The sequence below is a fragment of the Caretta caretta genome, chromosome 2 (assembly GCF_965140235.1).
Source record: "Caretta caretta isolate rCarCar2 chromosome 2, rCarCar1.hap1, whole genome shotgun sequence".
Lineage (NCBI taxonomy): Eukaryota > Metazoa > Chordata > Testudines > Cheloniidae > Caretta > Caretta caretta.
The window spans coordinates 117412595-117534490 of record NC_134207.1 but is presented as its reverse complement, the minus strand read 5'-3'; the positions used below and the strand labels follow the sequence as shown (position 1 = coordinate 117534490).

At 42.5% G+C, this 121896-nt stretch overlaps 3 protein-coding genes across 8 annotated transcripts; 1 reads left to right on the top strand and 2 right to left on the bottom strand.

Annotated features, from left to right (window-relative positions):
- Positions 1-322: 322 nt before the first annotated feature.
- On the bottom strand, positions 323-22963 carry SSR1 (signal sequence receptor subunit 1). 3 transcript variants are annotated; one of them, XM_048839795.2, is made up of 9 exons: positions 22755-22962; positions 17264-17382; positions 14616-14703; positions 14133-14395; positions 13185-13261; positions 11102-11180; positions 9885-9978; positions 5169-5232; positions 323-3427 (listed from the first exon to the last, which is right to left on the bottom strand). In XM_048839795.2, the coding sequence occupies exons 1-9, from the start codon at positions 22837-22839 to the stop codon at positions 3421-3423; spliced, it is 876 nt and encodes a 291-aa protein (XP_048695752.1). In that variant the 5' UTR covers positions 22840-22962; the 3' UTR covers positions 323-3420. The 3 variants fall into 3 exon arrangements, with proteins under 3 accessions (XP_048695752.1, XP_048695753.1, XP_048695754.1); XM_048839797.2 differs by lacking the exons at positions 323-3427; positions 5169-5232 and adding exons at positions 6459-6502; positions 9126-9140 and having other exon boundaries at positions 22755-22963; XM_048839796.2 differs by having other exon boundaries at positions 323-5232.
- A 5597-nt stretch (positions 22964-28560) lies between these two features.
- On the bottom strand, positions 28561-56028 carry CAGE1 (cancer antigen 1). The gene is made up of 11 exons (XM_075124737.1): positions 55917-56028; positions 53774-53970; positions 50917-51013; positions 49129-49616; positions 48633-48824; positions 46372-47568; positions 45656-45778; positions 44270-44419; positions 39072-39176; positions 33564-33634; positions 28561-28633 (listed from the first exon to the last, which is right to left on the bottom strand). The coding sequence occupies exons 1-11, from the start codon at positions 56026-56028 to the stop codon at positions 28561-28563; spliced, it is 2805 nt and encodes a 934-aa protein (XP_074980838.1).
- A 176-nt stretch (positions 56029-56204) lies between these two features.
- On the top strand, positions 56205-86363 carry RIOK1 (RIO kinase 1). Of its 4 annotated transcripts, none has more exons than XM_048839801.2 (18): positions 56205-56223; positions 57077-57188; positions 59876-60071; positions 61366-61456; positions 62438-62507; positions 64439-64481; positions 65259-65351; positions 66799-66911; positions 67039-67119; positions 70782-70868; positions 71531-71668; positions 72578-72681; positions 75897-76003; positions 77334-77399; positions 78828-78947; positions 80590-80643; positions 81790-81939; positions 83413-86363. In XM_048839801.2, exons 2-18 carry the CDS (start codon positions 57118-57120, stop codon positions 83521-83523), a joined length of 1695 nt encoding a protein of 564 aa, XP_048695758.2. In that variant the 5' UTR covers positions 56205-56223; positions 57077-57117; the 3' UTR covers positions 83524-86363. The 4 variants fall into 4 exon arrangements, with proteins under 4 accessions (XP_048695758.2, XP_048695757.2, XP_048695756.2 ...); XM_048839800.2 differs by lacking the exon at positions 56205-56223 and adding an exon at positions 56554-56692; XM_048839799.2 differs by lacking the exon at positions 56205-56223 and adding an exon at positions 56555-56975.
- The last annotated feature ends 35533 nt before the right edge of the window (positions 86364-121896 follow it).

Sequence of the window (121896 nt, the reverse complement as noted above, 5' to 3'; positions counted from 1 at the left end):
ACCTGTAAACCCTTTCAAGTTGGAGGTAACTGAAAACTTTCCTAATTGTAAATTTAACAGACCCCTGGAAGTGTTTCAGGAGGAGAATAGAAGATGATAAATAAGTTATGCTCAGAACAGGTGCTACTGCTTTCCCCCTCCCTCACAATCAAGTACTTTATTCTTTTTACAGATGAGCTCAGGCTGCTAGTTTGTGTACTACAATTCAATACAGAAGTAGCTTTTAAAAGTACAAGGTGTTTTAAGTCTGCTTAAATACGTATGCACAGTTAGATTACTTGGTCACTTATCAGCAAAAATAATCACATAGTACCAATCAGGCTTTTTAGTGCTATACCAGTACTTTATTTAACAAAACAAACTACAAAAACTAAATTTCAAGTTTGTTTTACAAAAAACAACCCTGGAGATGTAGTTTCAAGAGTGATTTTGCTTTCCCTTAAACTGTTTAAGAATTTGCAGGTAAAGTAAAAATGCAATTTGTATTTCAGTTGTGGTATAACTTCAATGAGCTGAACCTCAAATTGTCCAGAACAGTCTGTCCCTTCACTTTCAAAGGGATTCTCAAATTGGGTCGATAAACCATATCTGTTAAGAGCATATTCCCTCCCATACAGAATCATAACATTACTGTGGTAACTAAATTGCTTACAGGGAAAGGTGATTAAGATGGGTAGTGTACTGCAACCAGAATGGAGAGAGTGCAGTCAGCTTCTGAACCTACACTTTATTATACTGAAAGTTCCTTGTGGTTTGCTGTTCATATATTTAGCTAAACAAGAGTATGGTATGTGAAAAACAAATCCAGATTCTTATGACCCTGTAAGGCTGCTGCACTCTATTCAGTCTGAGCACTGATCAATTGGAAGGGCATAAAAGTCTTCTATACAGCAATCAGCACCTCTTCAAAATGAGGGTAGCGCCAAGTCTTGCGCACAATATTGAAAATCTTGACAAGTATTTCATGAGTTACTTCTATGAAGTTAGCATTTTTCATCTTCAAAAGACCTTAAAATACAATTCCCTATCTCTGCGGGGGAGTTACTGTTACCTTTTCCCCCAGCTGCCATAAATTCAGTGCTCTTCAGTGAAAGTAATGGGTGTTCAGCACCAGCAAGGATTTCAGGAGTCCTTTATAAACAGTGCATAAAGACTGAAGTATTATTCCCTTTTCACAGATCTGTAAAACCAAGTACAGCCATCTTAAATGTCTCCCAGTCATACTAAATTTGCAACAGGCTTAGCACTAGAACCTTTTCAATCTACTGTCTTGGTCTGTGCTTTAGCTACTTGGCCATGGTTCCTCATGGTATTGCATACAAAATTCTATTTGTAAGTCTGGCTTCAGTCACTTCCTCCTGTATCAGATTTGCCTGGAAAGCAGTTCACTCAGATTCACTTCTGTGCTTATTTGTTTCTGCCAGACTGAAATTTCAGTGATAGAGCATTTGATAGTAGGATGAAGGAAAAAGGAGCATTGGTCTGAACTGTTTGACACACACACTCAAATTAATAGTCAGCATGCTATTATGAGCACTAATGTTGTAAAACTGATTTTAATCACTTTCCCAAAGGAGAACTTGCATTAAAATAGCTTTCCCTTTTTAGGCTAAAAGTTAGACCTGAGATGCCCAATATGTGCACAAAGTAGGCTACCTACACCCCCCCCTTTAAGTTTATATGGGTAATCCTAAAATGTTTTACTACTTACCTCAAATATACAATTGCAGATGGTAAGGTAGCCCATTATGGCAAACAACCAAGTTGTATGTCACTACTTAGAGACTTCAGTGTACTAGATTGATCCATGTGCTGAGAGGAGATGCTAAAATCTATTATTGCTATAGGCTTGGCCATTTCACACAGAACTGCAGTATTGCTAAATTTTAACTATAGTATATTAAAGGGGAACAAGAAATTGGAACTATGCTATTTAATGCATGTAAAGTACTTAATGGAGAGCTAAAAGTAGGAAGATTCTCCCCAAGAAGTTGTTAGGGGTTGCTTACTAAAATTTACTCCTATCTAAGTCAATGGCGAGTTGCACTATAAGTATTTCATGCTAGTGGTGGAAGTAGTGCCTTAAAAATTAATTGTGATCACTACAGCTCAAGTCACTAAATAAAATTAGCATAATGTAACCCCCACCAAGAAGTTTTCCCTCTTACATCATACCTAGCCTCTACCACAACACCCATGCAAGTGTAGAAATTTGAAGACTGGCTCTATTTCCTTCTGTGCCACATAGCACTACCTTCTTCCTCCCATTCCAATTGGCTGGGTGCCCATTAAGTGTGACCTTGATTACCTAATGTAATGGAAGTATTAAACAATTGGCTCTCCTTAAAAAAAAACTTGTATAGATTACTTTGACTAATTTATAACAAGTTTTGTTCTAGTAGTAATTTTTAGTTCTATTTTACATTAAATTGCTTCATGGCTGGGGAAGACCAAGAGTTAAATGGAAGTATCATATTTGACAGTTATTTCTAAACACTACTTTAAAAAGTTTGCTTTTATTTAATAAAAAACCTACACTCACCTGAGTTCTGTGTAGTTGAAGAGCTGTACTTATTAAATCTCAAGTTGTACCATGTATCTGACTGTTTCAGAAGTATTAAGAATGAGGGCCACTTTCTCATTTATACTAAGGTGAAAGAATGAAGTTGGATACTCCAAATTGCTACCGTATGGAACCCCCATCACAATAAATGTGTTCTGGTCCTTTGCTTTTGTACAGTGCATAGGGTTTGCCTCCTGTGTGAAGACTCACAATCCAGAATTGTCCTTGTTACCTTTATTTTCCTTGGGAATGTAGATGGAGATAACACTTCATTTCCGGATTTCAAATGGACTCTAGGAGAGATGTTAAATTTGTGGTTGCCCATCACTACATGCTGAAAAGATTCTCAGTGAATTCAAGTACTCAGGCATAATCTTGAGATTAAAATGCAAGGGGTTCAGTCAGTTTCTCCCCTGATTACTTAATTGTTTTGCTGAATCAGGAGAAGTATGAATATAATCTGATAATCATTTGACTGCTACCTTCAAAACAACAACTTTGTACATCAGCTAATGCAAGCAACCAGCCACTTCAGCTAAATGGAGGATGGTTTAAGTGTATTTGATTTACTATGATCAGCCTGTACAACATTTTTAATAATCTATTAGATCCTGCAATGTGGTAATTAAACATTCTTTACTGGCTAGTTATATGTTGTCAAGTTTGTAAGTCAAGCACTGTTAAAAACAGGAAGTTACTTTCCACACCAAGACAAGAGTCAATAATTCACACTTCATTTACAGGGAAGTTTATAGTACAGTAGTGCCAGTACAGGGACTTTCAGACCTTAGACCCTGTTTCACACCCAGTGTGGAAATGATTTGCAGGTATTGTTCATCTGTCATTGGCTCAGATGCTCAGTCCCTGCAGAACAAAGGCAGATCAAGAAATAAGCACTAAGAAAACTATAAAACTAAAATACAAATCCCAAATCACTGCCTTTCCTAAACTGAGCAAACTTCAAAATGATGACTAAGGGACTTTTTAAAAAGGTATTTAGGCACCTAATGATTCAGACAGGTTGGATTTTCAGAAGCACCTAACTTTAGGTATCTATATTAAAAAAAATATGGCCTTATGTTCCTTCCTTTTATTGTCAGAGAATTCAAGACTGAAATCCAGTTGCCTATACCAAAACTTATTCTCCTATACATTTTTAGTGACAGATCTGTACTTAAGTTTATAGTAATCATGAAACTAGAGTCTTCTACAAAACAAATCCTATTTGAGGGTGCATAGCTTTGTATCTTTTAAATGTAGGTTGAACTGGCATGTATTTAATAATGGAAATAACCTGAAGAAGTTAAACAAAACTTGCATGAAGTACAATCCAATTTAAAGTCCGAGTAAGATTTAGGTATTTCCAATAGCTGTCATTTCACTGTGACTCAGTTACTTAAATTTTGTTGTAATATACTTATAGCTTTCTAAAGTACTTCACTAAGATCAAAACTTCAGATAACTACACAAAAAAGGGTCAAAGTTAATTTCTTTTTTACTGTCATTTAAGAACTCATAGCTTTGTACACCTGCAGGGTATATTTGAAATTAAAATTTGTTTACAAAAAGTCTTTACTGTACATTAACTAGTCTCTGTGTAACATAACTTCATAAGACCATTATCTTTTGCATCCAATGTAATTTATGAAACTCAATGCATTTTGCTACTTGCAATTCTTCTAGTTTTTGTAAGGGTAGGGAAGTCACTGAACACTAATTGGGGCCTATTAATTACTTGAGCAAGCATTCCACAGCTATCTCTATGGTCCAAAATACCAGAACTGTTGGCACAAGTTAAATAAATTAACAATTTAAACAGATATAACTGGGTGGTTTTGTAAAAAGAATCTTTTATAGATTACATACCATTTCATGCTTTGCAAGTTTTGCTGCTGTAAAAATCCCTAACATTTATACAAATACATTTGGATTCTTAGGTCTCACAGTGTGCGCATTATATCAAACAGCAGCAAAAAAATTCTGTACTGCTAAAAGCAGTTACACCTGCTTGTGCCTTTAGAATACTAGCTACATTTAAAAAAATGTCCAGATAATCAGTGCATCATCACTGAAGTAGGAACATATAAAAATCCTAATAAAAGTAGCTATGTGTGCAGCAAAGAATGAAGTTCATAGCTTTAGGATACTACATAATAAAAAAATGCATGAAGACTCATATATAAACAGGATACAATCAGAATAGATTAGGCAACTACACATTTGGATTTCTGAAAAAAATCCAGAAACTTCAGAAAGGTTTGCAGACAAGCCAGCATTACATAGGACTCTAAAGGCACATTTCAGGTAGCACAATGATTCTGTTAAGATCAACTGTTTATACACGCACGCACACACACACACACACACCTTAATGGTTACTCTCATTCCCCTGCCCCAAAAGCAATTTTGTTATCTTAAAAAAGGGATGAGAAGTATGTTTTCAGCAATGTTATCACTGGTCAGATAAATTGGTCAGTCCAAAAATAGTAAGTAGTATTTTCCTCATGTTGGTATGGATTCTGTGCACTACTGCAATCCAGGAAAAAAACGGGGGAGGAGGGGCAGGATTAGTAAAGGCTGAATTGTTGTATTAATTAACATTTACTCATCAGATCCCACTGATCTCTTCTGTACCCTTTTGCGGGGCAACCGCCTTGGTGAAGCTTTATCTGAAGGAGAAAAGGAGACAAAATTACTTAAACTGCTGCAAATAGTACATCCGATTAAAAGGGCACATGTATTCTTATGTTTTTCCTGAATAGAATGGAAATTGCTATTTGGCTTTCCAGTACACTGCTATGCAGGAGGCAGATTTGAGATGAAAGAGAAACTTACTTGATTGTTTTTGAACATGCTATTAGCATAGTATTTAAAACCTATTATTTAACTTCAGGGCATACAAGTCTTCATGTTCTTTGACATGTACCTCACAGGACTGATTATTATTTGTTTGTAAAAAAACAAAATAAAATGCTAAAATACATTTAATGAAAGGTGCTTTGCATTCAAAACATTAATCTGTACATAGCTAAAAGGATTACATGCTCTATTGGTTCCTTTAGAAGCCATGCCAAAACCCCTACACTTACCTTCCGTTAATTAAACGCCTCCAGCAATTTGCATATTATTTTCTATCATCCTATCAACTGCTAGAGAGTAATGCTTTACCATCTAACAGCTGGAATCAAGTATTCCTTTAATGGTTTGAGGTAACCACATCAGAATTCAGCGGGGCAAAAGAGATATTAGCCATGATGATTTTAAATCCCATGACTCTAGGAATCATTGAAGCCTTACAATACTATAAAATAATCATTTGATGTTTAATCCTGGTAGTTTACAAAACTGATTATGGCAGGCCTACAACTGTCCTTTGCTCTAGGGATGCTTTTTGTGCAACAAGAACAGAGTAGAAGAATTTTCAGTCCTTGTACAAGACAAGTGCAGCTATTCATGGAGGGGGGCAATATCTAGATCATTGGTGCCTTTATAGATCTAACCGTTTTTACAAATGCTTGTTAGGTTAAGACACTTCAAATATGGGTCAGTGTCTTCAACAGTCTTACTACTGAAAGTGTACAGAGATTCCCAGACAAAAAAAAAAAACTTTATTCTACCTTTTGAAAGCGGTAAATATACAATTTTTAAAAAAGTCTTAAATCTTTTACATAAACATCTGAAAGCCAGGAAGTTCAAGGTTATTTCAGCATCAAGTCACTAATTAACACAACCAAAATATAAAATCATGCCTAAATTTGAACCCCTGGCTCCAGAGAGTATTTTATGCCTTGCTGTTTAGACCCCTATCAATCTCTCCATTTTACTCTAAAATCTTCTGTTGCTAATTTATGCACCTTTTCATATTTCTGATATACATTCCCTCTACAAACCTTATTCCCTCTAGTGTCTTCTATACCACTTCCTCCCCACCAAAAAGACCTATGGAAAGAAACAGGTAGGATACAGGAAGGGACCCAATAGTTTTGTAGCATTTTACAATTATGATGCAAAACCAGTCCTCAGACCTTTACCAGGTAAGAAAATACTATTCCTATTTTTATTGAAAGGGAAACAGGCACAGGAAGTTTAAGTAGTCTGCCCACATTCACAGCAACTCAGTATCAGCCTAAGGATTATAAACTAGGTCTCAATAGCATCCATGCCTAATCCAGCAGACCAGCATCCCTCCTGAGTCATATAACCGTCAATTTTCTAATGGTTACTCTTACACTTCACGCCACATTATCTAAGGCCACAGATCCATAGCCACTATCACTTCCATCAGCTTGCACAACTAATTTCATACAGTAGGTGCAGACTGTGGTACTCTTGGATGCTGCTCCAGTACTCACCTACCTTTCTCCCTATCCAAGTTTTCTCCCAGTCCTCATCATGAGTAGTCCCACACCATAAGATAGATTTGTAAAGTTTCACAGATTTGACTAACAGTGTGCAAAATTCTACATGCAAGAGATATAATGGCATATGCAGTTATTTGTACTAAAAGTGAACTAACTGTATTTAAAATGAGATCTGACCTCTTTTCCTTGTTACATATACATGATTTTTGTTCTTTTCAGTAAAAAAAACCCCACAAAAAACCCCACACAAAACTTCACAATTGCAGCCTTCATCGATGCAGTAATATGAGGGGAATAAAACACCGTGCACTTTTAAACTAGATTACCAAAACAGAGTCATAGATCCTCCTTTAGTTTTAGTATTCTTGTATCTATTAGATGTTGCAAAACGTTGTTTACCTGCAACATCCAAGGTCTGTAATCTTACTAGGGCTGTTGATTAATCACACTTAACTCACGCGATTATCTCAAAAAATTAATCGTGATTAATCGTCGTTTTAATCACACTGTTAATAGAATACCAACTGAAATTTATTAAATATTTTTGGATTTTTTCTACATTTTCAAATATATTGAATTACAACATAGAATACAACGTGTACAGTGCTCACTTTACATTATTTTTATTACAAATATTTCACTGTAAAAATAATAGTATTTTTCAATTCACCTCATACACATACTGTCATGAAATCTCTTTATTGTGAAAGTGCAATTTACAAATGTGAATTTTTTTGTTACATAACTACACTCAAACAAAACAATGTAAAACTTCAGAGTCTACAAGTCCACTCCATCCTACTTGTTCAGCCAATCGGTAACACAATCAAGTTTGTTTACATTTACAGGAGACAATACAGCCAACTTCCTATTTACAATATCACCTGAAAGTGAGAACAGGTGTTCACATTGCACTTTTGTAGACAGCACTGCACGGTATTTATGTGCCAGATATGCTAAACATTAATATGCCCCTTCATGCTTTGGCCACCATTCCAGAAGACATGTTTCCATGCTGATGATGCTTGTTAAAAAAAAAAGTGTTAATTAAATTCTGACTGAACTACTTGGGGGGACAATTGTACGTCCCCTGCTCTGTATTACCTGCATTCTGCCCTATATTTCATGTTATAGCAGTCTCAGGATGATGACCTAGCACATGTAGTTCATTTTAAGAACACTTTCACTGCAGATTTGACAAAACGCAAAGGTGGTACCAATGTGAGATTTCTAAAGATAGTTACAGCACTCAACTCAAGCTTTAAGAATGTGAAGTGCCTTCCAAAGTCTGAGAGGGACAAGATGTAGAGCATTTTTTCAGAAGTCTTAAAAGATCAATATTCCGATGCGGAAACTACAGAACCTGAACCACTGAAACTGAAAATCAACTTTCTGCTGGTGGTATCCGACTCAGATAATGAAAATGAACATGTGTTGGTCTGCACTGATTTGGATTGTTATCCAACAGAACCTGTCATCAGCATGGATGCACGTCCCCTAGAATGGTGGTTGCAGCACCAAGGGACGCATGAATCTTTCGCGCATCAGGCACCTAAATATCTTGTGACACCGGCTACAACACTGCCATGTTAATGCCTTTTCTTACTTTCAGGTGACACTGTAAACAAGAAGCGAGCAGCATTATCTTTTGAAAATATAAACAAACTTGTCTGAGTGACTGGCTGAACTAGAAGTATGACTGAGTGGACTTGCAGGCTCTAAAGTTTTACATTGTGTACAAAAAAATAACTGCATTCAAAAATAAAACAATTCTACATTTGTCAGTTCAACTTTCATGAAAAAGAGATTGCACTACAGTACTTTTATGAGGTGAATTGAAAAATACCATTTTGTTTTTTACAGTGCAAATATTTGTAATAAAAAATATAAAGTGAGCACTGCACACATTGTATTCTGTGTTGTAATTGAAATCAATATATTTGAAAATGTAGAAAACATCCAAAAATATTTAAATGGTATTCTATTATTGTTCGCGCGATTAATTTTTTTAATCATGCAATTAATCGTGATTAATTTTTTTAATCGCTTGGCGCTCCTAAATCTTACCAGTGCCCTCATGCTATTACAATGACTCCCACATGCAGTGATGAATTAGAATTTTATCAAAGTCCAGTTAGTGTAGATGCATAGTAAAAGCCCCCCAGTTACTATAAAGCACTGTCAAAGTTTAAATGCCTCACCTCTTCTACTCTGCACTGAAGCCACAGGAAAGCAAAACAGAAAAAACAGCAAAAGAGAAGTTAGAAATATCCACAAGCATTCTAACAGCCTAAGAAAAATCAGATACTGAATTTGGGTTTAGCATTCTTAACAGAAGTTAGTGATATTTAGGACTCCAATACAGCTACACAAAACTTAGTCTTAATGTTTTGTGTTTGATAAGTACAAGATCATACACTTTGATGATCATTTGATAGTCTTAAATGGGTTCATTCTATAGACTGAAAACTCATGGGGGGGGGGGGGAAAGAGGTGAATGTCTTATTCCATTAGGACCACTTCAGATTTCTGTGATCAAACTTTGGTTGGAGGGTCAGCAGTGCTGAAGGCCAGTCTATGAAAGAATGGGTAAGAAAAAAATTTTTTTTATATAGATCACTTCTGCCATGTAACACCTATTTTGGACTTCGCTTCTAGCGAACCAGTGAGATGGAATCTAGTGAAAATGACTAGCAGACAGGAAGAAAAGTTTGTGGTGGCTGCTACTGTTAGCTCTACAAAAGTCTGTTTAGAGTCTACCTTTAAAAACAGCTTACTATTTAAAATAACTAATTACGGTGTAATACGCAAAAGTTATTTCAAAAAGGTGCATATGCTTAAGATACTTCTAGACTGAACCTGTTTCATGAAGCAGATGGCTTAAGAATCTGGTAAAAAATATTTAACAGTTTGATAAAACAAGTGAATCATGCCCCAGTTGTGAAAGGCTTACTACTTACTGATCTGATTTAAAGTTTCTTGAGGAATCCAGCTCATGTCAACGTCATTTTGATTTGATGTGCCCATCTCTACTTTCTGTGCTGGTCTCTTTCTCTGGAAGAGTTTGAGGCAAGAATATGTTTATCTCACATCAAGAGATGTGAACAGATTTGCCTTCCATAAGGAAGCTTTATGTAGTACAAATGTCAGGGTATTAAACCTAAATAAGAAATTCTTGTATTTAGTAAAAGCCAACTCTCATTAAGCACACACAAAATACAACTTTAAGCTTGTGAACAGTTACAGTGTCAAGCTCTCCTTGTAGCCTAACTTTAGCAAACTGGACACCTTAAGTAATTTGTCAGAACTCTAATAAGGTGTCAGATCTTAAGCTTTTTAAATTCTTATTCTCATTCTATGTGGCAGGAATTATATCTAGATTCCCATACAGCTCCATACATATCAATGATACAGTACAGTATTAAATAATTACCAACAAAAAAGCAGAAATCTACAAAACACTACTCTTATCTCCAGTGTACTTGTGATCTATCATTTTGAAAAAAAATTTAGGATTTTTCCCTAATAGCATTCTATTATTACTCTTTGAAATCAACACCCTTGTGGTACCTGGATTGTTGAATTACACTTTCACTAGATGTACTACTTGGCCAAATCAGTATGACGACAAACCATTAGTTGTAATATGATGATAGTGTTCAATACTCAGGCCTATCATGCTAAGGAAATACAAACATGTAGGAATACATGATCCCAGCCCCAAAGGTTACAATATAAAGTTAAGACAGGGCATTAAAAGTTGACATAACAGGAGGAAATGAGGAAGGACTTCAATGAGGTTGTAAACAGTATGTGAAAATGTAGTTTTGTAGCTGCACACTCCTGCCATTTGGATAACACCAGAGCCTTTTACTCCACAAGGCTCACCATTGCTATGGTGGAAGAAGGTAAGCAAAGGCACAGTGGTAGACAAGCAACTCATCAGCATAACTTTTTAAAGTTACAAAACAGCTCAGACATTTCTGTTCAAAGGCTAGGAGGAATTCTAGTATCAACCTGTTTCTCTTCAATTTCACTGATCAAAGTTAAATTTTCATGAGTTCTTTTGTGCCGTAATAGGCCACAAAAGGTGTATTACTCTGACTGGAAGCTAACGCTTCAGCATCAACAGAATACTATATATATGATAAGTGCATGTACATAATTGTTTACTTACTTTCCTAGATTCTAGTAATTGATGTAGACCAACAATGACAAGTAGGCCAAGTCCTGCCAGGAACACGTACATGAAGATTCTTATTTGGTAAGAGGGAGAGAGGAGGGTGAAAAGAGAAAAAAAAGTAGGGTCATCTTCAGTTTGAAGTCTAATCCGTTGTTTAAAACAAAGAATGAGAATTGCAGAAATTTTATCGGGCCCCTGGAGTGCCTCTGCACAGTGTGTGGTTTGACAAGCACTTTTTTTTTTTTTAAATAAGTTTTATGAGGTCTCTCTCCCATCTCTTTCAGGAGAAAGAAAGAAGCTTAATACAAAGTACTGTGAAATACAGAGTAAACCAAATAGAGTTGTTTGGCTCTGATAAGTTACAGTAATCTTAACTTTTACTTGAAAAAACAGGGCAAATTTTCATACAAAAGTGCCATTTGGCAGTCTTCAACAAATATATATTTAGCTGACATTTCTCCACGTTCACATTTGCTAAAGTTAACATGACATACCAAATTCTGAAATGGGGTGTGTGTAAGAGAATGAATAAATGTGACTGCTATTTTACTAATCAGTTACAAAAGCTATGGGACCACACTACATAATCACCTCTGTAGTATACACCACCTCAACGCACATGTTGCAAGGATACCCTGAAATCTTTACTGGTGATGGAGCATCCTAAAAAGTGGATATCTAAATTAGAACTTATGGAGGGAGTGTTCTACAGCCTGTACATTTCCTAGACTAAGTGGATAGTTGAATTCTTTTTCCATAGATTCCAATTATAGTTTACATCTCATTCAGTATTTAAGAGGTTAGGTTCCCTTATTATGAATAGTAGATCATCCTCCAAGGTCTTAAACTAACCAATTTTACAAGCTGAAGCTGACAAGAAGTTCTAAATCTATGAACCATAAAAATAATTGTGCCAAGTATCAGAGGGGTAGCCGTGTTAGCCTGTATCCACAAAAACAACAAGGAGTTCAGTGGCACCTTAAACACTAACAAGTTTATTTGCACCTGAAGAAGTGGGTTTTTTACCCATGAAAGCTTATACCCAAATAAATCTGTTAGTCTTTAAGGTGCCACCAGAATCCTTGTTGTTTTCATAAAAGTCACTGCAGAAAGAGCTTAACAATCAGAATCATCAAAAGAGACATTTTCAATAAGCTTTTGGAAATTTATTTGCGAAGCAGGCAAATTCTGGCACAGTCATCTGTAAATGCTTGTTATCTTTTTCAAAAGGGTGATGTAGGTGCTTTAGAAAATTCCACACAAAATATTTTAAGGTACGTTTAACAAGTAGTGAGAGCACCATCTCATTTCCTTTCTTTCGACAATTTAGTTAAATGCTCATAATGAATGCCTCTAATCCACAGATGAAGTAAAGCAGCTAGACGTTTCCCCAGAAGAAACTGCAAGCTACTTCCAGGGACAAGTAATTCTTTTTTCATAGCAATTGACTTTTAGCCTCTTTGCATTTCCCCAAAATTGTGATGAAGGCATATGTTAACTAGGAATTAGACTCACAATTCACATGTTGCCACCTCAGATTGCAACCCCTCAGATTGCAACTTGAACTAATTTAAAACAGTGCCTCAGTACAGTGAAATGGTATACCACAGGTACTTCAGCCTTCAAAATGTGGACCGCATCTCAATACCCTGAGCCATCTGTGTCACCCTTACTCCCTACGAATAATTTTATTTAGGAATACAGCCTCAGATTGAGGCTATTCCTGCAAATACCAATAGGCCACACTTACACTCAGGACTTGGATATCAAACAGAAAAGTAATGAAAGCTATCCTATCTGAAATAGTAATATTATGGCTATATTTTGAAATACAAATTAGGTACAGAATTTTTCTGAACTCTGAGAAACTGCAAATCCAATCAGTTTTATTTCACATTAAACAAGAATGCACAGCCTCTATTTCCTCTCCCCTCTTCCGAATGCTCTACCATCACCAGGCCATACAGGATTTCCAACATCCCATGAAATGAGGACAAAAGCATTTTTAACTGGCCACATATAGAAGTACATTACTGCTGATGTACTACCAACAAAAGCAAGTTCAAATTTCTCTTACGTTTCTCCATCCAATCCATCTTCTTTTTCAATAATTGTAACAGTTTGATTGAAGACAGCATCTTGGAACACATTGCCCTGCAATAATTATGATTAATTTTTAAAACCGTTTAACTTCTCGTAATTGTAATGCCTTCCAAGGAAATGTGATGAGATTCTAAAAACCTCTGCTGAGGACAAACTACTATGTGGCGAGCAGAGGAACCGATTAGCTCACAACAAAAAGGTAAGTCATATAGCTATGGAAGAAAACACTGCAAGGGGTTCTGAAATGAGCTAGCCGAAGACTTGAAGAGCAATACCTTTGGTAAGTATGTAGAATACAAAAAAAATCTTACATAAGAACATGTGATAGTGTCCATGGCTTTAGCACAAATGCTATTACCAATTTCATGTCATTCTGTAGTGTGATAGAGATGTTCTATTGAGCACTGAGGATCTTATTACATTGTTCACTGGAGGGAACTTTCAAAGGTGCAAGAAGCTGTTATATGTTTAACTCCTCTGAAAGTAAATGGGAGCCAAGCACTTAACTCCCATTAGTGCCTTTGATAAATCTTCTAAAAAGCTAATGACAACACTTGCCAGCATTGGTCACATTAATTCAAATTCATGGGACTACACAAATCTCACCCAGTGAGTTTACAAGATATCTCAGGAGAAAGTCAAGTTTTTCTGTAAAGACAGAGCACCATTCACTATCCTTAAGTGCTATAATATCCCTAGCTACTGTAAGTTCAAGTGTAATTTTATAGCACACAAAACATGTACAGATCTACAATCAAATACATATCCATAACAGAAAAAATAAGTTGGTCTAAGCATTTAATGGTATCTACACAGATACTAGGTGTTTTTAAAAACACTATCAACTGGATTAGCCTTTCCCTTCCTGCCCCCAATTCCACTTTAATTTGAAGGAGTAAAAGTAATTTCAAAACCGTCTTACATTTAAGTCTTTGTAGTTCAGATTTATAACCAGTCCAAAGGGACGACCACCCATAGGCTCCGCAGGGATGAATGAGTACTCAAATGTGGCCTGTCTTTGTGGTGGAACCACTGTGTTCAGAGGAAGAGCTGTGAAATTCTGGATGAAAAACTGATAGTCTTGAGGGTACCGGAAAGAGGCATCAAGAGACTCAATAATAAAATCCTCTGTACCCTTGTTGGTGAAGCCTACCAGGAACTTTACAATGTTGTTTGCTGGAAAGTCTAGAACATAATATCTTAAGGTTAGAAAAGTTTGTATACGCCATGCCAGCGTTAAAGTGCACAAAAATGCCAGTTTAAACTCAGTCCCCCAAAAAACTGTATAGTGCTTTATTAGGGCTTCAGCATTGTTTTATGCATGTGTAATGACATTTAAAACTAGCGACCAGTCAGCAACAGCCAAACATTTGATAGATTGCTACAGGACTCGTGCACACCTTACCTTCTCCTTTCACAAACAAGATAGTTGTATCAGCGCTAGGTGAGGCTTTAGGTTCTCCCGATAAATCTTCTTCCTCTTTTTCTTCTATCTAAGACAAGAGAATTTTTTGAAAAACCTATAATAAACAGTGAAGCAAAGAATGTGCACATTTTATGAGAACCCTATACATTAAGTGTAATGGAAGTATTTTGTTTTGTCCCACTAATTTTGTTACAGGATGCCTCATAACATTTACAGCTGCTGCTGATGCAGAACTATTCTGATGTGACAGACTGCCAACTCTCTGCTGTTTGCTTCTCTTTGACCCTGAGCTGCTAGTTCTCCAGCCCTGTAAATGGCTGCTGAGAGTTAAATGCAGCATGATTACCATATTCATAGGCTCTAGAGTACAAGAGGTGCTTAGAGTTGGTAATCTAAAATCGTGGAGTCTAGTTTCCCCCAGTTATGTGGTTGTTCTCTATTTTTTAAAAAAGAGCATGGTCTAAGCCAAGGGCTGTTTTGTCCTTCTCATCTAGTTACTTTATAATGAAGTGAAAACCAAGAACAAGGCATCCTCCTTGTAAATAATTGTTTATGCAATATAAAATTGTGTTAAATGTAAACGTATTAAGAAGATTTTCAAGTAACTACTTAAATAGCCAAAATATAGTTCCTTGTTTACTAACCAAGATAGGTGTATAAGTTTGTATAGTCTCTGCATTATTTGATGACATGACTAAACATAAAGCAGTTCAGTAATTTGACACTTTAGTAGTCAACCGTTACAGGGAAGATAATCTCAACTGATGTCTTGGCAAACACCTTTCAATTCTACCTAAAGGATAAGGCTTCTGATCACAAAGCTACAGGAGAGTGTCACTGTTTAAATGAACAGTCTAAACATAACTTCAAAAATTCAAGCAAGTTTCCATACCCACTGCAAGATGGTGTCAGTTGCTTATTAAAACAAAGATCTTACAGAAAATAGCTTAGACAATAGAAAGTAATTTTTGCTGAAGATAAAATCTTTGTTTAAAGACTATTTCAGCTTCATTTTAAGATGTTAATGGTACAAAAGTTGTATTGTGTTTGAACTCAGGTTCTGGAGTCCCTTTAATTGTTCTTTGAGTCCACATTCTGGTCAGGCTTCATTTTCTCATCCCTATATTATAATAGTATGACTGTCCGTCCATCTCTAAATAAGAGGACAGACTTTTGAAACAAGGCATCCTATGTCTTGTAAAAATTTTGGTCGTGATTTGCTATTCATCTAGGAATTCTTAAGGGCAGCAGCTATTTATAATAAAGGTGTTTCTAGCCTGGTAAGGGTATTACCAATGCTACAATCCTTGAAATGAGGTGCATCTCACATTATAATATTGTTTTCTACTTGTAAAACTCTGTAGATATTTTGTGAAATACTGTTAATCACATAAAAGTTAGTACGTGAAGGTTACTTTTAACCGAGTTCTGTCAATTCGTTGGTCAAGGTTAGGCTTCAATTAAGCTTACATTCTAACGTTTATTCTTGGACCAAATATTTTTTTGAAGAAAATCAAGCACATAGGAAATTTTTAGAGTTTTCACTACTTTATTCATCCCTAGGAGTTCAAAAATTTACCTCTATTCCCTTACTAACCCAAAAACTAAGAGAAAGACATCTCATGCTTCAATGCAAAGCCACATCTTGTGTTATTTCAAGTCCAGTCCTATACTGTTTGAAAACCGTATTTAACAATTTTCAACTTACTACTAGAGATGGCTAAATAGACAATGTACACTGAATGTATTCCATTAATTCCACCAATATTTAATTCCTGCTGAATAGTATCCAACTGCTCTTAAGCTGGTCATGTAGTATGGAAGGGCATCAAATAAATTTGATGAAAACCAGTAAAATGCATCAAATGTATTTATCAAGCAGTAATCTAGTAATTCTTTTCCTTTATTTTATATAAAAATTCTCACACATCCTTCTCTTTTTTCATATTCTCTCCTTTTCCCTTTATTTTCCCATTCCCACACCCCAAGTTTTCATTTTAATTTCTTAGCATTAATGTGCATGAGTTGATGTCAAGAGATTAGCCTCCACCACGTATTTAACAGCTGAATGTTAAATATGCCAGAGGTGACTAGTAACACTACATAAATCATATCACATCAAGATTTTGAAATACTTGCTTCAAAAAGGAAAGTGATATTTCTGGTGGCACGACAAATGTACCTTGGTGATTTTATTTCAGACTGTAGATGTAATTAATAGAAGCAAAAATATGCCTCAAAACTAGACTTCAAACATTATTGCAGGGCTTAAGTGAGACTTCAAAGAGACAATATGACAAACCAAATTCACACTGAAGAAATACCATTATCTTTTTAAAGTGAATGCTGAAGTGGGAAAAAGCATGAATTGTGCAATTTCACTTGGTGTTCTCCTTTTAAGATGCTGTTAGGCACAGTGTTCCAATTACTATTTAGTTGTTCCTCTTATATCCTTCCTAGTTGCCCAAATTGAAAATATTTCGAAGGTCCTTAATTATATTTTTCTTTAGCCACTTTAAAGAAATTAAATATGGACTACTAAAAGTGATATACCTAATCCATCTAACCTCTAACTTAAAGAAGCCGTTTAATCTAATGCTTTGAAACAAAAATCTATGCACATCTACCAAGTCTGTGGGTTCATCTTCTTCAACTTCAGCTTCATCGTCTTCATCTTCAACTACCGTATCTTCGACTGCTTCTTCATCCTCCGTAGCATCTTGGGCTGCAACTAGTGAACTTGAACCTAGTAACAAAACAAGATGGAAATACCATAAGTCATTTTCTGTAAGTGTGGTTGACTAACGGGACGTTGGGATCATACTTCAGTTTTCCAAGACTTACATTTACTGGTAGGAGATACAGCTTGAGGCTTTAGTTGCAAAATATTATGCAGAAGTTTTGGTCTGTATAAGCAGAAACTGCTATCAGTTTGGAAACTTCAGTTTCTATTGAATACAGTTTTAAAATTTAGTAATTTATGTACCAGCAATTTCAAAACAAATTAAAGCTTTGGTGCACACAACTGCAGAGAAAAAAAGTGAAAATAAGGTTTGTCAAGGTGTTTGCCATATGGTACTAGGAAGTAACCAAGCTGCTTCTTAGACTCCTGATTTTACCATGAATGTCTCATTATTGTAAGTTTATAACATTTGGTGTAGCGGATATGAAAGCATTCTTTATTCCTAAGTAATCCACTAAATCTTAAACCTACATTTATACAACAGGAAGTTGAAAAATCAGATGCTAATTTATTTAGTAATAGTTAGAAATAATAAAACCATGCTATTTTATGTACATTGAGGAATCTGACTGTTTGGATTGCTTTCATTCATGTAGTTCAACAATTCAGGTCAGAATCTGGACCTGAGAGATCTTTAAAAGGCAGAAATAAATGCACCATTTTACATGTACATTCAGCTGAACCAGAGGTTCTCAAACTGTGGTCCGCAAGCTCCATTCACATGGTCCATGGATAGTTCCCTCTAAGGTGCATGTCTGGGTGGCCACACACAACAAAATAAAGGGCCACCCACCTAATTAGTAGAGCTGCACAGGCATGGCTCCACTAATTAGGTGTCTGGACCCTGGAGAAGACACACATGTAAAGTGAGGTGGTGGCCTTGGGGGGGAACAGGGTGCAGGTGGGAGGGGACTGTGGGGTGAGAAGAGGGAGTTGGGGGGGAGTGGGGGGGGGAATTTGGGATGTGCAAGGCTGCGGCGGCCAGAAAAAGAGGCAACTTCCCCCAGCTCCAGAGCTGCAGAGAGATGGCCCTCCTTCCCAGCCCCAGCTCAAGGGCTGCTGCGACAGGGGAGAGAGGGCATATCCATCGCATTAGAAAGGTAAGACTACTGATATTAAAATGAGTTCTGCGCTTTTATTTGTAGAACAAAAAAAATAAAGGGTTTTTTTTAAATACAGTACTTTTATCCAAAGCAAATAGTTAGCTAATGATACAAACAACATTTGGAAACATCATTAAGTGGTCCGCCAAGACCCTATGCAATTTTCAAGTGGTCCACGAAAAAAAAAGTTTGAGAACCACTGAGCTAAACTAACTGGATGCTCCAGTGCTCATTTCCTATCCCTTGCTATGTGTTATATTGCAGTATTTTGGCTCAAGATGGGAAAATGTCTGAAATTAGAACTAAATGGAATCAAACATCTAAGCCCTTCTCATTTTCAGTTTTAATTTTTTCTTAAATTTCCCTGGAACTTTATTTATTGTTTATTCAAAAATTAAAATGGTGAAAATTGGTAAAATATGAAAACAAAAAGCAGCAGGCAAGAGATGGGAGAAGGGGTGTTCAGTGCTCATGGGAGCCAGGGTACTCATGACATACTGGTTGAGTGGTCTTTGGTGCTGGAGCCTGGCTCCCTGCCACTCCTGCTTCCCCCCCCCCCCCCCCCCCGTACAGAGGAAGAGAATGGGAATGCACTGAAGGGCTGAGGTCAGGAGGGGAGTGGAAGGCTGCACCCCATGAGTACTAACACTCTCCAGCGGGGGGTAAGGGGAGTTCTGTGCAGGCGCTCTCGGCTACTGGGACCTGGCTCCTGCCCATCTCATTCTCCAGGATACAGAGTCCCGTCCACTTCGCCTACTGGGCAGAGAACCCTCCTGACCTAGCCCTTCATCACAGCCCTATCCATTTCCTCACAGAATCCCTGCCAGCCTCTTCAGCATGCCTGGGCAGAGGAGGGTAATTGTCAGTTGGAGGCTGCTGCGCCTGCACGTTGGGGGAAATGAGATGAGCAGGGAGCCTAGAGCTGTCCCCCTGACCCCATCTGCTTCCTCAGTGAGAGTCCTGGGACCCCCTTCCCTCCCTGCAAATAATCAAAAAAAATGGGGGGGGGGGGAGAAAGAGGAGTAAAATCCAGATACTAGCTTCTTCAAAATCTTCGGGAGGGGGGTTGGGGGTGGGGTGGGCACACGCAATAAATACTAAGGCAAGGGCCTTGCTAATATATCATATAGTATATATCAAATTATAGCAAAGGATACAATTTAAGGACCTAAGAAAGTTCACTTTAGCAGGTCAAAATGATCAGAATGCTATAGTGGATTTATAACTAAAGGCATCTTGTGCTATTTTTCCACACCTGCTCTGAAATTCTTCCCCACCACAAATATCAACACTCACATCAATAATTGGTCTGGATCAATTTTCCTTTAATTCAAAGTCATCAGGCATTTCATTTCAGAGTAGCAGCTGTGTTAGTCTGTATCCGCAAAAAGAAAAGGAGTACTTGTGGCACCTTAGAGACTAAAAAATTTGAGCATAAGCTTTCGTGAGCTACAGCTCACTTCATCGGTGTTTTATCACATTCATGATATATGAGCACCTATAAAATTAGCTCAAATCCTCATTTGTAAAAGGGAGTCCTGACACACATTTAAAATATGTAGGCCCATACTGACGAAGTTTGAAGTCTACACATTTAATCCCCAATCATATGGCTCATGCAAAGCTCCCCACCAGAAACAGAACTGCATGTGTGCACAACCAACCATTTAAATGCTCAAGAACAAGTAAATTAAGACCACATTACTTGACCATATTACATATGTAATATTACATATTACAACTTGACCATATTACATTTCCTATTGAGTGGCATGGTTTCAAACATTAAGAGTTCTCATGTTTAAGAACATGAATACCTATGCACAACATAGCCACACCTTTTACAATAAAGTATACTTTAATTTCCTGACAAGCATTCAGAGGTCCAACTCTACAAACATGCATATGAATAACTCAACCTATGTGCATGAAGACCCACTGTTCTAAGCCCTGTGATCTTAAAGACAGCCAACTTAACCCCATTTGTCTGAATTAATTTACCTGTTATTGTTACACCTAAAATTACTTTAACTGAAGAGAAAGGAAATCCCTATTTACTTCATGCATTTGACAGCAATTCATGTGCAGCTTTACTATGTCCCCTGTGGGCCCAAAACCTGAGTGAGGCCTGGAGGCATCAACCTACCTACAAATAAATAGGAAAGATATTGTTTTAAAATATAGTAGAATGGGAATGTAAATCCAAAAAAATTGTCAGGGAGGTCAACGGTAGATACAGTACCTGGAGCTATTCAACTCATTTTAGATTAACAGATTTCAAATTCATAGTGACCTTTCACTGTTACAGAAACAAAATTAATTCCCCTGCTTTCTCTTCCTCATTCTACCCCCAAAAATAGAGGAAAAATCCAAAGTTATCAAGTTTAAGGAACTTGTAAGCAAAAGAGCAGCTTTGCACAGCACGGAGGGCACTTACTCCCAAATAAACCAGGAGCAATTCTCCTCTTCTGGACCGGAGAAAAATCTGAATTTAGTGTGGCACTACAGCAGTCTCAATCAGATTGATTTGAGCATAAGTTTTCGTGAGCTACAGCTCACAAAAGCTTATGCTCAAGTAAATTGGTTAGTCTCTAAGGTGCCACAAGTACTCCTTTTCTTTTTGCGAATACAGACTAACTCGGCTGCTACTCTGAAACCTGTCAATCAGATTGCTTATTATACCCCTGCGGTCGGCATCTCTCATTGGCTAGTTTAGGCAGCTTCCCGCCGAGCCTACTGGCTTAGCAGATTGCAGTCTATGGTGTCTATTTCTCCTCATCCATTATACAGGAGCCTAGGCATCAAATTCAGGCTTCTCAGATTGAAGTGTAATTCCTGTGATTTTCTAAGTGCCTAAAAATTAGGTGTCACAAAGTTCAGCCTCACAATTACTAAATCCTTTTGTGGATCTGTAAAATTCAAATTTTATGTTTAGCAATTTGTAGAAAGACTTTCTGAAACTTTTCAAGTTTACTGCTTAGCCACGACTAATTGAAATAATTTCAGCCCCTAGAAGATTTCAGAAAGTTAAGAGTTTGTGAATACTGGATTTATAATTAAAGTCCTGACATGACCTTAATTATAACCAGTGCCTGCTCTGTTATTTTATAACTCACTACATAAACGTGTTTTCTAAACAACACACTAATCTGTGATCCCTTCAATGGATTTCAGAAGGAATGATGATGTGGCAATAGTAGAAAAAGAGTTGCTTTTTTGTGGGAAGAGGAACACATGATATATGATGCAGTGCCCAGGAAGAAAAGCATGCAAGTACAGCGTTGCCCTTCAACCCTCTTACAACTTAATATTATCAGCAATTTTCAAGGCTAAATCAGATAAAATTACAATGTAAACAGACATGAGTGTTTTATTATTTGAAGGACACTTTGGGGAAGGGAAAAAAAGAAGCCTGGCGGCCAACGCATTATCCTGCCGTTTTAAAGTATGCACTCATCAATTTGTATAGCGAGTCCAGAAAAAGATCCTTACAGCCATTTCATGCACTCCCTGCTGTAATTTAGCAGCCTCTCTGCTTAGTCACACGGTCGAGTTTCGTTACTGGCTGCCTTGACATGATGCTCTCCCCCCCCCCAGAAGCGAAGGTGCCTGCCAGCAAGTTACTGCTCACTGCAGCAGTACAAACGGTGGCCCCGACGTGTCAGGTCCCTGGCCCCGAGGCTGGCGGTCTGGGCTCGCTCTGGTTTGTGACACCTGCCAACGGAAAACCACCGACCCCCGAGCCCCGGCTCGTCCGGCTGCCCAGCCCTGCAGCGCGTCGCGTGTCGCCGCGGGTGCCCCGGAGGCACCGGGGAGCGCAGCACATGCCCGGGAGGACGCCCCCGAGCCGGGACCGTTTCGCATGCAGGGGCCGGTCGCCGGAGTGGGGAGACCAGTGACACGTCAGCCTCGCGGATAACGAGCCGCTCAACCTCCCCGCCCGCTTCTGGAAGGGGAGCTCCCCGCGCCCCCCGGCCGGCCCCCGCTGAGCGCGGGAGAAGGCGCCGCCCTTGCCGCCGGCATGTCCAGCATGCCCAGCAACAGAGCCCGGCACCAGGAAGGCAGGACCTGGCCGCCTCCAAACTGGACAGGGGGATCCCGGGCCCACCCCTCGCCCCGACGCTCCATGACCGGATACCTAGCCTCTCCACCCACCCGGGGAAGCCCAGGCCCAGCCCCTCACGCGCTCGCCCGCTCCAGGAAGCGGTTCACGTTTCCCGTTCGAATTTCAAATATCAACGTCTCGCCGAACACGAGCGCGCGCGTTCTCACCCAGGCCGCCGCGACCTCCGCCGAGCAGCAGGGCGGCGGGAAAGCCCAACAACACGAGCAACAGCAGCTGGGTCGGGGATCTCATCGTAGCAGCTACCTAGCGCCCTCCGCCACTGCTGCTCTTGCCCAAATGGCGATCACCATCGCCTCCATCCGGGAACCTGGCGCCCTCACGCCACGCACGCTCTCCAACCCCGCCCCCGAACCGCAGAGGACGTGGCTCCGTTGAGGAAGCGGGAGGGGATCACGTGACTTAGCAACACGTACGCTTTCTTCTGGCCCTTAGGGCGCATGCCCAAAAACTCAAACGCATATGTGCTGCGGGAACGGTCTCGTTTCCCAGTCCTCTAGTGCGCGCAGGCAAGGTCATAGAATATCAGGGTTGGAAGGGACCCCTGAAGGTCATCTAGTCCAACCCCCCACTCGAAGCAGGACCAATTCCCAGTTAAATCATCCCAGCCAGGGCTTTGTCAAGCCTGACCTTAAAAACCTCTAAGGAAGGAGATTCTACCACCTCCCTAGGTAACGCATTCCAGTGTTTCACCACCCTCTTAGTGAAAAAGTTTTTCCTAATATCCAATCTAAACCTCCCCCCCTGCAACTTGAGACCATTACTCCTCGTTCTGTCATCTGCTACCATTGAGAACAGTCTAGAGCCATCCTCTTTGGAACCCCCTTTCAGGTAGTTGAAAGCAGCTATCAAATCCCCCCTCATTCTTCTCTTCCGCAGACTAAACAATCCCAGTTCCCTCAGCCTCTCCTCATAAATCATGTGTTCCAGACCCCTAATCATTTTTGTTGCCCTTCGCTGGACTCTCTCCAATTTATCTACATCCTTCTTGTAGTGTGGGGCCCAAAACTGGACACAGTACTCCAGATGAGGCCTCACCAATGTCGAATAGAGGGGAACGATCACGTCCCTCGATCTGCTCGCTATGCCCCTACTTATACATCCCAAAATGCCATTGGCCTTCTTGGCAACAAGGGCACACTGCTGACTCATATCCAGCTTCTCGTCCACTGTCACCCCTAGGTCCTTTTCCGCAGAACTGCTGCCTAGCCATTCGGCCCCTAGTCTGTAGCTGTGCATTGGATTCTTCCGTCCTAAGTGCAGGACCCTGCACTTATCCTTATTGAACCTCATCAGATTTCTTTTGGCCCAATCCTCCAATTTGTCTAGGTCCTTCTGTATCCTATCCCTCCCCTCCAGCGTATCTACCACTCCTCCCAGTTTAGTATCATCCGCAAATTTGCTGAGAGTGCAATCCACACCATCCTCCAGATCATTTATGAAGATATTGAACAAAACCGGCCCCAGGACCGACCCCTGGGGCACTCCACTTGACACCGGCTGCCAGCTAGACATGGAGCCATTGATCACTACCCGTTGAGCCCGACAATCTAGCCAGCTTTCTACCCACCTTATAGTGCATTCATCCAGCCCATACTTCCTTAACTTGCTGACAAGAATACTGTGGGAGACCATGTCAAAAGCTTTGCTAAAGTCAAGAAACAATACATCCACTGCTTTCCCTTCATCCACAGAACCAGTAATCTCATCATAAAAGGCGATTAGATTAGTCAGGCATGACCTTCCCTTGGTGAATCCATGCTGGCTGTTCCTGATCACTTTCCTCTCATGCAAGTGCTTCAGGATTGATTCTTTGAGGACCTGCTCCATGATTTTTCCAGGGACTGAGGTGAGGCTGACTGGCCTGTAGTTCCCAGGATCCTCCTTCTTCCCTTTTTAAAGATTGGCACTACATTAGCCTTTTTCCAGTCATCCGGGACTTCCCCCGTTCGCCACGAGTTTTCAAAGATAATGGCCAATGGCTCTGCAATCACAGCCGCCAATTCCTTCAGCACTCTCGGATGCAACTCGTCCGGCCCCATGGACTTGTGCACGTCCAGCTTTTCTAAATAGTCCCTAACCACCTCTTTCTCCACAGAGGGCTGGCCATCTATTCCCCATGTTGTGATGCCCAGCGCAGCAGTCTGGGAGCTGACCTTGTTAGTGAAGACAGAGGCAAAAAAAGCATTGAGTACATTAGCTTTTTCTACATCCTCTGTCACTAGGTTGCCTCCCTCATTCAGTAAGGGGCCCACACTTTCCTTGGCTTTCTTCTTGTTGCCAACATACCTGAAGAAACCCTTCTTGTTACTCTTGACATCTCTTGCTAGCTGCAGCTCCAGGTGCGATTTGGCCCTCCTGATATCATTCCTACATGCCCGAGCAATATTTTTATACTCTTCCCTGGTCATATGTCCAACCTTCCACTTCTTGTAAGCTTCTTTTTTATGTTTAAGATCTGCTAGGATTTCACCATTAAGCCAAGCTGGTCGCCTGCCATATTTACTATTCTTTCGACTCATCGGGATGGTTTGTCCCTGTAACCTCAACAGGGATTCCTTGAAATACAGCCAGCTCTCCTGGACTCCTTTCCCCTTCATGTTAGTCCGTAAGGTTCACGTTGTGCATGTGCGATGTTGTTCTTAGCTCAAGTCTATGGCGAGCGGCCCCTTCCCCCCGCGTTTATGCGAAGGAGCGGGGAGGCTCTGCGCCAGCACGTGCGGGGGGCTTGGTTGGTTGGCCCAAAGCGGGCAGCTATGAGGTGCAGACAGGCTGTGCTACTGGGGGGAGCGGGGGCCATGCTAGCTGTTGGCTGTCCCTGTGCACAGTAGCTTTGTGCCATGACTACGTTTTATCCATTTGAATAGCATGAGATAACCAGGCTACTGTTCCAAACCCAGCACCTCCCTGCATTTATTAATGCCAGTCCTACTTTTTTTTTTTAATCGTGTAGGAGGGGAGAGAACTAACCCCACCCCAATATCCATGTCCTATCTCACTAAGGCCCTCATGCTGCTGGCTGGTGACTCACCCCTCATTGGGGTTAAATCAAGGCAGGACAGTGCAAACCCCTCACCATCCACTCCCAGACACTGGCTTCTCCATCCAAGATGGTCCATGTCCCATGGCGGCACCAGGTATCTCTTTGGGGTAGCATACTGACAGATGAAGTGGACATGTCAGGCACTGGGTCTTTCATACAATCATAGACTATCAGGGTTGGAAGGGATCTCAGGAGGTCATCTAGTCCAACCCCCTGCTCAAAGCAGGACCAATCCCAATTTTTGCCCCAGATCCCCAATTGGCCCCCTCAAGGATTGAACTTACAACCCTGGGTTTAGCCTTAGGGTTTTGTTCAGTGTTACTAACTCTCACGATTGTGTTGTGAAACTTGTGGTATTTGGTGTCTTTTTTCTTAAACCATGGGATCAATATGAGTGGTGTGTGCACGTGTTGTGCGCTTTCCAGGAACAAATGCATAAAGATGTTTTTACATCTTATCAGTTAAACAGGTGCCTATGTACTTTTGAACTGGGGCCTATAAGCCTGATCCAATGTCCTTTGAAGTCAATGGAAAGATGGTTGTTGACTTTTGTGAGCATTGGGTCAGGGCCCATATGTGTTAGAGTACTCTTGCATATAAAAGTGCCATAATTTAAAATAGCCAACCATCTAGCAAAACTATGGGACCTGATTTTCCGCAAACCAGTAAGAACCAGAGATGCCAATTTTTCTATTTAGTACTGTATTTTAAAACAATTCCTAGTTTCTTTGAAGATTGTTGATATTAATATTAATATCTTAATATTATACTAGTGAGTTAATTGTTTAATTAAACTATGTTAAAAGAACACTATTAAGGTTGCAAAGTCAACTACTCAAAAATTAAAAAATCAAGCTTAATTTGTTCTCCTGTCACACATTCATTATGATACAGTATTTACCTGCATGACCACATACTATTTTTTGCGTCATTCAGTGCTCAGGATGGATGGTGTTCACTTAACAAGCAGCTATTCAATATTTTGTTTTCTCATAATAGTTCAGTGCGTGGCCCCAGGTCTTATTGCACAGTATCCAAACCCTGCTCTGAAGATAGAATTATTAATTTCCTCCAGGAGGCACTGCATAATTGAGCCTTAAACCTGCAGCTGCTTATTACATTATCCCATGCAGACTCCTTTGTCTAACCTGCAGTGTTTCATATGCTCCCAGTTTAAAGTTGGAGTTCATTTTTAAATTCTCCATCACAGATAGGCTATGCATAGAATGAGATACCTGCATTCGCTTCTCCACATAAATAATCCCAGGCTTGTCAACTACCAGGCTCTCCAACGTCAAACTGGTAGAAATTTTTTACTATTAATCAAAATGCAAGATATATATTGAGTTTGAAACTGGGAAAAGCCCTCCCCAGTCCAGTATGCAAAGCACTCAGGAAAGAATCCACTACATCCAAAAACTGTCCTCAAACTTTCAGTTTCCTCTCGTTGTTACTTCCATAATTTATATACAAAGGAAAGGTGAAAAATGAATAGTGTTTTGTCCATGGTTTGCATTAACTTTAATACATCACTTGAACACATGCAATTTACTGCTCTGACAGTGATAGAGAGAATATTTCATCTTCTGTTCTTTAGAATCTACATTGTTTCCATTTGATTTTTGAACATCTTGACCCTGTAAATTATAGGAAAAAACATAAATCACAATCTGAAGATTTCTCTAGGTTGTTTTTTTTTTTAAACTTCTGATTCTTAATGTATTGAAATGCTCTTATGCATCGATTTACAATAATGTTTAATCTGAAACTGGATAAGACTCTCTAAATCCTGGTTATTGGGGCAAGTATCTCTCAGCAGATAATATCCAAACAGATATATTATGCCAACTTTTCTGAAAATAAGTCACTTTTGATTATGAACAATCATTGGCAACGTTCTTTGACTTACCTCAGTCGTGGCTTTTGGAAAAGCAGACCAACATCTTTGCCTGTGGAAATTACAAAGATAGGTTGTTTCTGTGACATAGGAGGTTTTCTGTTTGGTGTGCTAGAACCTGGAATGATATCCTAACATCTTCTGGGCAACAAAGATGAAAATTATTTTCTAACTGAATTAACTGACCGCTGCCCCACATCCATTTATAAATGGACACTAAATGGTGCTGTTACTGAAACTGCTAGAGGTGTATTCTAACTCGCGGGTGGTGGAAGGCATATTTCAAAAGAGCTGGATAACCCCTATAGCCCAAGGGAAAGGTTGAAATTATTGTTATTTATAGTGTTGTAACACCTGAAGGCCTCAATTAGGCTGGGGCCTTACTGTGCTTGTATATATAATATACTAATATAGTAAATGACAGACCCTGTAACAAAGGGTTACAGTCTAAAAGAAAACATAACAAGTGTGTGAAACAAGCAAGCAGGTAGGGGGACAGGGACAGGAAACACTAACAGTAGAATGTTTTAGCATAGACTAGCTGTGAGCTCAGTTCACAGGTGTAATAAGCCAATCAGTAGCAATAGTTGCTATTATCACAACTTGATTATATGATACACCTCCTCTCTGATACTATTTCTGTGAATCAAAGAAGGAGCATTAGGAATTCCCTGTCAAGACATCTACAGAAGATCTGATTGATATGGACAAACATCTTTGTATTAGGATTACCAACCCCACAGGTTTGTCCTGGAGTCTCCAGGAATTAAAGATTAATCTTTAATTAAAGGTTATGTCACATGATAAAACCTCCAGGAATACATACAACCAAAATTGGCAATGCTACTTTGTATTAAAAAGAGTTATTTTCAGCTAGAAGGGGCTGATCATGACAGTGTTCAGTTATATAGATTTTTTTTCCCTGCAAAAAGGGCCCTCAGTTGATAGTATCTATTATAAAAAGGGTTGATTTTTTAAAAAAACCTTTTATTCTGGCATTTGAACTGTATGATGTTTACCTCAGCTTTCTGGCTTTCATTCTGAACTTCTTTATTAAGTCTTCCAGATGCTTGTTTCTTTTCTCTAAACTGTCAGCAAGAGACAATGTAACTGTTTGTACACTGTATAGATATAGATGTATCTATCCTTATTTTTCAGTACAAATATTTTTATTAGGTACAGTACAGAAATTAAGACTATCAAACTGTCTCTTCTGCATGTACTGTATGTGAAGACACTGTGTGGGTTGGATGCAAGGGGCAGGGGGCTTGAAGGGTGTATAGAAAGCAATTTGGGCAGCAGTGTCATCAGTGTAACACCACATTCTATGTCTGCCTAATTTTTCTTTCAACTCAGAATGGTGCAGTGTGTTTGTGTTCCCAGTGCCTGGCTGAGATCGGCACTTGAATGAGAACAAGCTGGCTGAAGCTAAATCCAAACATGATGGAGGTAATGCTTGTGGGACAGAGAGAATTCTTGGGGGTACAGCAGGGGTTATTCTTACCATCCCTGTTGAAGAGGTGTCCCACCTTTTGTCCAAGAGGTTCACAACTGGGGGTGCTTTTGGGTCCCCAACTGCTCCTATAATCTCAGGTGCCTTTAGTGGCTAAAAGTGCTTTGTACCTGCAGTTATTATTCTTAGATCTGGACCTTGCTATGGCTATTCATACCATTGAGACTTCAAGGCTGGATTACTTGGCTATTGAGCCAGGTTAGTCACCAATATTCCAGGAATAACACTGGTTTCCTATTCACTTCTGGATTCAGTTCAAAGTGGTAACTTTGGTGTATAAGGTTCTGATGCAGCAAAACACTTAAACATGTACTTAATTTTAAATACTTGAATAGATGCCTTGATTTCAGTGGGACTTCTCATATGGTTAAAGATGAGAACATGCTCAAGTGCTTTGCTGAATCAAGGCCTAAAGTCTTGGGAGGTTTGGGCCTGAGTTACCTAGAGACTTCTTCTCCTCCCATGTTTGGTAGCAGCAGCTGAAATCAGATGAGTCCCACGTGGCCGCCAAGGATATCAGCTCTGGCAGCTCCTTCATGGAACCATCAGCATGGGCATGTACCTGGAGCAGATCACTCCCATCCCTGATGCCTGTCCATTTTGCAGCATGAGGGAGACCCTGGCACACATTTATCTGCAGTGTGCCATGTTGCAGGCCCTTTTCCAGTTCCTTCAGAGCCTCCTTTTGAGGTTCTGGCTGCACTTTTCCCCACACCTTTTCATTTTTGCACACCCTTTTCATGGCCCCATGAAGTCACAAGACCTCCTCATCAACCTCCTCCTGGCGCTGGCCAAAATGGCCATCTACGATACCAGGAGGAGGATGTTGGACGGGAAAGTACTCACTCTGTGACTGTGGGGCCTACTTCTATTCCTCCCTTGTTTCACACATCCAGGCAGAGTTCCTCTGGGCAGCATCCGCTGGCTCCCTAGCCATCTTTGAGAAGCAATGGGCACTGTCCGGGGTTCTCTTCTCGATGTCCCCCTCTGAATCCCTGATTTTGAACCTAAGACCCTCACTCTTGTCCCTGCTTAATCATTTGTTGTCCCGCGCGATCACTTGAACCCTGGGTTTAATTGCTCCTCCTCTTAGGCTGTGGGAAGAGTCTTCTGATAAGGGCGGACTTGCGCTAGAATTCAGTAAATCAGATGAGGCACTCCAGATATCATTCTTAGAATGAAATATCTGGAACTGTTAGCAGGTTGTTCTCACTGATTATCACTCAACTCAGGAAGATGCTTGCCTCTGGTGAACCAAGAGAACCCCAGTATGTTGACCCTTAAGACACATTGCCTGCCTGAGTGGTGGTGGAATTGCATGTTTGAAGAGTTGGTGAGTTGATATTTAAATTGTTTTGGGGGAAAATCTCTTCCTTTAAAAATTGTATAAACTGTATTTTCTTACACATTTTTATACATGCACCTTGATTTTGTAATTAGATGCATTTTATTAATTAAATATAGCTTTTATAGAGAAGGCCTACACAATTTAAGAGAGAATTAGAACATGTCTATAGAATATTTAATCAGGCTAGGAAATCTAGAAGACAGGGTACTGGACCAGGAGTCAGGACACCTGGGTTCTACTGACCTGTTGTATGAACTTGGGCAAGTCACTTTACCTCTCTGTGCCTCAATTTCTCCTCCCACCCTTTGTCTGTCTTATTTATTTAGAATGTAAGGCCCAGGTCCTCAAAGGTATTTAGGCATCTAACTCTCACTGATTTCAGTGAGACTCAGGTGACTCAGTACCACTGCAGATCTAGGTATAAGGTCTTTGGGGTTAAGACTGTGTCTTATTATGTGACTGCACAGTGCCTATCACAATGGGGCCCAAATCTCAGGTGGGGTCTCTAAATAATAATAATAAATACATATCTGATCAACCTATACAATTCAATAGTAAGGATATAATTCTCTATTAAATTCTGTAGTTTTCTAGAGTCATTCTATAGAGCCATATAATCCTGTCGGTTTCAGCCCTATTATATTTCTATAGGACTTTTCTAAAAGGTAAATGACTATTGTATATAATAATTATAACTAATAATAGGTCTTACTGGAATATCTTACAATGGGATTTTCCCAATAAAGCATATACTTTACAGAGCACACATTTTACAATTTATTACTTCACTACATGTATTACTAGACTATTAAGTCAAAGTTTTCAAAATTGGCCTTTTGTTTTTTGTGCCTACATTTTTGGATTCCAAAATTGAGATACCCTGGGACTAAAGTCATTTTTGGATTCCAAAAGCCATGAGATCCCACAATTCTAATTGAAGTCAATGGGATTTGCAGATCTTTAGCATCTCTAAAAATCAGGCCCAAGGCATCTCAGGTTGGGCATTCAAAATCTGAGGCCACTTTTGAAAATGTTGGTTTTGGTCACTGAGCCTCTCAGTCAGAGTTTGACAGGCTTTTGTGCTGGATTTCTCAAATTAGAAAAGAATAACAGGAAAATAAAGCATGTTTTAAAATTGTAGTAGGCCTAAAAATAGATACTGAATGTCCCTACTAGCCAGACAATGGAAGACCTCAGTAGAAAAATAAGTTTTAACTTGTGTTTTTAATCCCCCACCCCTCCCCCATGAAATCCTCTGACACTTACTGTATTGATAAAGATAGTCCATAATACATATTTCTGTGGTATAACTGACACCACTAGTCCCATGCAATCTATATGGGATATATATCAGCCTTGGGAAAGAGGTTTGGATTACATAACCTTATTATCTCTTACATATTTAATCAACTGCATGCTTTTACAAACTCAGACCCTGATTCAGGGCAGCAGTTCAGCACATGTTTAACTTTAAAAGCATGTGCTGAAGTGCTGCCCTGAATCAGAGCTTCAGTGACCAGTCCTGCAGAACCTTATTTACAGAGCTTGGTGTTTACTACCCTTAGCAGACCTGCTGATGTACTTTGTACTACTCATGGTAATAAGTAGTGTGCATAGTGCAGGATTGGGCCTTGTCATTGTTACCATGTCATTTCCTGTCCTGTAACAGTAAAATAAATTTGTTACCGGGTATGATGTCATATTCATGTGGAGTCTAATTCTGCAAGGTGCCAAGTGCTCTCTGCTCCCATTTAATTTATTATTGGGTACCCCATTTGAGATCTGAAAATCAATGGGACTTGAGAGCACTCAGCACCTCAGAGAAATGGGTCCTAGGGGTCCATGCCTGCTCCTAGTGAAATAATGGCAAATCTCCCATTGACTTCAAAGGGGTTATGATTAGGCATTGAGGCTGGGATTTTCAAAAGCACTTTAAGAGGTTTAAACTTCAAGCTCTCATAAAATTCATTAGGATTTCAGACAACTAACTGCTTTGTGTTCCTTTGAGAATCACAGCCTTAAGAGTTTTAATTTCCAGAAAGGAATTGTTGCTGTTATACTGCAACAACATTTTCTCAAAAACATTCAGATTTTTTGTTCTGTCTAAAGAACAGTGATAACTGTTTGAAGATCAAACAAATAAAAAGAAGTTGAGAAATAATATGTCCTGTCAGCTTGACCACTTTTGATGTACTTGTCAGACACAGAAGAAATATAAACAGAAGATAGCTGTTGAAAGATCAAGTGATCTAGATAATTTTTTTGTCGTCGTTAAGGAGAAAGGTGGAACTGATCATGACTCTTTCAAGTACATTAGGAAGTGTAGCACAATGGATGAAGCACTCCAAATAGCCACACTTAAAAACATTTCCAACTTCCATTTGGTGTTGGTGGGTTTGTTTCTGTTTGTTGGTTTTGGGAAGAAGATTGATACCAAAAAATGTTATAAATAATATACAAGCCTCAAGCTGTATATATTGCAAAGCTCTTATCCCAGTTCTCAACTGGAATGGTGCAAGTTGGCCCTAAATTAGGCATAGCCAGGCCTGGGAAAGGCCCTCATTTTAATGGGATGCTCAGGTAATGTAAGGCAGCCATAACAACTTCTATGTCCCTCTCCCATTGCCACTGTAGGGAGCATGGCCAAAGCTCCAGAGGCAATCTGACAATCCACAGATGTCATATCAACTCTTCGGGACAGATGTAAGCCAATGAGTTGTAAATTGGTCCATTGCAGCTAGTGTAAGTGGGACTCACCCTTAGGCTGCTCTAACATACATTGTGTGAATGCTCCATGACACATCTTTACCAAGATAAGACCACCTTTGCAATCCCCTTCCAAAGATTCACTGTTTACTCCATTGCTGCAGCTGAGGATGGAGGCCTATCCTTTTAGTTTCGGTGATATGTATTGTACAAAACAACTGATCTTTGTTCTCATGTTTTATGTTGTACAGTATTTAGCACATTTCAGTAATTATAAAATATAAAAATACTGTCATATCAAGGAACATAATTTATTCTTTGTCTCCCTGAATAAGGGAAGCAAGGGAAAATCTCTCTCTCTCACACACACACACACACACACACACACACACACACACACACACTTCTCTGCAAAATGAAGAAAATCAAGTAATTAGTTCAGTCAACCTACTATGATATCTGGGAACTTGCTATCTCAAGCCTTTGGTCAGCACATTCAATAATTTCCTCATATGATGTTACCTTTCAAAATAAAATCATCAAGCGATTAGCTGCTGTATAATATCTAAAACAGCAAAAGACAGTTTCCACAAAGCAATACATTCTCATCTCCATAGGTCTTGCATTTGTATGTGTTGCTCCCACTGTCCCTAATGAGCATTCCACAGCTATATCCTACTTGTCCTGCTCATGCAGATAATTCTACTGATTTTAGAGGGACTAACCATGTAAATAAAGTAAGCAGGACTTGGCTCATATGCTAAGTTTCTACACATACTGAGTTTAGCTTCCTTTTCTATCAAAGTATATCAAACCCAGCTCTGTGTTCTTTAGAGGTTTCCCATCCAAGTACTGATCTGGCCCGACTCTGCTTACTTTGTGAGATATGACAAAGAGTTCACAAGTCTAAGAAGACAATTAAGATAAGTCGGAAGAGGGGGAGAAACATACAATATAAACAAATGTCCTGAAAATGTCAACTTTCCATTGTGTCAGGTTAACATGTAAAGTTTCTGCTATACAATCACACTTGTACCTTGCATGTCAAGCTACCCAAATCTCCTTGAAGCTTCTCATTTTCTCCTGTGAGTCTCTTACATTCTTCTTCCTTTAGCGCCAGATGGTTTTCCAGTTTTGTAATCTCAGAAAAACAACAAAAATATTTCATTGACAATTACTGTCTTAAATGTGTCCTGTTAAACATCAGAAATAAAGAGCTACCACTCAGAATGGAAGAGTGGAAGATAGATGGCGGCCATGACTTCCTGAAAAGGGATAGTGGTCTTTGCAAGCCTTTATTTGTCACTTGTCTCAGTTCCCAAACTGTAAAGTGAGGATACGCTGCTTGTACTTACTAGGGGTATTGTGAGGCATAAATCATTAATATTTGTAAAGTATTTTGAGGCTCCCAGATGGCAAGCACTATAAATAGAAAATGCCATTACTTATCACCACCAGAATGTGTCTGTGTTTGTATGTGTATGTAAATATATCCATAGGAGTACGTAAGGTTCACCAGACTTAGGAAGTGAACTAGAATGCAGTGTGACAAAGCATTATTGTACACTGTTTTCCAACAAAAATAACTTCCAAGGCCTTATTCTGTCATATACTGGTTTCCTCACCTGGCAATGGAGGTCATCACTTTGCTTATGGTATTCACCCAGTTTTGTTCTCAGCAAATCAAGCAGTTCTGTGCCACTCCCAGTTTCCTCTTGACCAGCACCTGCATCCTATGGATAAATGTGTCATTAAGGAAAATTGGGTCAAATCCAATATTAGTCATTATACTTGCTTCCTTTTCTATAATAATGGATTTCAAGTTCCATAATGTAATTAGTCTATTTTTACAACTATTATCCAAACCACTCAATCTACCAAAGACTAGTTTGGTCTTCAAGGTTTCCAACACACTCATTTTTTAAAAAAATTGCTTGTCAAAATCAGGACAATATACTCTCTGGGCCTGATTCTCCACTTGTTAATCCAGGTTTAAACTGGTGTAATTCTGCTGATTTTAGAAGTGTTACACTTACCTAAAACTGGAGTAATGCAGTAATGACTCAAATCCTCTATTTAGTATGTTTACATTTTCCTAAAGACTACATGCCAGAATTTAAAATGTTTGGTAAACGTGACTGATCCACAGAGTTCTATTCATTCTGATACAGCTTTTTAAAGTGTAAAATGTAAAAAGATTATGGCACAGAATCTCACCCCAACTCCACTCCCTTTGTGACTCTCAAGCAATGTAAAGGAAGCTGAGACTCACTATAACTAAGGCTAAGATTTTGTCATGGTTATTTTTAGTAAAAGTCACAGACAGGTCATGGGCAATAAACAAAAATTCATGGAAGCCATGACCCCTCTGTGACTTTTGCTGCTGTGGCTCCATGGGTTCCCCCACCACTGTGGCGGCTGGGAGCTGTGGGGTTTCCCCTCCACCCATGGCAGGTAGAAGCTGCGGGGGGGACCCCTCCGTCCCTGGTGACTGGGAGCAGCAGAGTGACCATATTTCCTAAAGAAAAAATTCGGACACCCCCAGCCGCTTGCCTGAGATGTCCCCCTCCCCCGCACAAGGCTGTCGCCTGTCACTGGAACCCCGAGGAGGGGCCCTTCAGGAGTCTGTCACCTGTTGCTAGAACCTTGCAGGGGGGCCCCTGTCGCTGAAACCCTGCCAGGGCCCCGCTAGCTGCCACCTCCAGAGTCCCACAGCCCCTGGGGCTGAAGCGGAGAATGTCACGGAGGTCTCTAGAAGTCGGATTCCGTGACTTCCATGACTTCCGTGACATAAACATAGCCTTAATTATAATTCCCATGCAAAGAATTCCCCCAGCACTGGATGTCCCCAGATGGCACACAGATGTCAGACAGGGCTCTAGGCTGCCTTCCTTGCAGGCCCTGGTGCCAGGGGTATATCAGGACTGGGAGTGTAGAGCAAATGACCAAAGTTTGACTCCCTCAGGCATTCCCCAACTGGACCATAGCCAGCTGGGAGAGGTGAGGCATGTGGCAATGGAGTATGGGTGCTGGGAAACAAACACATCCAATTCTGAATCCTGACCTACCTACACCTTGTCTTCTTGATAGTCAATAAAAATATAACAGCTCTTTTACAGATAGGGCATGAAATTTGGAAAGGGAGAGGAAGAGTGAAAAAGGAGGCCTGTCTACACTAGGTAAGTCACTATGTTAATGAATGGGGTAGCACCGCTGGCACTGTCTTGCCCTGCAACAGAGCAGTGTGACTTCATTAGACTGTTTGGTTTATATGTATTAGTGCGGTGATTCCAAACACACCCAACTGTTATTGTACCTATGCACTGAAACGCCTTCCCCAAAGTTCCCTGCATATCTGTCCACAACAGGGGCACTGCAGCAGGTGCTAAGCCGGCAGAACTCGGATACACACATCTAGTTTTTATTGTACTGTTAGTAGTAGTGTATTCGTCTTAGCACCCAGGGCCCTAATCAGGACTGAAACCCTATTGTGTTAGGCTCTATACAAACACAAAGGGTATGTCTAGGCAAAATCACAGGGTGTGCAGCTCAAATAGACTTTCCTGAGCTAACTTTAATTTAGCTAGCTCAGATCCTGGAGTAGTGAAGCAGCAGCAGCACACGCTTAGCATAGGCTACCCCTTAAGGTAGTTATCGAGGGTGCTGGGTTGGCCTGTGCTGCGGCAGCTTCACTCCAGGACCCAAGCCAGCTACATTAAAGCCACTCTGGGTTCATCTGCTTAAACTGCAATCTAGACTCACCCACAGAATGAGACAATCCTGCCCCTGGGGAACTAAGTCATATTTTAATCTAATATCACCGTATATTAATACTGACCAAACACCAACCTATTACCTCTAATTTCTATAACTGTTGATAATGTTGAACTCACCTCAGTCACTTGATCTTGGGAAGCTTTCTCATGAATAATTAACTCTCTCATGGCTGCTATGCTTTCCCTGTGTTTCTGTAACTAAATATTTACAGTGATTAAAGTACGTGAAAGAGAGAATATATGCCGCTCAAGTATAATTTATTTTTAACACATAGCAGAAAAACTATCAATCACACAAGCAAATCTTGGGTGGAGAGACTCCCAACCAAAAAATACTGCCTTATAAATGATACACAGAGCCTGGGTGTAGTACGTTATTTATATCACTTCAGTATCCACAGAAGGAAGCACAGCTACCAAATGCATCCAATTTATTCTGTTCAGATTTTTGTATCATGCCCTTTGCTGTGTTCATCCAACAATTTTTATCACTTCTCATCCCAGTCCAGGCACCTATGCAGGGGTACAGCTGCATGGAGATAATTGCAAGATCTGGGCCTTAGGGATCAAGAGTGCCTGTTAGACCCTAGCCCCTGCTGAAACCCACCCCTCCCCTGGAGCTGGCTACAGATCTGTTCCTTAATTTATTTTTTATTTATTTTGATTTTCATATCAATTTTCTCTTTTCTTCAGGCAGAACAGCAAACCTGGGTACATTAAGGGACATTTTGTAGCAGTAATAGAGTGCAGCGACTGACATTCCCTTTAAAGGAATTCAGAGTTCCAACTGCACTGTCATCTCTTGTGACAAGATTTTGGTATCAATACAGGGGCATAGTCACTCTGTAAAATAGTATGTTCATAAAAGCCTATTTATAAGGCGGTATCCAGAATGAAATGTGAGGATCAGAAGCCAGGTTCCCAAGATAAGTCAGTTTAACCAGCCATTCAAGGTTAAGCGGGAGAACAATTTGATTCCATTTAGAAACATATACTGAGTAAGTTCAAGTGTTATTTATTCCTTCTCATAATACAGGAACAAGGGGCCACCAAATGAAATTAATAGGTAGAAGGTTTAAAACAAACACAAGAAAGTATTTTTTCACGCAACGCACTGTCAACCTCTGGAACTCCTTGCCAGAGGGTGTTGTGAAGGCCAATACTATATCGGGGCTCAAAAGGGAGCTAGATAGATTCATAGAAGATAGGTCCATCAATGGCTATTAGCTAGGATGAGCAGGAATGGTGTCCCTAGCCTCTGTTTGCCAGAAGCTGGGATTGAGTGACAGGGCATGGATCACTTGATGATAACCTGTCTGTTCATTCCCTTTGGGGCACCTGCCATTGGCCACTGTCAGAGGACAGGATACTGGGCTTGATGGACCTTTAGGCTGACCCAGGATGGCCGTGCTTATGTTCCACCACTGTACAGCACAAGGTAGGGTGGCAAGATTTGCAGATGCAGAGTATTCCCCATCCATAGTACTAGCAATGGAGCTTGAATGCTTCACCACAATGGGCTTGGTTCTAGCTCCTCCTAGTGGACCAGTACAGAAGGTATGGACACTGCACGCAGTATTGGCACACATCCTAACATACGGCAATGTACCTGCCATTTATCCCCATTCTTTAGAGTCATGGAAAAGTCATTGCCTGAATTTGTTCTCGGTAGTCTTCCGAATTAAGCAGCCATGCTATTTGTCAGGTTGCTGAGTAAATGGATTCTACTGTATAAAATATTTTGACTGGAGTTTTGACTTACACTCCAGTGGAAACCTCTTGGCCAATTTAAAAGGTGATTAACAGAGGGATATAATACCCAGACCCACAGATCGAGGGCACTATTTTGCTGAGTTTGCCCCAGAAATTTGGGAACATATCTCAGCAGGAATTAGAATTATAAAAAACAGCATCATGGAATTATAGGTGATGCCTTTTATTGGAAAATTCAGAATTAAATGGGTAAGCTTTTGAGGATTGCACCTTCTTCATCAGGAACCAAACAGAGATTCAGACCCTGATGAGGACAGTTTGAGTCTCAGAAATGATTTTCATAGTCATTCCCATAGAAGACATCACCTAGCATTATGTTGTTGTTTTGCTGAATCTGTCTTTCTTCTCGGGACAGTCTGGGCTGGCAGGAGCCTCACTTCTACCTTCACCAAGAATGAGGGAATATTTACCTCTTTCTCCAAGGTTTTCTTTTTAAGGGTGACGTTCTTCATTTTTTCTCCCAATTCAGTAATAATTTCACTCTTCTTGGAATATTCGATGGTAGAATCCATGTCCTAGTAAGCATAACAGTGAGACAGCATTAACAACGTTTAAACAGTCAAACTAATGAGATTAACCAGGCCTAACTGAGGTCTGTTCAGAGCCATCAGGTTCTGAACTTGTTCCCTAGACCAGATAGTGCTGGGAACAGTAGTGACTTTAGGGGGAAAGAACACTTAATATTATTGTTCAGTGACATCCCGATGGCCTGCCCAGAGATAGTTCAGATTGATTTTGGAAGCAACCACAACTAGAGGTCCTTTGCTGGAAGTCCAACCACCAGGCTTTTAACCATGTAACAGCAGTACTCTGTGATCTGCATCGGCTGCTTTTTAGTTTCCAGGTGAAGTTTAAGGTGTCTGTTTTAACTTACATTGTCCAAAATGGTTTGGAACCACCTGCCTACATGAGAGACTGGCTCCCTCCCCTTGAGGCACAACCTCATCTGTGATCAGTGGAGGTTTTTGTAGCTGGAGAGCCCTGGCTTAAACAGGAAGGGCCTGCTGATAGGACATTTTCCATGAGAGATCTGTGACTCTGGAACTTACTTCCCCCTTGGTTTACCAGAGCACAGATTTGTGAACCTTCCAGACATGCTGTAAAGGACCATCTTTCTTCTCTTCCTGTTTGGGAAGCATGGCTTGAAGGACATGGATTGAATAAGGTAGGGAAGGGGAGGTTAGCTAGGATTACTGTCGTGGGAAAATATAACTATGCCAGTGGTGGGAGATTTAGTTTATTACACATAATGATTTCAGTGTTACCTTATCTATTATAAAAATTCATAGAGCAATAGGTGGACACTTGAAATAAGTAAAAAATGAATGACAGAAAGGAAGAATTGAGGGGAATAAAAATAATTCCCTCTCCCTCCCAAAGACTCCCCAAGGATTTGCCTGGGATTAAAATTGAAGGGTAGGCTTGAAGTCAAAATGGGAGCTGTTCTTTGGAATTTTGTGTGTGCATTATTTATTTTTATTACAATAGCAACTACAGGCCCACTGTGCTAGCCATTGTGCATACACTTAGCAAGACACAACCTCTGTCTCAAAAAGCTTACCATCCAATTAGACTAGACAAACTAAGGGATGGGAAAAATGGAATATTATTCCCACTTGATAGATGGGAACGGAGGCATAGAGAGAGTAAAGCCCTGGCTCCGCAACTGATGATGTGCGGTTGCAGCAGTACACCCATGAATAGATCAGTTCTCTTCACTGGGGCTCCATAGAGGCGCACTGCCACTACATGCAGTTAGCTGAAGGATCAGGACTCAGTGACTTGATCAATGTTATACAGGATGTCTGTGACAGAAATTGAACCCAGATTTCCTGAATCCCAGTCCAGTTGTGCAGAATTTGACCCCTGGTTTCAGTTTTGTCCTTTGTTCTGCTCTGAATTTGTCAAAGAGGGCTTAAATAAACACTCAAAATATTGAATAAAATATAGACATATTAAGAAATTAAATGATTAAATAACAAACATATCCATTATAGGAATAGCCAGTAATGCTGTTGTACATCATGAAACAGCCATACATCGGAGGAAGAATTCACCACTTCATTGATGCTTGGGTTTTGCAAATTCTTTACTCTTTTCAAACAATGAACTAAAATTAGTCTAATATCAGTTCTAAATTGTCCATCTGTCCATTTCTCTCTTCTCTTCTTCCGTGAGATTTGTAGATGTTCTGCCATGCAAGGAGTCCATACAACTTTAAAGGTCTTCAGTATGGTTTGAATAGAATAGGCCAGTGCTCCGTTTCCTGTACATGCCACATACTGTATTACCAATCATTATTAGCCTGTTTCCCATTGACTTCAGTGGGCACTGAGTCAGGTCCTAGATGCGAGGGGAGACTCAGGCTTCCAAGCTCTCCCTATAGTACTGAAAGAGGAAAATTACTGATATATTTTTAAAAAGATTATCACAAGGAATGTCATACAGACTCCTGCTACCTCTAGCAAGATTCAAACGGAATATGTCGACACACACTATGGAACTTTTAGTTTGTGGTAGCAGGGTCCACTCAGCAAGTTAATGCATGGCAGGCCAGTGGGCTGTAAATTTGCACCCTGGCTTGCTGCAAGCTAACTCACCATGTAGGCAAGCCCCACTTTTACAAACAAAGGCCCTGCTCCTGCAATGTGAACTGCATGGGTGAATCACTGCATCCACCTGGATCCCTGTGGGCTCTGCCCACATGTTGCTCAATGCAGGATTGGAGACTTAGGGAGGACAATGGAAGGAATAAGCTATTTTATACCATTGCATCTAGGGAAGGAGTCCAAATTTTTGAAAGGTGTTATTATTTCACAGTCTGTGTAGCAGGGGTGAAATCCTGGCCCCATTGAAATCTATGAGAGTTATGTTATTGATTTCAAAGGGGCCAGGATTTCACCCCAGTTCTTGCAACACTGTGAAACTTCACACATCCACTTGCGTACTGGCAAGACCTTTTCTCATTTCCATGGCTATGAAACATTAACATTGCAAAAGAAATCAAGAATATTCAGAAATTTCTATTTGCAAGATGAAATAGTCACCTTCATGAGGGATACAAGAGAGAACCATCCTTGGATCCAGTGGAGAATTTTCATCCTGTTCCAACAGTTCATTTGTTATTTACTGTAAATTCTCCCAATATGTTTGTAGTTTTATACAATTCCATAGTATCTGTGTAAAGTCAGCATTTTCTGTACTACAGACCAGATTCTTTGCTGCATCTGGTCAATGTAAAGTACAGCAGGGAGGACACAAATGAGCCATTCTGCAGCTCCCTGACTTTCAGACTGGTTCTGTCCCAGTCCTAGCCCTGCTGTAATTTACAGCATCTTGGTAAGTGCTCGAAATCTGCGTGTTGCGGGACGGGTTTAGGAGGGTTGCCAGTGCAGGGCTGGTGCTAGGGAGTGGCAAGCAGGGCAACTGCCCGGTGCTCCATGCCACAAGGAGCCCTGTGAAGCCGAGTTACATGCTTCAGCCCGAGCCCTGCTGCCCAGGGCTCAAGCCCAAGCCCAAGCCCCACCTCCTGGGCTGAAGCCGGAGCCCGAGCCCCGCTGCTTGGGGCTGAAGCCTGAGCCCAAGCTTAAGGTAGGGGGTAAAAAAAAAATGTTAAGTACAAAGGTGGTTGCCAGCAAAAGAAGGTTGAAAAATACTTCTCTAAACTATGCCTAAGGGCATGTCTACACTGCAATAAAAGACACACGGTATGGCTGCTGTTGGCCCAGGTCAGTTGACTAAAAATTGCAGTGTAGATGTTCAGGCTCAGGCTGAAGCGCAGCTCTGAAACCCTGCGTGGGTCTCAGAGCCTGGGCTCCAGCCCAAGCCCAAATGTCTACATACACTGCAATTTTTAGCCCCAAGGTCCAAGCCCTGCAAGCCTGAGTCAGTTGACCGAGGCTCTGAGACTTGGTGCTGCAGGTTGTTTTTTATTGCTGTGTAAATGTACCCTTTGTGACCAGCTAAGACAAACCAGAGCACAGTTGCACTCTGGCCACACCTCCAACACATCTCCTCTGCCAAGCCATGGAGCAGGGTAGCAGCCAGTCATGCCAGCTCTACTCCAGGGGAGGACACCCCAGGTTGGAGGAATTTTCAACTGAGATCCCATTTTGGCCCCTTAGTGCTGCCAGCATGGCACAAGTGGGCTGAAGAGGCTAAATAATTTGGCCCTACATCTCCAACATTGTTTATCTCCAACACATTCTTCTGTTTCCAGTAGACATTGTCTATAAAGAAATAATGTGATGGTAATGCACAAGAATTTTCACATTCTTTATACAATTGCTCAGGAGTCGCATGGAAATATTAATGGCAGCCATCGGTTCCAGAGATAGAGGACACTTCATAGCTACCAAATCAGTTCCCCAGGGAATTAAGTCAAAGGAGCCAGAAGCAACCACTGAAAATGTTTCTTCCCTGGTTTGACACCTATGGCTAAGCCAAGGATACTATGCAGGTAGGTATGGCCTACACCAGAAGCACTGCTCAAAATGCAACCTTGTTGCTAACCCTACTTCAGCTCCACTAGTGTTAGCAACTCACCAGCACTCACTCACCAGAAGCCTTTCTTTAGCAGCAGATCATAGACACACATTTGGTCTAATGCACAGTGCTTAAAAGGCTGGCAGCGACATGGAACCTAGTCTACACCCTGGCTCTCAGCATCGTTATGCTGGTGGAGCTGAACCGGTGTTAGCAAAAATGTCCCTATTGTAGTCAAGACCATAGAGGCTTACTGATAAGAGGAGAGAAATAATTTGATATTTTTCATTAACCTCAGTCACAATTACTTTTCTTTTAATACGTCTCTCGTGTGTGTGTGAATTTAATGCTCATGAAGGGTGCGGGATTGACAGTCCTGAACAACATCGACCTCTCTGTATCTACAGTATAAATAAAGCAAAGTACAGGCAGCAGCAATGCATGCGTCCCGGCAGCATCCCTCAAACATGCTCTGGAGAAACCACCTCTAGGAATGAGACAGTAATTCTGACTCCATGCTCATTCAGGCATTGAGCCAAAGTCCAGCAAGACTACTACTAAGGGTTCCAATGAGCTGAGGTAGTTTTTGTGATGTAGATACCTGTCCACTGGAACTGGACTGAGACCACCAAATCATTTCATATAGGCCACCAAATAGTCATCAGATGGCTGCAGACTTTGCTCACTACCTATGTTGGCTGGATTTGAAAGCAGCGTCAAAACATTTCTTCCACCTGTTTGTCAGTGGAAGGGAGTAGTCTGAGTGGGGTTTTGGCAATGCTAGAAGAAGTTTCAAGTACATCTCCATCTTTTTTTTCTTCTTCTTGCCTTTCCATACATGGACAGAAAATGTTGCCTTGGAGCCAGCAACCTAAAATCACTTCCAAGCTAGAGTTACCAGCTTAGCAGGCGAATGGGAGCTCAGCCGCGTGACTGTGGCTGGTTAAAGTTGCAGGGAGGAGTTAAAATAATACGTTTTTGTTTGTTTGTTTTCAAGACATGTCTGAAATTCCTTTATTTTAAATACAGCAAGAGCGAATACCAGGTGACTAGCTCCAAGTGGATCTGAAATCAGTGCCTAGGACCTGTGTAGATAGGCATTGACAGGGTTGTTTTGCATTACCTGGCAGGTAAGTAGTCCCTCTGTGAGGGACAGAAGGCTGCGAATTTTAGATAGAAGCTGGGATGCTCGCTGCACATATGGAGAACTGAAATGGTCTTCTTCGCTGTGGAGGTTTTTCTGGATTAAATCAGAATGCATCGACTTCATATCCTGTATGGACACATTGGGGTCTGTCAGATTACAAGACAAAAAGGATGCCTCCCAAATGAAAATGCAAGTAGTGTGCATAACTAGTCTTACCAAAGAAAAGCTACATGCAACACAGGATTCTCACCAGCTATAGTTACCATTCATAAGGAAAGCTTCAGCATGAAATCTGGGGACTGAACATGAGTACATGACACTGTGCTCTTAGTTTTTACTATGATGCTTGTATACTTCATGTTCTGACAAGGATCTCCTACATGGCCATTGAGGGCCAATTCCTATTTACCAGAATTTCTCCCCAAGGAAGGGACCATATCTTCTTTTATATTTGGAAGGGACCTAGCACACCATGAGTGTTGGGGAACCTTATGGAAGTGGAGCTTTCAGTTCCCACAGAACAAGCAGCGTGTCTCTCCTACCCAAGATACATCCTGAGATCTGTGGGGCCACCCTGCTGGTCTCACACATCAACAGAAGTGTGATACATTCATGCAAAAGTCCAGTAGTTCCTCACTATTCCTGGTTCTCCCTGACTCTCTTAGTAACTGCTCCCACTAGCTCCCCACTGGACCTATCCCCATTCTGTGAGTTTGACAACACAGAGCTGGAGTCTGCATAAGATAGTACATGGAAATCCCGAGAGGTGGTGGGAGCGGGGAGGAGGAGGATGACCCAGTCATGCCAAAATCATGTAGAAAGGTTTCTGCAGTGCTGGAAGAAAAAGGTATGATGCCACATTAGCTGAATCCCCCTCTCTCTGACATAATTTGGGACAAATTTGGTGTGCACATTCCATTCTTTAATCCGCTCCATTGCGGGGGGGATGGATGTGGACACAACTATTTTTCCACTTAAATTTACTGTACATTTCAAATTACAAACTGTAAAACTTATCTCCATTCTATGTAATCCAACGTTTGTGTGAGCCATGTATAAGATATTTCCCATCTTAAAGCCCAATCCAGCAAAGCACTTAAACATATGCGTATCTTTTAATTGCAGGAGTACTCCCATGTACTTAAAGATAAGCACATGCTTAAGTACTTTTTTTGGATAGAAGCCTTAGTACTTAATCCTGTTCCTGCACTTCTTACTCAGTCAGAATTTCCACTGGAGTCAATGAGAGTTTTGCATAAGTAAGGAAGAAAAGGATCATGTCATCTGTAGACATGAAAGTGTAACTGCTATTTCTATAATAAAGCATTCTTCTAAGAAAGGACAGCACATGTCCTAACATACCAGAAGAAACCTCCTCAGAATGTGCATCTTCCACTCTATTTCTTCTTCTTTCTTCCTTAGTTCTTCCTTCTGTATGCCAATTTTATGTCCGAGCCTCTGGATCATTTGATACTGCATCTGCTCCTAGCATGAAGACAGCAAAATTAAAGAAGAAATCAACATATGCTGCTTATATCTCTGCTCAATACAAAGGCTCATTTACTCAGACCCATACTCTCGCCTCTCACTGAGAAAAGGGGGGAAAAAAGATAGAAAAATACCACTTTTAGGGGACCAAAACTCTCCCCCCTCCCCAAACACACACATTTTGAACGCCATATTTATTTCAGTGAGGGATTTTAAATACATAATCAGTTCTTACAACCACAACATTCAGACTGTAAAAGTTGCATTTAGCAGCTATTTGTGACCTGCATTTTATGCCAGTGTGTGCGTTTGCTATGTGTGCTTTGGGTGAAATTCACCTCTGTATACAGAGGCAGATCAAGCCTATCACCACGGAAGCCTTCAAAATAGGTCTTAAATGGGGCACAGGCCTTGTGCTGAGCTTCTGTGGAGGGGTGAATTTCACCCCATCTAAAAAAGTGAAGGAAAGGCACATGGTGGTCACTGAGTATATAAGGCAGTTGGGCTCTCTATTCTAGTCTAAGTAACATAGGTTCTTTTACTTTTTACAGTAATACAGTATGTCAAGGTTCCAAAGTGTATACTAATACCTTTACTATTTGTGACTCCCTGATTTTGTCATACTGTTCTTTCCACCTGTCAGTTTCAAGCTGGAGAAAACGATTTTGCTCTCTGTCTTTCGCTACCTGTTGCTGAAGCTCTTGGTTCTCTATTTTGAATGCACTGATCCGTTGTTGCATTTTCTCTGTCTCAGCCCTCTCGTTTTCAGATTCTGTTTGCAAGATTTTAATCTGAGCAACCAGCTTGTTATATCTGGACTCCAACTGCTGCCTTTCTGCCAGCCAGTCGTCTTTCTGTCTCTGAAGTTCTGCCTGAAGGGACAGGAGTTGTTTCTCTGCATTCTCCTTTTCTTCCCTAAGTCTGTGCAAGGTGGAAGTGGCAGTCTTGACCTCATGATCCAGTTTTTGTTTAAGATGCCGCAGCTCTTGTATTTCTTGCTCTTTCCTGCGTATCGTCTGATCCATCTGTAAGCACTGGGTCGTAGATTTGGTCTTCTGCTCCATCTCTGCCTCATGCTTTTCCTGAAGGAGACTATAATCAGTTTTAAGTTTTTCCAGCTGCAGCAGAAGGGCTTTTCTTTCAGCCCCAGCTTCCTCAAGATGGTCCCTGGCACTGGATAAAGCCTCCTGCACATTCTTCAGGCAGCTGTCAGTCTCAGTCTTCTCCACAGTGATCTTGTCCTTTGCTTCAATTAGATCTTCGATGTTCTTCTTCAGCTTCTTTATGGTGTCTATAAAATGCTGCTGCTGGACAATTTCCACCTCTAGCTGTTTAATCTTAGTCTCCAGAGAAATGTTATCATAGTAAAGATCCATGATTTGGGTATGCTGTTTCTTCTGGTCCTGTTCTACTTTCTTCATGACCTCATCCAAATCCATACTCCCCTCTTCAAGCAGCAGCTTCTCTATTTCTTTAATCTTCTTCTCCAAAAAAATATTATCATACTGAAGATCCATGATTTGGTTTTGCTGCATTTGCTGGTCCTGTTCTAATCCCTTGATTACCTCATTCAAGTCCACATCCCCCACCTGAAATAGCCATTTCTCTGGGCCAAGCGCTGAGTTTTTTGTCTCATACATATTGAAGGATGCTTCATAGGGACTCAGGCAGAGACTTCTTGTACTATAAGATGGGAGAATTCCTCTGTCCCCTTGCTTGCATTCTTCTTGGCCATTGAGTGACTTCTCAGAAGACTGGAATAAAGACTTCTCAGATATACATGCTCCCTGGGGGACAACCACAACCTATTGTCACTTATTAGAAAAACAAAAGCATACATGACTTGATTGGCTCTGACTGTCTGCCTTACCTGACTACTTCACCTGAGGATAATTTGAATGAGTTCCATTTACTGTAAGAGAACCAATATTGTTGCCATTTTACCATTACAAACAGGAGGTCATATCCTGCCCTCTTTAGTCAGTCCTTCTTACTCACATTGCATTTCCATTAACTTAAATGGAAGTATTACTTATCTGAGAACTGAATCAATCTGGTCCAGGCATAGCAAAGCAAAACAAGGTTAACAGATAAATATAAATTTTCAAAAACACGTTTCATAATCATTTTTTTCTTTTGAAATTATTAACTCCTCATTTTTGTAACTGCAAAAAATAAAATTGCAATAAATTCAAGACAGACTCTTTCCCAACCAGAAATAGGATGCTGTGTATTTTCCTGGACTGACAATGAATAAAAAACAGCATCTCTCTAGGGTCCCAGTTCTGCAATGGCACTCATGGCTACTGTGTCTGTGCAGAGCCCCAAGGAAATTAATGGGGCTCACAGGGTGCCATTGTAGATTTGGGTTCTAAATTGTGTTGAGCAACCATCTTACAACAGGAATTTATTAAACTCAAGCCATCAGGCACAGCTATTGCACAGGATAGCATGAAAGTGGAGACAGAGCATTGAAGTTGAAAGGGCAAACAAGACCACAGATAAAAAATGACTTTCACTGATCCGTGCAACAATGTATGTATTGAATTTCTGTATGGCCTACATAAGGGAGATGTCACTCAATGATGGTACAATTCAACCAAAACAGAGATAAAGGGCCAACTGACTTCAGTGGGACAGAACTGGGTATCAGTGATGCCTAACACAAGAAGGCCCTGATTTTTGATTGAGGGTTCCCAGATGCTATCATAAAACTAATAGTAAATCGGAGCAGAATTTGGCCCACACATTTTTATGCAGCTTTTCAACTCATTTAAATAAAAAATTTCTTCCCCTTGTTGCATATCTGTGGCTAAAAGGATAGACAAATTATAAATAAAAGGCATCTCACAGACTCAGACAGAAGGCTGCCGCCAACACTTTCCTCTTTGTTGCAACAATGTGATAAGTTGCTCTTGATATTTTCTTTCATGAGTCTATTTGATTTCATCAGAGCTCGAATATATTCAATGTTTTCATCCAAAGAGACTGGAGAAATATCCTTCAAATTCTCTGCACAGTCAACATGTTGTTCAGTGGCTGTCTGCCAAAAGAAGGTGTTTGTAAACTGAATGGTTACGTCAGTGAAAATATGCTCTCTCATAAAATTCAGAGCTCAGTTAATTCAATAGGCATTTCTATTGCACCCAACTGTAGTGTCAAGGGGGGATTTAGAATACATCTACTCTATTATTAATAACATCATACATCAAGAGGTACACTACTCTCCCACAGAGAGTACTACTAGGTATACATATCGTTTCAAATATCACCACTAGCTATAATAGGGAACATTGTTTTCATCAACATGCTTCCGCTTTCTTGTGGATTGCAGTTTGAAATCTTACCATATTTTCTTCATGACTGGCTGCTTTGCCAGTCAAGTTAAAGTTGTCCTCTCTGAAAGATAATTCTTCAGTAACAAAACACGGATTTTTCTTAATTAAAGAGCCTGTGGGTCGAGTGAGAAAATAGGACACTTCTTTTATGGGGGATTCCTTAACAATGCACTCCAGCAATGACTCCCCCATTATCACAAATGGATCATCTTCCAGAGGTAACAATTCTTTTGCCAGTGAAACTTCCTCATTCTCAGTTTCCCATGATGCTTTTTTAATTAAGTCTTTTCCAGTAATGGAGCTTTCCTTTGACCAATCCAGCATTTTGCTGTGTTGTGTTGATTCTTCTTTGGATAATGATTCCTCCCTGGGGAAGAATATTCTTTCATTATCTGAGGATTCCTTCCAGTCTGCTACATACAGAGAGTCCTTGTTGCTAAGGCGTGTTCTTGTATCACATAATTGTGTCAAGACTTTCTGTGAAGAGTCTTCAAAATCTGCACATAGTCAGGATGGCATTGAGTAAATACATTAGAACTGGTTCATAGAACATTAATAGAAATATCACACTGTAACTGGGCAGAGGTATGCTGTTCTGTTTGGGGTTAGCACAACAGGTGTATGATTTCCTTTCAGTTTACATGACTTTCTGATCAGAAATAACCTAACCTGAACATGATGCAACTGCATGAATGCTCACGCCAGGGATTATGTTAGCACACTCCAATTTCAGCCCTCAGAAACAGGTCTGCAACATCCACTGAAATCAGTGTGCATGTCAGAGCAGAATTTAGCCTATGATGTTGGGGAATAGTGAATGATGCAAAAGAATTAGCGTGCTGTGGACTGAATCCTGGCCTCTGTTGTGCTGAAATGTAAAGGAAAAGGGTATAGGGAGCCTTTCATACTGGAGCAAGCAGCAGAGCAGAATCAATCCTGATGCTCAAGGCAGTTCTAGGAGGTACTTATGATTATCATGCTGGCTTGCACACTATGGGCCAGATCCTTAGCTGGTGTAAATCAATGTAATTCCATTGACTTCAGTGGAGCTACGCTGATTTTCACCAGCTGGGGATCTGGGCCTATAGCCTCTAGAAGAGGTAATCTGCCAGCTAGTGGGTGTGTGCAGCCCCCGCAGCCAGCTAAACACACATGCTGCTGTCAGCAGCAAGTGCTAGTTGGGTGTGCATCCTGCTCCAGCTCACAGGATTAGGCAGCAGCATGTTGTGGCAGCCTATTCTGAGCCATCAGTGAGCCTGCACGAAATGAAGGTCTGACAAGTCAGGAACAGCTGCGAGGACCAAATTATCTCATTTCGGTGTCACCATGGATGCAGTTGAAGGGAATTTATTATTCACTGCAATTTACAAGTGAAATTTGTGTGTTGGTGAATTCAATATGGACCTCATGTTTCTTCTCTAGGTTATTTTCTGTCCTGTTGACATAGTTGTGTTTTTATGTAAATAAATACACCTTTGCTTAAACAGTATCTTGATTATATTCCTACTGTTTCCAATATTTCCTCTTTGCTCCATCCTGTCTCTGTTGCTTATCTCCCTTACTAATGTCACATCTGAAAGACAGATGGTAAGTGCTTGATCTAAAACCTATTGAAATCAAGAGGAGCTTTCTATTGATATTAATGGACTCTGGACCAGGCTCCATGTGCTTTGGGGAAGAGAGTGAGTCTTTCTATGCCTTCTGTGAAGAGCCACTATAGCACACTTAAGGGCACTATAAAAGAAAGACAGTTAAAGTTCTTTCTATTTCATGATTCATTGCCAAAGAGGAACATACTGTATATCAAATTTTCCAACTCTGGCTCAAAAAGATGATCTCCTTTGTAGAGTCTACAGCCAGGATTCCCTTTCCTCCTCGCATTCTGTATTTCATCCTGCAAACACAAAAAGGGGAATCCTTAACAATCCTCATCAGTTGGATCTTCAAGGCCTTACTTATCATAAAAAGTCACTACACACAGACGATTTTTCTGTTTATTTTCTCCAATAAGTGTGAATCACAGTGTATTTCTTTTACTAGCCAAAGATGAGCAAGCATCATCATTAAGGTAACTGAACTGAGGGCACAGAGAGGTTCAGGGTTAGATTGAGTTTTGTGCCACCACCTTGGGTATGGAGCAGTGCACAGGTACAATTCCTTGTTCCTGGAGGTTAGTAAAAACATGATACCGACTGTGATCAATAGTAAATTACAGCTCCTCACATGCCAGCTCACTTATGCCGGCTGGCATGTTAAGTCGGGGTGGAGCTGCAAATTAGTCCTCTCTGACCACTCCCTGCAGACCTGTATGGAGTGAGGAAAACGTTCTGGGCACGCAAACCCTGCTTCCTCTCACCTGTGCTTGAGACCAACAAGACATAGGGAGGCTGCACAGAGGTGGTGGTGGTTGTCTTATAGCCCTGCACAGTCATGTTGGTCAGGTCCCACCACAAGAAAATAGCAGAACAGAAATTAGAATCCTGATCTCTGAACTCCAGCCCTCTGCTCAGTCCAATACATTACAGCTTCCTCACTGTTTCATTGGCTATCTAGCTATCACTGGGCTATCCATCAACATACTATCTGAGTTTATTTATTCTCACAACACCTCTGTGAGGTAAGGAAGTTTTATTTTTCCCGTTTCACAGCTAGGGAACTGAGTCACAGAGAGATATTAAGTGATTTGTGCCAGGTCACACAGGAAGACTGTGGCAGAGCCAGGAATCAAATCTGATCTCCTGAGACCCAGCACAATACTTTAAATATAAGATCATCCTCCTGAGGGCATGGTACTTTTGCTAGCTGCTTACAGAAGTAGGAGCTTCATTGAAATCAACCCTCTCACAGGTGTCACATATTCCTTAAGGAGTCACTTGCATCACCTTCTATGACTGTTTCAGAATGAGCATTGTTGGCCTCCTAAAGGAGCCATATCCAGCCCACCTTGGCTAGAGAGATGGTCGCCCACATGGAGGCCTTGAGGAAAGAAGGGAATAAAAGCAAATATGAGAAAGTATCCCTAGAGTAGGAAATAGTTAATAATCAATGTTACAAGCAAGCTAATTCCCAATCATTCAAATGAATCACCATGTTTACTTGAAGAATTCCTTATTAAATATATAATGGAGTAAACCTGCAAGTCTCTACTTTAAACCTATCCCAGGTGATCAGTAGTAGCTGAAACCATGGTATAGTTGATCCTAAAATAAATGAGTGGGTGATCTCAGCCCAGCTCCTAGTTCTCCCTGGCAGCATCAGCAGAGGCAAAGACTGAATGGGCACAGGGAATGATTTACACTCTCACTGCTGGTCCCCTCTAGGTCAGGGTCACCAACATGCTGACAGGACAGCATGAGGAAGCTTACGCTGCTGCTACTCACGCTTCACTTATTTTGTTGACACACAAAGAACTTCAGCCTCCGGGACCATCAACCCTTCATAAGCATTAGATTCTCTTTAAGCAAAAAAATATATAGAATACCTAGACTGCAGGCCCTTTGGGGAAAGGACTCCCCTTTTTGTTACTTGTCTGTACAGTGCCAAGCATAATGGAGCCCTGATGCTGGATTGGGTTTCTGAGATACTACAGTATAATAAAAAAGAAAAGGAGTACTTGTGGCACCTTAGAGACTGACCAATTTATTTGAGCATAAGCTTTCGTGGGCTACAGCTCACTTCATCGGATGCATAATAGTCTCTAAGGTGCCACAAGTACTCCTTTTCACTTCATCGGATGCATACTGTATGCATCCGATGAAGTGAGCTGTAGCTCACGAAAGCTTATGCTCAAATAAATTGGTTAGTCTCTAAGGTGCCACAAGTACTCCTTTTCTTTTTGCAAATACAGACTAACATGGCTGTTACTCTGAAATCTACAGTATAATAATAAGTAAGAGTACAGTTTGTTTTCCTATGCTACCTTTCATACTCAAGGCGTCTCAAATCAAGTTGCATTAAAATGATGTACATACTGACAGAACGTTAAGGCTGGAAGAAATGTTGCAGCTCTCTGCAGTGTACAGGTACTGGGCAGTAGTGCTTTAAATAGTTTGGGAGCCCTCTAGTGGGCATTCCTCCCTTCTATTTTTGATGCCACCAGAACCCTAACAGAGCAGTGGTGTATATATGGAGCTAGGCCTTGAATACATATATATTTAGTAAATACAGTTATTTGGAACCCAACTGTGTCTGTTTGGTTTCCTCATATTCCTAATGCTATGTAGAGAGCAAAGACACACCACTGTCTTAACAACAGCTCACACAAAACCATGGCCATGAGAACCTGCCTTACTGGGGGACAGGTTTCAGAGGAACAGCCATGTTAGTCTGTATTCGCAAAAAGAAAAGGAGTACTTGTGGCACCTTAGAGACTAACCAATTTATTTGAGCATGAGCTTTCGTGAGCTCAACATCTGATGAAGTGAGCTGTAGCTCACGAAAGCTCATGCTCAAATAAATTGGTTAGTCTCTAAGGTGCCACAAGTACTCCTTTTCTTCTTACTGGGGGAGAATATCAGTTAGGATACCAGCATGTAATTCCTCTACTCCTTTGGTAAAAATATTCATGGGATATTTAATTTCCATGTGAACTGATACCAGAGACTGGCATGGGGGAATTTAGAGATATCCCAAAGTAGCTCTATGACGTACATACCTGAGAGATCTCTGAAGCTGTACTGCTGCTTTCAACATTAAGAGAATCTCGGTGGGTCAATTGCAGAGAAGCATTACTGAGGGAAATGGCATCTCCTTCACTCATTGTATTTAAAGGCTGCTGAGTAAAAGCATCGACCTCTGATTTACTGATTACTGCCAAAGTCAAAAACTTTTGATAGCCTTCATCTTTACATACTGGATGGTGAGGAAACATCTACAAATAAAAGATTGTAACCCTTTTAATTTCACCTAGCATAAACCACAAACAATAGTAGCAAAAGCCTGGCCTCCACCTTCATTTTTCTAACACACCAGCGAGCAAGCAGTGATCAAACTGTCTGTGTATTTGTTATTAACAGTGTTGTGGCAGCCATGTTGGTCCCAGGATATGAGAGAGACAAGGTGGGTGAGATAATATCTTTATTGGATCAACTTCTGTTGGTGAAGCTTGAAAGCTTGTTTCTTCCACCAACAGAAATTGGTCCAGTAAAAGATATGACCTCACCCACCTTGTCTTTTGTATTGAATATTAAGACATTATTATGACATACGTAGAGAAATGTGATCTAGTGAGGACTGAAAATTGGAAACTCCATTGGGTTCAGTTGGAGTTTTGTCTAAGGAAAGATCTCATTAGAAGATTTTATAGTATATTATATACACCCATATATATAACACAGAGCACACAATCTACATTACATACTAAATAATGGGTATATGAGTGTGTATATATATATCTGCCTTCATCGAGTAGCAATCTTTACTCGAAGAAAGCTTCAACTGAAGTCTGTGAAATTTCTGCACCCAATATATATATATTCTGCCAAGTAAACTCTTCTTGAAAGTAGTGAGTATTTATTCCTAGTAAGGGTAAAAGGACTTCTGGGAGTGATAGTACTACTGATTTATGTAACCTATGTATGAAAATTCTGTAATTCACACCTGCAATGACCTTCAGAATACAAGGCTCCTCCCTGCTTGTCTATCTATCATTACAGGTCCTTTCAGTGACTGGGGTATCAGTTTAGAATAAGGGACAAGCAGAAGAGCATTTGGAACCATAGTGGTATTGGTCAGACTCTTCAGCCATAAACAGGACTGTGTGCTCACTATGTTCACAGTGGAGAAGTAAGGGCCTGATCCAACGCCTACTAAAAGATTTTCAGATCTAAGGCAGAATCCACTGATTCAGGTCTCCTACTCCAAGGAAACCCTAGTATTTTTGATAGCATGACATGACAAAGTATGCTTTCAATTTAGAATAAACTGTAACAAAATAAGGATGACTTTATAAATATTTGTATTCATCTTTTTTAATCACTAGAGTTTAGTATAAGGGATGGATGAACTGGTTTGAATTAAAAAGGCCTGGGATTAAATCCTGGCATTACTGAAGTGAATGGGAGTTTGGCCATTGATTTCAATGGAGCCATGATTTCACGCAGTTCTTAGACCAAACCTCTCCCTGACCCAATTTTCACGCACCTTTAGGCTTGCTGGTCCTAGTTGGATCAGAGGCATTCAGTATAAGCCAAAATAACATAAAAAAAGGGCAATTCTCATGGTATTCCTAGAAAACTGAAAATAGATTTACCAGAATTTTTGTGAGAGAGCCTGATTTTTGCAAACCAAAATAGTTCAAATTTTTCAGAAAAGCATCTGAACTTTGGAGCTTTTCACTAATCAACCTCCTTAAGGTTAATAGTTCATACCATAATATGGGACACTTTAGTAATTTCTCTCTTAGAAAAAAAAATCTCCTAGGGAAATACTATCACAGTAATGATAATAACCTACCCCTCCACGCCCTTTGTATTTTATGAACTGTATTTAATCCAGTTTAATCTTACAATTCTATTTGGGACTTTTTTATAAGTGGAGAAGAAATTTACCACTGGGCAGCACCTCTCTTCACTTCTCATAATCAGTTTTTGCTAGGTTTTAAATTCTAATAGGCTCACATCTTGGATCCATCAAAACTCTTCTGAATTTCGGCCAGGTGATTCCCGTTCCCTCCTAGACCATCTGCGTACGAGGTGGGTTGGGGGCTGGCTGTTCTTCTTAGAAGTCCGGTTGGCTAGGACTGCGGTGACGTCACAAAGACCCTCTGTGCATGACAAATCCACAACCAATCCCCCTACCTGAACGGCTGGAGAGGGGCGGGGATGAGAGAGCCTTGAAGCAGAACGTTGGATGTGTCTCATGGGCACGTGTAAACGGAATTGGTGCTGGAGATTTGTAACAACGACTCATCGGCCCGCGGCTCAAGTTTAGCCAGCGACTTGTCACTTAGCTTATCCCCCGCAACCTTACACCGCATTAAACGCTACTAGGTTTGACAGCCAGCTCCTTAACCGCGATCGAGATGCCTGATTTCAGGGTTCACAAAATAACACCTGTCCACACACACACATTTATGTGTACGAACGCGATATACATATAACTATGGTACGTATGTGTTGATTGATGTGTCTGTCCCCCGACTACCTACTGTGTTTCTGTATGAGTGGGAGATGTACCGTTTATGCACCTACTTGGCTTCCGTACCGTATGATGGGTATACTGCTGTGTATAGGTACTTGGGATATATGCATACTGTGTTTGCTTACACAGTGCACGTGGTGGTGCGTCTGGGATTTATGTACTTTGCACGGATGAGGTGTGCAGTCCTGGGGCCTCGGCATTGGTTTAAATGAGACCGGCACTCGGAGGGGTGCGGCTTCTCAGAGCGCGCGGTCGCAGTCGTGGCTTTTTGAGCCTCTGGCTGCGCCGTACAGGATGGCTCCTGGGTGGCGCTAGCGGCAGCCGGGGCGCGGAGGAGGCCGAGCGCCGGGCCCGGGGAGCTGCGGTCCCAGCGAAGGGGCCGCCCGCACGTAGCCTGGGAGCCGCGCGCAGCGAGGAGCCTGCGCACCACCCAGTAGGCTGCGGAACGCCTCGCAGCGCGCGCGTGTGTCACCCACGGTCCGCGGCAGGCTGCCTTCCTTCCTAATGCCCTGGCTGGGCGCATGGTAGCGCACCCAGCACGGCCTGCCGAGTGTCTGTGTATACCGCACCCGTGTAGTGTGGTCACTGCAACGTGCCCGCAGGGCCTAACCTGCGTACTGAAATATACACTGGACTGTCCTGAGCATACACTCTCCCTCTCTCCGTGTGTATATACATCTAACACACGTAGCCCTCGCATCCGACACAGCTTCAGTGTAAGCTGCAGACCTAAGAAACTGCACCTAGAATTTAGTTTATAGCTCATAAACACAGAGTACATAATCTATCTAACCCATTGTGTGTATGACACCGACAGATTGCAGTCTTCTGTACTCGGTGCGGAGACCTACTGCAACAATGAATTACAGGAAGGAGATGATGCGCCAAACAGTCCCAGGACAATTCGATGATGCAGACTCCTCAGACAGGTAAGGAGAAAACAGGCTGCCAAGATTATTGTCAGATCATGTGAAAAGTTAGAGCAGAGTTTGTTTTTCCCCTCACTGACCACCTACTTGTATTTTTAAGAGAGTGTCGAAGAGTTGGGGCAGTGTTGTGGGGTTGTTGGTGGGATGGTGGAGAACAAGATTTTTTTTTTTTAATACAGTGAGGAACAATTTGTTAATGATATTTCCTCTCCTGCTGTTTGCATGGGTACAGGGGGCATCTTGACAGCTCTATTCAGGATCAGAGCCTGCACTGTCTTGCAAATATTACTTATCAGGTGTAGTGCTTACTGTTAGGAATAGTCTTGCTGACTTAAGTGGAACCACTCACTTGAACAATTATATGTGTATGTGTTGCAGGATTGGACCCTTGATTACTAAAGATATTTTTTGCCTATCAGGTCCTACTTCTTCGCAGCATGGCTGTTGCTTCTTGGTCCTGCAGTGACATTGTAATCCAATGTTTTTTACTCCACATTCTGTTGCCAAGGGAATAATTTTGGTGTCAGGCAGTTACTATTGTAAATTAAATCCAGGAGCAAATAGGGACAGGGTTAGGGTGATTAGATTTAAAGAAATGCTGTCAGGTTAGAAATTTAATGTGAGACTATATAAAGTCTATTTACTTTTTACTATTTATGCTCTCTGCTTAGGCAATAAAAATGGATTGGTTTGTTGTAAATTTGTTTATAAGGAGTTTCCAGGCCGTTTCACATTGTGATTCTCCTGAATTGTTTCAAAGCATGGAGGAGAATGTTTTTGTTTGTTTAAATAAAATCATGGAAATATTTCCATTATGTGTAACATTTGTGAAAGATTGATTTGAACGGGGAAAAGTTTTTTCTTTTTGTTTTTTGTCTTTGTTTAACAAAACCTGTGTTCAGCACATTTGACATTCCACAGTCAGCCTGTAAAACTCATTGCCAGGGGATGTTTGGAGGACAAAAGTATAATTGGGTTTAAATAAGAAATTAGATATGTTCATGGAGGATAGGTCCATTAGTGGCTATTAGCTAAAATGGTCAGAAATGCAACGCAATTCTTTGAGTGTCCCTTAACCTCTCTGTGCCAGAAGCTGGGACTGGACTCAATAATTGTCCTGTTCTGTTCACTCTCTCTGAAGCATTTGGCGCTGGCTACTATTGGAAGACAGGATACTGGGCTAGATGGACCATTGGCCTGACCCAGTATGGCTGTTCTTATGATCTGGCAGGATCTCCATTCTAAATTGAATAGTAGAGTTGTCAGCAAAGGCTGGAGAAGTGCAATGGGGAAGGGAGCGAAAGGGTTGATAAATTCTTAAGGTGAAATTCACCTCCCCCCCCATTCCGTATTGGGTCCAGGTGAGACCTTCTGCCCTACTTGAACCCTGCAGATCTACAGCTATGGCATGTGAGAGCACAGTGGATATACACAGAGGCCTCCTCACTCCTTTGCTTATCGTGTAAGGAGGCTCTGAATTTATGCTGATGCAGTGGCTCTAAAGCCCAGAGTAGGAGGTGCTGAGGGGCAATAGGCCATAGGCTGGAATAGAAACCTTGGAAGGACTGTGGTGAATCTGTGGCTTTCCTGGATGTTGGAGGTAAAGTCCGTCTCCCAAATTATCCTTGAACTTCTTCCAAGAACCCATTTCCTTAAATTTTGTGCCGGGGAGGGGTAAATTTCACCTCTATAGCCTATGGTCTCATTTTTCTGTTGCGCTTGATGCAAAGATGTTCTGGACTGCATATACTTATGATAAACTGATCTGGAATCTAGAACTGGTATGTCTCAGGCTAAGGTGATATTCAGTTTATTTTTGAGTTGGGAGGGAAGCTTACAAATATCTGAGAGTATGTTTACATTGTGATTAGAAACCCTGCAGCGCTGAGTGTCAGAGCGTGGGTCAGCTGACTTGAGCTTGCAAGGCTCATGCTGTGAGACTAAAAATAGCAGAGTAGACATTTGGGTTCAGGCTGGAGCCCTGGCTCCAGTGTGAGCCCAAATGTCGACACTGCAATTGTGCAGCCTGAGCCCGAGTCAGCTGACTTGGGCCAGTTGCATCCATGCTTCATGTCTTTTATTGCAGTGTAGACATAGCATGAGGTGACTAAGGAGAAATTAGAGATGCATGGGAAGAATATGAAGAGACCTGGCAGACCACAGAGACCAGGCTTAGGGTGGATCATAAGCGCTCATAACAACTAAATGTTCCTTTCTAGCTCATCAGTTTTAGTGCTGGGTCTATTGATCTCTCAGACCGGGGTATTTGTTGAGCTTTCTGCAGCTCACCGGTAAGGTCCAGTTTGGGATCATCTCAGCTAGAATCCTCGTGTAGCCTAGTTTGTTAGGACAGTGGAGTTTGTCTGTCTCTGAAGAGTGAACAGGATGGTCTTTTGTAGTGTAGGTGTTCGGTAGGAGTTGCAGAGAGTGCCAGATATCTGTGATTCACTGAACAGAATAGTTGAACGAATTACAAAACAGCATTTAAGCAAAGGAAGAAGATACTTAAAAGTGCTATAGTAAAAGCGAGCCTCCATGCAGAAGAGCTCTTCAGGGCAGGTGAAATAATAAAATATTGAGCAGAGAGATACCCTTATTATTGCATTCTTCTGGATGACTGTACATTAATTTCACAATGATTCTGGTAATATGGGGTTTATTTATATAGATCTTTTTTTTTTTTTAAGTGAATTGACCCAGGGCACGGAAACAGTTAAAGGGGAGGAGGTAACAGTTAAACATCAGCAATCATGTTTGTCTGAGGAAGTGGACATTGATGAAATTGAATATGACGATGATGATGAGGATGAAGAGTGGGACTGGGATGATTCAGTTGGAAGACTCACCAAGCGTCATACTGCAACTGGAGGCTGCAACCCACAGGTACATTAAAGACACTTCCAGGACGCTTTTCAGAGTTTCTAATAGCAAACGGGACTAAAGCAGGGCACAGTGATATGTGAATATGGACCCCAACCATAAATTCACATTGGGACTTCTCATCGCACTCTCAGCTTAGGAGCGACCTCACACACTCACTCACTCACTCACCCCCCCAACCAATGCCACCCTCTTACCATGCCCCGGTGGTTCTCCTTCCTCAACTCTTATTGCTCGGTCTTGCTTGTGGCTGTACCTCTGTTCCATTCCTTTGGGGTCTCAACCTCTCTCCCCACCCTGATATCATTGCTATATCCTCTATATATATTCTTGGGTTTCCATCCTTTCCTTCTCACCAGTTTGTGAGACGACATGCTTGATGTGACTGGGGAGTGTGAGGGCAAGCATATATTTCGTATCATTAGTAAAGGAGGCAAGTAAACCTATGAAAAACACGAAAGGTGAATGGATTTAGAGGGGACTCTATGAGGTTAGAAATCTTGTCTGAATTACTAGCTTAAATAATTAACCCACAGAATTTGAAAACTAATTTACTTTTCACTATGCTCTCAGCTTGGGCAACAGAAGTAGAACATTTCTCCTTGTTTCTTTGACATATGGACATCAGAGTATCTCTGGGAAACTGAAGGGGAGCGGTTACAGAATGTTGTGACTGGCAAAAACATATTTCCTGGGCTACCTGTTTCTGCCTTATGGGCTTCGGAAGGAGACCTGGGGAGGAGGGAGTTATGTGGTGTGTGCTATCTAGAGGCTTATGATGGGGATCTGGCTGGGGCAGACATTGATTGGGTATGGAGAAGATTGTCTCTGGGAACTGATGCCTCTTTGACAAGCCATGCATACCTCTTCTTTGTTCTCTCTTTTTGCTCTGACTCTTTCCCATCTCAGTTTTTCTCCCCATCTCTCTCTTTGTGTTTTCTCTATTGTTTTCCCCATTGCTGGTGTTCTTGTTCCCTCTTGGGAGCTAAAATATGCTAGTTGACTGAGTTACAGTTAATCCCCTGATTAACAAGCACCTTCTCCTTGAGCTCTTAGCTAATAGGATTTTGAACCCACATACGTTTTTTGTTTTCTCTTAAATGAAATCATTTCCAGTTCTAAACTATGTCTGTACCCTGACAAATTCTGATTTTCTAAATGCAGATAAGCTTGTACAGGTGTTTAGATACATGAGCAGATCAAACTAGATAAGTTGATTTTTTTTTCCCAAGCTACTGTGTGTATTTAGAAGGGCTGCTTAGGGAAGGCAAATTATGTAACAAATCCTTTGTTTCAGGCAAATAGACAGACCCCTAGTTGCAATTCAGCAAAAATGTCCACTCCTACAGACAAGGCCCTAAGAAAATTTGAGCATAAAATTAATCTAGGTAAGTATAATCCTATCGTCATCTTTTATGGTAATAGGTACACCTTGGTGACATTCAGTGACTAATTCTAATTACATTGAGTTGGGGCTTTTAGGCATTATAACTAGCCAGCTGTTACCAAACAGTTAAAAGGGTTAATATTTGCTGTTGCCTTCCGACATCATGTTTGTCTTTAGATACCATTCCTGGAGTCGTCTTCTGCCCGAGAGCTGTCCTGTCTCTCTTCCCCGCCTCCTTCTGATCACACAAAATAACTCTTCTGTAATTTCACCCCAGAAACAATCTGATTGGCTTGGAGGCAGGGACTCAGCTGTCCGTCAGACCATCATCTGATCACTCGCAAAGTTGCAGAAGCTCAGCTTCTTTGGTTCTACAATACTCTGTATAGTCAGTATGCAGTGAAGTTGCTGAGTAACATACCATGGTATCTTGTGGTAGCAAATGTATACCAGGATACAGTGATTTTTGTCTAGTATCTTTCATACCAAAAGATTTCCAAAATGATGAGATAAGTGAGTAGGCCAGTGATTTATAAACACAAACAGCAGCAATACCCTTGGTATTAAGTCACATGCCTCCTTAAACATCAGATTTCGCGTTACTGAGGGAATATTGGCTTGGACGCTGAGGGCTATTGCTTACTCGGGAAAATGGCATGGGATTTTTTAAGTTCCTTGAGAGAAGGGCAAATGGACTTCTGTTTAACATCCCATCTGAAGGACAGCATTTCCAGGCACTGTCTCATCTCCAGGGCAGTAGCCCCTGTTGCTCCTCTATAATCCTGGAGTGGGCCTCAGACCCATAGAGGAGAATGCTACTACTAGTGCACATGTTTTGAAAACCTGATCATCTTGTTACAAGTATTTCTTTATGTGCCTTGAATGTGTGTGATATGTCTACTGGCAGCAGAAATGTAGCTGCAGTTTTGTGTGTGGAAAACTGCTTTGATCGTCACGTCTTTTTCTTTAATGTATTTTTCAGATAGGTTGAATCTCGCTGACTCTGTTATAAACAAAGTCACAGAAAAGTCTAGGCAAAAGGAAGCAGATATGTAAGTACTTTGGGTGGCTGTATTTCTGTTGATTTATTGAAAACTCTTATGCCCTCAAATTGTTTTCTACTATGAGCTGCAACTTGATCTATGATGCTGAATAAACTAGAAATTAGAGAACGTAAATGTTCTGTGTGCTGGTTGTATTTTGGATTGAGCTGTCCAGGGATTAAAAAAATTCATCATGATTAATCTTGCAATTAAAAAAAAAAAATTGCGATTAATCGCACTGTTAAACAATAGAATATAATTTATTTAAATATTTTTGGATGTTTTCTACATTTTAAAATATATTTCAATTACAACACAGAATACAAAGTGTACAGTGCTCCCTTTATATTTTTTTATTACAAGTATTTGCACTGTAAAAAACAAAGCAAAAAAACAAACCCCAAGTACTATAGTGCAATCTCTTTATCATGAAAGTTGAACTTACAAATGTAGACTTATGTACAAAAAACCTGCATTCAAAAATAAAACAATGTAAAAGTTTAGAGCCTGCAAGTCCACTCGGTCCTACTTCTTGTTCAGCCAATTGCTCAGACAAACAAGTTTGTTTACATTTGCAGGAGATAATGCTGCCCACTTCTTGTTTACAGTCTCACCTGAAAGAGAGAGCTGGTGTTCTTATGGCACTGTTGTAGCCGGCGTTGCAAGATATTTACGTCCCAGATGCGCTAAAGATTCATATGTCCCTTCGTGCTTCAACCACCATTCCAGGGGTCATGCGTCCATTCTGATGACAGGTTCTGCTCGTTAATGATCCAAAGCAGTGTGGACCAACACATGTTCATTTTCATTATCTGAGTTAGATGCCACCAGCAGAAGGTTGATTTTCTTTTTTGGTGATTCGGGTTCTGTAGTTTCCGCATCGGAGTGTTGCTCTTTTAAGACGTCTGAAAGCATGCTCCACACCTCGTCGCTCTCAGATTTTGGAAGGCACTTCAGATTCTTAAACCTTGGGTTGAGTGCTGTAGCTATCTTTAGAAATCTCACATTGGTACCTTCTTTGTGTTTTTGTCAGATCTGCAATGCAAGTGTTCTTAAAATGAACAACATGTGCTGGGTCATCATCCAAGTCTGCTATAACATGAAATATATGGCAGAATGTGGGTAAAACAGAGCAGGGGACGTACAATTCTCCCCCTCAAAGAGTTCAGTCAAAAATTTAATTAATGCTTTTTTTTTTTTTAAACTAGCGTCATCAGCATGGAAGCATGTCCTCTGGAATGGTGGCCAAAGCATGAAGTGGCATACGAATGTTTAGCATATCTGGCACGTAAATACTTTGCAATGCCGGCTACAAAAGTGCCATGCACATGCCTGTTCTCACTTTCTGGTGATGCTGTAGATAAGAAGAGGGCAGCATTATCTCCTGTAAATGTAAACAAACTTGTTGGTCTTAGCGATTGGACGAACAAGAAGTAGGATTGAGTGGACCGGTAGGCTCTGAAGTTTTACACCGTTTTGTTTTTGAGTGCAGTTACGTAACAAAAATCTACGTTTGTAAGTTGCACTTTCATGACAAAGATTGTACTACAGTACTTGTATGAGGTGAATTGAAAAATACTATTTCTTTTATTTATCATTTTTACAGTGAAAATTTTGGAATTAACGTTTTCCCCATAAAATGGGATGATTTGCTGAACAGTCACTAAAGTCATTGCCAGGTCTTGATCCTGCTTTCTTTGAAGTCCGTGGCAAATATAATTAATTTCAGTGGCTGTGGGATTAGCCAATAAGGCAGAAAACGCTGCTGGTACTTTGCCAGCAAAGGGAATCCCATTTTAATGTAATGATGCTTCCTCTTTTCTCTCCCTTCCTTGCCTAATTATCTTCTTGAGCACTCATTCTGGAAAAATTATTGGCGGAGCTATGGATGTTCTTCCTGGGTAGACCATGTCATGCTGTTATATTTTCATTTCCACTAGGTATCGAGTCAAAGATAAATCAGACAGAGCAACAGTGGAACAAGTAAGTTTTAAATATATCAAACTGTTTGTTAAAAGGCTTATTTTCATTTGAATCACTAACCAGAGGTAAAATCCTAGCTTTGTTGCTGTCAATGGCAAAACGTTCATTGACTTCAGTGGGTCAGGGTTTCATCCCATGTTTTTTCTTGTCTTTCTGAACAAGACTGCTTTATAGAAATTGTGTCTGCTTTCACAGCTGGTTTGGAGAACATTGTGGCGCTGAATATTATGATTTGCTGTTGTATTCAACTGGGATTTTGTTGGTAGGCATAGAATTTCATTTTAGCTTTACTCAAAAGTGGAATTTTCCATGGAAAAGATGAAATGGTCCTTTTTCTTTAATCCACACATTTTTGCTTTTAAAACTAGTATGATACATTAAAGGCCTGTATATCACAAGGACCACCATGTGCTATTGTGAATGCCTGGCACATTTTAAGATAGCTGAGTTCTAATGCACTTTTTTTCTTGGTACTGTGGATGGGAAATCAATCCTTTATTAGCATTAGCCTAAGGATGCATGTCAGATATTATAAATCACTGATTAGGAGTTGCATACAAGTCACAAACACGTTTTCCTCCAATATTTTAAAGATAATTCCAAAATTATAGAAGAAACAGAATACTATCCAGATAGAATTTTGAATGGCTTGGTCCACTAAGATGCTGTGGTTCTGTGGGTTCTTCAATTCAAGATGGATTAGTTTAATAATATTTTCAGTAAACTGGATAAAGTGATTTTGCTTGCTTTTTTTTTTTTTTTCTAATTTCCCATGAGGTATTGGATCCAAGAACACGAATGATCCTGTTCAAGATGCTAACTAGAGGTGTCATATCAGAGATAAATGGCTGCATCAGCACAGGAAAAGAAGTAAGTTTCCTTCCAACTGGCATGCTACAGACTTTCTTTGCAAACTGAAAGGAAGTTGACTCTGCTAAAAGGGAAATAGTAATTATTTATTATCTCTGGCATTAAATTAATTTTCTTGTGTTTGTCAAGAAGTTAATTTATTTACTGTAAAGTGAGACATCTGTTACTTTGAATTTCATCGCATATCAATAGTGAAGCTACTGAACTCTGTTTAATAATCAAAATATGGAGCACCATTTAAATTCCACTTAGACCATAAGCGGTCTTGAGGACTTCAGTGGTATGTAGGCCTAATGCTGAGACTTGGCACAGAGGCTAGTTTCAGTCTCACAGCCAAAGGCTGGTCTCATTGAAGTAACAGGCAAAACTCCATTGACTTCAGTGGAACCAGTATTTGGCTCTGAAGATCTGACCCTGCTTATCATACGTACAGTCCTCACTCATGCAGTTAGTTCCACTGAAGTCAACGTGACCACACTCAGGAGTGCAGAGCATCAGTGAGAGTTGAGGGTGCTTGGCACCTCTTTGGATCAGGCTCCTCTCTAGTTATCTGTAATGGACACCCCAGCCATTATTGTGAAGTTCTACTGCATGTATGCATTTTAGAGCTTTATACGCACACTAACATCTTCATATGGTTTTAGATCCCAATCCTGCAAAATATTCCCAGTGGTTGGATCCCTGGGCCTGTGCGAAATCCTGTTGACTTCAGTGGGGGCCACCCCTGTTGGGTCCAGGGGTCTCTAGGATTGAGGCATTTTACAACATTGCCACCACCTTATATCTTGGGGTGTCCCTGCAGCACCCCAGCCTCAGTTTCTCTCTTCTCAGGGCTCCTTAAAAAATTCCACACAGTCCCAAGATACTCAAAAACAGGGTTCCCCTTCTGTGGTCCAATTTATTAAGTCCTTATACAGTTACCCATAGTTCCCACCCCGCCATTACACTCCTTTAGTTCTATTTGGACTGGCAATAAAGTCTGTCAAAACAAGTGTAATTCAGAACAAAACCATCTTAACAGTCCTTCCTCCAGGGAATTTCTGCTGGAGTGCAGTTTTCCCACCTTTCTCCAGGGCTTGGAGGCCCGGACATACCACCAGGAAGCGTGCAAACAACCTTCCCCTGTGGTCTCAGGGTCTCCAGCAGGAGCTGTCTTGCTTTCTGCAGCTGCGCAGGCTCAGATCTCTGCCTTACCCAAAGTCTCTCCCTTCTGTACACCAGAGGCCTGATTGGGTCACCTCTCTGTGAAGGAGAGTTAGCTGTGTCATAGGTGGGATTCAGACCCATTTCCCTTTAAAGGGTTAGCCACCCTGTGACAAAGCCCAAAGGTTTAATTTCTCTCCTAAAAAATGGTGTTCTTGACAGTATTTGATACATGAGCAAACTGCTCAGTACTTAAACTATTCCCAGAACGTTAATATTGTTTCTCTTACCTTCACACTTATAGGCTAATGTCTATCACGCCAGTACAGTGAATGGAGAGAACAGAGCAATAAAGATTTATAAAACCTCTATTTTGATGTTTAAAGATCGGGATAAGTATGTGAGTGGGGAATTCAGGTGAGCTGAAGTTCTTTTCTTTAATGACAGCAAACCTCTAACTGTGCGTTTACCTACAGATTGCTCTTAATTTTTGTCACAAATATTCTATAAATGTTTAAGTCTCTGTGGTGTGCTTGTTTTTAAGATTTCGTCATGGATATTGTAAAGGAAACCCGAGGAAAATGGTGAAGACATGGGCAGAAAAAGAGATGAGGAATTTAATAAGGTGATTTTTATGTTTAACTTTGGTGCAGACATGACTTGTGCATTCCATTGCTGGTGGGAATGAATGTAAGTGTGTGCTGGCTGCTGCTCAGTGTCCCCTGTGTGGTATCTGTGTGGAAAATTGGTGGGATGAGATATCATGGCCTTCAGGGCTGTCACCAATTTCCCACCTGCTTATTTGGGGGCGTTGTTCATTCATACGCTGTTAATAAGGAACGTTGAAAAGATTTCCCCAATACTGCTAAGCAGCAAGATTCCCAGCCTGATGTGTCTAAGGTGTTTCTTCTGCATTAACAGCACTTGGGCAGACTGCCGCACCCACGCGCAGGCTCCAAACAAACACAGCTATCCCCCCGTCCACTGTCCATGCAGGATCAGGGTCTACATCGCACCAGCTGTTGTATTGTCTCTGTTCCTAAAACATTACTTTACTTTTTCTATATTAGGCTAAATATTTCCATTTACACTTAAGTTCCCCATCTTAGTGTGCATGGATTGTACGATGGGCCAAATCCTGCAGTCCTTATTCTGACTAGATTCCCAATGGAATCGGACAATCAGGATCTGGGACGTGACATTAAGCTTTGAAATCCGCCCTGTCTTTCTGTTATGCTGTGACTAGCTCATTCATACTGTAGCCACCTATTAGTTAGACTTTGATGGAAAGCCCTAAATTGCATTTCCCCAAACAAGCCTGTTTTTAATGCACAACCCTATTGTGATGTTTTTAAGTGACAGGCAGGCAGTAACATCGCTATAGAGCTCAGTATGTCACCTCGTTCCCTCACAAACATGGTGAACGGGAGAGGTGGCAGAACCATGTTTTTTTGCACTTCACACAAGAGATCCCTCAGGGCAGAGGAGCAATTGTTCATCACTGCAGTCTGGCCCTCTAGGAGAGGAAAGAGCAGAGATGCTGCAGGATGATTGTTTATCCTTGCCAGGGTCTGCAGAAGTGTGAGCCCCTCATGGTCACTGGGATCAGAGGCGCTGATGCATTTAAGGGTCTGATCCAAAGCCTGTGAAGATGAATGGAAAGACTCCTGTTGGTTTTAATGGGTTTTGGGTCAGGCCTCAAAAGAATCAGCACGGATGTGATTGTTGTTCATCACCACGTTGACATCAATGAAGACCAGTGCCTGTCCCATAAACAGGGCAGAAACCAGACTGCCTGGGAGCCAGGGAATCTGAAGACTCTGGGTGTTGCCAAGGCTGTTTGGTTAAAACCTTCCCCAGTATAGTAGGGTGAGAAACAAGGTGATCACAGGAGATATTGTCAGTGTCTTGGGTGATTCTCCAGCAAGGGTCAAACAATTACTCTTCTGAGTGATTCTGGCACCCTGCCCTCCCCGGGGAGGCATCAGTCACTGCTTCCTTTTACAGACCCACTGTCTTCCCACTAGATTTCGTGTGGGATTTTTGAAAAGTGTCTAAGTGAGTTAGAAGCAAAAGTCTCATTAGCTTTTCAATAAGCCTTGTTCTCCTCACTCTTTGAAAAATCCTGGTGATGAGGGACATGGATCTAAATCTCCAGCATTTCCACATCTGCACAATGTGAAACCGGCTGAAACTCAAGGAGAGACGACGACGTGGCCTCCTTCCACTAGGATCAGTGGTTTCTGCGTGTGTAGTGGGGTCTCAGGGAGGAGGGAATCAGGCAAGCTAGAGAGCTAGCCAATAAACCGGTGCCAGCTGGGGGTGGATCATTTGATGGTAGCTGTTCTGTTGAGCTCCTGTTTGTCCCAGGTGCCCCCACAGGTACAAAAGGTGGGTTCTGATTTTAATCTGCCTCAGATCCGGTCCTCAGTTATGGAGGAACAAGATGTTTGGAACCTGATCTCCCATATAATCCCCCATGACTCATAATGTCACTCACAAAGCCGCAATAGAGGGTGGGAGTCTTTAGTGCTGTCTGTTTCAGGAGTGAAACAGCAGAGCATTCCAGCCACTGCACCAATGTACCTCCCAGGACTGGGGATCAACCCACAGGAGACAGCCCTCCAACACACACACACAAGGGAGCTTTATTATCCCCCCTCTCAACCTGTGACAGCCATGACAGGGAATAATTGTAAGGCTCTGCTTGCATGCTGATTGTTCTTCCTCTTGAAGTCCCCTCTTCCTCCTTGGCATGATGCCATGGCACAGTATCTTGGGGTCCTCCTTCCTTGCACTTCTTGGTGTGGTGCCTTGGGGTCCTTACTCCTCGTCCTGCCCAAGCCCCAGCTCTGGGATTCCATTCCACACCCTCTGCCTTCTCAGCTGGATACAGGAGTCCTCCTCATGCCCTGCCGTCTCAAACAGCTGCTGTGTCCCAGATCCTGGCTGGGGGAATGGATCCACTTAATGTCCCACACCCACCACTGAAAATGTTGTCAGAACATGGTCAGTTTCCCCATGTAGATGGGGAGCCAGAAGTGCAAAGTATTATTTATTCCCTGTTGAAAAACTGTGACCTTTGCTGACCCAAACGCATCACACTCTATGGTAGAACACTGACTGATGGGCGCATTGCTTTCCACTAATGGGCAGTGTTAATGCCATTTTATTGCAGGGTAAAGTCGGTCCCCATTGCACAGACCCTCCTACCATCCCCACCCTTCCATCAGGGAAGAGAGTGGAGCTGCAAAGGACACCTGGGACAGGGCAGACCGTTGCCTTTGCAGACTATCAGTTACACAGTCACCATCTCAGGGAATCTTTTATTATTTCATCTTTTTGTGGGGGAAAAAATCACAGTGATGTCAACAACTCGTGACCAATTGTTGCTAATGGAGGCATCTGTCTGTCGGGTGAGATAAGGATGAAACACTTGGTCAGCAACAGAGAGACAGACTGGCTGATGCAGCTGGATAGTGGGAGGTGGGGTGTATGGGGCAATTTAGCTTAACAAAAATATATATAATTAAGGGTATATCTACAGGGTGTAGCAGTGCACTGCAGGGGTGTGATTTCTAAAGCACACCAATGTGTGGCACACTAATTGGTCCATGTAGATCCTGCTGGTGCACACTAAAAGTTCTCTAGTGTGCTTTAATGTGCTCTGGAACTTTTAGTGCTAAGCAGCAGGGTCTATACGGACCAATTAGTGTGCAATACGATAGTGCGCTTCAGAACTCACAGCCCCATAGCGTGTATTGCCACAGTGTGGACAACACTGGACATTTATGACATACCTTCTCACATTCCAAGTGGTTAACGCAGACTCAGTGCCACTCAGTTTGGGGGCCCTCTCAAACAGTGGGCCGGGCCAAACTGCCCTTCAACCTGGACAAGGGGCTTAGGGGGTCAAAGCATGACAGTCCTGCAAAACCCAGGACTGTCAGGAGGTCTGATTTATGGTCTTACGATTAAGACAGCAAACTGGGACTCAGGAGGTGTGGGCTCACTTTTCAGGTTTGCCACAGACTTCCTGTTCAACCTTAGACCTTCCTTCTGTGTGTCCATTTCCCATCTGTAAAATGGGGATAATGATACTTCTCTTTGTATATTTAAAATGTAAGCCCTTTGGGTCAGGGACTGTCTGTTACTCTGTACAGCACCTACAACAGAGGGGTTCCAAACTTAATTGGTGTCCCTCGGCACTACCCTAATACAAATTATAATAATAGATTGCATTTATTTTTTATAGGTAGTTATGGGTTTTTTGTTGTAATGTTACAGGTTGAATACAGCACAAATACCTTGCCCAGAGCCAATTATGCTAAGAAGTCATGTACTTGTCATGAGTTTTATTGGTAAAGATGACATGTAAGTATCCTCAGAAAATCAATGAGAACTTTATTGATAGGCTTGAACAAAGGTCAATTAAAAAAAAAATCTGTTGAATTTGCTTAGTTGATGGCAGAGGCTAGTGATTAATTGAGTACATTGCTCTGGTGTATAAATAAGATGTAAAATATCAAGATCCCTCCCAGCTCCTGCCTGATTCCAAAGCCTTATCCATGCAAGGAATGAGCAAATAGTCTGCATTAGCTAGAAATTAAGGCCCCAATTCTGTAACTGAATCTGCATGGGCCTTTTTATACTTCATAGAATACGGATGGTGAGGATTATATGTTCTAGAAATTTAAAATAAACGTCAAAGCTCAGGTCGTGATGTGTTAATGCTCTAGTTGGAAAGTTCATTAGCGATGCCCACAAGTGTTAATTCAGCATTTTGTAATGTAAATATTTAATATTTATAATGTTGTGGTCTAGTTCTTCAGCTGGTGTAAAACATAGTTCCACTTTCTACAGTGGCGCAATAAATATTTATATTAGCTGTGGAGCTGGTCAAGTGTTTGAGTAAATCACTGAGGTCTTTCCATTTACTGAATTAAAAGGGATCAAGTGTTGTGGTGAAGGGACTATACAGCTGGTGTAAAATGGGAGAATTTATTCTGGTTTTTGTTGTTTTTTTTAAATCCAAGGCCTGCTCCTCTGTTGAAAAACGCTCAGTTATCTGACTCAAAAGCCCGGGAGTTGTATCTACAGATCATACAGTACATGAGAAGAATGTACCAGGATGCCAAACTTGTTCATGCAGATCTCAGTGAATTTAATATGCTGTATGTTTTTAAACCTTGCTCTGTATTTTAACATCTAAAATGTAGGCATTGGTGGCTTCTCTCATAATATGTAGAGCTATGCAGTACACCTCTACCCCGATATAACGTGGTCCTCGGGAGCCAAAAAATCTTACCGCGTTATATCGAACTTGCTTTGGCCTCGAGCATTTCCATTATTCATAGTCACTTCCTGCCCCCGACTGACCCCTCAGAACCCCCGACCCATCCAACTGCCCCGACCGCTATCCACACCCCTGCCTCCAGACAGGCCCCCCAGAACTCCCATGCCCTATCCAACACCCCCGTCCCCTGACCGCCCCGCCCCCAGAACCTCCGAATCATCCAACCCCTCGGCCCCGGCCTGGCACGCTTAACTCGCCGCTCAGAGCAGCGTGTCGGAGGCTGACGCGCTGATCCGCTGGAGTGCGCAGCCCCGCCCCCCAGAGCACTGCTTTACCGCGTTATATCCGAATTCATGTTATATCGGGTCGCGTTATATTGGGGTAGAGGTGTACTAATATGCTCCTTTGGGAGGGCAGTATCTTCCTTTCATCTCTGCTTTGTAATTTACCTGATTATTGTACAGATTTCATCCCAAATCTCTCTCAGATAATTTAGCTTGCAAAATACTTCCCTGAATAGGTTATTCAATGAGGGTTTTTTTCATCAGCTGATGAATAAACAAGTAAGCTATTTTAATTCATTGTTCTAAAATTGCTTGTTGTGTTCACCAGGATTGTTCTCTCAAATAACGTGCAATAGTATAACTGAAAACAACTATTATATGGAACATGTCCCTAGCAAAACTTTAGTGTCAGGCCCCCAAAACTTGAATCATTTTCTCAAACGGTGGGATTTAAAAAAATAAAATAAAATAAAAAATCTGCTTTTCCCTTGCTGCATCTCTAGATACCACAGTGGAGAGGTGTACATCATTGATGTGTCTCAGTCGGTGGAGCATGACCACCCACATGCATTAGAATTCCTGCGGAAGGACTGTGCCAATATCAATGGTGAGTGGGCAGTAGTTCAACTCCTTCTAATAGCTCATTCCTTTAGGAAGGTTAACTGTGTACTTCCTTGTATTCGTCAGACTGACACTGTATGTAGAACAGGATGGAGTTAGTTAAAATGCACATCATCTTAGGATGTGTATAAGTTTAGTTAGGAAGCCAACAAACTACGCTACGCTAAGTACAGCCAAAGTAGAGTAGGTCACACAAATTCAGTTACATCTGAGCTTATGTTCTCGGCTAGTCTAAGGAAAACCGAGTTCATACAATTTCTTATATTACAACAAAGGAAATATCTACCTGCTGTTACAGCAGAGAACATACAGACCTGTTTTGTTCAGTGATTACAAATCAAGTACAGAACTTCTTAGTCAACAAGAAGTTACTCTTGGTTTGATCACATTAGTCCTTGCACCTGTGCAGAGCAGGTTATAGGTTTGGGGCCCTTGGTGATCTGTTGTTAAAGGACTATACTAATATTTTATATCTAGTTCAGCAAGATGCAGTGAGCACCCTCAATCAGTATTTTATTTAAAAATATTGAAATCGTTGTCTTCATAGCAGAGGTATGGACAACTCTGGTCTGCATTTTGCTCTAGGCGGAAAGAAATCGGTGTCTCTTTGTAAACATTGTCTTCCTTACTGAAATCTTTATTTAAGAAAAAGGAAAAATCCATAAAACAGAACTCACATTTTGATGTCACATATTGCTTGAGAGCCAGTGAACTAGTAATGTCTTATCTCTCTTGTGTTCCATGGGTTTGTGAATATTTCCTCCTGTAATTTTTCTTCTCTGCATTGTTCAGCTTGCTTTCTCTAAGTGCCACGTGACTTTGGAAGTTTCTTGGGCTGCTCTTTGTCATCCCAGTTCTCTGCTCTATTACTTCCACACTGGTATTTACTTTGTCTACTATAGAACTTGCAAGAGTATTTCTCCATGAGCAGTGATCTTAGATGCCATGTGTTCTGTCCCTGGGCTCTGAGAGCCATCTGGGCTGCTTCTAGGCTTACCTTTTGTTCTGTCTTTCTAATTCATTTCTCAGGGATGCTATGTTGGTTTATCCACAGAGAACATTAGCATTAGAGACTATTCAGCTAAATATCCCATGGAGTGCCTTTGGTGTTTACTTGAATATGGAACCTTATTTTCTCTGTCAACCTTCAGATTTAGTTAGGATTGGTATCTTAAGCCAGCTGGGTGTGAGTATCAAAGAATGGCCGTTAGCCTAAGACAGGGATCGGCAACCTATGGCATGTGTGCCAAAGATGGCATGCAAGCTGATTTTTAATGGCACGCTACTGCCTGCCGTGTCCCAGCCGCTGGCCTCGCTCAGCCAGCTGCCGAACCCAGGCCGGCAGTGGGCTCAGAGGGGCTGGCGGACGGGACCCCAGCGGGCAACAGTGTGCCATTACAAACCCTGCCCGTCCCAGCCTGCTCTTCTACACACACCCGCTGCTGCGCCCCCCCCCCCCCACACACACACACATTGAAGCTTGGTCCTGTCGGCTGCTGCTGCAGAGCAGGCAAGCTCCCCCCTCCCCCACCATGCTGGGTTCCTGCCCCTCCTCCTCTCCCTCCCTGCTGCAATCAGCTGATGGCCCTTGCAGTCCCTGCTCCAGGAGGAGGTGAAGAAGAGGTGGGGAAGGGGTCTTGGGGAAGGGGGGTGGAATCAGGGCATATCCCCTCCAGCCCCATGTCTTGAGCAGCTCTGGGCAGGGGGCTGGGGAGCACCCTCAGGACCCTGGTCCACACCCCCAGCCCTCTGCTCTGACCCCTGCACCCCCTCACACACACCCCAGCCCTGACCCCTGCACTCCCTTATGACCCCAGCCCTGACTCCAGCACCCCCCACACATGCCCCCAGCCCTCTGCCCTGACTCTTGCACATCCCACATTCCCACCCCCACCCTGAACACCAAACGAGAGCTCCTGCACCCCCCCCACACATTCCTACCTGCACCCCTTGCACCAAATGGGAGCTGGCCAGGTAAGCACTCCACACCCAAACCTCTTGCCCCAACCCTGAGCCCCTTCCCTCATTCTAGCTCCTGGCCAGACCCTACACCCCAACCCCCAGCCTGCTTCTTCACCCCCAGCCCTGTGCTCAGTGCACTCCCACCCTCCGCTCAGTGCAGAGAGAGAGGAAGAGAATGGGCTAGAACCAGGGAGAAGGTAGGTACCCACTCTATGTGGGCAGGGCCGGGATCCCAGACCAGCAGCGGGCTGAGCGGGGCCAGCAGCCGGGACCCTGGCTGGCAGGAGCTGGTGGACGGAACCCCAAACCGGCAGCGAGTTGAGTGGCAGCGGGCTGAGCCGCTCAGCCCACTGCTGGTCTGGGGTCCCGGCTGTTGGCTCCACTCGGCCCACTGCCAGTCTGGGGTTCTGGCTGCCGGCCCCTTGCCAGCCAGGGTCCCACTCGGCCTCCTGCCGGCCTAGGTGAACGGAACCCCAGGCTGGCAGTGGGCTGAGCGGGCCGGAGGCGTAAGATCAGCATTTTAATTTAATTTTAAATGAAGCTTCTTAAACTTTTTTGAAAACCTTGATTACTTTACATACAACAATTGTTTAGTTGTATAATATATAGACTTACAGAGAGAGACCTTCTAAAAAAGTTAAAATGTATTACTGGCACGTGAAACCGTAAATTAAAGTGAATAAATGAAGACTCGGCACACTTCTGAAAGGTTGCCGACCCCTGGCCTAAGATGTGCACCATATTGTCCCCCTATGAATGAAATTTAAATACATCTTAACTGTACCTCAGGGCACACCTTTGATTCTCATCTGTAGAAATTCCAGAACTGCAAATTTCACTGGTTGACATCTGCAAAGTTTAATCTCAATGTACTGCAACTGCTTGATCCTTTATGAAGCCTTCCCTTCCACCCTCCTGCTTTTCGCTTGTTTCCTGGTCGCATTTGGCTTTCACTGAAGTCTATTGGACTTTTGCCCTTAACTTCAATAGGAACAGGGATTGGGCTTTGAATTTGCGTGCTTCATTCAACATTTGTTGTATCTGAAAGGTGGGCAACTTGGGCTTTGGGTGACCAAGAGTTTTCTGATAACCACACCTGGTGGGATTCTGCAAACCTTGTAGGGAAGTTCCTCAATTCATAGAACCATTATTCTGTATTTACTATCACTTCAGTGGTGTAGAAGCATAAAGTGAACTTGAATCATGCTATCTTTGTTTTTTTTCCCTGCTTCCTGGCAGACTTTTTCTGGAAGTACAGTGTTGCAGTGATGACTGTCAGAGAGCTCTTTGAGTTTATTACAGATCCTTCTATCACAAGCAACAACTTGGATGCTTATCTCTCAAAGGTCAGACTTGAAGTTCCTGCTTATGTAAGAAGATTTAAGGAGTAAAATAAGATCTGGTTCAAGCTCATCTGTCCTGTTTATCCCACAACGATGCTTCTGCAGTAAAGATTGTGCATTGTATAATGAGGCAGCAATTTAAAAAAATATATAGAAATGTTTTAACATCAATACATGTAAGCCGTGGGAACTTATCCACACCTCCCTGCCATGTTTGTGTGGGGTGGGGCGTATGAGTGGGACGAGTGAGGTGGACTTGGGGGTAAATGGGTTTGAGTGGAATGAGGGAGGCTTACACTCCACCCTAAAATACCCAGCATCACCAGCTAAATGCTGATTGGTCCAGAAGATGAAAGGAACCTGCCTATTCTAGGAGGAGAGGGGTATGCTGGCTCAAGGCCCCACACCTGGAATACTTCAGGCTGGTCTCAGTTATCCACCACTGCTCTCTTCCCGTTCCCTCTGTGTCTGTTGAGTCTTGTTCTGACTCAAGCAGGGGTGCGTTTAAAGTCAGCTGGGATTCAGTTGTTGCCCCTTGGGATGCTAGTGAATAGATGATCACTTTCCAGCCCCCTAGCTCTAGCAGTCCCTTCGGTGTGTCATCAGCCCCAGCAACCACGTTGCATTCTCCTTTACCAATTAGCTGTTGCGGTAAATCCCAGCTCGGGTAGTCAAAGCAACAACGATGGTGAAGGATCAAATTAAGACTCCCGTATCCTGACCTCAGCCATGTTGGGAATGGGGTGACAGGAGACATTATTCCTGCCCCAACCTGGAATGCTAGGTAGTGGGCAATATGGGCTTCCAAGCAGCCCATAAACACTTGCACAGCTTTTCGGTATTCGCCGGTACACTGGGCTGGAGGGAGTAGGATGTGGCTACAATACTCCCATCTTGCTCATGCATGCTCCTCTGGCTATTCAGTGCTGCTGGCAGCAACTCTGCATCTGCGGAGTGTGGCAACCTCCGGTGTGAGAGCATGAGCAGCAGACAGAGGCTTCCTGTGACCTGTTATCCCACACTGGTGTAGGGACAGCCATTATTTGGCTCTGTGTTTGGATTGGCAGGAGTGGAGGGAAAGTTTTTTTGCTCTCATTAAGTAGATCAGTAGCCAGGAGTGGGATTTAAGTGGGTGTGCCCTGCAGAAGTGTTCAGCACCGTTAGGGGTCACTAAAGGCATTGTGGTATGAAAAGCTGGAGTGTTTTACATGAGCGAGAGAGAATAGTTTCCCAGCAAATGGAGTGGAGGTGGGGAAATATAGGTAGGAACAGCTAGGTGAGGGACTGGATTGTGAAGAGTGATGATTTTGTATTGCATTTCATATTGCTGTAGGTGATGGAAATAGCAACCCAAAGAACAGAGGAAGAAAGGTCCAGTCAAGATAACGTGGATGAGGAGGTGAGGATCTTTTTCCTCCGCCAGGAGGGAATCTTTGCAGTATCCCTTTTGAAGACTTTTTGAAATATTCTCTTTGATACCCTGATCCACAGAATGTTACATTTAATACACTGATACATCCTAAGCTAAGTGGAGAGGCTTTCAGATAGTAAATGGTTCTTTAAATGATATCTAAACACTTCTCATGATATCTTCTTTGCAATCTCTGGTCAGCATCACCTGTGTCATTAGGATGTTTTCTAGACCAACATGCTTGGCTATAACTGGTCTTGAACTTAGACATTACAAGGGACCCAGCTAGCAATGAAGGGGAAATCTTTGAGCTTCTGCAAATATGGCTGAAAGAATAATGTGCTAAAATGAGGATTCATACAGTGTTAAGATGTGAATAGTTTTTGCCCCCGGTTGTTCATATTGACTGAAAAACAATTCCAGCTCCCTCTCCGAGATTCTGATTTGGGTCTTCTAATTATGGTAATGTTTCTCTCTGCTTATTTCTGATGCAGCAGTAGCCAACATAGGTCTGTTTTCTTTGCATCGTTGAGGATGTGTGGTTCACTGACAGTATTGTTTAGCATGGGAGCATAAGACAAAATCACTGTCTTGATTTGATTCTTTTAACTTGTCAGCAGCAAAGTGATGGATTGCAATAAAACCTGAATTTAGTATATTGAGGGGCATTTTGTACCAGATAAGAACTTTTAAAACAGGTCACTCTTTGTCCCTTAGCTAACTGCTGGTGTGTTTATAAACCAAAGGCCCAGTCTGTGAGGTGCACAGTGCCTTCTGTGAGGTCCTGAGCACCCTCAGCTCCCACTGAAGGCAATAGAACTTCATGTATGTCCATCTGTGTTGTTGAATTCAGTGGGTGCTCAGCACCTCAGAGGAGAGGGCCGAACCTCGTTACATATTTTATATTGTTGCAAGCTGATCTTGTGTAAGGAGATCCACTATTGTAATTTATATGAAGTTTTTGTTTATATATAATTTAAGTGGACCTGTACTGTGAGAGGAAGGGTGATCTAGTAGTTAAGGCACTGACCTGGGACTTGGGACATCAATGGGTTCAATTCCCTACTCTGCCACAAACTTCCTGTGTGACATTTTAAATAAACCCCTTAGTATTCAAACAAATTAATGGTGAGGACGGGGCAATGTATGGAGGTGGTCGTAAGGAGGCCAATAGCTATCATGCTATCAAGACCTTAATTATAAAATCTTAAGATGTTGTTATGGGTGAGCTCCATAGTGTAGGACCCACCACAACGAAGAGACAATCTGCTGCTGGCCAAAGACAGTGAGGTGGGATCTCTAAATTATGGGTGTTGTCTGATCACAGACACCCATCAGGATGATTCCCAAGGAAGAAGCCTATAATCAGGACTAGATGTAAATCAATCTGCATGTTGTTTCATTTCACTCTGTTAGGTATTTAAGAAAGCTTACATCCCTCGAACCCTGACCGAAGTTAAAAACTACGAGAGGGATGTAGATGTCATGATGAAATTGAAGGAAGAGGACATGGCATTAAACGTGCAGCAGGATAATGTAAGTAGACTTCCCAAAACATTACAAACAACTTGAGTTGGCAGAGAGAGACAATCCAAGGCGGTACCATTAGCTGTGGATTCTCGTGGAAGAACCACCAATGGGGTTTGTTTTGAAGTATTGGTGAATCCTGGTTCTATAGCAATATACCATCAAAAACGTCAAGAATGAATGCATTCAAAAGACACACTAGCATGTCAGGGATCAGTTGCAAACAATCACATTCTCTTTCTGAGTGGATGTGCAGTAGCTGTCAAATCAACTTGACATTCAGTTTCAGCTATGTATGGACTAAACTTCATATATTGTGGGGGGAAAGACCAAATTAATCTCTGGTGTAAATTCATTGATCTTAGTTATATCTCAGCCTAGGGATCTCACCTCTGACTTGTTTTTACAGAATTAAAATGCTGCCACATCCCTTTGAAACTAATTTTATATTATTTTTTGCGCTCGCCTAGAAGCGTAAGGTGGAAATACATAAGATAGTGCCTGGAGTCTAGTAATAGGAATCACTGAACTTTTATTTTTCCATCATTCATTGTCCTGTTGGAAACTCTAGATATTTTCCAACTTTCCAGAGTAAAGCTAAAACTCTACTATAGGCAGGTGCTCATCCATCAACCTTACTTCAATAGAGCTGTATAACAGAGCTTCTGTGCTACCTGTGTACACATACCACTCACCATCAGGCCCTTGTTAGATGCCTCTGTTACTCCATGAATAGTGCAGATCTTGCTCAAGGTCTGAGAAGTCAATTTACTGACATGTTACAAAATGTAGAGACTGAGTGCTTAAAACCTATGTTATGCACAGTTGCAGATTCTAGCTCAGAAAAACAAGGCTTTCCAAACAGATCCCCCTCTCGAGTGACAAAAGAACATAATTAAAAACACCTGGATAGCTGAAGATTCTAATACGTGAAAATTAGGGAGATGATTTAAGTAAAGAAGTCAATCACAATATTCCCTTTGTGGGTTTTTTTGGTTTTTGTTTTTAAAAAGTGCCATCAGTGCATTGTAGCATATTGGCTGTGTACATGCGTTGAACCAGTATTATTTGTCCCTTTTCTAGATGATCTTCCCATTCTGGGTAGTGCGAAGAAAAAGCCAAATCACCAGATTGCTTGCAAAATATAGACAGCGTAGTCTATAAGGGCGGCATATCTCTGTCCTCCACCCTTCTTCTGTTTTGTCATTTTAGACCGCGAACTCTGTGGGGTGGGGTTCTGTCTTTCTGTGTGTTTGTGCAGTGTCTAACACATTTGTACACTACTGCGTATATATGATGGTGCTAGTGAGCTGATAATAAGACAAACCCTTCTAAGGCTTTACAGGAGAGAGCTGTGCCTTCTCCCTCTCAGCTCTTCCGTGTACATGTTGTGAAGTTTCTCCATACGAAAGATTCACAGGGAACAGACTCTGATCTCAAAAAGTGAAGGTCAGGCCTAGGGAATCTCTAGTTTCTAAAACCTGATGTGCAAAATCTACCGTCTGTGTGCAGAGAGCTCTGTGGGTGGGACTGGAAAACAGGCATATCTGGTACAGTCAGCCACCTGTTTTCTCTGGTTGGCAGGTTGAAAATGATAGTTTTGCAGCTAGATGTTTTTGGGTAATTGATTTTCATTTATCCCGGTGTATAGATTCTCTACCAGACAGTGACAGGACTGAAGAAGGACTTGTCAGGTGTTCAGAAGGTAAGATGGCCTGTTAAGTTTTTCTTCTACAGTGAATTTCATTGTTCATAAAGGTGCCTGAGAAGTATTAAATGAGGCCCGGTCTTACATTTGGTTCCATACAGGCAGCCCCCTGATTTCAGAAGGTTCTGACTGCAGGTTCTTCCAGCACAGAGGCAGTTGCAAGATCAGGGGCTAAGATCGCATCTTTACACCACTGTGTACTTGCATACCATGTGCTGCAGTATATGGAATTACTTTGCATTACTCAGCCAGTGCTGGAGTAACTCGGGAACAAAAATACTCAAGGAGCCACAAGATGGTCAGTATAGGAAGATATAACATATGGCCAGATCTACATTTAGGAAGGCGGGGGAGATTTCCCAGTGCAGAAAACTTTATATAGAATGCTACATTTTCACAAGTGTTATGTTTTGTGTGACTTGTGCTGTAATTGTTGTACATAGAGCATTTATGCAGAATAGGGCATTGTACTAACTAATGGAAATGTTGCAGTGCAGTACTTTAAAAACACACTGATTAGTACAGCATGTTTATCCAGTCTGTAAGTGATTGCAGATATCCTGCTACAGTAGGAGCCAGGTTGGGTTTTTCCTCTTTTGGAAACCGTGCTTAGTTAAACAGCACTAGGCAGACCCCGTCTACAGTGCACATATAACCATGTCAAGCGACCGGGTTATAACACGTTTGTTCCCCAGTATGATTAAAGTACAGGGCTCTTTTGCATTGTAGATGCCTGACTGTTAACTGCTAGAGCCCATGTGGGTCACCGCTAAAACTGGCTTTGGTATGATTCTTTAAAAAAACCAAGGTCTGCTGTACACCACAGACCTGAATAGTACTTCAACTCTGTGTGGTGGGGAGGTAGCGGTGCAACTGTTTTGTAAGCAAGTCCCCAACAAGCTGTATTTCCATTGTTTACTGTACCCTTTGTTTTTAACGTGGATTAATTTTGTTTCATTCTCTTTTTTGTAATTTTAATACCAGTGTCGAGAGGCACATTGATTGTGAAGAAGTGGATAAACACAAATTAGCTGAAGACTTTCTTTCTAGGAGGCTCTACCACTTAAATGCTACGTCTTTTTTTTTTTTTAAATGTTCCACTGACTTTTGGTTAGGGACAAAATCCTTCTGTGTTTCCTTTAGGTCCCTGCACTCCTTGAAAAAAAAGAAGAGGAGATGGAATCAGATTCAGAAGATGGGGGCAGTTCTGATGACTCTGACTCAGGCTGTAAAGAACAGGGAGAGCCACTGCATGCCAAAGATCAACCGACTGATGCTGACATGGACAAAAAGGTTAGTTGGCCAGGAAGTCATACAGTTTCCCCTCTCTGCTCCAGGGAACTACTCAAGTGACAAATATATCTATTTTTCGACATATCTACTGCTCAGTGAGAACAAAAACGCTTTTAATTTATTCTTTTAAGTATTTTAATTAAGAGAAATGAGAGCAGAGATTGAATGTTCCCAATGAAGTGTTGTTTGAAGTGCTCTCTTGGGTTTTGCTAATGTAATTTCTATAGAGTAACCTACACTTACACTTAAACAGCAGGCTGTTTAGCTAAACCTACACTTACATTTAACCTACACTTACCCACTCACCTCCAAGCCAGAATACATAAGCTTTGTGTGGGGAACTCCACCTGAGATGTGGGGAACAGAATCCGATGTGAACAGGGCACAGCACAATTCTACAGCGTGTTTTCTAGCTCTTGGGCTGGAAGAGGGGCCATGACCTTTACCCACTTTATATAATTGTGGACCCAGTGGCTATGGCTCCGGCTGCATCCATAGGGGTTTATGTAGAGCTGGGGTGTGAAGCCCAGCTCTGCCTGAGGACTAGGTATAGAATCTTCCTGAGTGTCAGCTCTGTGGCTTTCTGAACCCTGCACAGTGGATCCACTCCAGTGGGTCAGAGACCTTAGTGAATTTCACAGAGTGTCCCTACCCTTCAGCAGCATTCCAGGCGCTGCATGAAAGGAAAACTCTGTGCAGTTCAAAAGGATTAAAGTGTCATCGAAGATGAGATAATTAAAATTGAGCCTAAAGATCTGAACTACAATGGCTGTGCCGTGGTGAAATTCTTGGGGCTAGGATTGTAAAATGGAGAGTGCTTGGCCACTTCTGACCATCATTCCTTGTTCTCTTTTGTAGGATGGGATGTTACTTAATCGCATTGTATTGGTCAGATCCCAGTTTGAATTGTATTCTGTTTAGCTAAATTGCACCTGCTGTTTCAGTGAGATAAAATAGCATTCACCATCTGACTTAAATTGCTGCATAGTGTTGTGGTATCGAATCCCCTCCCTTCAGCTCTGATGATGATCAAGTTGCTGCATTCTGAACTCCTTGCAGACGATGGATTGGTCTCTCTTGGCAGTCCATGAAAGTGTTCATTGCAGTAGTCCAGCCCGGATATTGGAAAGCCATGCATCAGATTCCTATTACAATTTGTGTTGAGTGGAGTTTACAAATTAAATAGTATGAGTTCTCATCCCCTTTGTAATCTGCTATGTTCGGCAGTTGCTCCCACCATAACTTCCTGGCTTCAAACGCCTCTGAAATTTGGAAACTGGATTTTGTGGCTCAGTCTCATCTCTAGAAATGTGGAGTTCATTTAATTTCCTAATACAGCATTTCAAAGCCTGGGCCAAAATTGCTTAACTTCTGTCCTCCACCTTTTCTAACAGTAACATATCACGTGTTAGGAACCTGCTCACAATCGCTCTGGATCATTCTTGTAAATGAAGTGTTGTTCACTTTTTATAGGAAAGGAAAAAGATGGTTAAAGAAGCCCAAAGAGAGAAGAGAAAAAACAAAATCCCAAAGCATGTAAAGAAGCGAAAAGAGAAGACAGCAAAAATGAAAAAAGGCAAATAACGTGGCTTTGATCTTGGGGGCAGGGTTAGCTGTTGCTTACTATTGGTCTCCATCAGTTATTTTCGCTACAAAATATTCTATTTATGTAAATATAGATTTCACCGTGATGGTGGCTTGTTACCAATCTTGTGATTGGCTGGATGCAGCATATACCATTGCTTTTTTGATGGAGAAGATTGACTCGTGTGCCTGTGTAAAAATGTGCAAAGCCTTTAGCCCTCAACGTAGGTGGCCATTCTCCCACTTCTTGGACTGCCAAGAAGAAGGCGCTTTTTATGATTTTCGTCCAACACAGAAAAAAGAGAAGCACATACTTGTTTCTCTCTTTAAAAAACAAAGGAAAACCCCAACAGCAGCATGGACGTTGAGTTATACTTTATCATGGTCGGTGTTTTCACATGGCGGGGAAATACAGGTGCACAAGTCCTTATGTAGGTGCACATATAAGCACCTGCTCTCACGGAACACGAGTGGCAAAACTGCCATCGGCTGCCATGGAAGTAGGACTGAACATGAGTGATTTTTTTTTTTTTTGAGAGGTGCTAAATTCCCTAAATTGACTACAATTCCCGCTGGAGTCAATGGGAGCGATGAGTGATCAGCACCTCTGAAAATCAGGCCGCTGATTTAGGTGCCTAAATATGGGTTTAGGTGCCTGACTTGAGGTACCCAAGTTTTGAAAATATTGGTGTAGCTGTTGAAATGCTTCACCTTAAAACTCTTTTCCCCCATCTACGATGCTTCTCATACGGTTGATGTCAATTGGCTGCAAGCTGCTGAGAGGTGGTAATTGTAGTTAAGCTTCTAATAATTCTTCTGTGTCAGTTCCATACCTGTTGCTTCTGTGTTTCAATGCTCATTGGGTTTTCCAGTCGTAAAATTTAACATGCAGATGTTTCCATTTTGAGTGAGAACATCTGTACTGAGGTCATCACATAAGACTGCAGCTTCAAATCATTATGGCTTTGGATCCGCTTATGCAAGCAGAACTTTGTTATATTGTTGTCTGGAATATATTTCAGAATATAAGCATAATGTTTCGTGACTGGCATACTTCTGAAATGGGTTTTATTCAAATTCTAGTAAACAGTATAAATCTAAAAAGCTTCACTATGATGCTTATTTAATTATAAGCTGCTTTTGTTCTCCCCAATGGCTAAAGGAATAGCACAGATATAAGTGGTTGGTTCTAACAAGGGTGCTATGTACTGTTTTTAATCAGTAGATAATGCTAACAATTAAAATGAAAAAGCAGCCATATTTCATTTCACTATGTATGAATAAGATCATGATCATCACATTGGTTTGACATTTGATCAGGTCTTAAAACTGGTATTATTTTTACCATCCAGAGCTTGATCTCCAAGGTGCTGAGTGCCCTCCGCTCCTACTCCCATTAGAAAATTTAGGCCCTTGCTTCTCTGAGTCAAAGTGACACTAGTGATTTTGGGTACTTAACTTGAGACACTGTAAAGGAGACTGATATGTAGAAATTGCTGAGCACCTGTCCTCTGAAAATCAGACCCCTCTAAGGCACCTCACATGGGACACTCAAAATCACTAGTCACTTCTGAAAAGGTAGGCCAAAATGCTTAGTAGTATGCAAGAGGATTAAACATGCAGAATATGAATATCCACAGTTACACTGTCTAGGATAAAAATTAAGGGATGCTTTATCCCCATGCTTCAGGATGTAAGCCAAGCACTGGACTTAAGAAACTTTCCCCTGTGGGCATGTTGTTGCATATTAGTTGTTCATTAGTTGGTTTTTTAAATACCTTCCTCTACTTGTAGGAATCCAGCACTCTCCACTGTTGGAGAGAAGTGGATATTGGATTTACATGGCCTGATGCGGTGTGGCAATTGCTCTGATACTGCAATTCTAAACAACATATTTGTATTCTTTGGTCAAGCCTTGCAAAATTCAGCTCATTTATAAAGACGGTACTGGGCCAGGTATTGGCATGCTGCTTCTCTCACACATTAGATGTACGCTCTGTTTATGTAACTGTTGCGCAGCTTTGGAAGGTGGAGAAGTGCAGATGAGTTCTCCATGGTGAAGCCAGTAAATCCAGTTTTGCACATAAGGAGATGTTGACGGGGAGGTTTTTAGCTGCGCTGAAATATTTTGATGAAAGAATGCAAAACTAGCTCTGACACGCCTCTGTTGTACTTGTATCAGTCACTGTATTCAAGAGTTACACCTAAGATACTGCAAGATACGGTCTCTGAGAAGCAAGAGCCCACACTTTCCAAGACCCCTTGGCCTGCCCTGTAATTTTTCAGCCACAGTCAACTGAATGCATTCACATGCATGTGCAAAGGGTAGACGTGGACCTCTTAACTATCTGATTTGTGGGTACATTGGAGGTAGAAATGAAATTCAGTAATTTGTACCTGAAAAATTGATTGTGGATGCAAAATTGTGGATGTGAAATACTGTGCAGAGTGCAGCTGACTTCCCCTTCCCTGCCCATTCCTGATCAGCAGAGCCTGACCTTACAGGGCAGCTGCAGAGAGAATTTAATAGTAACAGAAAAAAGGAAAGCATGCTAGGGAGTCCACACTCCGATCTTCCACCCCCACCACTTGTCTCACTCCCCTCTGCTCAGAAATGGGAAGGAAGGAAGAACCAGGCCCTTAGTTGCTTAGATGTAATAGTGACAGGGGGCTCATAAAGTACTTAAATTATTTGTTTGTAATTGATTAAAAGAAAATTGATACCATGATAAATAGTTCAGTATATAGTTTAAAAATAAAACAAAGGATCCCTGTACTGGTAAGTTCTTGGGGTGTTTTGCTTTGTTAAAATTAATAAATGTATAACATTTTTTCTAAAAGCTCAGATAGTTTTGTTTGTTTGTTTGTTTTGTTTCTTCTTTCTTTTAAAGCAGTGGTTCTCAAACTTTTTTTTTCGCGGGCTACTTGAAAATTGCTGAAGGTCTCAGCTTAATGATCTTTCCAAATGTTGTTTGTACCATTAGCTAACTATTGTAAAGCGCTTTGGATAAAAGCGTTATATATATATATAAAAAACTTAATTAACTTTTTTTTGTTCTACAAATAAAAGCACACAACTCATATTTTAATATCAGTGATGCGATGGATGTGCCCTCTCTCCCCTGCCGTGGCAGCCCGCAAGCTCTCTCTGGCACCCGCAACCCTGGAGCTGGGAAAAGTCGCCTCTTTCTCTGGCTGCCGCAGGCCAGCACATCCCAAATTCCCCCATCCCCTCTTCTCACCCCACTTCCCCCTCCCACCTACCCTGTATTTCCCCCCAAGGTCACCACCTCACCTTACATGTGCATCGTCTCCAGGGTCCAGGCACCTTATTAGTGGAGACACGCCTGCCCGGCTCCACTAATTAGGTGGGTGGCCCTTCATTCTCTCATGTGCAGCTGCCCAGGCACGCACCTTAGAGGGAACTAGCCACAGACCACCTGAATGAAGCTCTCGAACCACTGGTGGTCCGTGGACCACAATTTGAGAACGTGTGTGTTAAAGCATCATTAGATGAAAAGAGAGAGCTCTGGCCTAGTGTCTGTATAATGTCCTGCTCCACATTTTATTTAACTTTATTGGAAATCATTTTTACTTCCTCTAGAGGGAGGTACAAGTTCTTTCTCAATACATGCTGGACATAAAATGAATATCACCTACATTTTGGGAAACTCAAGCAAGACAACTCTCCTGTGGGTTTTTTGGGGGTATTTTTTTTTTTTTTTAAATAGTGGAGGGACTTCTTAATTGCATTCATTTGTGAAAATATTGAGCTCGATCCTGTAGCCTTTATGAAAGTCAAACACATTATATTCCAGAGGTCTTTGATGTGTATGAGGACTGCAAGTTCAGACCCATTGTTAAGAATAAGCTTGTTTTGATCTGGATTTCAAATAGGCCAAAACTCTTGGTGTTCAAATCTGGTACAGCTGGTTTGGCCAATTATTCAGGTGTGGGCCATTTGCAAAATGTGGAATTGAGTCCAGGTTTGGATTTCAACACCCCAACATTTGGGATTTCAGTGTGTTTCAGTCCATCTGTGTTAATATATTAAAAGTGCTAATGAGTTTTGTACTTATGCATAAAAAAATTGGTGAATTATGGTGGGACACTCTCTCTCTCTCTGTACAGACCCAAAGAGAACTGATCTTTTCACATGTACAAAGACCACCCCCAAGAGAATGTCTGTCTGAAAAACGTATAGTTCTTCATTCAACAGAAGACAGTCCCAGGGCTGGCTGCGTTCATGATGTACAAACTGTAGCTTTCTGTGCAATTAAGTAGTAGTAAGTGATCTCCATACCACATGCTTCAGCAATTATAGTACTGATTGTAATCACTCGCCAGGGAACAGCTACTCTTTTGTTGGTGTTTATTTTGAGAGCATCAGTTAACTTTCACAGGTGACACCCACCTCAAGCATTCAGCTATCAGCTCTTTGCAGCACTTATTTTCTGCTCCTTAACAAAATATTTAATTTAAAAATGGAAAAAAAGGTTTGTTTGCTTTTTAAAAGAAGTGTCATTAAAAATCAAGTTGTATGCAATCCCTGGGGGTAGCTGTCTTAGAGGAGACATCCTGTGCAGCATTATAGATCCTCTGCTCTATTTTATCAGAGTAAAGGTTTGTCCCAACCAAACATTTCCCTCCCTAGTCCTGCTGTTGCCTGGCATGTTGTGCACCAGTTGGCTGCTTGCTTCCCTCAACACGGGAGGTGGCTGCACTTTTAGGGTATGCCTACAGTGCAGCTGGGAGCATGCTTCCCAGCTCGCTAGATAGATGTTTGCTCGAGCTAGCGCACTAAAAATAGCAATATTGTCGGGGTGTAATGGGTGGCAGCTTAGGCTGGCCACCTGAGGACAAACCTGCCAAGACCCACTGGGTTTCACACTCGGGCAGCTAGCCTGAGCCACCCCCAGCCACACTGCTATTTTGAGCAAGATATTTTGAGCAGAGCTAGTGCGTGTCTGTCTGTCTGAGCTGGGAAGTATGTTCCCAGATGCAGTGTAGAAATACCCTTAGTAGTACTCTGTATGGGTTCCCTTCTTGCAAATACTTATGCATGTGAGTAACCTTGAGTTTAATGAAACTACTTGTGCATAAAGTTACACCCTTGCAGGTGTGTTAGTAGGCTCAGGACTATAGATTGTCCATGCTTTGGGAACTGGGGGGATACAAGGAGCTTTTCAAATGTGAAGTGTATGTTATGCTTCTATATAAAAAAGCATGACTTGTGGGCTTATTTTCCCATAATTTTTAATACCAGAAACAACTTGCTCTGCAACAGTGATGCTTATGTTTCAAGTGAAGGGGCAACCGCAGGGGATGGGAAAACTAGATAAGAGAGCCTGTGGAAGGCCTGTACGTTGTTGCTCTAGAATGTCCCATTCCCCCAGAACTGTAGTAACTCGTGTGTGGTACTTTACTTTTCCATTAATCTACACATATGTAATGAGCACCTGCTTGCCCACCCCACCCCCGTTTTCTGGTTCATCCTACCTCTGTGTCCTTCCCATGGTCACATCCTTCAGAGTAGCTTGAGTGCCAGTTATGAGTGAAGGGAAGGGAAGGCGGAGGTGTATTTAATAATTCCGGAGTGGCTTCCGCTTGCTTGGGATGCCACTCTCTGTGTGGGCAGTGACTTCCTTCTGGTGCAGGGGTACCACAGTGTGGAGTGAAACCATGGCACAGTGTGGGTATGGTATAAACAAACACTGGGTCCTGTGAGGTGCTCAGCACTCTCAATGCCCATTGTGGGTAATGGGAGTTGAGAGCAGGATGAGGCCCAAAGGATGGGTACAGGGGAATTACTGGTTGAGATCTTCAAAGCCCATTAGGGGATGTAGTTGCACAACTCCCAGTGAAATCCATTTCGGTGGGAATTGTGTGACTAAATCCCTAGTTAGCTATGAAAATCTCAGCCACGGTTACTAACATAAACAGAAGAAAAAATTACACAGCTCCTTTAAAAACAATTTTTACTTGGATTTGGAGAAGAGGCGGTTCTGGAGAGGTAATTATGGTCTCTCTCTCCAGACTTCAATGGACATTGCCTGACAATGAGATTTAAAAAGGACTGTAGAAGATGAACGGTTTCAGAGTAGCAGCCGTGTTAGTCTGTATTCGCAAAAAGAAAAGGAGGACTTGTGGCACCTTAGAGACTAACCAATTTATTTGAGCATAAACTTTTGTGCGCTACAGCTCACTTCATCGGATGCATTCAGTGGAAATGCATGCATCCGATGAAGTGAGCTGTAGCTCACGAAAGCTTATGCTCAGATAAATTGGTTAGTCTCTAAGGTGCCACTAGTACTCCTTTTCTTTTTGTTAGAAGATGAAAAATATCTCATCTTTAACTGTCTTTTCTGATATGATGAGTCCCAGTGATTGTCATTGCTATCCCCCTATAGCAATCTCAGTGCTTAGTCACTAAATAGTAAAGTAGATGGGGAATTTAACCATAATCTCCCCCAAAAGTAAAACAAACCCAGCCCTGCAATTACAATATACACATTTTAAAACCAATTGATTTTACGCTTAACAAATCATTTGAAGAGGATTGAACTCAGCAGGCTGGTTTCACAGATACTAACATGGAGGTTTTCAAACTCTTTCAGAATGTGGACCACATCTTAATGGACAGATTGGCTCCTGGGCCATCTTCCCTCCCACTGATGATCCAAGAACACCCTGTGGTAATGACAGCAGTTACACAGAAGGAAAAATAGATAGTAATTATATAATAATGAGAGTAATGTATTTCCAGTGTCATTTAGCAGCTAGAAAGGAGGAGAAGCCAGTGCTATGTGACCAGTCAGTTCTTTGTGTGGGACCACACTTTGAACACAGCTGTCTTTAAAATACCCTACAGCCATCTACATGTTACACTGTTTACCACTGAAAGAACATTGTATTTGGCAGAGATTAGCTACAGCTAATGGGCTTTTTGCTCTGATCCTCACTTGTTTTGAAAAATGAGTACATCTTGTGGAGAGCTTAGGCAGCACAGGGTACCGCTGTGGAACAATGTGTGTGAGGTGGGGCTCTTTGGGCTGACTGGGTGACCTGAGGTATTCTGAATTCAGAGACTGAAAGGTAGTGAAACAGGGTATGCAACTGCTGGGTGACTTAAAGTGCTTCATATTTGAATCAAATCTTGAAGAAAACAGGAGAAAGTTGTTCTGTGCAGAGGTGAGAACTTCCTTAGGTTCTGTACTTTGGGTGTGGGTTGGGAGTGTGTGTGTGAGAGAGAGAGAGTGTGTGTGTGTGTGTGGAAAAGAGAGACACCTCACGGGAGGATCCCTCTACATAGGGAGATCCATTGGTGGCACTGAGCTGCTGTAGTGGTTCCTATACTCTGGTGCCTCGCGTTGGTCAGCAGTGGGTGCTTAGCTCAAGTGTATCTAGGACCATAGGTAGATGGTGCAAGTTAGAGCAACCTTCAGACTTAAATCTTAAATTGTGTGGCCCTCAAGTTATTGCATCAGGTTAACGTTTGCAAAACAATGAACACTGTAAAAAATGCTGATTGTACCACATGTGCTTTAGGCACTTCCAAGCTGCAGCCAGAAGCAGCCTAGTGCATCATAAAATAAATGTTGAAACGGGTGCTGGAACAATTTGTATAGTAGGGGTGCTGAGAACCATTGAACCCAACTTTAAACCCATGATGGGAACCACTTCAAGCCAGGGTGTGTAGCAGCACCCCTAGTTCCAGTTCCTATGTGTTGAAAAGACACTGGGCTGCTTTGTAAAATCAGTTCACACATGGCTTCCTTTTGTTCTGCTTTTAAAAATGTGTAAATTTGGGATTCATGAAATGAAAGTCTGATAGCACAGAATTGGAAAAGCGGGCTCTGTGCAGTCTTTCTTACTCAGCTCTGCTAATGATTTATCATCATTTGTATTACAGTAGCATGTGGAAGACACAAACAATCAGGGACCATTGTCCTTTGGTGCTGTACTAACAAGTATTAAAAAACAGTCCCTTCTCTAAAGAACTTACAATCTTGGTCAGAGACAAGAGAGAACCCCTGGCTGGAACAAACAAATGGATGGGAGTGGGGAGGAGGGAGGATAAGGTGACAGCCATACTAGCATGTTTTTGCACAGACTAGCTCTATGCCCAGTTTAATTCTAGCCATTATCAATTAGCAGCAGTTGGTAGGCGTGATGACAGAGCGTGAAGAGGAGCTCGGAGGAGGATAAGGTAGCGAGCAGCTTTATGGATCTCTTCAGGGATTCTGTGTCAATGCATAAAGGACAGCAAGGGGAAAAGTGCAAAGGTGGTTGGAGGAAGAAGGAGATTAACATCAGTAAAGGCTGTGCTCCCCCTGATATTCCAGTTCAGAGATTCTTTCACGATCCCCTCATAAATTACAGTGGAAACCCTGTACATCTTAAATCTTAAAACAGGTGGCCACCAAGTTATTGCATCAGGCAATGTTTGCAAAATAGGCAACTGTTGACTTCAGTGGGGTTGCATGGCTGTAACTGAGCAATTGCCTATTTTGCAAACATTGCCTGATGCAATAACTTGGTGGCCACCCATTTTAAGATTTAAGATGTACATGTACTATGCAACTGTCAATGACAACATATATTGTTTGACATGTAATCATGGCTACCTGAGCAATTCTGTGTAGCTGAAGTCAGGTTGCCTGGTGGAACTAAGAGTAGAACTTGGTCTGTAGGGTTAATAAGAGGTATCCAGTGTTACATGGGACTTCATCAGGTGCAAGGGTGTAAGAGAACAGACTCTGCTCTGGAGTGTATCCATTCATAATGCTACTTTCCTATATAGGCCACACCCTGCAACAATTAGATACTCTTTTAAACCCACCCTTGAACAATTAGTCACTGAAGCCCTGCCCCAAACTGACATCACTGGAAAGTCTGATAAGACAGCAGCAGACTTCCAAAACATCCCAAGGAAAGCAAAATAATCTGCTGTTGTGCAATATCTTATCTCTTATTTTTCAATATCATATACTAGGAAGAACTGTTGTGGTATTCGAGTCTACGCCTAGCAAATGGCTTCTGTGATCAGCAAAGCCTCATCTTCCTCAAAGGGCAGGTTATTGTTTCATTTCTCCTCGGATCTCATGAACATTATCCTCTGGAGGGTCCACTTCTGTGAGGAACTGAGTGTTCCCAATAGGAGTGGAGGGTGCTGAGCACCTTGCAGGATCGGGTCCTGCATGTCTAAGTCAGAGATACCTTTTTATATATGTCTAACTGTGTCCCCATCCCTTTGTACCTGATCAGTTCTTAGGGAGCATAATGACTAGTTAATCATGGGTGCGGAGGGAGAGAAATGTGAACTTGTTTTGCTTATAAACACATTTCCTTTGTGAAGAAAACTCTGAGGAAAACCTTGAGATTTTGTGAATTGGATCCTTGGTATGTGAGAAACTGGAAAGCCATCACATTCTTTGCATGAGAAGTGAGCAGGGAAGCTGGCCCTGAATCAGAGGAATTAGATCTTTCCAGGAGCATGTCTGGACTGGCAGGCCTATCATCCAGACAGAGTAGGATTATATTTTTCAGTTTTGCTTTGCCTGGGACCAGTCCTACAGAAAGAGACCTTCCGGACACAGTGAAACATTAAATGAGTTGCAAGAGAGTGGAAGAAAATATTGGGAAGTTATCAAGGAGAGACTGCTGCATATTAACATGGGTGATGGAGGCACAAATCTTTGTGATTGTAAACAAAAATTTTTACCTTGGCTGGCATATGTATTTCAGTTTTGGGTGTAACCCTTTCATGTGCACAGCTGCACTCCCCATTCCCATAGTTCAGAATGATGGGTAAAGCTTTTGATCTTGCATTCTAGGCTTACTTTGGCTACATAGTATTTATTAAGACTTTCTAACTCCCCCAGAGCTGGGCGTGAGATATACTTCTGGAGGAACTGCCCTCTGGAACCCTGTGATTATAGCAAGTTGTTAGTTTCTCCCTGACAGGTGCAGGCAAGTTGGTTAAAAAATAATTTTAGTAAAATGAAACCTACCTCGTGTCAGCTTGCACACATGGGCCTACACTATGGAGGCTTGTTTTCCTTATCTAAAGGTGGTAGTTTTCCTTTTCTCCCAAAATATGTGATCTATTTGAATTGCAAATGACCTTTTCCCTCTTGCTCTTGCCATTCTGTGTCAGCAGTGGCTGAACACATAAGACATGGAACAATTTAACATCCATTTAATGCCTCTACATTTTTTTTCTCTGTCATCCAAAGCCCCTTGAAGTCAGTATGAGATGGTGGAGGGAAGTCTTTCCATTGACTCCAGTGGACATTGGATTAGGCCCTGTATAAGGTATTGGTGCTGATCCTTAATTCCTTGCACAATCAAAGCTCCCTTTGACTGAAACCTCCAGCATTCTGCACTTCTGATGGAACTGACTGTAGATTTTGATAGCTTCAAAGAAGCAGTGCCAGCCTTCCCAGTGATTCCCTTTCTCCTACACGCCTCTGTGATTTGTAAAATGCACTGCATGGTTCCAGAGCTTGGTAAATAAAAAAATAACTGTCTGTATTTTTCACTGATTGAAATATTTTGTAAGTTTAGGCAAGCTTGTATACAAACTAGGTGCAGACTTCAGGCTTCTGACAAGCAGCCAGGCCTTTGGTGCTGAAGAGGTTAGGTACCACTTCCTTCATCAGCCAGAGGAGTCCCTTTTGAGTAGTGTGAGATAACGCTCTTCCTCAGAGATTTTTGTTTAAAGAAACCTTTCAGTCTCTGAAGTGCTGCACGTATGATTTTGTTTGCCCAATAGAAACGGGAGAGTAGAAGTGCTTGGGACACTACCTGTGTGTTTCAGAGAAGTTGTGTCCTACCCATTCAGTTCTGTACAAGTGTGCTGCAGAAACTGGGCATTACTGCAGTGAGCTAACGAAAATCTACATTTGCATATAGGTGCTGGTTATTTTAAATGGGAAAAAAAAAAAAACCAACCATTTCCCCCCCTTAAAAACACAGAATCATACCTAGATGCTGATGAAGTCAGTGGGAGTTTGGAGTCACCAAGGAAGGCAAGATCAGGCCCCTAATTTCTCTGCTTGCAAACAAACCACTCTGTAATTAATCTGGTCCTATCAGAACCCATACTGCGTTTTTGAGGAAAGGAGGACAGCATAGCCTCGTGTCCACCACTGCGGCCTGGATCAAACTCCTTCTGTGTAAAATACATAACATACAGCGTTGTGTGTCATCCACCGTTCAGCCACACTCAGCAGCTTTCTGGAGTGTAACAAAAGTGCTTCAGGCACAGGCGTCTCCCAAGCTACATTAATTGCTGAAACTGAAGCTGCTTCCCGAGCGTTCTTGTCCTGTGCCTTGTTCGATGAGCTGGCGCTGCAGCCCTGGCTAACCTGAATGGCTGTAAATGAAGTACTCTGCCTTAAGCAGCACATGTTTTATGTATGGCATCTGACTTACGAAGACTACACCCAGCAGGCAGCATTGAGAGAGAGAAAGAGGAAAGCTTGATAAATCTACGGGTGGTTGTTTTTCATATTTTCTTTTTATTAGAGATGGACAAAAACCAGATCCTCAAATTCAAACCGCTTTGAAGCACAATTTGAGTCCAAATTCTGCCCAGTGGTTTTATTTTAGTGCCACTGTTGTCACGTGAGAATGGCAGGGAATCAGAGAAAGGATCACTTTCTTCTAAGACAGAACAAGGAGCTTTAGAATAAGAAAATAGTTTTCCTGAAGCTTTCCCCTTGCTCCCCCACCTGCTTCGCTGTACCCACGTTCTAATCGGTGCCCAAAAGTAGAAGAGGACTCTTTTCCAATTATGGTTTGGATGTGTCTGCAATCTCACCAAAAAACAATCCTCATGAGATTTTGGCACAAGATAAACTGGGATTGACCCCATTCAAAATGGCAGCAGTCCTGGGAGGTCAGAGGATCTTATGATCTTAAGGCCATTTTGGGTTGAAATTTTATGAGACCAGCTCATAAGATTGCAGTAATATGGATTTCAGTACCAAATCCAAACTTAATCCCGAGTGTCAGCGAAAGTAGCAATAATTCTGTGCCAGGAGAGGAAGACATTGGCTAGTCCTTACATATGCATCTCACTTGAATGAGGTGCGTAATGTTCTGCAAGCCCTCTGTGACACATGGCCAGAAAGGGTTAAACAGCCTGCAAAATAAATAACCCTCAAAGACATGTGGGGAGATAATGTTTGTGTTTTTAAATATGTATGAGTAGGGTTGACAATGTAATCAACAGTCCCTGTCTATGATGTATTCTGGTAATTTGGAGGTGAAAAAGCATCCTATCATTTAAATGAATTGTAAACACGGGATATCTCAGTATTCATCTCTCTTTGAAATGTACTGGGAATGGTGGAGGAACAAGCAAATTGCCTTATATTAATTCTATAGCTAAGTACCGGTGATGGACTGCCTTCAAAGTCATCCTAATTACCTTTTAAACTCCAACTTCTCAAAAGACATGAAATTTTATAAAAGATCCTTGGGTCCTGATTCTGTCATCTCAGATCTGCTTAGGCTTCATCAGGGGAAGTTTGAGTCGCAAGACTGAGGTCCCAGTTATGCTGGTATGCCCTGAACATGATATTTGGACATTGGACTATAACCTATGACCTATTTCTGAAAGAACTCTTTGCAACTACAAAGGTCACCATCTCTGCTATGAATCTGCACCTCAGTGAATTGAACTCATGTCTGTATGTATATTTATTGATCTCTCTCATTTTTTAATAAATTTTAGTTTCGTTAATAAGAATTGGCTGTAGTGTGTATTTGGGAAAGATCTGGAATATTCAATAAGCTGGGAGGTAATGTGTCTGATCCTTTGGGATTGGTAGAACCTTTTCTTTTATATGATGGAATAAGATTTACAGAAATTTTCATCGTATTTAATGTGGGTACCTGTATGGAGGCCTGAGGCAGGGGTTCTCAAACTGGGGGTCAGGACCCCTCAGGGGGTCGCGAGGTTATTACATGGGGGGTCACAAGCTGCCAGCCTCCACCCCAAACCCTGCTTCGTCTCCAGCATTTATAATGGTGTTAAATATATTAAAAAGTGTTTTTAATTAATAAGGGGGGGTCTCACTCAGAAGCTTGCAATGTGAAAGGGGTCACCAGTACAAAAGTCTGAGAACCACTGCTTTAAGGGAACTGTGTTGTTTGGACTTCTAAGTACCCAGTAAGGTAATAAAGAAGCTGTTTTATGCTGACTTGGTAAATCTAAGTATTGGAATATCCACCAGCTTTATGGGGATTGTCTGCCCCATTTTTTGCAGTTCACTCTAATTGAGTGATCACACTAGGCTCCCCACTAGGACCTGGTCACACCCTCCCTCCCATTAATTCCTCAAGTTCTATGGAAAATGAAACCATCAAGGGGACCCAGGATCCTCCTTTCAGAGTGGGCTCATCCGCTGTGGTTCTCACACCTCCTCCATCTTGCTTTCAATCTTCCCAGACTACTTCTTTCAGAGAGACTGAGCAGGATGCCCATTACTTACTTACCTACGCCAGAGCCGAACTGGGTCTTGTATCTTTTTATTCTGGAGCAGAGTGGAGCAAAGTCACATCCTGCCGACCACAATCATATAGTAGTTTAAAAGTGACAATCAAAGGTATCTCAGCCCTGGTCTACACTAGGACTTTAGGTCGAATTTAGCAGCGTTAAATCGATTTAAACCTGCACCCGTCCACACAATGAAGCCCTTTATTTCGACTTAAAGGGCTCTTAAAATCGATTTCCTTACTCCACCCCTGACAAGTGGATTAGCGCTTAAATCGATGTTGCCGGCTCGAATTTCGGGTACTGTGGACACAATTCGATGGTATTGGCCTCCGGGAGCTATCCCAGAGTGCTCCATTATGACCGCTCTGGACAGCACTCTCAACTCAGATGCACTGGCCAGGTAGACAGGAAAAGAACCGCGAACTTTTGAATCTCATTTCCTGTTTGGCCAGCGTGGCAAGCTGCAGGTGACCATGCAGAGCTCATCAGGACAGGTGACCATGATGGAGTCCCAGAATCGCAAAAGAGCTCCAGCATGGACCGAACGGGAGGTACGGGATCTGATCGCTGTTTGGGGAGAGGAATCCGTGCTATCAGAACTCCGTTCCAGTTTTCGAAATGCCAAAACCTTTCTGAAAATCTCCCAGGGCATGAAGGACAGAGGCCATAACAGGGACCCGAAGCAGTGCCGCGTGAAACTGAAGGAGCTGAGGCAAGCCTACCAGAAAACCAGAGAGGCGAACAGCCGCTCTGGGTCAGAGCCCCAAACATGCCGCTTCTATGATGAGCTGCATGCCATTTTAGGGGGTTCAGCCACCACTACCCCAGCCATGTTGTTTGACTCCTTCAATGGAGATGGAGGCAATACGGAAGTAGGTTTTGGGGACGAAGAAGATGATGATGAGGAGGTTGTAGATAGCTCACAGCAAGCAAGCGGAGAAACCGGTTTTCCCGACAGCCAGGAACTGTTTCTCACCCTAGACCTGGAGCCAGTACCCCCCGAACCCACCCAAGGCTGCCTCCTGGACTCAGCAGGCGGAGAAGGGACCTCTGGTGAGTGTACCTTTTAAAATGCTATACATGGTTTAAAAGCAAGCATGTGAAAGGATTACTTTGCCCTGGCATTTGCGGTTCTGCCTTTGCAAAAGGTTTCTGGGGAGGGCAGCCTTATTTCGTCCTTCATGGTAGGACACTTTACCACTCCAGGCCAGTAACACGTACTCGGGAATCACTGTAGAACAAAGCATTGCAGTGTATGTTTGCTGGCATTCAACCAAAATCCGTTCACGCGGTGGGAGGAGGCAAAATGCGACCTTGTAACGAAAGCACATGTGCTATGTATGTAATGTTAACAGCAAGGTTTACCCTGAAAGAGTGTAGCGACTGTTTTATAAAATGTGTCTTTTTAAATAGCGCTGTCCCTTTTTTTTTCTCCACCAGCTGCATGTGTTTCAATGATCACAGGATCTTCTCCTTCCCAGAGGCTAGTGAAGCTTAGAAAGAAAAAAAAACGCACTCGCGATGAAATGTTCTCCAAGCTCATGCTGTCCTCCCACACTGACAGAGCACAGACGAATGCGTGGAGGCAAATAATGTCAGAGTGCAGGAAAGCACAAAATGACCGGGAGGAGAGGTGGCGGGCTGAAGAGAGTAAGTGGCGGGCTGAAGAGAGTAAGTGGCGGGCTGAAGACAGGGCTGAAGCTCAAAGGTGGCGGCAGCGTGATGAGAGGAGGCAGGATTCAATGCTGAGGCTGCTGCAGGACCAAACCAGTATGCTCCAGTGTATGGTTGAGCTGCAGCAAAGGCAGCTGGAGCACAGACTGCCACTGCAGCCCCTCTGTAACCAACCGCCCTCCTCCCCAAGTTCCATAGCCTCCACACCCAGACGCCCAAGAACGTGGTGGGGGGGCCTCCGGCCAACCAGCCACTCCACCACAGAGGATTGCCCAAAAAAAAGAAGGCTGTCATTCAATAAATTTTAAAGTTGTAAACTTTTAAAGTGCTGTGCTTAAAGTGCTGTGTGGCATTTTCCTTCCCTCCTCCACCACCCCTCCTGGGATACCTTGGTAGTCATCCCCCTATTTGTGTGATGAATGAATAACGAATGCATGACTGTGAAGCAGCAATGACTTTATTGGCTCTGCAAGCAATGATTAAAGGGAGGAGGGGAAGGTGGTTAGCTTACAGGGAAGTAGAGTGAACCAAGGGGCGGGGGGGTTCATCAAGGAGAAACAAACAGAACTTTTACACCGTAGCCTGGCCAGTCATGAAACTGTTTTTCAAAGCTTCTCTGATGCGTACCGCGCCCTCCTGTGCTCTTCTAACCGCCCTGGTGTCTGGCTGCGCGTAACCAGCAGCTAGGCGATTTGCCTCAACCTCCCACCCCGCCATAAACGTCTCCCCCTTACTCTCACAGATATTGTGGAGCACACAGCAAGCAGTAATAACAGTGGGAATATTGGTTTCGCTGAGGTCTAAGCGAGTCAGTAAACTGCGCCAGCGCGCCTTTAAACGTCCAAATGCACATTCTACCACCATTCTGCACTTGCTCAGCCTGTAGTTGAACAGCTCCTGACCACTGTCCAGGCTGCCTGTGTATGGCTTCATGAGCCATGGCATTAAGGGGTAGGCTGGGTCCCCAAGGATACATATAGGCATTTCAACATCCCCAACAGTTATTTTCTGGTCTGGGAATAAAGTCCCTTCCTGCAGCTTTTGAAACAGACCAGAGTTCCTGAAGATGCGAGCATCATGCACCTTTCCCGGCCATCCCACGTTGATGTTGGTGAAACGTCCCTTGTGATCCACCAGAGCTTGCAGCACTATCGAAAAGTACCCCTTGCGGTTTATGTACTCGGCGGCTTGGTGCTCCGGTGCCAATATAGGGATATGGGTTCCGTCTATAGCCCCACCACAGTTAGGGAATCCCATTGCAGCAAAGCCATCCACTATGACCTGCACATTTCCCAGGGTCACTACCCTTGATATCAGCAGATCTTTGATTGCGTGAGCTACTTGCATCACAGCAGCCCCCACAGTAGATTTGCCCACTCCAAATTGATTCCCAACTGACCGGTAGCTGTCTGGCGTTGCAAGCTTCCACAGGGCTATCGCCACTCGCTTCTCAACTGTGAGGGCTGCTCTCATCTTGGTATTCATGCGCTTCAGGGCAGGGGAAAGCAAGTCACAAAGTTCCATGAAAGTGCCCCTACGCATGCGAAAGTTTCGCAGCCACTGGGAATCGTCCCAGACCTGCAACACTATGCGGTCCCACCAGTCTGTGCTTGTTTCCCGAGCCCAGAATCGGCGTTCCACAGCATGAACCTGCCCCATTAGCACCATGATGCATGCATTGTCAGGGCCCATGCTTTCAGAGAAATCTGTGTCCATGTCCTGATCACTCACGGGACCGCGCTGACGTCGCCTCCTCGCCCGGTATCGCGTTGCCATGTTCTGGTGCTGCATATACTGCTGAATAATGCGTGTGGTGGTTAATGTGCTCCTAATTGCCAAAGTGAGCTGAGCGGGCTCCATGCTTGCCGTGGTATGGCGTCTGCACAGGTAACTCAGGAAAAAAGGCGCGAAATGATTGTCTGCCCTTGCTTTCACGGGGGGGGGGAGGGAGGGAACGGGGGGCTGACGATATGTACCCAGAACCACCCGCGACAATGTTTTAGCCCCATCAGGCATTGGGATCTCAACCCAGAATTCCAATGGGCAGCGGAGACTGCGGGAACTGTGGGATAGCTACCCACAGTGCAACGCTCCGGAAGTCGATGCTTGCCTCGGTACTGGGGAAGCGCTCCGCCGAGTTAATGCACTTAATGCACTTAGAGCATTTTCTGTGGGGACACACACACTCGAATATATAAAACCGATTTCTAAAAAACCGACTTCTATAAATTCGACTTAATTTCGTAGTGTAGACATACCCTCAGAAGCAGAGGACAATATGGGGGCTAAAAATATTTTCCTAGTTTGAAAGACTGGTAATTTAAAGACAATCCCTAACTTTTTACTCAGTAAAAAAATACTTATCTCACTAGGAATTATATCACTAAGGGAGGAAAAAAAACCCCATAGTCAAAGAGGTTTCTGACCATACCTCCTTCCAGAGGGCCTGGAGAGACTATGATAGAGACTATTCCACTGTTAACAATAATGAGATAGGGAGGGAGCCCGTGCGTTCCAGCAGGAAGCACTTACTCCAGGTACCAATTAGCCATGCTTTTTCCATAAGGCTCTGTGAAACCACAGCTGCCAGTTTTGTTGCACGTGGTTCAAGTGTGAGTTCATAACAAACACAAACAATGGGCCCACCTCCTTCTTTCATAAATGCCATGCTGTTTAGTATTATTTGCATTAGGGTAGTACCTAGAGGTGCCAACCAAGATCAGGAGCTCAGTGTGCTAGTGTGACATTACCCAGGGTACAATCTGGACTGTTGAACAGCTGTGTAACCCTAGTTCTCCAACCTGGGGTGCCTTGTACACTGTTTCACTGTGACAGCAACCACTCCTGTTCTTCTCACACACAGCCTCCAGCATGTAAATCACTCCCAGCTATACTGTATGAGTGTTATGGCCAGCCACTCCTGAATTACACTGCAGGGCACCACCAGCAAATTCCCACTCCCAGACTTGTCCCCAAAAATATGTCTTGTACTGCCCAGCTCTCTCCTTCTGGACAGTACAAGCTCATATAAAGTCTGTCATTTTATTAACAGAAAATGATACTCACAGATCCTATTATTTCAAATGAAGTTTCCTAAACATTTCAGTCTAAACACACTGGTTTAGGTCAAACTAATTTATTAATTACAGAAAGAGAGATTTTAACTGATTACAAGTAATGAGGCATAAAAATCAGAATTGGTTACAAGAAAATATAAAAGTAGAACACAACTAATACTTCACTTAACAAGCTAAGTGAATTCAAAGCAAAAATCTCTCACCACATGGTTCAGCAATCTTACTGGCTGAATCTCTTTCAGACAGGATCCCTCCTCAGTTCAAAGCTGTCTCTTTTCTTCAGGTGTTGTGGCTGCTGTGGATAGAGAGAAAGGGAGGGATGTTTTGGGGTGTCTGTTCTGCTTTTGTATAGTTCTCTTTTGAGAATCATTTCCAGCTGAGGTTCAGAAGACACAAAGTCCATGTGGATGGGAACCTCAAGCTGTTTTTTGTGTAAATGTAGATTTCTTGCTCACACTCTCTTTCCTGCCAAAGAATGGCCACTTAACCAGGTGATAACTCATTTGATTTTGTTGACACCTGGCTGAGGTGTCAGTTTGCCTTTTGTCTCTGAGGAACTGGTTTGTGGCTGCTTTTCTGAACTTGGAACATGTCTCAGTAATGAATCATAGGACTGGAAGGGACCTCGAGAGGTCATCTAATTTAGTCCCCTGCACTCACAGCAGGACTAAGTATTATCTAGACCATCCCTGACAGGTGTTTGTCTGAACTGCTCTAAAAATCTCCAGTGATGCAGTTTCCACAACCTCCCTAGGCAATTTATTCCAGTGCTTAACTACCCTGACAGGAAGTTTTTTCTCACGTCCAACCTAAACCGCCCTTGCTGCAATTTAAGCCCATTGCTTCTTGTCCTATCCTCAGAGGTTAATGAGAACACTTTACCTATCTCCTCCTTGTAATAACCTTTTATGTACTTGAAAACTGTTATCCTGTCCCCTCTCAGTCTTCTCGTCTCCAGAGTAAACAAACACAATTTTTTCAATCTTCTCTCATACGTCATGTTTTCTAGATCTTTAATCATTTTTGTTGTTCTGCTCGGGACTCTCTCTAATTTATCCACATCTTTCCTGAAATGTGGGGCACAGAACTGGACACAATAATCCAGTTAGAGCTAATCATCCTCGAGTAGAGTAGAAGCATTACTTCTTGTATCTTGCTTACAACACTCCTGATGTTTGGGTTATTTGCAACTGTGTTACACTGTTGACTCATATTTGGCTTGTGGTCCACTATAACCGCCAGATCCCTTTCCGCAGTACTCCTTCCTAGGCAGTCATTTCCCACTTTGTATGTGTGCAACTAATTGTTCCTTCCTAAATGGAGTACTTTGCATTTGTCCTCATTGAATTTCATCCTATTTACTTCATACCATTTCTCCAGTTTTTCCAGATCATTTTGAATCTTAATCCTATCCTCCAAAGCACTTGCAACCCCTCCAAGCTTGGTATCATCCGCAAACTTTATAAGTGTACTCTCTATACCATTATCTAAATCATAGATGAAGATATTGAACAGAACTAGACCCAGAACTGATCCCTGTGGGACCCCACTCATTATACCCTTCCGGCATGACTGTGAACCACTGAAAACTACTCTCTGGGAACTATTTTTCAATCAGTTATGCACCCTTATAGTAGTTCCATCTAGGTTGTATTTCCCTAGTTTGTTTATAAGAAGGTCATGCAAGACAGTATCAAAAGCCTTACTGAAGTCAAGCTATAGCACATCTACCACTTCTCCACATCTACAAGGCTTGTTACCCTGCCAAAGAAAGCTATCAGGTTGGTTTTCCATGATTTGTTCTTGACAAATCCATGCTGACTGTTATAGCACCTTATTATCTTCTAGGTGTTTGCAAATTGATCATTTAATTATTTGCTCCATTATCTTTCTGGGTACAGAAGTTAATCTGATTGGTCTGTAACTCCCAAGGTTGTCCTTATTTCCCTTTTAATAGATTGGTACTATATTTGCCCTTTCCCCAGTCCTCTTGAATCTTTCCCCTCTTCCATAACTTTTTGAAGATAATTGTTAATGGCTCAGATATCTCCTCAGTCAGCTCCTTGAGTATTCTAGGATGTATTTCATTAGGCTCTGGTGACTTGGAGACATCTAACTTGTCTAAGTCATTTTTAACTTGTTCTTTCCCTATTTTAGCCTCTGATCATTTTCACCGATATTCACTGTGTTAGACATCCAATCACTACTAACCTTTTTGGTGAAAACTGAAACAAAAAAGTCATTTAGCACATCTGCCATTTCCACATTTTCTGTTATTGTTTTCTCCCAGTCATTGAGTAATGGGCCTACCCTGCCCTTGGTCTTCTTTTTGCTTCTAATGTATTTGTAGAATATTTTCTTGTAACCCTTTATATGTCTAGCTAGTTTAATCCGGTTTTGTGCCTTGGCCTTCTTTCTAATTTTGTCCCTACATACTTGTGTTGTTTATATTCATCCTTTGTAATTTGACTTACTTTCCACTTTTTGTAGGACTCTTTTGAGTTTCAGATCATTGAGGATCTGGTTAAGCCAGGGTGGTCTCTTGCCATACTTCCTATCTTTCCTACGCAGTGGGATAGTTTGCTCTTGTGCCCTTAATAATGTCTCTTTGAAAAACTGCCAACTCTCTTGAACTGTTTTTCTCCTTAGACTTGCTTCCCATGGGACCTTACCCACCAACTCCCCAAATTTGCTGAAGTCTGCCTTCTTGAAATCCATTATCTTTATTGTGCTGTTTTCCCTCCTACCATTCCTTAGAATCATGAACTCTATCATTTCATGATCACTTTCACCTAAGATGCCTTCCACTTTCAAATTCTCAACCAGTTCCTCCCTATTTGTCAAAATCAAATCTAGAACAGTCTCCTTCCTGGCATACAGTAATCCCCTACTCTCATACAGTAGAATCTTATAACTTTACATATAATGTTGCCATTATTCCAGGACAATAATGGTCAGCAAATTATGAGTTCTCGAACAATACCTCACAAGGGATACTTTGTGCAAAATTTATCATGGTCTTGTAAAAGGGGTGAACATAGGGGTACAGACTGTCACAGTTAGGCACTGTACATACATGAGACAGTCCCTGCGCTGAAGAGTTTACAATCTAAACAGAGAGAAGAGAAGAATTATTATCCCCTGTGACAGGGTCGGGCCAGATGGCTATAGGAGAGTAACAGAAGGCAGATATATTAGCCCCAGGTTAAGTAGGTCCCTTTTCCCTGGGTAAGGTAACAGGGAACGTTCCAGAACAATCAGGAACCTTCTGGAGACAATTAAGACAGGCTGATTAGAACACCTGCAGCCAGTCAAGAAGCTGCTAGAATCAATTAAGGTGTGCTAATCAGGGCACTTGGGTTTAAAAAGGAGCTCACTTCAGTTTGTGGTGTGCGTGTGAGGAGTTGGGAGCAAGAGGTACTAGGAGCTGAGAGTGAGAATGTGTACCGTTGGAGGACTGAGGAGTACAAGCATTATCAGACACCAGGAGGAAGGTCCTGTGATGAGGATAAAGAAGGTGTTGGGAGGAGGCCATAGGGAAGTAGCCCAGGGAGCTGTAGCTGTCGCACAGCTGTTCCAGGAGGCACTCTAGACAGCTGCATTCCACAGGATCCTGGAACCCAGAGTAGAGCGCGGGCCCGGGTTCCCACCAAACCTCTCAACTTCTGGTCAGACACAGGAGGAGTTGACCTGGACTATGGGTTCACAAAAACAGCCAAACTGAGGGCTACCGTGAAGCTCCAAGGCGAGCAAATCCACCAATAAGCGCAAGACCCTCCAAGGTAGAGGAGGAACTTTGTCACACCCCATTATACACACATATTCTGGGTTCAAGTGTGTAGCTATTCATCTGGGGCCCAAGGGCCATTGAAGGGCCAATGCACCTCATAGGAGGCACTTAGCACCTTCCCGGATTAAGTTTCTAGACAAGAAGGTGTATGAAGGAATTGAGGATTAATTATATAGGGCCCAACCCTACAAGGTGCTGAACATCTGTTGTGAGGTTCTGATTGCCTTTTAACTCCATCTGAAGAAAAGTTGGAATTGATGGTGCTCAGCTCTTTGCTGGATCGGGCCCAAAGAAAGTGGTGTATTATAATGGTCTCTACTAAGACTGCTACAGTTGATGGTCAGTTTCTATTTCTATCACAAACTTCAGTTTTTAGAATTACCACTTGATCATCTGTGGTCAGGAAAGGCAGTCAGCAAAGAGGGGATGAGTTGGATTTACTTGTATCCTGTTGTGGAAGAATTGGCTTTAAAATAGAAGATTTTTTCCCAAAACCTGATCTGATATTGTGAGTTTTGTGGATGAGACCAAATCAAATTCCAACCCCCCAGGGTTTGCCCATCCCTCCTACATACTGTATAGAATTTTGATGATAATAATGGGCTCTTGAATACTACTGTTGGACTTGGTAAAATGGAATAGAATCTATACTGTGACTCACCAGAGGCAGAATCTTTCATTAACCATTAAAATGCAGCCATTTCTGGGGTCGAACATGGTGCACATTTTTACTCAGAACAGTCAACCACATAATAGTTTAGGACAAGTGATAAATAATGTATCCATTCAAGAACTTAAATGTACGGAACTACAGCTGAAATGTAGCCAGGACAATTGACCAAACAAAACTCACCTAGTCATTATATTGACCACTTTGTTTTCATAGTGTTTCCCTTCTTACTTCTGTTTGTAGTTTGTTAGTCTTTTTAGATGGCTTCAGGGCAAGGACTGTGTCTGTATAATGCCTAGCACATTTTGGGTGTTCTTGCAATGTAAATAATAACCAATAATAATTTTATTTTTATAGCATATCCTTTTGTAGCCAAAACACACAGATAGCTACACAATAGAATACTAACCAAATGCAATAAAATAAAAACACCACAAAATAACACCCAATTAAAATATATATCCTTATTAGCCTGGTCCTCAGCTGGTGTAATTAGTGTCAATCCACTGAAGTCACCAGCTGAGGATCTGACTTATAAGATTAGGAGCAAATAAGGGCATCCAGTTTAAAAAGGGAAAGGCACTGAAAGAGATGATCATAACTATAGGACTGAGTGTCATTGTACCAATACCTTGGCAATAAAAAGTTTTGAGGGGAGGCACCAAATGAGATTGATTTTATGGGGAGCAAATTCCATGCAGCAAGACTCACGACAGCATGATTACCTGTTGACATTGGACATCTGCGTGAAAACCCTAAACAGCAGGCAGTTTGTAAGTGTAGCTACTCAGCAATATGGAGGGTGGACATGAGATGATCATGCTTGCCCAAACCAGTGAGCAATTCTGCTGTAAGAACTGACCAGCTGTCAAGGTTCCTCCCCCACTCTGAACTCTAGGGTACAGATGTGGGGACCTGCATGAAAAACCTCCTAAGCTTATCTTTACCAGCTTAGGTCAAAACTTCCCCAAGGTACAAAATATTACACCCGTTATCCTTGGAATGGCCGCTACCACCACCAAACTAATACTGGTTACTGGGGAAGAGCTGTTTGGACGCGTCTTTCCCCCCAAAATACTTCCCAAAACCTTGCACCCCACTTCCTGGACAAGGTTTGGTAAAAAGCCTCACCAATTTGCCTAGGTGACTACAGACCCAGACCCTTGGATCTTAAGAACAATGAACAATCCTCCCAACACTTGCACCCCCCCTCTCCTGGGAAATGTTGGATAAAAAGCCTCACCAATTTGCATAGGTGACCACAGACCCAAACCCTTGGATCTGAGAACAATGAAAAAGCATTCAGTTTTTTACAAGAAGACTTTTAATAAAAAATAGAAGTAAATAGAAATAAAGAAATCCCCCCTGTAAAATCAGGATGGTAGATATCTTACAGGGTAATTAGATTCCAAAACATAGAGAACCCCTCTAGGCAAAACCTTAAGTTACAAAAAAGATACACAGACAGAAATAGTTATTCTATTCAGCACAATTCTTTTCTCAGCCATTTAAAGAAATCATAATCTAACACATACCTAGCTAGATTACTTACTAAAAGTTCTAAGACTCCATTCCTGGTCTATCCCTGGCAGAAACCAGCATACCGACAGACACAGACCCTTTGTTTCTCTCCCTCCTCCCAGCTTTTGAAAGTATCTTGTCTCCTCATTGGTCATTTTGGTCAGGTGCCAGCGAGGTTACCTTTAGCTTCTTAACCCTTTACAGGTGAGAGGAGCTTTCCCCTGGCCAGGAGGGATTTCAAAGGGGTTTACCCTTCCCTTTATATTTATGACACCAGCCCTACTCAGCACTTCAAGGAAAGGGAATTACAGTAGATTCCACTTAATAGAAATCCCAGTATTAACAACTTTTGCTTAATAAAAACATTTTGCTGGGAACCAATTCCACCCCACTGGCTTTAATATTAATGAGATTCTGACATTGACAACATACATGTCGCTTACTAACACCTTTTGGGGGAAGAAATCCCTCAACTGCAGTCAGGTTTGCAGGGCTGCAGCCATGGAAGGAAGCACTGGGGCTGCATGGTACTTCTCCCTGTGCTCTCTGGGCTGTGTCCTGCCCGGGCACCAGGGGGTAAGCTCAGTACGTCCCCGTGCTTCCTTCCCTGACTGCAGCCCCACAAACATGCCTTCTGCTTATTGGTAACTTCTGGATAATGGCACCTTTTTGCTGGGAACTGAGAGGTTGCTAATAAGTGGAATCCACTGTACAGTAATCAAGACTCTTGGGCACAAGGGTATGCGCTGCTGCCCCAAGGTCATTGTGAATTAATAGTAGTGCAACACAAATTACACCCTACCCCTTTGAAAACTCCACTTTCTTTCACGTTGAACATGTGGCCTTCCATGCGGAAAGGACAGTCCACTGTGACATCAGAGAATGATGTAAACAGAAATGGGGACTGGCTTGAAGCATCTATATATAATAACAGTTATAAAACTATTGATAATGTTATTTCCCCTCACTCCTGACAGCTATTTCTTAGTGAGAAAAACTGGATTTGTCACTGAAACTCTGATGCCCTTGGTGTCCTGTCTGTACTTCAGATATCATTTTCTCGAGCACGGTGTCCTGACTCAGAAGCTTGACTGGATTATGGAATGTGCAGTTCTTTTATCTCATCTTCTGACTTCTCTGTGTTTATGTGGGGGGAAGGGGCTGAGGCTGGAGAAAGAGAGATAAAGCAGGTTTGTTTATGGGTGAATCGAAGGCAACTCCACTGGAGAGTTTTATTTTAAACTGATGGAAATATTACTCACTGGGACTGCAGCTGCTCCCACTGATTGCTGGAAGGGGCCTGGGTTTCTCAGGGTATTGCCAAACTGGGATATCCAATGATGAGCTCTGTATAGAACTCAGTCAGTGGCAGGTATAATTACAGGGTTATTAATCAGCATGCAGGCGGCAGAAGGACTCTTCGTTATTTGAGATTGGACACAGCATTACCACAATGGTAATAATCATTTTAATTGGCTTTTGGGATTTGTATTAGCAACTACATAACCAGAGCATTCATGGGTAAGTTACCAAGTGTGTATTAGCATCTTCAGCAAACAACAAAGTCATAATGTTAGTACCATATTCTAGGAGAATACTGAGCTGCAATCAGCATAGTACAATGTGGGAAAATTATGGGCCGGGCTTTTACAGTTAGTTGGATTCAGTTGCTCACATATATATATGCATATGCCAAGTTTATGTGCACAATAGTCTCTTTTGTTCGTGCAAATCAGGTATTTATGCTGGGCTGGAAAAAGGAAGATTGGCTTTGTGATTACAGCAGTGGGCTTGGATTTAGGAGGTCTAGGTTCAAGTCCTAGATCTACCACAGACTGTGTGATCTTGGGCAAGTAATTTCTCCCTCAATTCCTCATTTGTAAAAATGAAGGTAGTAATGTTTCCTTTCTTCCACCCGGCATCTCTCTTCCCTATTTAGCTTGTAAAGTCTTTAGAATAAGAAGTGTGGTCTTTTACTATTGTACATACAGCGCCTAGCACAATGGGGCCATGATCCCAGTTTTGGCCTATAGGGACTACTGGAATACAAATAATTAATAATAATGTTTCCCCCAGATTTGCTTTGAAATCATTAAGCTGGTAAATTTGTCACAACCTTTGCAGAAGCTGTGGATTCCATCATTTTCCAATTTTTTTAGTCCCGTTACTTTTTTTTTTTTTTAATGGTGTAGAGCTCAGTTGGGGTCCTAAAAGTGCCACAGATGGCTCCCTCCTTGGGCGCTATTCTGCTGGCAGAAGTGGAGGACAACGCTAAGGCTGCAAGTACCTCATACTGTGGGATAAAGATAAGGTATTTTGCAAGTTCTTCTTTGCAGGCAGGCGGAGATGAGCCCCTTCCATTTCAACTCCCCCTTCAGATAGTGGGAAATGGTTCAGATCACCACAGGGCGCGAACACATTCTGATTTGCTGCCTGGGCACTGACCAGTTTTCTAAACCTACATTTTTCAAAGTGTTGCACTAATTTTTGCTGCATAACTCTCAATGGCAGATGCTGGGTGCTCAGCATCTCTGAAAACCATGCCATTTATTTAGGGGCCTAAATATGGATTTAGGAGCCTGACTTTTGGCATCAAAGTTTTAAAAGGTTGGCCCTAACCTCTTTGTGCCTCACTTACCCCAGCTATAACCTTGGGTGTAAACACAGCTTCCCTGAAGGATGTCATATATACACTTCTTGGAACTATTATTTTTTTGTTTTCTGACAGTGCTTAGAGGCCTCAAGTGAGATTGGTGCACCGTTGTGGTCATTGCTGTAGAAACACACAGCAAGAGACAGTCCCTGCCACAAAGTGCTTATAGTCTAAATAGACAAGCCAGACCAGAGGTGGGCAAACTACGGCCCGCGGGCCACATCCGGCCCGCAGGACCATCCTGCCCAGCCCTTGAGCTCCTGGCCGGGGAGGCTAGCCCCCGGCCCCGCTGCTGCTGTCGCCCTCCCCAACCCTTGCTGTCCCCCCTCCCCTGCAGCCATGCCACCACAGGGGCTGCAGGGGTGCGAGCTCCTGCCGCTCTGATTGGCATGGTAAGGGGGCGGCGGTGGCGCACGCGGGGCTGGGGGGGGTTGGGTGGGGATCCCGGGGGGCAGTCAGGGGACAGGGAGCAGTTGGATGGGGTGGAGGTTCTGGGGCAGTTGGGGATGGGGAATGGGGGGGTTGGATGGGAGTCCCAGGGGGCCTGTCAGACGGCCCCCCAACTTGAAGCAAATACTCACCAGCAACCACACAACAAAATCACTTACCCAGGAACCTATCCTTGCAACAAAGCCCTTTGCCAACTGTGCCCACATATCTATTCAGGGGACACCATCATCGGGCCTAATCACATCAGCTACACTATCAGAGGCTCATTCACCTGCACATCTACCAATGTGATATACGTCAGCAATGCCCCTCTGCCATGTACGTTGGCCAAACAGGACAGTCTCTACATAAAAGAATAAATGGACACAAATCAGAAGTTAAGAATTATAACATTCATAAACCACTCGGAGAACACTTCACTCTCTCTGGTCACTCGATTACAGACCTAAAAGTGGCAATATTACAACAAAAAAACTTCAAAAACAGACTCCAACAAGAGACTGCTGAATTGGAATTAATTTGCAAACTGGACACCATTAACTTAGGCTTGAATAAAGACTGGGAGTGGATGCGTCATTACACAAAGTAAAACTATTTCCCCATGTTTGTTTTTTTCACCCTACTGTTCCTCACACGTTCTTGTCAACTGCTGGAAATGGCCCACCTTGATTATCACTACAAAAGGTTTTTTTCCTCTCCGGCTGGTAATAGCTCACCTTACCTGATCACTCTCATTACAGTTTGTATGGTAACACCCATTGTTTCATGTTCTCTGTCTATAAAATCCCCCTACTATATTTTCCACTGCATGCATCCGATGAAGTGAGCTGTAGCTCATGAAAGCTTGTGCTCAAATAAATTTGTTAGTCTCTAAGGTGCCACAAGTCCTCCTTTTCTTTTTGCGGATACAGACTAACACGGCTGCTACTCTGAATCCTACAAATATGAGAAAACAAGTAGTGATGGCGGTATAAGGACAACTGATGATACAGGGTGGGGTGGGGGATCCTGAGGAGCACAAAGAGCATGGATAAGGTGGACAGCTGGAAACATATTCCTGCGGTGGATGTCAGGGAGATATCCCAGGCCACTCACACCAAATCTTTTCTTTCCTTCTTCTGTCCTCAAAGGCATCATCTGCCTGGATTCCTGAAATCTGTACTGAGAATTGTCTGTGTTGGAGGTTCCTCCAGGACACAGTGATTCCTTTGTCTATAAAGAGCATTGGCCACCCGTCTCTGCTGTGCTACAGGCACACATCATGTTATTTACTAGGACACAGGCAATGTTCCTTTTTCTAATTTTAGACCGGCTGTGTGCGCAAAAAATTTCTTCTGTGCAAATTTTTGTGCGAGCACGGTTTGGGCTCTGTGTGCGCATGTGCGCGCACAGCTTAGAGGGAACAGTGGACACAGGTTGTCAACAGGTAAGTAGCTTGTGATTCCCTTGATGTCCCTTGAGTCTTCTTTTGACGCTGAGCATGTTCATCTCCCTGCAGGTCTGTGATGCATAACTGAAAGCAGGGAGGCTTTCCTTTGCTCACCACTGAGTCATTCCCTTGTCCCATACACATACTGCAAGGGGATGATTGCTTGTAGTAACCCAGTTCAGTCAAATACCTGCTTTCCTTTTCTTTCTTTCTTTCCTGGCCTTGCCCCGTTTTCTGTGGTACTGCATCATCTAAAGTTTCTAAATGCATCCCTGGCACACCGCTTCTGCTTGCTCTCTGCATGCAGGAGGTGGTGGGGACTTTCTGTCTCTTGATCGGTCTTACAGCTAGTCCATTAAAATCTACTTACTTTAATATCACAGTCACACCATTCCGGGGACAGGGTTTCCATTTGTCTGAGTTTCTCTGAGTGAAATCATTCCCTTAAAAAGTCGGAATGCACTGTGAACCCCCAAGTCTTGGTTTTGGCTTTTAAAACATTGTCCATAACCCTCTGCCTTCTCAATGGAGTCTGGCTATCAGCACCACCTCTGGTGGCCGATTGTCTGCATTATTAGGTACAAGTATTGCTCTCAAATGTATCTCATTGTACTAGTGTAGATGTATTTTACACCAGAACAATCCTACTTTGTTTGATTGTCAAGCCAGGGAGTCATGTACAGTTTTCAAAGGTGGTGAACACATAGGAGGAGATCATGGGTGTGAATGGGGAATGGCAAGTATTTTTTTCCATTCTTTTGCAATACAGTGGTAGGGCTGCTACTCTGTCATGTGATGGAGAGGGGAGGGAATGCAGATATTTTCTTTAGTTTGGAATGAAGAAGGAAGGTTTACCCCTAGCTGAGGGAAGCTCTGTTTTCTCCAAGCGACTTGCATCCTGGCCTTTTATATAATCACAGCCTAGTAGCCCTATAAAAATATTACCTTGTGTTTTCTGTTTGACTAATTGCTAATTACCTTAAATGTATCACTTCTAGAACAAGAGCGAGCAAGCAACCACCCACAGTGCATGTTGCTACCTGCGCTGGCAAGTGGAGGATTTTCATTTTATCAAGGGCAGGGATAGGGAAGGGTGGAAGCTGCCTGCCTTCCACACCCAGTGCTAACTGGTGAGAAAGCAAGCCACGTCGGAGCTGAAAGCTGTGCAAAAGACATTAGAGGGGAACTTGCTGCTCCTCACCCAGGAGAAAGGCGTGTCCCTTTAAAGGCTCTGCTCCAGTGTAACTTTGAAAAGAATACATGGGAGCTGGCTTGCCCAGAAGGTATTTCACTTACACATGGGTATGGCTTATCGAGAATGATCAGAGCTCTCAGGACAGCTACATTCAATCCTGAGACTGAGATTGACTGCTGACTGAGCACTTGGCAATCCGTCTTGGTCTGAAAGGGCTTCTCACAGTGAAATGGCTTGGGAAGAGCTCAGTTTCAATGTAGCAGCCTCAGAGCAAACAGAGACTTGCAGCTGCAGCGAGCTATCTGTTTTCAGTGTACCGTGTGGTTCCTTCAGAGCCACCCAGCCATGGAATTTGAAGGATTCAGGCTTCTCTGGATTGCTGGGCTGGCGACTTTTTTGTTGTATTTCAGGTAGTTTCAAAGTAGCAAATACAAAAAAAGGGACAATTGTTCTTTTCTTCCTCTTGAAACAGAAATTATTTTGAATTCTGTAGTGCACTCTCACAGACATCCTTGAACTGAGCTCTGAAGCCCATGGCACTGGCTGTGGTGGGAGACAGGTTACTCGTCTACAGGAACAGCTAGACTGGGCCTGGAAGGCAATTCCTGGGTTCCTCTGTATACTGAATCTAATCGCCATGCCTCAGCTTGCTTTCCCCTCTGCATTTTAGCCTTTTCCCACCTGTATTCTTGGCTGGGCCTGTCACAGCTGTTTCTCACAAGTGCTGGATTGCTCTGAAGTAGCATCACTCCAAAAATAACATAACCAAGAAAGACGCATTGAGCCCAGCGTACAGATGACAAGCTAAGAAAGAAACCAATAACAAATGCACAATGCCTACTAATACTGATTCTAACACTAACTGGACAGTACAGTGGAGCAAACCACCACTGGTGTAGCTCCCTTGATTTCAGCAGAGTCACACTAGGGATGAATTTGGCCCAGAAGTCTTAAACTCTCTTTTTCTGATCAGCTCTGTGGACACTCTGGTAACTATGAGCCAGAGCTCTGGACAGAGGGTAGTGCACAGTTGCTTCACCCCAGGCAGAGCATCCGGAGGCATGTGTCTCAGAGAGGTGCAGCAGTATCTCCTGGAATTCCCAACCATGCAGGAGGAATCTGCCTGCTGATGCACCCATCTTGTGTGACGGGGGGCACAGTATGTGCTCCCTTGTCTGACCAGCCAGCTCTGCTGGGTGGTGTGGAGGGAGCTTAGGGCCTGGGCCTCCCCTCCTCCTCACCCTTTTTTGGTTGGCTAGCACCACTTCAGGAGATTGAGCATGGATTGTAGCTGTGGCCATTCAATCTGCAAGATGTTCAAGGGAGGAATTTTCTTGTGCTCTCCACCTCCCTTGTGCATCAGTGTAGGAGATAGCAAGGACCAGATTGTGGCTGTTTAGCTGTTTTTGTCCACATCTTCAGCTGTCATCAGTTACTGAACCAACAGACCTTTAATAATAAGTGCTCTCTAGATGTTTTGACTCACTAAATTCAATAGTCCTTCCCCTTCTTGGGAGACACAACAGTTGATAAAATTCCAGCCTGTCTGGATGAAATCCAGCTGTCCAGCTGACTCCAGACAATACCTGGAGGACAAGCCGTCCAAGGCACCAGGAAATTGGCCTGGCACTTGACTGCTTCTGAAAAATGTAATCCAGAATTAATTGCAGGAAAATGTCTACCAGTGTGCTCCTCACACCAGCACTCAGAAATGAACAAATCCTCACTTTCCAGAAACTGTTGGGTTGTTGTTTTTTAATTTTGTAGGGTGACAGAGTACCATTAGATAAAAAAAGAATACACAGTAAGTAGAGCCACTAGAAGTGGAAGATGTCTGGAACATTCAGAGATCTGGATCCTAATGTGTGTCTCTCCTTATGAGAAAGTGACAGAATATATAACCTTAGAAACAGCCCTTATTTACTGAAGGAAAGAGAAAAGAGAGAGGGGCAGAGTTCTGCACTCTTCTAAGACACAGCACAGCTGGCCCAGCCCAAGGGGAGGGAGGCAAAGGTGGGTTTATGATACTTTTATGCCACCTGGGTTCTGCCTGTACCAGGAAACAATTTGTCGTCTGGCATAAGCCAGAGCATCTCCAGAGGCTGCTCTAAATTATGGAATTCTTACCCAGGCTTCCCACTGGCTGCTCTGCAGTCCAGGATCGTCCATAGCACTCAGATGGAGAGACATCTACAGGCAACAGTGTGGGGATGGGGGGGGAGAAACAGCCCCCCCCCAATTTTTGCAAGTAATATATTCTTTATTAGTTACATTTATGAATCAGTATCCCTTGCCCCAAGTTGTATATTAAAATAAATCAAGTTGTACTCGCTTCCCCAATGACACAAATAATTTAAAAGTGTTCATTTCCCTCCAAAGTCTGCTGTGAAATTGATAGGGTAGACAGAGCATAAAGCACACGTTGGATCAATCATTTTCATTAATCAATCCCCCATGCCATGTTTCTCATGAATGTGCTAAGTTTGAGTTCTTTAACTAAAGACTTCTTACAACTGTATCGGTTTTAGAACTTGCAATAGACTCTAAAGATAAATAAGAAAAGTGCAGAAAGGAAAGCAGAGATGGCTATATGACAGTGTGTACAGAGTTTAAATGAACAGACTTGTGCGCCTCTCTCTTTTGGGCACTTTGGCAATCCCACCCTTTCCCAGTGAGATGGGATCTAAGTTGCAGCGGGCAACATGAAGTTCCCTGAGCATTTCCAGATCTTCAGTGAGTGGAACATGCTGAAAGTTGAGGAGAGGAGGTGGTGTGCCTCCCTCTGCTAGGATCAGTGGTTTGCATTCTGGAGGGGCAGGGAGGTTTCAGTAGTGCAGCAGGAAGGAGGGAATGGGGGCAGCTAGAGAACTTGGACACCTGCTAATCCAGTGCCTGAATGGGATGGATCCCTTGAGGGTAGCTGGTCTATTGAGCTCCTGCCTATCCCAGATGCCCCCCCAGGCACAAAAAGTGGGTTCTGATTTTAACTTGCCCCTGATCCTGTCACCAGTTAGGAAGGAACAAGGATGTTATCTGAACCTGACTGTCACAAACCCATCACACGCATAGCCATGACTGAGGGGGGAGTCCTCAATGCTGTCTGTTTCAGGAGTGAAACAGCAGAGAAGCTCAGCCACCTTACCAAGGTAACTTCCAGAGCTGGGGAACTGCTGAGAGGAGACAGTTGTTGAACCAAAACAAGGAAAATGTATTTTCTGTCTGTCATTTCCTTCTTGCAGAATCCCATGTTTCCAAGGGGATCCCCTCCTCCTCCCTGCATGATCTCCCATGGTCCCATCCTCTTTCCTGTGTGACCCCGTGTGGTCCTGTCCTCTTCCTGGCATGCTCATGTGTCCCCATCCCCTGCATGATCCCATGTAGCCCTGTCCTCTTTTTCTGGGAGATCCCCTCCTCCACACTGTGAGATCCCATATTGTCCCAGTCATCTTCCTGAATAAAGTTACAGTAGCGTCCCCAGACCGACCTGCCTGTGTTGATGTCTGGGGACAAAATGGCATGGGGCTGCTAGCCAAGAACTCATTTGCTGACACCATACCACTGTTGTCAGAGACAAGAGCAGCTCCTGATCTACCCAGCCACCCCCCGTCATTTCAAAGATTACCAGTTTCAGAATAAAAAATGCAAGTGTTTAGAGAAGCCAGGTTCTCCGTTGGTTAGAACAAGGGCCTGCGCATCAGGTTCCATTCCTGGCCCTGCTGCTAACTTTCTGTGTAGCTTTAGGGGAATCACTTCCCTGTGTCCCAATGCTTCCAACTGTAAAAAGGAGCTGGTAATGCTGACCCTTTGACCCCCCCCATAAAGCAAATTGCTCTGAGCTCCCGTGAGGGGGCACCATGCTGGAAAATGTCAGAGTGTTAGTAACTAGCCCAGCTCTCTTGGCTCCTTGTGCTGATGTCCCCGCTCCTTGCTGCTCCCTGCAGGTTCATGCAAGTGGAAGCCCCCAGTCCCCATCTGAGACATCAGAGTCTCTCAGGAGCTTCACCCCTATCCTGAACCCCGCCATTGATGCATTTGCACAAGTCTGGGAACAGATGGATGGAAAATCCCAGCCCCTTGTGGTTAATATATTTTCAGTCACCCTGTTTTTAGCTCTGGGATTCCATTCCATTCCCTCTGCGTTCTCAGCTGGATAAAGTCCTCCTCACTCCTTGCCCTCTCAAACAGCTGCTGTGTCCCAGGTCAGGGGTGGGGAAAGAAATCCCCTTATATCCAACACCCAAACTCAGGGTTTGAGGGCTAGTTAATGAACAATGATGGGGGTGGGGTCGCCAGGTGCCCGGTTTGTGACCAGAAAGTCGAGTAGAAAAGGGGACCCGACAGTGTCCAGTCAGATCTACTGACCGGACACCCAGTGTCCAGTTACTGTGGGCGGGGGAGATGGAGAAGTGCCTGCTCATCACCTGTGTCAGCCCTTACTCAGCTGGGGCTGCCTCCTATCTGTGTCAGGCAGCTGCAGCTCCAAGCCCTGGTTCCACAGGCGAGTCCCTCCTGACCTGGGACGGGAATGGGACAGGGGCAAGGGAGTGATGGGGGAAAACAGCAAGTGATAGGGGGGACAGGTGTCGGGGAAAGGAGCAGGGTGGGGTTTTGGGGAGAATTGGAGGGGCAGGGGTAGGGCCTCGGGGGAAGAGGTGGGGCAAGGGAGGTTCTGGCACTCCTGCTGGAGTGTCTGGTTTTTAAATATTACCAAGCTGGCAACCCTAGGGTGGGGGTTTGAAATCCTTGGGCAAGGGAGGGTTCAGGGCCAGTTCTGCTGGGAAACTCTCTGCATTCAGGGGAGTAAGTGTTAGGACAGTCTGTGCAGTGGGGACAGAGTTCACCCAGCATTAACGCTGCCCATGAGCGGAAGGCAGCGTGCCCATCAGCCAGCGTTCTATCATGGAGTGTGATGGGGTCAGTGCAGGGAATGGCATTTTGATGGGAAATAAATAATTCTTTGTATTTCTGGCCGTGTTCTGAAATCTTTTCAACAACTGATCTCGAAAGTGGTTTCTACCAGCAAATTTGGAGCAGCAGGTTAGATGGGGAACATCTCTGCCTAACAGGATCCTGAAAAGTCTGGGGCAGGGGAAGCCATTGCTTTTTTACATTTTCAGTTATGCCTCTTCTTTGGGGGGGGGAAAGAGGATTGTATCTATCTTTCTGGAGTGGGCAAGTTGGAGTAAGAATAATCAATAATGACACAGAGAGCCTGCTGTAGACTTCCTGTGTGACCTTGGGCAAGTCACTTAATCTCTTTTTGCCTCAACTCCCTGTCTCCAAAATGGGGGTAATGATACTTCCTACCCTTTGACTGTCTATGAGGAGCGAAAGCTTTTTGAGTCAGGGTCTATCTTTTACTGTGTTTTTACAGCTTGTGCAATGGGCCCCTGATCTCAGTGGGGAGCTCTAGGTGCTTGTCATAGGGTGGTTGGCTCCTTTTGGGGAGATAGGCCTCAGCTCCCCCTCTAACAAGATCAACTCACTTCCCCAAGTGGGAAAATGATTTTGGTCATGTGACAGGAAGGTCATGTGACTAACTCAGGCCAGGCCTAGGGATCTAAGGGAGAGGCCTGCAGGAAAGTGGGATGGGAGCTTGAGTGAGACCCTGGGACACACCTGTTAGGTGCAGCTGGAGTGCCAGACAGGGCAGAAGCTTGGAAAGCCGGAGCTGGCTTAAGGAAGGAGGTGAGTATTGTAGGGGTCAAAAGTGGCTAAAATAGGGAGTCAAAGGTCTGTTTGGATTATAACCCAACTCTGTGAAGGAGGGCTGAGGATTCCTAACATAGACCACAGTTCGATCTCTCTCACTCCCTATCCCCTGGTTCTTAGAAAATGAGACCATTTTAAGGAGGGGACTCCTGACTCAAGGCGAGAGTGGTGTGAATTGCAGAACCATTGGTCTGCTCAGTTGGTGTGAAGCAGTAATATTTGTAGAGACTAAATAACTGAATTCCCTTTCAAAAGGGGAATGTTATTAAAATGTGGAGTTTGAGTAGCCCTGAAGAAAGGGGAGTAGAGGTGGGTGTTTTATAGCCATCCCTGCCCAGGAGGAGATGCTCAGGAGGTAGGTGACCTGTTTACTGTGCTACTGTGATGCAAACAATAATGGGACTGATGGAACAACTTGACTAAATAAATACTCATGTTTGAAATGTAGAAATTTAAATTACTCAGCTACTGACATATGAATTCAATTGCAGGTTGCCTTCTCAGAGCGATAACTCATGGCCCAGCCTCACACTGCATCCTACCTACACTTGAGTTAAAATGCTAAACCCAACAATTAATGAGGGTCAAGCTGCCCTCTGAGTGAGTGTCACTTGCATTGAAAGTGATGGGTGTTGCATTAACTTCTCAGAGGGAAGTGTCTGGTCCTTTGTGTTAAGAAACAAAAGTGTAACTGGGTTAGTTTGTATAACTTTCTCCTCTAATCCTTTATAAAACAGAAACCCATTTTACACTGTGTGTGGACAGTGCCTAGCACAATAGAGTCTTGGTCCATGACTGGGGCTCCTAGACGCTACTGAAATACTAGTACTGATAATAAATGGAAACCACCTCCTCATGTATCTCATTTCAACCCTGCTCCAGTTTATCCAAATAGCTTCTGCTCAAATCATTTTCCTTTCCTGCTGCTCTGATCCCGTTCATTGTAACCATGGATTACTCTAGTCAGAGAGAAAGGAGACAAAGCTGCAAATCTTGTTAAAAGGGAAGAGGGCTTGAAGTGAAAGCTATCCAGAAACTGAGTGAGGGCCAGCATCTAAACAGGGTGCTATTTGTGAAACATGCATACCCTCTATGATGGAGGCCATGCTAGCAAACTGTTCAGAGGCAGTGGGTAACTTGTAGTACAGAAGGGAATTTTGCTAATATACAAGTGTAAAGCCTGAGGTTCTGTCTTTATGGTTATTTTCTGTGTAACTCATATCTGTCTGCTTTTTCTTAATATTTTATCTTAGAGACTTCTTTTCTCCGATCACACCTTTTGTTTGTTTTTACTCTCAAACAGGTCTCTGTTGTCCAAATGGTGGCATATGTGTGCAAGAGTGAGCTGATATATAGGGACAGATTTCATTCCTTTGGGAGATGATGAACCACAGAGGAAAAAACCAAGTGTCTGTCTGGTAGTTGAGAAATTGAGGATGAATTTGGGAGACTTGGGACCAGAAGGACTACTGCGGTCTCCCTACAAAGAGTAACTAGGCAAGTGGAAGCCAGGGTGAGGCCTTTATGATTGAAGGCTGGCTACTGGGGTCAGAGCTCTGAGCCATAGCATTATAGCATAGTTACAAGGTAGGTGGTGATCTCCACCAGGTTACTGGTTTGGGCGATCTCCAAAATATCACAATCATCTGGAGCTTTTATGGTAACTCAATGAACTGTTCTATCTCTATCTGTCTTAGGCTGTAGACACCCTTTGGGACAAATACTGGTCTTCTTGAATGTTAGCGAAGTGTTGAACACACTGTTAGAGCTCAATAATTGATAGACACTCTTTTTGAAAGCCTGCATTCAGGCCACACTGCAGAGGAAAGTAATGAAATGTAATAGAAAATATGTCTCCTAAACAAATATATGGGGTCAAATTTTGGTCCCGCTGAATTCCATGGGAGATTTGCTATGGACTTCAGTTGGGCCAGGATTTCGCTCAGGATATTTTAAGAGCCAGTTCAGTTCCTCAAAGTAGGGGCTAGTAGCAGGAGCACTGCTGAAGAACTGGTCTTTGTCCTTGGATTTCTCACAAGCTCTCTTGGGACCTTTGCTTTTGATGAAGCATTGAATAGGGTCCCAGTAGTGACTCCTCTTGGCCATTCCTTAATAAGGCTTCATGCATGTCTTTATTGGATTGGGGTTTTGTTTTTTGTTTTTGTAAGGGTTGCCTGCACCTCTGCAAGGTTCCAGGCATCTGCATGAGACATTGTATAACACTGCTATAACAATAGTGGAATAATGCTGAAGTATGCAGCTCCAGGAGCGTGCAACAGCAAATGGACCAATGCTGGTATTCTGTTAGCATTTGAATGGGGAAGTGGCATCTAGTCAAGTGGATCCCAGAGCATCAGAGAGCCCATAGGTAAACAGACACACAAGTCCCAGTGTCCTGCAAAGCAGTGTGGGATAGCAGTTGGAGGACTGCCAAGCTAGTGTGAAGTAAAGATGTGTCCACAAGCACATTACTTTGCACTAACTCAATCTAATTAAATTTGTAACTTTTCAAAGTGTACAATAAAATTTGTATTAACTTGCCAGTTAAAGCATAAGAATTGCATTGTGTGGATGCAGGTCATTTTAAAGCAATCAAACTAAAGTTAGTGTGACATATACCCCCCCATCCTGTGTAGACAAGGCCTTTTTAAGGTACAATCCTCTCCCTTCAGAATCACGCCTCTAGTATTCT

What these genes read in the sequence shown, in the direction of transcription:
- CAGE1 (XM_075124737.1), bottom strand. Translation starts at nt 56,028, where the DNA reads ATGAGTCGTTGTTACAAATCTCCAGCACCAATTCCGTTTACACGTGCC. An exon ending in CAGCTTCAGAGATCTCTCAG is followed by an intron (nt 51,014 to 53,773) that starts GTATGTACGTCA and finishes TTGTGTTTGCAG; the next exon opens with GATGAAATACAGAATGCGAG. An exon ending in GGGAGTCACAAATAGTAAAG is followed by an intron (nt 45,779 to 46,371) that starts GTATTAGTATAC and finishes TCTTCATGCTAG; the next exon opens with GAGCAGATGCAGTATCAAAT.
- SSR1 (XM_048839795.2), bottom strand. Translation starts at nt 22,839, where the DNA reads ATGAGATCCCCGACCCAGCTGCTGTTGCTCGTGTTGTTGGGCTTTCCC. An exon ending in TGAACTACAAAGACTTAAAT is followed by an intron (nt 13,262 to 14,132) that starts GTAAGACGGTTT and finishes TAATTATTGCAG; the next exon opens with GGCAATGTGTTCCAAGATGC. An exon ending in GATGGATTGGATGGAGAAAC is followed by an intron (nt 11,181 to 13,184) that starts GTAAGAGAAATT and finishes TTACCAAATAAG; the next exon opens with AATCTTCATGTACGTGTTCC.
- RIOK1 (XM_048839798.2), top strand. Translation starts at nt 57,064, where the DNA reads ATGACACCGACAGATTGCAGTCTTCTGTACTCGGTGCGGAGACCTACT. An exon ending in GATGCAGACTCCTCAGACAG is followed by an intron (nt 57,189 to 59,875) that starts GTAAGGAGAAAA and finishes TTTTTTTTTAAG; the next exon opens with TGAATTGACCCAGGGCACGG. An exon ending in AGGCAAAAGGAAGCAGATAT is followed by an intron (nt 62,508 to 64,438) that starts GTAAGTACTTTG and finishes CATTTCCACTAG; the next exon opens with GTATCGAGTCAAAGATAAAT.